Source organism: Peromyscus leucopus, chromosome X (assembly GCF_004664715.2).
Source record: "Peromyscus leucopus breed LL Stock chromosome X, UCI_PerLeu_2.1, whole genome shotgun sequence".
In the NCBI taxonomy this organism is placed as follows: Eukaryota; Metazoa; Chordata; class Mammalia; order Rodentia; family Cricetidae; genus Peromyscus; species Peromyscus leucopus.
Window position 1 is genome coordinate 100498291 of NC_051083.1, and position 124087 is coordinate 100622377.

The window sequence follows — 124087 nt, forward strand, 5'->3', positions numbered from 1 at the left end:
GGGGCCTCATTTTTATTTCCAGATGTTCATCTTCAGTGAGCACGAGGCCAGAGACCCAGGAACATGATTCCACCATGACCATGAGCACAGTGTGCCTGCTTCACACTTGCTGGGCAACAGAGAGTTAACCTCTTTTTAATACTGCCACTCAAATTGCTGTTTACCATCTAAAGTACAGGGTACAAAGAGAGGAGGAAGGCTACGGGGTCATTATACTTTGATGGCAAAAGAACTATCTTTTTTTTTTTCATTCTATCCAGTGCCAACAAGCCATTTCTTAAAGGACCAAATTGGAAATTGCCCGTGTTACTCTTCTTGAGGCCTGTTTCATGTCATTTCCACAACCTGGCTAGAGCGCTGCAATGGTGCACAGGTTGCTGTTGTCCAGTGATACTGTGTCCATTGTTGAGACCACTGAATCCCATTTCTTCTCTACATTGAGGTGGAATATTTTAAAACTGTGTTTTGGAGCCTGGCTTCATGAAACTGCCATATCATTTTGGTCAGCTACTGAAGGAAGCTAATTACAGGAAGCTTTCAGCCTGGAGCATCGCTCCCTTCTCTAAAGATCTATTCTACTTTGTTTATACCACTCATTCATCCTTTTACTCCAAGAGAACAGGGTCCCCAGTATATACATCACTTGGGGGTCATGCTGGGGATGTTGCCCAAGGGCCTTGCACATGATTGGTACAATTCTTCCACTGAGGCCCTTGTCTTAATCTGCTAATTTAGAAATTTACCTCACATATTACACTGGACCTTGTTTATTTGTTTGATACATGGTACAGCTCTATAGTCTGGAATGGCCTTGAACGTGCTATGTAGAACAGGCTGGCCTTTAACTTGGAACAATGGAGTAATCATCGTGTGTCTCTATCCAGAGTGCAAGGACTGCAGGTTAATACCACTATGTCCGGAATATTCCAAGTTATTGATAAATACTTGTTAAATAAGTGAATGGATGAGTGAGCTAATGTATTTTTGCATTAAATGCAGCATGAGCAATGACATATTCAGATGTGTGCAAGCAAATATCTTCTTTCATTCACTGGAATCAAAACACTTCAGAGTGCTATTATCCAGAGCTACTTGAATGAAGAAAAAAGGAGGAGAAAGGCTTGGCATTTTCTGCACTGACAAAATCTGAAGAAACAAGTCATACTCAACAACTAAAAAAAATGGGGGTGTCTATGGATAAATAAAGACGTTTAAATTAGGGCTGGAGATGTAGCTCCATTGGTAGAATATTTACTTGCTTAGCATGCACAAAGCCTGTACTCAGTACCCACCACCACATAAATTAGGCATGGTGATAGATGCCTCCAATCTGAGTACTTGGGAGGTGGAGGTTGGAGGATCAGAAGTTCAAAGTTATTCTGTGCAACGCAGTGAGTCTGAAGCCAACATGTTGATGAGGGGGATAAGGGTAAGAGAGGGGGAGGCTGAGAGAAGGAGGGAGGGAGGGGAGGAAGAAAAAGAAAGTAAAAAGGAAGAAAGAAAAAAGGGGCAGGCAATGGTGGTGCACGCCTTTAATCCCAGCACTCAGGAGGCAGAGGCAGGCAGATCTCTGTGAGTTCAAGCCAGCCTGGTCTATACAGTGAGTTCTAGGACAGCTAGAAGTGTATGAGGAAACCTGTTTTGAAAAATTAAAAGAAAGGAAAGTAAAAAGAAAGGAAAGAAGAAAGGGAGGAAGGGAGGAAGAGAGGAAAGAAAGAAATGGGTTTTTATAGTATTCTCAAAGCCAGATATATAAATGTCAACTTAGCTGAGACATCTACCACTAGCTGGATTTTAGGCCATTGTATTTTGCAAGAAAACTCAAATGTGAACAGAAAAGGAAGATAGACACAGGAGGAAACGAAAAGTTACAGGGGACTGGAGAGAGAAGAATGTGGGAAAACTTTGAAAACTTTGGACCTAATAGAAGAGTGAAGATTTTAATATATAGTAATACCATAGTAATATAATATTAGGAAATACCACAACAAAAGTGCAAGGCTAATTTAGAGGCAGGTGTTCCTCTGAGTCGAAAACTAAGAGGCTACATTTAAAATTCACACACTTGTTGACCCCAGGAAGACTTGGGAATCCCAATTTGAATAAGTAATTCAGGTGATAACCAAGAAGAGAATTCTTTGGAAAAAATGTGTCTGACTTAAATATGTTGGGGGGCTAGATTTTAGATCAGCATATCAGTTGACACTGGGATATATTAATTATGCAATAAATAAGACTGAAATCCTAAAGAGAAGGCAGTGCTGGAGAGATAGCTTCATGGTTAAGAGTTTGCTGTCCTTCCAGAGGACCCCAAGTTCAGTCTCCAGCAACCACAATGCTGCCTACAACCACCTGTAACTCCAGCTCCAGGGGACCTGACACCTTCTGGATTCTGCAGGCACACACATGTAGGTGCCCATACACACAGAGATGCGCACATAATACTAATTAAAAATCTAAAAAATGCTCAGAAGACATTATTTCCGATTTCCTGAATGTGTGACAACAAAAAAAAAATTATGTACCTTCCACAGCTTCTGAACCCATAAACCCTTAATCTTCTAATTCCAGTAACAGATCTGAATGATAATTGCCACAAAGCCTGGTGTCCTAAGTCGGATCCCTGGAACCCACATGGCGGAAGTGAACACATGACTCTTGGAGGGTACTGACTCTGGCCGCACACATATACACACTAGATGAATAAATGTTTAAAGTTTTTGGAAAAGAATCTTCTGCTACGTATATGTCCTGGCAACAGACCCCATGGGCTGGCATATGCTAGGCAAGCCCCATACAATGGAGCCATATCTGGTAACATCTGATACATGTCCTTCATCTTCATTTTAAAAGTAAGAAAACTGAAGAGTTGTCACTTGCTTTAGGACATCGGATATGAAGCTAAAAGCTAAAAGCACTCCCTTTATAGCTAGGCTGGTGGCCTTCAACCTACACACTTACATTCTGACCATGCCTCTGCTGCTGACTGCCATACTGGTTTCAGATCTGTCTTTGACCTCAAATCCTCACATGTATGCTTTCTGTCTTTTGCCTCAGTCATTCCATTTCTTCACTACTGTGCCTCCCTGGATCCGAGATTCCCAGAATTTAGAGTAAACCACAATCATCTAAGATTCGTATTAGAATGTGGATTCTGGGATCTTCATCCCAGGAGATATGACTTAGTATGTTCACAAGGGGGACAACTCAGGAATCCCAATTTGAGTAAGTAATACAGGTGATAACCAAAAACAGGACTCTTTGAAAAATGGTGTCTGGTTTAAAAATTCAAAATAAGGCTACAGTCAGGTCACCTTTGAAATGAAAGTGCTATAGGATTCTTCAGTGTTCTGTGTTGCCCTGAGTTATAGTACACAGTGAAAAATGAATACTATTCAGTGCAATACAATCTCAACAGTTCAAGTGTCCTCCTCTAGCTCTGCAAATAGACTTAAGAATCACTCTTTGCACATAGTGCCTTGTTTAAAGGGAATTATACCTGCTCCTATTTTAATAACCTACACTGCCAAATCTGATTGAAGAATGCTTAAAATGAACAAAGAACGGTTGGAGCAATAGTTGCTGTGGTGTGGAACAAATCTATTGCATTCACAATTACAAGGCTAACTAAAGCAAGAACACACACACACACACACACACACACACACACACACACACACAATAGCCTACACTGCATATAAACAGAATTAAGTATATAAATCACATGTGGAAATTGAAATCAATAGGTTTGGATTGTAGAAAAATGGAAAAAATAAACCTCAAAAGCCAATACTGAACAAGGACACCTGAGAGACAGACCTTAACCTGGGAAAATATTTGCAGCAAACATTCAAACTGAAAGATAGAATTAAAGTATGAAAAAATACTCATAAGTCAAAAAACGAAATGAGGAAAGAAAAGAACAAAGACAAACATTCATGAGTTAAATCCAAAATTTAAAGGCTATGTTTTTTTAAATGCTCAAATCTTTTTTTTTTTCTTTGTTTGAAGATTTAAGGCCTAGATTTAAAGTAGGACAGTTTGGGGCTGGAGACATGGCTGAGTGGTTAAGGTTGCTTCCAGCTCTTCCACAGAACCTGAGTTCATTTCCCAGAACACACACAGTGGTTTATTACCAGCTGTAACTCCAGTTCCAAGGAATCCCAAGCCTACTTCTGACCCCCATGGGCATGAAGCCTGAACTCAGTGTATATAAATACATGCACTCAAAACACTCATACACAAAAAAAAAATTAGTTGATTCATTTTAAAAAGTAAATAACATAGGAAGGCTTTTCTTGGTGGGATGACTCATTCCTATAATCCTAGCATTCAGGGGGGTTGAGACAGCGGGGTTATCATGAGTTTAAAGCCAGCCTGGTATACATAGTGACTTGTGGGTCAGACTGGGCTACAAAGGTGAGAGCATGTAAGAAAAACACAAATAATAATAATAATAATAATAATAATAATAATAATAATAATATAAAATAAGAAGGTATTAATCAATGTGGTAAGAACAATAATCCAGAAAGCAAAATCCTCAACCAACCAGGGTCCATGCAGAGTATTGTATAAGTACATGTGAGATGTGTAAACTAAACCAGTGGGTCAGAGCAGTGGGTACATTATATATTATATTGAAACTGTTGCATTGAGAAATCTTTCATCATTCATTCATTCTGGAAATAAAACCTATGAACATGATCTCTTCAAGCATTTTCTCTGTGAACGTGTAGGCATACTTCATTTTGTTAAGGAACAAAAATGACATTACCTGGACTGCAATCCAACACCTCACTGGACTGCTATGGCTGAGATAAGCTTTAATGATACCTTAAGCTTCTTTGAACTATTGTTATAAGAAACATTCAGAAAAGCAGGTTAAACATATTATAGTTTTGGTTGTGAGCCTAGCCTTTAATGGCTGAGCCATCTCTCCAGCCCCAGGTTAAATATTTTAAAACACCAGTGATGTGTACCATTTTGTTAATGAAGACTTTTAAATAATTAATTGGGATATAGTTAAATGAATTGCTAATAAATGAACAAATTGGTACCAAGAAAATTTTAATTGTCTAGATTTTTCTAAGCCTGGCCTTGGTGGCAGACACCTGTAATCCCAACACTAGGAAAGTCAAAGGAGCAGGATCACTGTAAGTTCGAGGCCATCCTGAGCTACACAGTGAATCCCAGGCAAGCCAGGGATACAAAGTGATATCCTGTCTCAAAAAATTAAGATAGATAGATAGATACATACATACATACATACATACACACATACATTAGTTGTATATTTTAACTATATATAAATTTAAGAAAAATTAAATTCTATTTTTGTTTGTTTGTTTGTTTGTTTTTTCCGGACAGGGTTTCTCTGTCCTAGCACTCACTGTGTAGACCAGGCTAGTCTCAAACTCAGAGATCCACCTGCTTCTGCCTGCCCAGTCCTAGAATCAAAGATGTGTGCCACTACCACCCAGCCAAAAAAATACACTCTTGTCATAGTTTGTTAATCACACAGTTAGAACTAGTAAGTTTCTCTCTAGGATTTTACTCTAGCAAAAATAATGAGCAATTCAGACAAAGGAATTAGCACAGATATTTTAAGGTAGGTTTTGAATCAAAGCATGTTTTAAATATTCAGTCCATAGGATATCCACATACCATAATAATGTATGGCAACTTAAATTGATGTTTTACAGCATCTAATACCACATAATGTTTCAAGGGTGGGCATGTGATTCAGTTGGTAGGGGCCTTACACAGCACGCAGGAAACCCTGGGTTTGATCCTCAGCACTAAATAAACCAGGTGTCGTAGCTGATGTCTGCAATCCCAGCACTTGGGAGTTAGAAGCAGAAGGGTCATCCCTGACTACATAGTGATTTGAGTTGAGCATGTAATACATGACACAGACTCAAAAATGTTTCAAATGTGAGGAAACTTTGACACAGGGTCTCATGTAGTCCAGCTTGACCTCAACTCTTTATGTAGCTGAGGCTAGCCTTGAATTCCTGATCCTCCTGCCTCCATCTCCCAAGTACTGGAACTAGAGTTGCGCACCACCACACCATACTCTAAAATTTTTCTTTCTTTCCTTCCTTCCTTCCTTCCTTCCTTCCTTCCTTCCTTCCTTCCTTCCTTCCTTCCTTCCTTCCTTTCTTTCTTTCTTTCTTTCTTCTTTCTTTCTTTGCTTTTTTCTCTTTCTTTCTTTCTTTTATCTATCTATTCTCTATCATAAGACCCCAATTATATTTTAAAATTATCATATGCACATTTAAAAGGTGTAAAAAAAGACATCACAGTGTAACAGTTATCTCTGGGTGTTGAGATTTTTATTTTCCTTTTGATACTGTCATGATACCAGTTCTATACAAGGACCATATGTTGCTGCATAACCAGAAAAGGCAATAAAATATTTCAAAAGTCCTTCTTAAAACGTATTATAAAAAGGAAAAAGTTGTCATCTTACTCAATTTATAGTTTGCAAGTGACAAAGAACACTCACCATTTGTTTCTGTCACTTTTGAAATGCCAATGATCTTATACTTGCAAGACAACTGCTTATCTGTCTCCATAATTTAAAGAGGAGGTCATAGAGGAAAAGTCAACAGTCTCTGGAAACAGATGTCTGAAGTGAGATAAAACAATTATAAGGGAAAAGGAAAAATTTATTAACAATACTTTGTCTAATTTTAGTTTAGTTTAGTACTCTTAGATCAAAACATCTCTCTTGTAAAAACTGTTACAATGACTGGTCAACATAAGTAACACTATTAATATTTATGAGTTGGCATTTTTTTTAAGAGGGGTGGTTGCTGGAGATGAAATCCTAGACCTCAGGAATGCTAGGCAAGTACTTAAAATTTTTGCAGGACAGCTTTTCCTGTTAACGTAAAGAAGATTAACAGTGGCTATCACTCAATTTTTAAGCTATAATCACATAAGTAATGCCTGCTTTCTTTTGGATACTCTGATGGTTATGTGAGGGTTAGTTTTTAAAACTTTTTTTTATCACTTTTGTTGTTGTTTTCTTTGACATGATTTCAGAAAAGGTCTCTATATAGCCTAGTTTGGCTTGTAACTGGCCATCTCCTCACCACTACCTCCTAAATACAAGGATTACAGACAAGTGCCACCATGCCTGCTGAATAAGGGACTCATTTTGATGATCAAAAAACTGAAAAGCAGCTGGAGAGATTTCTCTGCCCTTAAAAACTAGGCTCACAAACAAAGTTGTAAAAAACTGAAAAGGAAGATTTCCTTAGTTAGGTTTTTAAATGCTGTGAAGAGGGACCATGACCAAGGCAACACTTATAAGGAAAACATTTAATTGGGGCTGGCTTACAGTTTCAGAGGTTTAGTTTATTATCATCACGGTGGGGAACATGGCAGCATGCAAGCAGACATAGTGCTGGAGAAGGAGCTGAGAGTTCTACATCATGAGAGAGAAAACAGGAAGTGAAGTCAGGTACTGGGTATGGCTTGAACATATATGAGACCTCAAAGCCCACCTCCACAGAAACACACTTCCTCCAACACCTACTCCAACAAAGCCACACTTCCTAATAGTGCCACACCCTTTGGGGCCATTTTCTTTCACACTGCCACAAAGATGGTCCATATTAAGTTTTTTGAATCACCCCATCAAAGGCTATCTTTGCATGAGAAAACTCTAGTCATACAGCCCTATGATTTTACATGGATAATGGTTTATAGATAACCCAAGAGCACAAACATAATTCTAATAATGCTACTTGCTCACTGAAAACTCAACTAGAACCCAAATTGCTTCATATTAACATCATAATGGTCAGCCAGGTGGTAGAGGCCCATGCCTTTCATCCCAGAACTCGGGAGGCAGAGGCAGGTGAATCTCTGAGTCCGAGGCCAGCCTGGTCTACAGAGTGAGTTCCAGGACAACAAGGGCTGCAGAGAGAAAACCTGTCTTGAAAATAAAACAAACAACAACAGAAACAAAGCAAAACAAAAAAACCACAATGGTAAATAGGCCCTGAGCAAACAAAAATCAAACAGGTTATTAACCGAAGAGTTCAATGCCAGCCTGGGGTACTCCCCTCTCTGACACACAACAAAAAAAAAAAAAAAAAAAAAAAAAAAAGGAGGGAGGGAGCTTTTACTCCCAGTCCTATATTGATCATTCCCATACTCAAAGGGAGAAATTTGATTTGATGAGTTTAATTCTCCATATTTTTCTTTAATTTGGGGGGTTTGGGGACTGTTTGTTTGGGGGGTTGTAAGTTTGTTTGTTTGGTTTGGGTTTTTTGTTTTGTGAGACAGGGTTTCTCTGTATAGCCCTTGTTGTCCTGGTACTCACTGTGCAGACCAGACTGGCCTTGAAATCACAGAAATCCACCTGCTTCTGCCTCCTTAGTACTGGGATTAGAGGTATGTACCACCACACCGAGTGAAATTCTCTATATTTTGAAATATTTTTCTGATTTGTTTCTTTTTGTTTGTGTATGTTTGGTGTCTGTGTCTGTGTAAGTGTGTGCCAAGTGTCTTCTCATGCCCTTGGAAGCATTAAAGGTGTATAGTTAGGGTTAAACTGGAACTGTGGTTACAGGAGGCTGTGAGCCAAACAATGTGGATGCTAGGAAGTGAACTCAGGACCTCTGGAAGAGCAACAAGTATTCTTAACCTCTGAGCCAGCTCTCCAGCTTCACTCATCCCTATTTAAAAGGACAAGCTGGGAACATAGATGTAGGATAGAGTGCTTGCCTAACATGGTTCAGGCTCTGGGTTCCGTGCCCACCACTGCAAAAACTAAAAAAAGAAAAGAAACCATAAACACACTGGGAGTGTTCCGGGTAAGGCAGATAATGTGAGGAGAAGATAGATGTGTCACATAATAAAGAATGGGGACACGAGCCCTAAAGCCAGTTATTGGTCTACTTAAATGTAACAGACTTTTATTGCCCATGCTGCAAATACACAAAAGGAGAGCCTTAAAGATTGCATGGTTTAGGGCTGGAGATGTAGCTCAGTTGGTAGAGTGCTTGCCTAGCACACACAAAGCCCTTAAGCCCCCAGAAACTCATAAACCAGGGGATAACACATGACTACAATCCCAGCACTCAGGCAGAAGGATCAGACGTTCTTCGACTACATAGGGAGATCAAAAATACCCTTGTCTACATGGGACTCTGCAAAAAAAAAAAAAAAAAAAAAAAAAAAAAAAAAAAAAAAAAAAAAAAAGACTTCATAGTTTAGTGAGAATACATGAGTTAATATTTGCTGTAAAAAGCATAATCAAATCCTACATTTTGTTTTCTGCTGCATGACAAGGTCTCATTATGTAGCCCTGGCTGGCCTGAAAAACCAGTATGTACACTAGACTGTCCTTGAATTTATGGCGATCCTAAATCCCCTAAACGCTGGGGTTACAAGCCCATACCACTCATGTGCCACCATACATGGCTTCAAATCCTGCATCCAAGTAAAGTTCTGTCAGACAACTCAACAGTCTTCTTCAGCTTCAAAAGTCACAAGGTGACTTTCCCAAAGTCACAGAGATAGTAAGTTACTGAGACAAAAATTAAATTCTGACTCTCTGTCTGGGAAAGCAGCATGTATTAGACCCTGGGTTTGAGACTTAGCACTGCAAAAATGTTCTGACTCTCCTAAACACATACCTTTTCTACCTCCAAAAGCTGATGATGTAGGTATGCAAGTATATTTGGGAAATGACTGACTACCTGGTTTAGCTGAAATATATAAGGGAATGTGGGGCCTGGAGTAGAAGCAGCAGTAGAAAAATGTATGGAACGTCCTAGTATTTTGTATGTTGTTTTACATACATGATCATTTGTATTTGGTTTCAGAAAAGGAGAAATAATTTGTGTGTGTGTGTGTGTGTGTGTGTGTGTGTGTGTGTGTGTGTGTGTGTGCCTTTCCAAGAAGATCCTGGATCAAGTGCAACAACAACTTTTGAAGTTCAAACAAACCTATGACCCTGAATAATTGAAGGTGGAAAAAAAATAAACCAAGCAGGAATTCAATTGATTTTTCAGTTCAGCCATTTTTGTTTACTTGGAATTAATTTAAAACATGAATCATGATTATATATCTCATAGCTTCCCAGATAAGATATCAGAACCTAAGCAATGATAAGAAAATACCTCTCTGAAGCAGATAAGACATGAGTGCCAAGCATAAGCACCAGCCTCCACCTTGTATCATAGAGGATTGTGTGTGGTTATGTCATGTTCTCACACGGTGCGAGAATCTGCATAGAACGTGAAAACTCATTTCTTACAGAATGAAATGTCACCGAATGATCTGGCAGGGTGCTAGGGCTACACTTATTTATCCAGAGGACCTGATCCAGTTGAGGGCTCTTCAGCTATTGTGTTTCCTTTCGTTTGGATATTTGTCCCTGTGCTTTTTCAAACCTTGGTCTGCTTGGGAGACATCCAGACAGTGGGACAAGGTCCTGACCTCAGTGCATGAACTGGCAGTTTGGAACCTGGGGCTTATACAGGGACATTTGGCTCAGCCTGGGAGGAGGGGACTGGACCTGCCTGGACTGAATCTACCAGGTTGAACTCAATCCTCGGGGGAGACTATGCCCTGGAGAAGATGGGAATGGAGGGTGGGCTGGGGGGAAGGCGGGATGAGGTGGGGTGGAAGAACAAGGGAATCTGTGGCTGATATGTAAAATTAAATGTAATAAATAAATTTAAAAAAAAATAAAAGGGAAGCGTTTTCAGAAAAGATCTAGTTGTTAAGTAGGACAGTCCCACAGCCTTTCAGGGGATATGTACCAAGCCTCAGGACTATAGGTGAAATGATGTATCTTAGAGATCACTGGGGAAAAAATGTGCTCCAGTTGAGATTGAAAATGTTGATTTTTGGTTTTTTGACAGGCAAACATTTAGTTGCCATGGAGAATCCAACCATTGTGGTTAATTTATATTTAATAATTGAATAGAAATAACTGAAAACAGAAATTATAAATAGGAAACTATCACTTAATACAATTTTTAAATAATTGGAAAAGCTACTAATAATTGTGCATATTTTGAATTTAATTTATGCTTTCATGAATGTTATAAATATGTATCAATTTTCTCTTCAGAAAAAAACTTACATTACTAATTATAAATAAAATCCGATAAGACATTTGGAAAATTACAGTACTATGAATAAGCAATCAACAAGCCCATTTTTCTAGATGCTGAGCACTTCCAAACTTTCAGGGGACTTTCTTTACTCCATAAGCATTAGGCTTAGGGCTAAAAATGGAGGTCAGTTGGTAGTGTACTTGCCTAGCATGCACAAAGCCCTGGGTTCAAAACCCACTACCACATAAAACTATCTGTGCTGGAGCATGCCTGCAATACTCATCCCTTCAAAGGTGAAAGCAGAAAGATTAGAAGTTCAACGTCATCCCTGGCTACAGAGCAAGCTTGAAGCTAGCCTAGGCTATGTGAAACCCTGTTTCCCAAAACACATTAATAAAATACTAAGGGAGGTATTGATTTATTTTTGAAAAATACTTACCTAATTCAAAGTGAAAAATAAGACAAGGGAAAGACTTTAGAATTCTAAATCATTTCTGTTACTATTTTAAATGTTACTGTTACTATTTTAAATATGCAAGCCAAATTAAAAGAATTCTAGGCAACAATTGAGCTATTGTAGACTTGCACATCCATACGTGCCTTGGAAAACTGCAACACATAATCGTGTTGCTGGAAGCTAGGAAAGGCTGGGCATCACTTTGGCACTTAAAGGAAGTCCCGAATACCTGTGATGGAGTTCAATGTTGGAGTGATTGTCTAGAATATTAGGAGCCTGTGATCCAGCATAGTATTGCTCCTGTGTTCACAAATAAGTAACGAAGGAAGTACTGCCAACCCTTAGCAATCTTTACCTACCTTCTCTCCTCAACGATTTTTTTGAAGTTTACACTATTCCAGTGTTAATATCCATCTAGTGAGCAGCACCTGCTTCCTCAAGGTTTTCAAGAGAGAGGCAGGTGACGTAGTTTATTTGTTAGAGTGCTTGCCTAGAACACATGGTACCCTGGATTTGATTGATAGAACCACCTAAAAATGCATAGTGTGGTTAAATAGAGATTGGAGTCACCCTAAGGTACAACATGACTTTGTCTCCCAGACTGCTTGCTTTCTGTTTAAGTATTTGAAACCGGGTGTCCCTGTATTGCCTGGCCTCCCCTGGGCTGGGATTACAGGAAAGGACCACATGCCAGACACCTTGCTCAGATTTGACCAAGAGAAAAGGCCTGGCTCAGCACGACACAAACAGGAGAGGATTTTATATATTCAAAGAGAAGGTAAGTGAGAAAGAAGTAAAGAAGAAAAGCAAATTAAGCCTTTCCATTGTGTGGGACATGACCGGACTAGGGACCTCTTTGCAGACTGTGAATTTTTTTAAATGAGGTGAATAATTTACTCCACCTCCCTAGGAAATTCACACAGTACCTTGCAGTCATTAGTGAAGAGCTGAGTCAAAGGATAGCACAAAGAAAAGATCTTTGCATGGTTTGGTGTATCTGCAGGCATACCATCTCAACCCGAACCAATCATCAGCTGTCCCTTTATTGCATGTGGTACTCTTCAGCTTGCCTTGGAGCTACCTTGCTCCCACTGACCTTGGGTCAGGTCCTTAAAGCTTGCATTTTGCATTTCCTTTGAGAGTTGGTTAATTTTTCTGTCAGTTTGGCACAAACCAGGGTTGTTAGGAAAGAAGGAACTTCAGTTGAGAAAATGCTCCCATCAAATTGGACTGTAGGCAAGTCTGTGGGGACATTTTCTTGATTAATCATTGATGTGGGAGGCCTAGGCCAACTGGGTGATTGTCCTGGGTGATATAACAAAGCAGGCTGAGCCAGGCATGGGGAGCAAGCCAGTAAGCAGCTCTCCTCGGTGGTCTCTGCTCCAGTTCTTGCCTCCCAGTTCCTGCCTTGAGTTCCCTCCGTGATCAACTGTGATGCAGAAGTGTAAGCTGAAATAAATCCTTTCCTTCCCAAGTTGCTTTTGCTCCTGATGTTTCATTGCGACAATGGAGACTTAACTAGGACAGCACTTTTTCTGATTTTCTGCCTTTTTAAATTTTTATTTTATTTTGTTTAAAGAATGCCATACATGGGGAGCTGAAGAGGTGGCTCAGTGGTTAAGAGCACTGGCTGCTCTTCCAGAGGATCCAGGTTCAATTCTGAGCACCCATATGGTGGCTTACAACCCTCTGTAACTCCAGTTCCAGGAGATCTGGTGCCTTTTTCTGGCCTCTGCAGCCACAAGGCATACACATAGCAGACAGACACATGCATGCACTCTCTCAGACACTTCTGCTCAATGCCTCAGAGGGAGGTTTCCCATGCCTGGCACTGGGGATTTGTTAGATAGTGATGGAGCATTATCATCTCTTGTGGGTTAATTCCATTATATATATAATTCCTCAGTAGTCTGGAGTAAATGTATGTTATATATGTATTTTTGTGATCTTATAAAATAATATATTTCCCTATGGCCTTTACAACCATCCTTAGTGCCTTCTTTAAGAAATCCCATTCTTCAGTCTCTGCCTCCCCGTGTTACTCTCTTACTCTCTAATGTCCTCCCTCCAAGTTTTTCTCTTTTGTCCTTCACAGCATCAGTGTCCTACTACCCACCCAACCGCCATCTAGAGCTCCTTTCTCCCCTCACCCCATGCTCTTTTTCTGCTTTCCTAGTTTATGTGAGTCCTTCAGAGCTAGGATATACAGATGAGAGAGAACATGCAGCATTTGTATTTCTGTATCTGGGTTACCAAGGGTTACCCTGCTCAGTACAATATTTTTCGGTTTCATCCTTTAACTGCAAATTTCATTTTTTTCTATATACCTGAATAGAACTCTGTAGTGTATTACCACATTTTCATCATCCATTCATCAGTTGAAGGACAATTGGGTTGTTTTCATTTCCTAGCTATTGTGACTAGAGCAGCAATTAACATGGCTGAGCAGGTATCTCTGTTGAAAGATATTAACACTTTTGAACATATGCTGAGGAATGATATAGCTGAGTCATATGACAGATTTTAGTTTCTACACACTCATTTCCAGAGTGCCTGGACCAGTTTGCAACCCCACCAACTGTGAATGAGGGTTCCCTCTTCCCACACCTCTTCCAGCATTTGTTGTGGGTTGTTTTATTGACCTTGGCCACTCTAATTGGGGTTAAGATGAAATCTCAAAGTACTTTTAATTTGCATTTCCCTGATTACAAAGGATGTTGAATGTTTTTGAAGATATTTCTTAGCAATTTTTTATGTCTTCTTTTAAGAACTCTGTAATCCAAGCACTTGGGAGCCAGAGATAGGTGGATCTCTGTGAGTTCTAGAACAGCCTGGTCTCCAGAGTGAGTTCCAGGACAGCTAAAGTTATACAGAGAAATCCTGTCGCCAAGAAAAGAACAATTCTGGTTAACATCCATAGCCTATTTTTCAATTGGGTCATTTATTGTGGTGATATTTTATTTGTGCTGAAATGTGGTGATATTTTATTTGTTCAGAAATGTGGTGATATTTTATTTGTGCTTTAATAAATAAAGCTTGCCTGGAGATCAGAGGAAAAAGACAGCCACAACACAGAAGTCATGTAATGTTAGTACATGCCTTTAATCCTATCACTTGGCAGGCAGGATCTCTGTGTGTTCAAGGCCACACTGGAAACAGAGCCAGGTGTGGTTAGTTAACCCTGGAGGTCTGGAAGTGTACAAACAGACAGGAAGTGACAGATCTGTGTAGGAAGAGGAAGTGATGCAGTCCAGTGCAGAGAGCAAATCAGATGGCAGAACAGCAAGGCATATGTGCGTGGGTAGACAGGAAGTCTCTCGCATTTGGAAGCTGAAGAGTTGGTGAGGTAAGGTTGGCTGGTGGCTTTCCCTATTTCCCTAATCTAAGGCTTTCACCCCTACATTTGGCTCCATGTTTTTTATTTAATACGACCATTTAGAAATTTGTCTACAGTTTATTTTCTTGATTCTTTGGGATTTTTTAAGATCAAATTTTATGATTTTTAATTACATGTGGCTATGTGTGTCTACAGTGAGGACATGCACATGAATGCAGGGGCCCTGGAAGGGAAAGGCATCAGACCCTTGAATCTGAAGTTACAAATGGTTGTGAGTTGCCTGCTAAAAAGTACTGGCATCCAAACTCGGGTTTTCGGGAAGAGCAGCAAGTGCTCTGAACTGTTGAGCCATCTCTCCAGTCCCGTCTTTGCTTTTGAACTATCTGTCTATTCTGCATAATTTTCTGTTTAACATGTAACTGGCAAAGATTTTCTCCCACTCTGGGGGCTTCCTCTTCACTCAGTTGATTGTTTGTTTGTTTGTTTGTTTTGTTTTTTGCCCTACAGAAGCTTTTTCATTTCGTGTGTTCTTGCTGGTCAGCTATTGCCCTTAATTCCTAAGTGAATGGGGTCCTATTCAGAAAGTCCTTTCCTACACCTATGTCTTGTAAAGTATTGACTGCATGTTCTTCTGGGAATGATTTCCTCTGTTGTCCCACCTGTTTGAAGCTCAGCCACTTTCCTTTTCCCTATTTGTTGGTTGATCTGAGAGTCTCTACCTCTCTCTCATCTTAATTGGATATTTACTTATTTATGTGTATACGTATTTGTGTGTGAAAGTATGCATGAACTGGCACTCTTGTAGAGGTCAGAAGACAACTTTGGGTGCTGAACCTCTCATTCCATCCTTCTCTAAGGCATGAACTATGCCAGTGTCATAGGGATATATAACTATCCAGCATATTTACATGGCCATTCTCAAAAATCCAGTGTAGGGAAAGGAATTTATAATGCTCCAGTATACCACATTTTAGGAGGACAGACATTGAGACAGGATCTAGGAGGCCTTGACTTTATCACAAGGCCTCTGTCTCTGCCTCTCAGTACTGGGACTAAAGGCATATGCCACCACCAGGCAGTAAAATGCCATTACTTAAAGTAACTTTACAAACAGGCTTTATAAGAATGGAAGTCACAGGATGTCTATAGCCCTTGGTTTTACTACTCTATCCTGAAGGAGATGGTCCATAATGGTTCTTTCACTGAAACAATATTGTTTCCATAAGCAACTGAATTTGATGTTGCCAGAGCCTCTGCATTAAATAAATAAAAGGAAATGTCAGTTTCAAGCATTTTGCTTATAGACATTGGTTCTTTAATGTATTTAATGTGCTTAAAACAACCTCTTTGTAATGATTGATCTCATCTGTAATGTAGAGTTCATCAGGCAGAGAAAATTGGACTGTAACATTGTATTCTCTGGAAATTTTAGTAAATTGTGCCTCTCTCTATTCTGTACCAAATATCAGAAGGAAAAAAAACTTTCATTGAAATTATTATATTATTATTATTATATTTTTTAATATTTTATAGACTACAACCTGAAAATTAAAACTCTTCACTCTTCTACTTTTTGTGGTGGTGATTGTTGTTTCAAACTGAGTCTTACTTTGTAGCCTTAGTTGACTTTAAACTCCCAGTGATGCTCCTGCCTCAGCTCCCAAGTTCTAGGATTACAGATATGCACTGCCGTGCTTCACTGCAATAGTACTGAAGCAACAATATTAGTATTCCTGAGCAAGAAGAATCTAATTCTAGTTTCCTAATTAGTAATTGTTTTTAATTGCTGAAAACTAAGAGTTTCATTTGGTGAAATGAAAAACTGTGGGTGAAATGATGTCAAAGTAAGCACATGCTATTATACACAGCTAACAGCAGCCTAGCTATAAATGTGGTGTCTCAGCCTCATTGTGTTGCTCTAATAAATCATCGTAGTTCAGTGGTTCTCAACCTGTGGGTCATGACCCCTTTGGGGAGTCACATCAGATATCCTGCAAATCAGATACTTACATATCAGATATCCTGCAAATCAGATACTTACATATCATTCATAACAGTAGAAAAATACAATTATAAATTATCAATGAAAATTTTATGGTGGGGGGCACCACAATATGAGGAACTATATTCAAGGGTTGAAATATTAGGAAGATTGAGGACCACTGTCTTTGATTAACACTTATTATTTTTAAACAATAGAAATTCACAGGTCACAATTCTAGAGAGCAGGACATCTAAGAAAGATCAAGCTCCAGAACACGGACTGTAGGTCATGTTAAGACTCAGCATTATAGATGATGCCATCGAGTGTCCTCACATGGCTGAGACAAGACAGCTGCCTGGGGCCTCTTTTATAAGGGCACTAATACCATTCATGAGGGCTCCATCCTTTCAACCACATCTTTCTGATTAACTTGCAAAACTTGACTGGAAGGTGGAAAAGTTACTAACATTCAGATCAGAGCATGAAATAAATATGCTTAGCTAAGAAAGCTACTGCCTATGAGCCAGCTAATATTCCACAGAAGTCAGAAGAAAGGTAAAGCATTAGAAGTGTTCTTATTATGCTTTATTTCATAGGACTGAAATCTAGCAACACTTCCTATAAGATCCCCTAGCTGCAATTATGGAGTATACAGTCAGACATGGGACAGAATCATTCCTTCCACACACCACAGGTTTGTTTCGCTAGCTAAACTGATCTTAGGCAAAAGTTACTTAGCCTGCTGGTTCATTTTATTTTGTTGTTTTGACTTTTGAGACAGGATTTCCTTATGGAAAGCCAAGCTGACCTGGAACTTACTACTTATGTTACCCTCCTCGCTCTGCCTCCAGAGATTTTGGTGTGGTTTTTGCTTGTCTACTTCCTCTTACTAATTTTGTAAATAAATTTTATGTTTATTATTTATTTTTTTAACTTCGCAAATACCCCACTTTTTAATACCAACCCCTTAGTGATTAGCTGTCAATATTTAATGGAAGAGGGGGCGGTTACTGACATTCGGACCTGAGCAGGGATCTGAGAAGAAAGGTGAAGTCCTAAGTCATGTTACAATTTGGCTTTATTTAAAGTAGTACTTTTCTTTTGTGGGCTAGAAGTGCTTGTGGAGCAGTGTGCATCTACAAGTCAAAGGAAACTTGTGGGAGTCTGTTCTTTCTCTCTGCCCTTTGAGTTTCAAGGACTGAACTCATGTCATCAAGTTTGGTGGCATGTGCCTTAAAGTCACTGAGCTATCTCACAGGCCTGTCTATTTGGTTTTGAGAAAAGCTCTCATGTAGACCAGGCTGGCCTCAGACTTTCCATTATTATTGTTGTTATTGTTATAATTACATATATATATATATATATATATCTCACAGGTTTATGGAGGACACCTATAGAACTCAGTTCTCTTCCACTATGTGGGTTTCTAGGATCCAACTCTGCTAGTTAAGCTAAGTGACAAATATCTGTAACCACTGAGCCTTAGAAATTTTATGTGGCCAAGGACGACACTGAACTTCTGATCCTCCTGACTTCATGTTCTCAGTACTTGGATTACAGCTGTGTGCTACTGTGTCCACATTATGCAGTGATGGTGATCAAAACTAGGGTTTCATTGTGCATGCTAGGCAAGTACTCTCCCAACTGAACTACATCACAAGCCCTATTTTTGCACTTTCAGGCAGACTTACCATATAGCCAAAGCCAGCCTGTGATTCATGATCATCCTGCCTCAGCCTCTCAAATGGTGGGATTACAGGTATGTACCACCACACCCAACAGAAGTTTCTGTAAATCTTATTTTTCTCACCTGAAAATGTGATTAATGCTTCTAGTAGTGGAAGAATGGCTACCATTAAACATGGCAATGTTTATAAAATTCTAGAAGAAGCCTGTCATATACACACATGCTAATAATGAGTAGTGATAACAGTTACAATTTGCATTCCCTCTCCAGTAAAATTCTACCAGTGTGATTACATTGACATTTTAAAAGTGAAAAGGAAAAAAAAAAAGTAGATAGCTATCTGTCTGTTTGGTATTGAAGATTCTAAATAATAAGCAGGGATGCTCATTTCTATTTGATGAACTAATTAATTAAAGTTTGCTTAATTGAAACAGAGTCTCATGTAGTCCAGGCTGGCCAAAAACTGTATGTAAGCAAGGGTGGCTTTCAACCCTTAATACTCCTCTATTCACCTCCTGAGTGCTGAGATTGCAGTTGTTTCTACAAGGCCAGGCTTTGTTGTTCTTTATTTGTTTGAGATAAGGTCAGATTCTGTAGCCCAAGCTAGCCTGGAATTATGTAGCTAAAGCTAGCCTCAGTCACGGTAAGCTTCCTGTCTCAGGCCATTCAGTGCTGAGAGTAGAGGCATGAGCGTCCACATCAGGCACTAATTCATATCATGATACAATTCTTAGAAGAATACCCCTTAAGACTACTAATTTACTCAGTTGTAGTGAAAAACAAAATTAGGAAAATGTCAAGAAAATAGATGAATCTGAAAAATATTAAGTGGAGTGATCTAGACTCTGAAAGACAAAAATTACATTTTATTTCATATGCAGATGATACCTATAAATGAGTAGACTTGTATAAATGGTTACCAATGTGAGTATATGCTATGAAGCTAGAAAGGAGACCATAGGGTGAAAAGAGGTATTTAGGAAGAGGAGAAGAGGAATAGGGCACATAAGACAAGAAAGCAGAGAGGGTGTGGGCATAATACAAGGGGAGTAAAGGGAATGGGGGAGATTATATATGGTGGAATTTTGTTTCAAAATGCCATAATGAAACCTAATACTTTGTATACTCAATTTTAAAAGAACATCTAAAAGGATACAATTCTGGATCCAGGAGTGTAGCTGGAGTTTTCTCCAGTCCTGCCCAGCCCCACGGACCCCACAACTGCTTATAAAATAATCACTCAGAAGCTCACATTAATTAAACTGCTCGGCCATTAGCTCAGGCCTACTAACTGTCTAGCTCTTACACTTAAACTCAGCCCATTTCTGTTAATCAATATGCCACCACATGTTCCGTGGCTTTACCTGCTGCCTTTACATGATGCTCCCTGGATGGCAGGCTGGTATCTCCTTCTCTCAGCCTTCTACTTCCTCTCTTCTCTCTTTGTCCCGCCTATACTTCCTGGGCTACTGGCCAATCAATGTTTTATTTATCAATCAATCATCCACAACACAGGAGCAGTAGCTGTAATCTCCATACTTAGAAAGCTGAAAAAGGAGGGTCCTTGTATTTACAGGTGAGCCTGAGCTATATAGTGAGGAAGAGGCAATCCTGAGCTACACAAGGAGACCTTGTTTTTAAACCACAACAGATAAACAAACAAAAAAGAACTAGAAAAAAAAAACAGTTCTAGCATGGACACATCATTTGGTGATAGATGGCCTATCTACTGTATGCAAGGCCCTGGTTTACATGTCTAGCATCAAGAAAAGAACAAGAAATGAACAGCACTCCATCAGGATGCTGAGACCATACTGAAATAAGCAGAGTGATGGAGATGAGAATGGCTAACACTAGCCTGAGGGCCTCATCTGTTGCTGCCTATTACAGACTAAGTTGGACTGGCATACCACCACACCCACTTGCCTACCTGCTTTGTGTGGTTGCTTCTGTGTTACTAAACAACAGACTTGAGTCCTTAAAACAGATTATACGGCCTGTATGCAAGGAATACTTGGTATGCATGGGCTGGGGTGTAGCTTGAGGGTAGAACACTTGGATTCTCCAGGCTGTGGAGTAATCTCCGCCACCATCATCCAGGGACACACAAAAATTCCAATTCTTCTCAAACAAACATTGCTGACTCCTGACTTAAAAGTATTTCTTAGTAACATGATCTTATCACATATGATGTACTTTTTCGGGGATTTTATAATGTGTTTGAATTTTTATTTTTTAATTAACATTATTATTTTTAATTATGTTTGTCAGGCTGTGCTCCAAGAGTGCTCTTGCCTGTAAAGGCCATCATATCCCATGGAGTTGGAGTTGGAATTATAGGCAATTGTGGGTCACCCAATTGGGGTGTTGAGAATTGAACTCATCCTCTATAAGATCAATGAATGATATGCTCTAAACAACTAAGCCATCTTTTCAAACCAAGTTTTTAATTTTAATTTTATATGACAGTAGGAGATAGCTCAGTCAGTAATATGTTTGTCATGCAAGCATAAGGACCTGATTTCAGATTCCTAACCATCTGCTCTCATGTCTTATGTGTCCTATCCCCCTTTCCCTACTTCCACCACTCTCCCCACCCACCACCATAGGGGTTATCTAATACTATATGGTCAGCCCTAAAAACATACATACAAATGACATTATCCAAACTGAGCAGATTGTATTTATATGTTTAGGTATATATGTACGGCATGGTGGTACATGACTCTAATCCCAGCTCTCAAGAGATAGAGACAGAAGGATATCTATGAGTTCAAGGATAGCTTGGTGCAAAAAACACAAGTTCCAGGCCAGCCAGGCTACATAATGAGTCCTGTCTCAAAAACAAACAAAAAACCCTATAGGATGCACATGCATGCACACAACAACAGTTAAAGAAAAAGAGGCCATGAATTTGAGGGAGAGAGCAAGGGGAGGGGAGAGATGGGAAAGGTTTGAGGGATAAAATTATATTATAATATTTGTCTTAGTTACTATTGCTGTGAGGAAAAACCGTGGCCAATATGCAAGTTGGGGAAACATGGTTTCATCACTGAAGGAAGTCAGGACAGGAACTCAAACAGGGCAGGAACCTAAAGGCAGGAGCTGATGCAGAGGCCATGGAGGGGAGCTGCTTACTGGCTTGCTCCCTATGGCTTGCTCAGCCTGCTTTCTTATAGAACCCAGGACCAACAGCCCAGGGGTGACCCCACCCACAATTGGCTGGAACGTCTCACATCAATCAATAATTAATACCTTCCAGGCTTCTCTACAGCCTGATCTTCTGGAGGCATTTTCTCAACTGAGGCTATGACTCTAGCTTGTGTCATGTTGACATAAAACTAGTCAACACAAAAGCATAATCTCAAAATATTTTAAAAAATATATTTTAAAAAAAACTGGGCCTAGTGGCATCCACGTGTAATCTTGGTGCTAGAGAGAGAGATAAGTAGAACCCTGGGACTATTTGACTATCCAGTCTAGTCTAATGGGAGAGCCTCAGGTATCATTGAGATCATATTTCAAAAAAACTAAGGGTAGACAAGGGCACAGAGGATGACAGCTGGCACACACACACATACACACACACACACACACACACACACACACACACAGACAGATGCATGCCCACACATAAACATGCACTCTTATGTGTGCACACACACAAATGTTTGTGGCACTTTGCTAGGTTTAGTTAAAAACATGGGATCTCATCCACTACCTGGGAGTTATCTTGCCATAGCACTGTTCAGTGTGTAAAGGGGGTGCTCTGGCAGATAGACAGCTTTCTTGTCTATTTGCACCCTTATAACAGGTGATCCCATGACATTGGTAAACAACCAAGCCAGCACATTCCTGGTGGTGAATCAACCCAGAGATGTTTCTTTCCTCTTGTGTAAGTATCATGTTCCTTCTTATATGTATCAAAACTCATACTGAACAATGGGTTCTGGGTTGCAAAAAAGAATTTATTTTTACACCTGTTGTCCTTGCCTTTGTCTACTAGTTGAACGAAAACATACCCCAGTGCTACCAAGAGATGTTGCCTGGTGCCAGCGAAAATTCTTTTAGGTAAACTTTCTATGGCATTTCCTAAAGAACCTCACCAGTATTTAGACCAAATATCCAATTAACTTTATAACTGCAAGTTACATTTTAAAACAGTCTGTGATTTAAATCTTTGAACTAGTTGTCATCTGGTAATTCAAACTGTTCTAAAAATATCAAAGGAAAACATGTCATCTTTTGCTATCTAAACTCTGATTCTAGTTTAGTTTAATATATTCTTGTAACATTTCTCTTAAATCTCATTTTTGGTAAACTGAATTGCATTGTCCTTTTTCCAATGACTGCCAAACAAGGGATCACACTGATCAAGGAATGGATTACTTAGCTTCAAGGGCCCTTTTGATGTCTATGAGTTTATGTCTTGTAATTTCAGATCCACTACTTGTTTTCTGCCACCATGTCATAGCCTCATTACTATGTTTTTCCTTCTGACTAAGCTCCGCTCTCCCTCCTTTACTCCCTGTCTCCCTTTTTCTCTCCTTCCTCCCTACTCTTTGTCTTATAACAGCTTTACTGAGATTTAACTATTACACCATACAGTTCACTTTTTAATGGTATAGCTCAATAATTTTTAGTCAATTCATAAACTTGTGCAACCAACACAATCTATTTTAAGATCTTTTTCATCAAACCCTCAAACAGTGGTTCTCAACATTTCCCAATGCTGTGACCCTAAGTACAGTTTCTCATGTTGTAGTGACCCCAACCATAAAATTACTTCATTGCTACTATTAATGAATCATAATGTAAATAACTGATATGCAGGATATCTAATATGCAATCCCCAAAGGGGTTGAGACCCACAGGTTGAAAACCACTGCTCTAAAAGGAGCCCCTTCCCCATGAGCTGAAATTCCTTACTTTCTTCCAACTCTTCTCCTCCCTAGAAACCACTACCTTCCTGTTTATGTAAATTTCAAATAACTAGGATTATAACAACACATGGTCTTTGTAACTGGTTTCTTTGCATTAGCTTGATGTTGCAAAATTCATTCACTCATTCCAAATTGTCAATATCTCTGTTTTTTAAAGTGTTATTTTGCTTATTTAGTAGATACTGACTCAAATATTTAAACAAGAGAATTCTTGGAGGAATAATAAAAATTGATAGTATTTTAAATGATTATATATGTATATTCTCTCTCTCTCTCTCTCTCTCTCTCTCTCTCTCACACACACACACACACACACACACACACACACAAGAACAAGAGATACAGACTCTAAAATTCACCAAAATGTGGTCTAAACATATTCAAGAATATAACAGGTGAGCCACATCTGTTTCTTTAAGAGCCTGCTTAGTAATGTGGACCCACAAGCATCATCTTTATGGTTTTTTTTAAATGTGCTTTATGATTTATTCCCAAGAGTCTTCAGGTTATCTTCAGCAGAACTTTCTTTTCCTGAAACCTTCAATGTTTCTTTTCCTGAAACCTTCAATGTTTGAAATTAACATTTTGATGAAGATTTAAATTTGAATATTTCACACAAAAGAATACTTTATAACATAGATGCACAAGATGATCAATAGGGGCTAGCACACTCACCTACCTTAACATCCTTGCAAGTTACAGTCCTATTCATACTTATTCTAAATTCAAAGTGTTATACTCCTCACACTTAGAAAGTTGAACCAGGAATATCATCTTGAGTTCCAGGATAACGTAGACTATAGTACAAGGCCAGATTTCAAAAACCAAACCAAAAAAAAAAAAAAAAAAAAAAAAGCTAGCAAGCAAGATGCCTTAGCTGCCTAAAACCGTGTAGTGCTAGCCTAATAGTGACTGAGTTCCATGTCTAGAACTCATGTTGACAGGAGAGAATCAACTACTGGAAACAGTCAACTAAATTCCACAGGTAGTCATGGGTGGGTGCACTGGCATGCTCAGTAGCTCTCCTGAGTATATTTTGGATGAATTATATTTGGTGGCTGTAGTGGTGGGTTGATGAAGAGAAGGCAGTTCTCATTCTTCTGGTGCAAGTTGGCCTCTCAAGACAATGCAGAAGTTAGACACATCGAACCATGTAATAATAATAATAATAATAATAATAATAATAATAATAATAATATTTAAAAAAATAAAACAATACCAGACATGGTTGCATGTGCCTTTAATCCCAGCATTCCGAAGGAAGAGGCAGGAGGATCTATGTGAGTTCCAGGCCAACCAGGGCTACATAGTGAGACCCTGTTTTTAAAAAAGACTTTAAAACTTAAAAAAATAAAGATAAAAGCAAAATGTGGTGTGCATCAATTAGGTAGACATCATGAGGTAATTAATAGCACTATATCAAAAGTAACACAAAATTTCTGTACACAAAAGCAAGACATTCTGTAATGCAGTGTTCAATGATTGTAAGACAAGAGTCATGAGTTTTTTATGTTTCTACAGTAAGTGTATCCAATAGAATCCCCACCATACACTGGAAATCTGTAGAAGATTGGTTCCTGGACTCTTGTATATGCTCAAGTTCCTTAAAATGCATTTGCGGCTGACCTTTGTGAGTCCTACAGCATACTTTAAATCATTGGGTAAGTGGTAGTCGTTTTTTGGAAAACAATAATGACACGGGAAAAAGAATCTATGTGGTCAGTAAAAGATAAAATCAAAAAATATTTTCTGGCCACAATTGACTGAATCCGGCAGATAGGAGGAGGCCTGGTACCCATGGTAATTTATCTTTTCAATGGATTAACTAGATGAGAGCTCTACCCATTGATATTATCTGGGGTCCTTTATTTTGGGCAAATCCTTAGCTTTTGTTTTGCAGATGGCAACCTAGGAGGCCAGAGAGAAAGCCCAGTCCCAGAAACCCATCTAAAAACCCCTTTTGTTTTCTTCCTAAGAGGACTTTTTTTTTTTTTTTTTTTTTTTTTTTTTTTTTGCTTCTTTTTAACCTTTAATGTTTTACCCATTTTTCCAAACCTCCTTGAGCCTCGCTGCACAAAGGACCCCATCTCTACCGGTTCTAGCCCTGTTATTTTCGCGCATTGTTTTCGTAATCCCTACAACATGCCTTTAATATATTTTCTCTTGAACTGTTTTCTCATTATTTCACTTGTGTTGATTTTGCCATTGAATTAGTATTAGAAGACTAATTCCCGTGTTCTCCAAATATGCTTTTTTATGCTTCTTAGGATAATTCAAGCACTTATAAAAGAATAGTAATAGATTTATTTATTTATTCATTCATTCATTTATTCATCAGTTAGTTTATGGAGAGGCCTCAAATCTTCATTGCTGCTGCCTCAGCCTCCCAAATTACTGGACTTATAGGTGTGTATCAAAATGCCTTGTGCTTAAGTAAATATTTTAACTGACAGCAAAGACAAAGGCACTTTAAATTTTAACACACCCAATGATGACAGTGATTTCCAGTGAAGCTATAGAATAGAAAGCTAATGTTGGTTTAAAATACCCAAATCCTATCAAATACATTTCAATCAACTTTTGCTTTTTATTCTTATTTTCAATCACATTCTGAAACAGCTATAGATATGTCTCAGCAATTTCTTTTTGACAAAGTGTTTGTGAAACACCTGGCCTGCCTTAGCAGACATTCAGACTCAGGGTAACCTCTGCAGCTAGGAAAATATTTCACAAGTGCCTATTCAAAGAATTAGCATCCATGATTTGAGTATGTTTTTATTTTGAGTTGGAAACATGAAGAACAATCCTCAGTAAAAAATTAGAATGATTATTGAAATTTTTACTCCCTGGTTCAAAAAAATTAAAGGATTTTCCGGGTCTACCAAGATTTACTTCATGACTAATATTTTAATTACTTGAAAAGTCTTTAAAATCACACTCATTTTAATAAAAATTATATGTCAGGACATGTTAAAATAGAAATGTAGAATCAAGAGTCAGTCCAAGGATCTAATGAATCATACACAGAATACAATTATCATATAAGATTTAATTCTTAAAAATAATGAGGGTCTTTGTTTATTTTTCAAGATAGGGTTTTGCTGTGTAGCCCTGGCTGTCCTGGATCTCGCTCTGTAGATCAGGCTGGCCTCAAACTCAGAGATCCAATTATCTCTGCCTCCTGAGTGCTTGGGAATAAAGACGTGCACCACAACCGCCCTGGAAAATAATGAGTTCTTGAAAATAAATTGTAAAATAGGTCTAATTAGTTGACACAGTTGGGACTGGAGCTGTAATTCACAAGTAGAGTGCTTGTCCAGCTATGCTCAAAGCCTAAAGTTCAATCCCTAGTAAAGGGTGGGGATGGATGGCGCGCGCGCGCGCGCGCACATACACACACACACACACACACACACACAAATAAATGAATGAATAAAAATAAAAACAACTCTGTAACTTTAAAACCAATAAAGGAAATCAGTTTGATAAATAATTTAGTATTGAACTGACCAAGATTCTTTTAAGATTCTATTATATGAAGTTTGTATAATCAAATCACATTGGAATAAAGTATAAAAAGAAAGATAATATTCTCTTATTTTATTGTAGTTTTTAATTTTTTAAAATATTTATTAATTTATTATTACTGGGAAATGGTGGCCCACCCCTTTAATCCCAGTACTCTGGGGGCAGAGGCAGGCACCAATTTCTGACTTTGAGGACAGCCTGGTCTGCAGAGCAAGTTCTAGGACAATGAGAGCTACACAAAGAAAATGTCCCAAAACAACAACAACAACAACAACAAAAAGTATTGTGTGTGTATGTGTATGAGCTCAATTGTGCATGTTAGGGCATGCCCAGGGAGGTCAGTGGACATCTTTTCTTCTACCATGTCGGTCCCAGGTATCAAACTCAAGTTGTCAAGCTTGGTAGCAAACACCTTTACCTGATGAGCCATGATATTTCAAGAACTTTTACTGGTTTACTATTATTATTTTTCTTTTTTCTTTTTCTATGTATCCCTAGCTGTCTTGGAACTCTATTTGTAGACCAGGTTGGCCTCAAACTCAGAGATCTACCTGCCTCTGTCTCTCAAGTGCTGGGACTAAAGGCAAGCAGCACACCACACCAGGCTAATTAATTTATTTTTAATAATGAAATAAAACATAAGCTAAAACAAAACCTAACTCATTGGTATAGGACAAAACAAACAAACAGACGAGGACCCTTAGACAATGTCTGAGAAAACCCGTGGACTAGACAGAAAAGGTGTTGGGAAAAGCGATATGAAAATGGAAATACACATGTAGAGAGAAAGATAAAGTGGACAGAGATAAAACCTAAGAGAAATTGGATCCTTTTATGAGCTTCAAGGAGGACAGGAGGAAATGCTTTCATTTTTTGTGATATTGATTTGAAGTTATTTATCACAATGCTGTGATGGATAGAAAATTGGAGACAGAAAGAGGTAAAAAAAACACTTAGGTTATTGATTCACAAGGTTCTAAGAGAACTATATATAGCTTCTTCCTTATGATTGTTTTACAAGAATAGACCCATAAAATAACCATTAGTTCAATAAACATTCACTGAACTTCTACGTGCCAGAGTACTTTGTGAGGAGCTGTTAGGGGAATTAGAGCCTATAACCTGACTGTAAGCACCTGAAGGGACACTAGGCTCATTTACATAGATAAAAAAAACCATCAAATTTAGGTTACCTTTGTGAAGAATCCTTTGTGTGTTAAATGCATGAAGTGAAAGGGAAGAAAGGAAAGCGGGCTAAATGCACCTCTGCCTGAGTGAGGCTCCTAAGATCAAAATGCTAAACTTTGAAAATGAAAGGTAGCTTGGTTATATCTTCAGCTGTCTTCGTGGTACTCATTACAAAGGAGTTCCACTGGGGTTATATTGTTGGGCTTGTCAAACAGGAATCTCAACTACAATTTAAAAGTATGCTTCTGTGCGCATTATCTCTTGGAAAGTTACTGCGGTAATGAGATATCACACCACGGTTTTAAGAGTATGCACTGCTAAACTGCCATTAAAGAGTGATGACATTCGACTAAGGGGGTTTTCTGGGGCGAAGTGCGGGGGTGGTGGTGGTGGTGGTGGTGGTGGTGGTGGTGGTTTGTTTTGGTGCTATGGATTGAACCCAGTGTGCTGCTCCCTGTGGCTTGCATTCTACCATTGAGTTACACTCCCACCTCTTTTGACTGAACTCAGAGAGCTTTAGTGCTGATGGAAAATGTTTATAAGTAGAAACTTTTGTGTCTGGGAAGATAGCAGGGTTGATAAAGGGCATCCTTGTCAAACATGGACACCTAAGTTAGAGGTCTTTTTTAAAAAAAGGAAAGCTGGGAAGATGGCTCTTTGGATAAAGCTCTGGCTGGTGCAAGCAGCAAATGCCTAGTGACCACTTCTGACCCCAGTGTTTAGGAGGTAGAGATATGATCCCTGGGAAAAGCTGCCTAACTAGACTGTTCTGGTTCAGCCTGAGACCTGCCTCAATAAATAAAGAGATGGTAGTGGAAGATGACACCTGAGGCCAATTTTGGGCCTCTACACTCATGTGCATGCACACGAAACCTACCAACACATGTGAACACGCATACATACACACATACCACACATATACTCAGAAGGAAAAAAAAAGGTGTGTGGCACCATCGCTTTAAGGCATGTTACCTGGGGTGATCCTCTGACCTCCATACTTACCGGCACACACATCCATCCACATGAACACATGTGTGCCGACACATGGACATACACCAAAAACCGAAAATGAACAAAAATAGTTTTTTTTCTTTTGTTTTGTTTTACAGCGTCTTAATTATTCCAGGAAGGCCTTGCTTACTATGTAGCCAAGGATGACCTTGAACCTCCTGCCTCTATCTCTTACGTGTTTGGATTTCAGGCAGAGATGCACTTCAGGGTTCCCATTCTAGGCAAATGCTTTACCAAATATACCACCTCTCCAGCTGTGTAAGGTTTTTGTTTGTTTTACTAAGAAACAGGTACCTGTAAATAACACATACACGTAACATTTTCTTAATCCCAAACTGGCACCTGCCTCCTGAGTGCTGGGATTATTATAGTAAGTGCCATCATTTTACATTGCAGAATTGTTACATTCTGCCTTATTTTAGTTCACATTTAATTCATTAGTTAAACATGTGCTTATGTGCATTTGAGTGCAATCCACTTTTGAGGTGAGCATATGTGTTAGGCAGAAAACACCTTTGAAGACTTGGTCCTCTCCTTCCACCATATGCTTTCTGGAATTGAGCTCAGCTCTTCAGACCTGGTGGCAAGTGCCTTTACCCATGGAACCATCTTGTTGGCCCTCTCTGCCTTATTTTAAATTCCAGGACTAGAAAAGCAAAGTACAATCGAATACAGAGTTAAACTAGACAAACTCATCAGTCCTGGAACACTGCTGGAACTCTGATGCACTGTTGTTATTTGTTGTTATCACTGTTGGTGATTTGACCTTAACAGTGGGTGGGAGTTGTTCAGTAGAAAACCAAACGTCCCTGTTTTGTGTATCCAGAAATGATGTATACAGTGTGGCAGTGATCACACCAAACCTTGGGCTAATTACTGAAAACTAGGAATCTCATTCTGGAGCCTCCTGTAAATGTGTGTGGCAATATACTCAACCCAGCCCGACTCAGTGCAATATCACACATAACAGAAATGTAATGCTTGTGAAAAGCATGAATGCTCTCTGATTTCTTCTTTACCTTTCTGGGCCTTTTGTAAGGTCTCCTAGCTGGCTTATCACTGACTAATATTTAACAATTTTCCCTAGTGCCAAGCCTTTCCCTGGTAGTCTAGCCTCTAGGTACTGTGTATCTCCCTAATTTAAGAAGGAAGGCTCTAGCCTGGCAGGGGAGGCACAAGCCTTAAATCCTATCACTTGGGAGGCAGAGGGAGAGAGATCTCTGTGAGTTCGAGGCCAGGTCTACAAAGTGAGTTCCAGGACAGGAAACACTGTCTGGAAAAACAACAACAACAAAAATGGACTAGATTTCACTACAAGTCTTATCCTCATCACCCCACCCTCTCTACCATGCAGCACAGGTTAGCTTTGAACATTTCAGCAGTCCTCTGCCTCCTGCCCTAATACTGGTGTTACAGGTATAAAATACCATGCCCAGAGGAGAGTAGTTTCTCTAGGTAAATTCACAGTAACTATTGAATACAGAATCTCCTTTATGAAAACATTTAATCATAAGTTTTAGCTATATTGGAATAAAACATACATTATTTAAATTATTTTTACCTTTATATTTTCTATAATAAAATATTTATAAATATTTCATGTAGCATAAAAATTTGTATTAATTCAACTATATTTATTTATTTATGTGTGTATGTGTTTGTGTGTTTGTATGTTTGTATGTTTGCGCGTGTGTGCCAAGGTAGATGAATGGAAGTTAGCAGTTCTCTCCTTCTACCAATTGGGCTCAGGGCTGGCACTCAGGTGGACAGGTTTGGCACTTCTCCACTAAGCTATCTCACTGGCACTTGCATCCAATTTCTAAGCCTCTCTTATTTTCAAATTCCTTCCCGACATATGTAACACGGAACTTAACTGAACCAATTTTCAGTTTTTACCAACTTCCCAAGTACACACTCCCAGAGCAACAACAGAGCTGTTGAGGACTGGAATGGTGAGAAGCAAGTACTCAGTGTTTTCTAACCTTCTCCTCCAAACCAATTTAGACAGGATTCAGGGGGACCCTTTCACCTTTGGGCCTCCAGGCTGATTTTGGACCTAGGATGAGCCCGCAGATTGGAATACAGATACTGAGGGGAAACATGTGTTGGCCGTGACAAGGAAGGAGGCAGAACTGGAGGCCAAGGAGAAGATGAAATGAAACTGCACATGTCTCCAAGTTTCCTCAGGGGACAGGACACTGAGGAGACCTAGTGACATTGCAGTGCAACCAAGTGATTTCTACCACCTCTTCTTTCCTTCACCTACCTCTTACTCCTCAAGGACAGAGCTACCAGACAGGTGCTTTAGGGCAACAAATCATTTGGCTGGAGCCGAATGAATACACATGGGCCTTGCCCTGACTATGATGAAATGGGCGTGGAGGTACTAGGAAGTTCTCTCAGTACTAGAGGAGGGTTGAGCCTGGAGATCACCAATTTGAGGGCAGCTTCTGCCACATGGTGTGACCCTCTCTCAAAACATAACAAGCAAAAACAAAGGGACAGTAGCTAGAGGTTCCCCCTCAAAGTCCATTGGCGACAAGTTTAAACGGAGCAAAACGCAGTACTGTACCTTCCTAATGAAGAGAAAAACTGCACCTTCACTCCCATAGCTGACTTAAATCGGCAATGTTCAAACACGTTCTGAAATCCCTAACTTTACAGTTATTTCAGTAACATCTTTGAAAGCATGTATTCCAAGCCAGGCAATGTAGAATCTTAAGTTCTTAACATCAGGTAGGGAGTGGAGAATCAGGCTTGCAAACACAGACTTCCAGTTCCGATCCCTCCTGAGTGCCCATCCCTGTGCCTAGTCTCTCAGCGCCCAGCCCAGTTGATGTGACAGGCTCGTGGCCCAATCCCCTTCCTGGTTCCCAGGCCGCTGGCGAACACCACCAGAGCCAATGGTTGCGGCCGAAGGGCGGAGGGGGCTGGCAGGAGGGGAGGGAGCGCTGGCTTTAGAACCACAGCTGCAGAGATTCCTAGGGCCAGAAGTTGTCTGAGTGCTTGGTGGGAAGCTGTAGAGCCAGATCCACGACTCTTAAGACTTTACGTAAGTGCTTTGCAGCTCCGGCGCTAGGGGAGAGGGTTTCCTGGGCGTGGGCAAGAGTGGGTCCTGGCGAGAGCATCTCCCGGAACCTCAGCTGGAACGTGCCTTGCTCCGGGGGCGGGGGTTGGGCAAAGGGGGAGACGGAGGAAAATTTTATCTGGGGTCTGAGGCTCCAGGACGAGCTTTAGCCACCAGGATGGGTGGGAGCTCCAAAGGGTTCCTTATCACCACCCGCTGCCATCACTTTTTCTGCTATTTACTGTGCCCGCTCTTAACTTGTTGCCCACCACCAGCGGGAGGTCCTCGGTCCTGGAAGCCAACTCTTACCCAGATTCCCCAAGGCAGCGACCACCCCTGAAGTGGAAACCGTGTGCCTAACTTCCCTCTGCCGTCCTTTCCCAGCTACTGCCATTCCCCAATCCATCCCTCCCTCCCTCCTTCTCAGCCGCTGGGAAATCCTGGAGCCAGCCGCTTAGGTCGCCTCCCGCTAGTTCCCAGTGAACTACTGAGGGTGACCCAGCGGGTTCCTGAGGACCCTGTGTCTCCTAGAGGGGCTGGACACCGAGCGGGTGCGGTGGCCCTGGGAAGGAACCTGGCTTGGGCTGCCCACCTTCTGCCGGCTCCCCTCCCTATCCCTTACCCTGAGCGTCGGGACCGCGCGGCGTCTCCCTATGAGTAAGCAGTTTTTTTTTTTTCTTTCTTTCTGTAGCAGAACCTCTCCAGGCTAGCTAGCCCTGGGGTACCTTTCGATTCCCTCCTCTAGCAGCGCGCTGGCGGTCCGCTAGTGTCTTAACTGCTCAGGCTCTGCAACCCAGAGCTCGCGAGCTGGGCTGCCGCACCGGGGACCACTCGGGATCCCTGGGAGGCTGAGCAAACAGGGTGGCTGGAACCCCATTCCAGGCACAGCTGCACTTGCCTGTGTTTACTTTTCTCCACCCGCCTTACTTTAGCGACCTAATGAGAGGCCTGGGGACTCAGACTACCACCGCCCTGGCGGGTCGCCAGTCCCAAAGTTGCTGCTGCCGCTCTGCTTGGTCAAGTGCTGGTGGTTCCAAACCTCCGCCTGGCTCCTGGCTCCAGGCCCTAGCTAGCTGCTCCAGCTTGGCTGACACTTTCCATCCCGAAGACTTCTTGCTTTTCACTTGATCTGTATAACTACTCCAGTGTTGCAAGTCTAGCTTGGATTTGAATTGGGGACCCTACCTATGTAGGGCCAGTCAGGAGGGATGCTGGTATTGTCCTTCCTGTTAGGGGTAATGTAGACAGAGTGAGGGGCTTTGGTTAGCCACAGTAGTTAAAAGATGTAGGTGAAGTTAAAACCTACTGAACAGTCAGCATTTCCTCCATTTCAACATCACTATGTGTTTGAGAGCCTAACATTGATCCTGAGATGTAGTTTACTGTGAACAACTTAATGGCCGAGGTCCCACACATGCCATTTGGCATCACATGCCTTAAGTCTCTGATGCCCCTGGGGTAATGGTCACGTGACCTGTTTCGACTTTAAAACTGGAATGCAATGGCCCAGGCCCATATTCCAAAAACTACCAAGACAAAAAGAGGGAGGGGCTGATTGTGTCAGTTAGCTTCCACTGAAGGGATTTCTTGGATTTGCGTGAGGGGAACAGAAAGGGATTTGTTACCGTGATTTTAAACAAAATAAAAATTAAACCAAACATTCTTAAAATAAAAAAGAGGCTGTTTTAAGAACAAAAGCTTGAATATATTTGTGCCATGACATTTATCTGTTTCCCCACAATTACATACGGCTTTTCTAAATCTTAAAAATATTTTAAAATAGTTTTCTAAGAAAGCTAACCTTTAACTCATGTCCCATTTCATTCCTAAATGCTAGTTTTGAAGCCGTATCGTATAAGATAGTGTTAAAAATATAAAGACTATCCATATGCCTTGATCTGGACTATACTTCCATTGAACCATTTATTCTCTATATTGGACATCTACTTAAAAGTGGTGAAGACTCCTTTGACTAAAATTAACTATCAGTTATTTGTAGTTTGGATTTAATTGGCTCAGAAATCCTACCCCAAAGTAGTTAACAAAAAATTTCCAAAGTTGGTTGAGGTTTGTGGTCCAAAGTGGTTTGGTTAGAAGACTATGAATAACCTTCCCATATTATCCAATATTGGAGTTGCTTCTGAGAGAAAACGTGGAAGTTTTACTATTTAGACTGTATATTATAACTATGGAAACAATGCAGAGCAGCCAGGTGTGGTGGTGGCAGACATTATAATCCCAGCACTTGGGGGGCAGAGGCAGGAGAATTAGGACTCCATGATACCCTGTAATAAGTAAATAAGTTAAGGAAAAACATAAACAGAAGAAAAGAAACATGTAGAGGAGTCTCCAAGGTCAGGAGCTTAAAAGCCTCACTGGCTTGCAAAATATAGGCACAGTTTCTACAAATTAGTTCTTAAAAACAATTATTGCAGAACCTACAAAAATGAAATGATAAAGCACTTGATGTCAGTCCTGACTACCTGAGCCCAATCCTCTAGACCTATTGGGTAGAAGAAAACTGGCTCCTGCAATTTATACTCTAACCTTTACGCACCATTCCTTGGTATTGTGTGTGCATGTATTCATATGCGCGCGCGCGCGCACATACACACACACACACACACACACACACACACAGAGAGAGAGAGAGAGAGAGAGAGAGAGAGAGAGAGAGAGAGAGAGAGAGAGAGAGAGACTCACTAATCATTTTTAAAAGTAACTGGGAACATTTAGGAGATTGTTTGCTTTGTGTCTTTCCTCCCAGAATTTTATTTCAGTGACTTCTGAATAGCTCCTGCACTCCATTTTCAGCTGAGCATGAGCTTCTGAGCATGAAAACTACAGCTATCTTAAAGTTCAGAATAGCCTGCAGCTCAGATTAACCAGGAATGGCTCTAAATTGTACCTGAACTCCTAGAGTTGAGCACCCCTAGTGGAAGTGAAGTGACAATATAATTTTAGACTGAATCTATTCATTTGTTTGTTTATTCATGGGTTTTTCGAGTCAGGGTTTCTCTGTGTAACATCCCTGGCTATTCTGGAACTCGCTCTATAGACAAGGCTGGTCTCGAACTCACAGAGATCTACCTGCCTCTGCCTCCGGAGTGCTGAGATTAAAGATGTGTGCAGCAACACTGCCTAGATAATTTTAGATTGAATTTCTTCTTTCTTTTTGACTGAATTTCTAACAAAAGTTTAACTTTAAAAAATCAGTTGAAGAAACTGTCTATGAAACTCAGCATTATGTACTATGAATTGACACCACTAATAACCATTGTTAATTTCCTACTTTTAAAAATATTTAACTAGATATATAAAATATATATAGCTGGTCAATGAAGATTAACAAAGTCTATATGATTTTGTTGTTGTTATTTTGTTAATCTAAAATTATTTCAAAATTGGTTTAAAGCCAGTTATGGTAACATACATCTCTCATTCCAGCATTTAGGTGGCAGATGCAGAAGGATTAGGGATTCCAGGTCATCCTCAGCTATGATCCTAGCTAGCCTGGCTTCCATGAGAGCCTGTCTCAATAAGCCAAGAAGAAAAAATGTTTTAAATAGTTTTTATTTAGTTTACTGATTTTTTCATCTTTAAATTTTCTCGTACAATATAGTTTGATCATATTCCCCCCACACACACTAATCATCTAGCCTGACAACCTGAATTTAATCCCCTGGGCCCACATAACAGAGTGAGACCTGACTCCTGAATGTTGTCCTCTGACCTCCACACATGGGCCAAGACACAGCATGATGTTCCCTACCCTGGTTCATGCTAATCACCATTAGTTTCTGGTCCACAGAAATTCTTAGATTGCCCATACATTAAAAAAAAACTCATTGGTGTGGACTTGTGATTTAGTATTATCTAATTAACCCAGATGTTTGTTTGTTTGTTTGTTTGTTTGTTTTTCAAGACAGGATTTCTCCATGTAGCCTTGGCTGTCTTGGAACTAGCTCTGTAGACCAGGCTGGCCTCAAACTCAACAGAGATTGGCCTGCCTGCCTCCTAAATGCTGAGATTATAGGTGTGCACCACCACTGCCAGGTATGAGTCCAATTCTTAATTTCTACCCTTAGACCTAACCAGTTACCCGGAGTGCCAGCTGAATTATGTTTTGGCTATTTTGTAAATTGTAAATAGCATTGAAATCTTAAGTGTCTAGTATCTTTAATGCTATTTAAAGTCTAATTACTAAAATGTGCCTAAGTTTGTGTCATTTGGATTAGAAGGATTAGATATGACGATTGAGTAATATTTTAAGGGAGGTAAGTCTCTTCTACAAACGTTATATACACATTAGACTTGATCATGACTATTCTGGCAAAGTGTTAATATCCAGGACACTATCAGAAAACCAGTGAAAATTTCGTCCTAGGCAAAATAGTATGACTGCTACTGAGAAAAAAGGGGCAGCTTGGCCATGGTGCTTGAGCATTAAAGTGATGGATGCCTTTGGACAAGAGAATGAAGTCCACTTCTTATTCCATGGTCTGTTTTCGGTGCCATTTCTACTTGGCTTTCCTTATTTCTTGACATCATATTCTTCGCATTTATGACAATGGCAGGCATTTGTATTTGTATTCAAATACAAATTTGTATTCTACTATACTCTGGGTGGAATGTACATATCCCGAGCCATTTCTTGCTTGTAACTGATTCTAAAATTAACTGGTATGAAATCAAATTTGAAAACGAACATCTATTAGTATAGGACAGCTTGAGTATCTGTTTTTAGACTTATTTTGCTAGTATGATGGGATCTTAGTGGAAAATGATCTAAAGGGAAAAGATTGATGGGTAAAAAATAAAACTAACTTTAGAAGAAGATTGGAGGCTGGGTCATGCTTTGAATCTGTGTGCTTATTCTAGGGAGTGATGTGCCATATGATGTAAGTTTAATGGGTTGGAGGTTTTCAAAAGCTTTTTGGATGCATCGTTGTAACTGTTTTCAGTTTTGAATCCTTTGTTTAAAGTTGTAGCAATGCCTATGTGACATCCCCAACCCCATGTGTCTGTGAGTATCTGTGTCTGTGTCTGTGTCTGTGTCTGTGTCTGTGTGTGCCATACAGGGATGGACAAAACATGTCTTCCTCAGTGACCTGCCTCCTTACTTTTTAAGACAGGGGCTCGAACTGAAACTGGAGCTTGCCTGTTTGGCTAGCCTGGCTGGCTGGCGAGTCCTGGGGATCCTCCTGTCTCTTCCTCCTCAGTGTTGTCAGTATAAGCGCGTGCCCCCTCATCTGTCTTTCTTACGTAGGTGCAGAGGACTCTGAACTCAGGTCCTCGTTCCTGCACAGCAAGCGGCTTACTGCTGAACCACTCCTTAGTCCTTCAATGCCATTCTTCGAGGCCAGGCTCATAATACATAGGTCAGTTTATTTCAGTTATGGAGGTGAAGCATTTTCAAAAGATTCACGGCTAATTTCAGTTGTGTTGAAGGCTTCCATATTCTTTTTTAAAATTTTCTTTTATTTATTATTTTTTTCCATTTTACATACCAACCACAGTGGGGGTGGGTAGGTGAGGGGAAGCAGGAGGGGGGCAGGGAGGGGGAACTGTGGAAGGTTGCCATATTCTTAACACTTCTAAGAAAAATGTGAGTATGGATTGTTCTGGGGATGAAGAAACATTACATTTCAAAGAAAATACTGAAAGAGGAGAGGGGTGTGGCAGCACAGGACTGTAATCCCAGCACATGGAATGTGAGTATATATAGTGAGTTCCAGGCCAACCTCAGTGGCACGGGATCTTGTCTCAAAAGAAAGGAGGAAGTATATTGGACATGGTCTCAGAGGAACTGCCTCTGAGCCAGAATAACATTTCATACACACACATGCTCTAGACACTAAGCATTTCAGTTTTGAAATGTGGAGGAGCTCCATGATTTTAGCTGACTGAATTTTTTTTTTTTTAAATGCGTATAATCTGGCCATTCTCAGTTAACTGTTTTTTTTTTTTTTTTTTTTTTTTTTTTTTTTTTTTTTTTATGTGTGAGTGTTTTGCCTGTATCACTTCTAGTACCTGGTGCCCATGGAGGCCAGAAGGGGGTGTCAAATTCTCTAGATCTGGATGTAAAGACAGTTGCAAGCTGTTTTATGGGTGCTATAATTGAACCCAGGTCCTCAGGAAGATCAGGCAGTGCTCTTAACCACTGAGCCATCACTGCAGCCCCCGTTTCCAGTTATATTATCATTTTTTCAGGCCTGGAGATGGATGACAGGGCCTCCTTCATGCCAGGCAGGCATTCTACTAACTGAGCTATATGCCAGCCCCACTCGTTCTTTTCTGTTTTGGAACAGAGTCTTGCTAAGTTGCCCAGGCTAGTCTTAAACTCACTTTGTAGTCCAAGCAGGCCTTTGAATGTGTAATCCTCCTGCCTCAGTCTTTCAAGTACCCTGGATTATAGGGTTGCACCCACCAGGTCTGGCTACAGACTGATTTTATAATATGAAAAAAAAATTTTTCATAATGTTTAGATAGGTGATTGATGATAAGCATAGCATAGCTTATTATAAAAGGCATTGGGTGGGGAATCTCTGGTCTTTTATTCCTCCACTGTCTGGACAGATAGGCCCTTTTCAGTAAATCACTGTTGTACTCATATCTGGAGTTTACTTGATTTTTAAGGCATCTGTTTTTAATCTATGCATTTCAGAAGCATGCTGAGAGGATAAGTGAGCTATGTGAATCCTTGGCTCTTTAGCAGACAGGTGCTATGTAAATCCAGCATACTGTAGTATATCATAACTGTGCTAGGGCTTTAACAGGGCTTTTCAGAACACTCGGGTGGGGCTCAATAGAAGAACATTTGCTTTATATGCGTGAGGCTCTGGGTTCAATCCCCAGCTGTGTGTGCGTGTGCGTGTGCGCGCGCGCGCGCACACACACACACACACACACACACACACATACACGCACACACATATACACTGGCTGTTTTCACTATTTAAGCCCTGAACAACTGTACTTGAATATAAGTGATCTTCAGCTATAAGCAAAGGTATACTAAGTCAGCTGTAATGTAATGGAAAATCAGAAATATCCATACCAAGAGAATAGAAACCTACATGTAATATTCTTTATATTTTCCATTTCAAATATTGTGCAGAATAGCATGTTAATGTCATCAATTGATTTTTCCTTTGCAACTCTTAAGTTTTTCTTTATCAATTGTCAATCCACAGTCTCTTGTCTTCCCCTACTTGGTTCTTTTCTTACATTTTTAATTAGCATACACACATTTGGGTTTCATTATGTCATTTTTGGACAATTTTTTTGTTTAGTTTCATATACCTCTCTTCTCCCTTTTCCCCTGGTACCCTTCCCTACCTCCCCAGCCTCCTTTCTGCTTTTATCTCGCACATATCAGTTTCCCCTTCCTCCTCACCTCTCCCCGCACTTAATGGTCCCCTTTCTAGTTTCATAGCCCATGGCTGCACTCACCTTTTGCCTCTTTACATACGTATAAAAATTATATGCTAGGATGCACACATGAGAGAACATGATTTTTGTCTGAATCTGGGCCATCTCACTTAAAATAATGTTTTCTACATATTCATTTTCCTGCAAACTTCATTTTTCTTTATGGCTGAATAAAATTACCCACTGTGTTTGTATTACGTTTTCTTTATCCATTTATCTGTTGATTAACATCTAGGCTGACTCCTTACCTTGCTGTTGGGAGTAGAGCAGCAATAAAAATAGATATGTCAGTATTTCTGTGGTAGGATACAGTGTCCTTTTGCAACATGCCAGGAATGATGAAAGCTGAGTCATGGTAGATACGATTGAATGTAATTTTTTGCATTTATTTATTTTCTGTGTGTGCAATTGTCATGGTGCACATGGAAGTCAGAGGACATCCTGGAGAAGGAGTTCTTTACTTCTCTCATGAACTCAGGGCGTTAGGATTGGTGGCAAATGCCTTTCCTGCTGAGCCATCATGCCAGCTGAGTTAAATGACTTGAGAATAACCAAGAATTGACTAGTTTCTAAGAGTGGGCTATTTTTACTCCTAAAACTCATTATCATTTTTTAATTGTGTCCTCTTACTTCAACCATCTGTGTTTTAAACTATTCACTGGGAAAGGCATTTTGTGTAATCCTGTAACTAGTCCATTGAAAATAGAAGTTTAATTATCTCAAGTTGTGACACACACATGGAAAAATGAATACATATACACATTATACTTATATGTAAATATGGAAAGTCCTTAGTTTGTATAAAATGCAATAGACACTCAACAAATGTTTCCATTTATAGCTCAGTTCATGTTTTACACTATCTGTTTCAGAGATTTGGATTTCTCAATTAATTTGAACGCTTTTTCCTTACTACCATTTGCCACTAAGAAAATAGGGTGTCAGGGAAGGTGAAGAGATAGATAGCAGTTAAAAAGTGCTACTTGCTCTTCTTAAAGAGGACTTGAGTTCCATTCCCAGTGCCCACATAGGGTGGCTCACAACGCCTGTAACTCCTGATTCAGAGACGCCAACATCTTGTTCTGGCCTCTGAGGGCAATTACACTCATATGCACATACTCCCATACAAACACACATCCAAATGTAACCAAGTTAAAAATAAATCTAAATCTGGAAAATGCAGTGGAATTTTTTGGTTTGATTTAAATTTTGCATTGATTTGTGTATGTGTGCGCACACGCACATGTATGTAAGCTCCAACACATGAGTCAGAGGACAACTTGCAGGAATTAGTTCTCTTTCCACCATGTAGGTGTCCCTTGGATTTAACATGGGTCCTCAGGCTAGGCAGCAAACATTCTTCCTCATTGAGCCATTTCAACAGCCCTTATTCATTTTATTTAATGTTATTATGAAAATTCTATTTTCTGTTGCTTTTCATTTTGAATGCAGATTTTTTAAGCAAAGATGTAGGCAGCTTTACTTAACCCAGAAACCTGTTTACCATTGAATTAATATTTTTATGAAGATATGCTATCCAATAGTCCAAGGAACTTCCCTTCAAAGGAAAATTGGAAACATGACTCCTAATAAGTTACATATACCATTTACAATAAACTAATAACCATTAACAAATAGTGCTTAAACAAAGATGAAAGGTAATGGTTAATGTTGAGGCCAGGTTTGGTAGATGGGAGAGGAGGTGTCAAGATTTGCAGAGTTTTCATAGTAATAGAAATATCAGTGTTAAAAAGATGCTTTTGGAGAAAAATAAAAATAACATAGACAAAATCAATTAGTGAAAACTGAAATGTGGAAAAGGCAGGATTATAAACTATATCACTATCCTTTCTTTAAAAAAAATTTGTGTGTGTTTGTATTTGCTCATGGGCAGAGGATACCTCTCGGGAGTCAGGTTCCCTCCTTCCACTGTAGATTCTGGGTTCAGGTAGTCAGGGTTGCTGTAAGCACTTAGCTCAATATCTTTTCCAAGGGAACATACAGCCTTTAGAAATTGGTAAACTTAAATTATTAGACTTGAATGAATTATTTTCATTTTTCCCCTGGTAGAAGTCCTCAAATGTAAAGCCCAGGAGTCAGAAACAGGTGAATCTCTGTGAGTTCAAAGCCAGCCTGTTATAAAGAGGGAGTTCTAGGACAGCCATGGTTATGTGGAAAGATCCTACCTCAAAAAACTAAAACCAAATGAACAAACAAACAAAAGGTTTAAGCAACTTAAGACGCTTCAGTTTACAGCTATAGTTAAACCATTTTTGTTAGTGGTTGTAAAGAAGTAATCATTTCTCTGAGTATGTTTTTGGTGATTAAGGGCAGGTCTTTCTGTATGCTGAGCAAACTCCCTAGGACTGAGTTGCAATTTCAGCTCTGATTTCTTGGTTTATTTTTTTTAAAGTTTGGTACAAGATCTTGCTAAGTTCTTCAGGCTGAACTTTAAATTTTGATCCTACTTCTTCAGCCTCTAGAGTAGCTGGGATGCAGACCTGAGTTAACAGGACTGGCTAGCATAATTGCATTTTAATAGTTATGCTATCATAATTTGAAAATAGAACCAATTTATCTCAGTGAAGTTTTAAAAGTTATATCAACAGGATTCATGATCAAATATACAAGTCAACTCATGCATTTGTTTTTTTTTTAAATCTAAACTCCAAATAATCTAGCTTCTGTTAGCTCTCTAATGAAACTCAAGCTAGCATGTAGTATTGATGTTAGCAACAAGTGAAACCTTCCCAAACTAGAGCTCTGTAGAAAGATGAAGGAGCCGGGTGGTGGTAGCGCATGCCTTTAATCCCAGCACTTGGGAGGCAGAGCCAGGTGGATCTCTGTGAGTTGGAGGCCAGCCTGGGCTACCAAGTGAGCTCCAGGAAAGGCGCAAAGCTACGCAGAGAAACCCTGTCTCGAAAAACCAAAAAAAAAAAGAAAAAAGAAAGATGAAGGAAATTTGGTGTGTCTAGTACATTGAAGTGTATAGATATAAGAGAGAAAGAAGGAAGAAAAGAAAGAAAGAAAAGAAAGAAAAAAGAAAGAGAGAAAAGTGAGCAAGAGAAAAAGAAAGAGCAAGAGAGAAAAGGCGAGAAAGAGAAGAAGGAAAGGAAAGGAAGGACGGAAAGAAGAAAACAAGCAAGCCAGGTTTAGGATATAGTTCAGTGGTAGAGTGTTTGCCTATTATACAGCAGGCCTTGGGTTTGGCCCCCAGCAGCACACAAATCAAGCATAGTGGCACAAGCCTATAAATCCCAGCACTCAGGAGGCAGAATGAGGAGGGTCAAAAGTTCCAGATTACATTTGAGGCTAGCCTGGAATACATATGACCCTGTCTCCTTTAAAAAGGCCTATAGGCTACTAATAAATAGAATCTTGGGTAAACTATAAAATCTACTCAAGTAAATTCAAGTATCTATTGCTCTGTCTGTCTGTCTTTCTGTCATCTATCTAGACAGATATATATCATGTATTCATGAATACATGAATATGTTGTCCATATTCATGAATATGGACAACATCTTCTGTTTGTGAGTGGTTTTAAAATCCATTCAGTTAACCAAAGTGTTTATTTTAATTATTTTATGTGTATGAGTGTTTTGTCTACACGTTGCAAGTGTACTGTGTGTATGTCTAAATGTCCACAGAAGCCTGACGAGGGCACTGGATGCTCTGAAACTGCAGTTATAGCTAGTTGTAAGCTGCCACGTGGGTGCTGGGAACCAAACCCAGGTCATCTGCGAGGACAGTCAATACTGGTAACTGCTCAACTATCTCTCCAACCTTATCATTTAATGAAAGTATTTAATCAAGACTGTTTATATACTGGGGTTGCAAAGAGGGAGAAGATAACTCCTGCAATTTAGAAGAAGAAAAAGACACAAAGGTAATATTGGTTCTCATGAAATTTAAAATAGTTATTATAGCTATTAATGTGTGTGCATGTGCACACATGCATGTGACATCAGGATGACTTGTAGGAACTGATTCTTGCCTCCCACCTTGTTGAGGCAGTGTCTGTATTGATTGTGCTGTAGCTGTGCTTCTTCCAGCCCAGCTAGATGATGGATGCTAGGGTGATTCTCCTCTCCACTTGCCAGTTCTGGTAGGAGTGATGGCATTACAGATGTGTATCACCACATCTGGCTTTTTGCATTAGTTCCAGGATTGAGCTTGTGTCATCAGGCTTGCATGGTTACCACTTTGACCTATTGAGCCATCTCCTTCCCCTCTTAAAAATATTTTACGTGGAGAAATGAATTTAAATGTGGTCTTTTTTCCTTAACATAAAATAATTTCTAAATTTAAACTTTGTATAGACAAAGACATTCACTTATATCCCAGTATAATCAAATCTAAACTAAGAACAAATCACATTTAAACATTGTTATTTCTTTGCAATAATTATTACGTCCTAAAAAAAGAGCCACTATGAGTTAATTTTACTTAAATAGAACATTGCTCAGCCTATAAATGAAGGTCAGCAGACACCAGTGTCTTGGAATAAAATAGCCCTTTGGCTAGAATATGCGCCACACCCCATTTTGTTTTTACAAAACTAAAATTCTTTCCAGCTTTACTAAATTGGAGATGCTGTGTCCAACGACAGTAGTAGTTGGTTCTGCCACTGTGGAAATGCCCAAACATCCATCTGTATAGAAGCCTTTAGAAAAGTTGATTGCACAAGCTTTCTGTAGCTCCTGTTCTCTTAGGTTTTGTCTGACCCGTGTATAAAGTGCAAGTAACTCATATAGCCGATGGCTTTCACTTCATGATTTTCACACACCTGAGATTGGGTAGGAGAACCTGGTATTTCAGATCTGACAGTTGCTCCCTCTGGTAGGAGGGAGTCAAAGTAATAGGTATTGTTTTCTACAAGGGCAGTGAGAAAATTCTGCCAATGGATGAGCTATACAAGTAGAGATTGAGCAAATAAACCATGAAGAAAACCTCTGCTCTGGTTCTTTCATAGTAGCCTGACACATAGCAGGTCCCATTTACAGTATTCCCTCCATATTCGAAAGCAATGGGTTCCTGGAACTCTCTCAGATACTGTTTTTCACAGATGCTTAAGCCCCTAATATGAACTAAGGTAGTATTTGCATATAACCCATGTATGTTCTTCATCCTTCTTGTGTGTGGAGATGAGAACTGAATCAAAGGCCTCTCACATTCTAAACTTACCACTGAGCTACATTTACAAACCCCTCCCACATATATTGAATCATCTTTAGGTTACTCAATACCTCATAGACTATGAAAGCTTAGCAAATAGTTGTTAATGGTATTGTCTGCAGAATGAACACAAGAAAAGATCTATACAAGTCAATACAGTCACAGGCCTTTCGGAATATCTTCCAGCTGATGTTGGTTGAATCCATATGGAGCATATAGATATAGTGCACCAATTACTATTCTTGAGTTGGTGAAAAGGAATGACCCTGAACGGTCTGCTGATAAACTTGAAGCTCAGGGCTGGAGTTATGGCTCAGTGTGTTGAATTTGTACCTAACATGAATGGTGGCTAAGATTTTATCCCCAGCAGAAAGAAAAGGGAGCAGGGAAGGAGGAAAGGTGGTGTGAAGGAAGGAAGGAAGGAAGGAAGGAAGGAAGGAAGGAAGGAAGGAAGGAAGGAAGGAAGGAAAAAAAGTAAGGGTTGGGGGACGATCAAATTGAAAAAAACTCAAATTGGCAGACCATTGAGTTATGACAAAATGATTTCCTGCCATGACAATAATCAAATGATGTTCTTGCTTTTATTTACTTTTTAGCTATTTTATTTACTTACTAAAATTTTATTAACCTAAGTTTAATGTACAAAATGAAGTAATTCAGCACAAAATTTTCATGCAAATACATAATGTACTTTGACCATATTAACCCCATTACCCTCTCTTTTCCTCAGTCTTCAACCCTCCCACAGGATTATTTAACCTTTCCATATCGTTCCTTAAGATTCACATCCTGTGTGTGTGTAGCATGTGTGTGTGTATGTGATAATACTGCATATGAAAGAATATCTGTCCTTTTGAATGTGTCTTATTTCATTTAATATGATCTCTAGTTCCATCATTTTTCCTGTAACTGACATTATTTCATTCATCTTTGTTGTTGGAAAAAACACCACTGTGGACTTTGTTCAACAGAACTAGGAAAAACATCCTAAAATTCATTTGGAAATACAAGAGACTATGCATATCCAAAGCAATGCTAAGCAGAAAGAACACTGCTAGAAGGTATCAAAATTACTTGATGTCAAATTATACTATGAACACATAATATTAGACAAAGGTGATAAAAGTATATACTAAAAAAAAGACCATCAAATGGTGCTGGCAAAACTGGATATCCCCCAATAGAAGAGTGAAATTAGATCCATATCTCTCACTCTGCACAAAATAGGTCAAAAATAGTTCAAAAACTCAATTTAAAACCTGAAACACTGAAATTGCTAGAGAAAAAACAGGAAAACATTTCAAGATACAAACATAGGCCAAAAAATTTTTTTCTGTTCTTTTAGGACTCAAGTAGCAAAGGCTAGCCTCAAGCTCACTATGCAGCTGAGGATGATCTTGAACTTCTGATTATTTTGCCTCCACATTTCATGTGCTGAGATTATAGGCATGTCCTCCCACACCTGGTTATAGGCGGTACTACAGAACCAGCCACAGCTTTATGCATACTAGGAAAGTACTCTACCAAGTGCTATGAATTCAGCTGGTCTCAACTCGAAATCCTCCTGCTTCAGCCTTCAGAGTGCTGGAATTACAGGAATTTATCCCCCTACCTGTCTATAGCTATTTAAAATGATTGATTGTGAGTGAATGTTCTATTCCTTGATTTTTTTGTTTGTTTGTTTGATTTTGTTTTTTTCGAAGACAAGCGTTTCTCCGTGTAACAGCTCTGGCTCTCCTGGAACTAGTTCTGTATACCAGGCTGGCCTGGAACTCACAAACACCTGCCTTCCTCTGTCTCTAGAGAGCTGGGATTAAAGGCATGCACCACCACTGCCCAGCTTGTTTCTTGTTTTTGGAGACGGACTAACTATCTAACCTCATGCTGGCCTGGAATTTGTTATGTTGCCCAGGCTAGGTTCTAATTTATAGTTCTCCTGTCTTAGCCTCCTATATGCTGAGGTTGCAGGCATGTTCTATCACCTAGAGATATGAGTAGCATCGTCTTTTCTTTTTAAATTTATTTATTTATTTTATGTGTGTGTTTTGCCTACATATACATATGTACACAGTCTGCATGCCTGTGTCCATGGGAGTCAAAAGTGGTCCTCAGACTCCTTGGAACTGCAGTTGTAGATGATTGGTTAGAAGCTGCCCAAAGTAAGTGCTGGGTACCAAAATGTCCTCTGCAAGAATAAGGGCTTTTAACTGCTGAGCTGTCTTTCCATTCCCCAGTGCGGATGGCATTTTCATAGTAAGAGCTGCTGAACTTCAGAATCAAAAAGGAAGCTCTGTTATCATCACATTTTGGTAGGTTTATTGAAAAGTGCATGTATATATCCATACTATCTTCTTCAACTTCTTCAAATATACAGTTCAACACATATTAATCCATCTTGCATCATGTACATCATTACAGCCCATTTTCTTTTTTAAAAAAGATTAATTTATTATACTTTATGTGTACGAATGTTTTGCTCTCTTGTATGTCTTTGTACCATATGCATGCCAGGTCCCCACAAAGGTCAGATGAGGGTGTCAGATCCCCTGGAACCAGAGTTAGGTACAGTTGTGAATCACCATGGGAGTGCTGGAAATTGAACCTGGGTCCTCTGCAAGAACAAGTGCTCTTAACTGCTGACCCATCTCTTCAGCCCCCTACAACCCATTTTCATTAGTTCAGACAGAAATACTCGATTGTCTACTCATAATCCTCCCAAGATACACAGCCTCCTAACCCTAAGTGACTACTAATATACTTTGCATCTCCATAATTTTCCCTATTCTGGACTTTTATGTGAATTAAATGTTTTTTTATGAATTAAGTCTTTTTTGCATCTGACTTCTTCCACTTGTTGCAGTGCTCTCAAAGGTCACCCACATTCTAATATTTCACTGCTTCTGTGTGCCTGATCAATGTTTGGTTATGCAGATACAGCCACCATTCGCTCAGAGGTGGTCATTGGAATTGTTTCTACATTATGGCTATTTATAAATGGTGGAACACCTCAGTATGAAAAGTTTAACCACAGGCAAGATACTGAATTAAAAGGTTGTACTGACAAGGTTGTCTCATTTATTTCTCCTCTGTTGTTAATGTGAATCTTAGCTGTCGATGACTTTGGCTATTATTTTTTGTTATTATTTGTTATTGGGCTATTTATTTTGTACAATATGGATTTATCAGTGATTTGCTCCCAGTAAATTTCCCCTTTTCTGAGTAATGCAAAGTAAATAAAAGATTTAAGTTTTCTTTGGGTGGGGTCAGGCAGGCCTTGAACACTTATCCTCCTATCTCAGCTCCTGGAGTAGCCAGTGCTATCGGGCATTTAAAATGTATTATATAATCGATGTTTAGAATGGTCAGTTAAACATAGATTATTGCTGTTTTGTTTATGAGACAGCTATGTAGCTAAGGCCGGCCTCAAATTCATGATCTTTCTGCTTCACCTTCCCCAGTAGCTGGGAAAAAGGCACACCACCACACCCAGGCACGTGTTTGTTTCATTGCATTCTTGACTACTGAAGAGCAAAGATAAGCAATGCTAAGGAATGCAGAAGTAAATAGTAAATACTTGAAAACAATGGTTATCTTTAACCTAAAGAATTACTGAATACATTTACTTTTCAAATGTGTTCACATAGAACAAAATTCAAAAGCTACAAAAGGCCATAATATATAATGAGGAATCTTCTTAACACTTGACATTTGCAAAAGAAATTGGTGTTTTGTGGTTAGGAAGAACGAGGGTAGGAGGACTCTGTTAACTTTTTAGGAGCGAATATGAGAAAGGGAGACCAGCAGTGTCCGGTTAGAGAGTATCAGATTCACCCATATGACACCGGTGAAACTAGATGATAGCAAACCAAGATGTGATTGGGACACACCTGTAATCCTGTTACCTCAACGCTGATGCAGGAGGATTGCCACACGTTTGGGGCCAATCTGGGTTATTATGAGATCTTATCTGAAGGACCCTTAAAGGAATTAAGAAAATAGCTGATGGTTGTAGAACACCATTTTGCTCTTGTCTTCTGGATTCAACTATAAGAACACTTTCTGGATTCAACTATAAGAACACTTCCTGGGAAGCTATTGAAAAGAGTCTTTAGTCAGGCTTTAGGGGCTGGCCACTGGGAGTTTGATCATGCTCCAGTGAGTTTATGGACAACACAAATTGGACTTGGTGTTTTTGGTTTTTTTGTTTAGTGGAGCCGGTGCGAGGGTGGGAGTGTGGACCTGAGAAGACTGGGAAGCGAGTGTACTGGAGTGCACTGTACGAAACTCCCAAATAATTAATAAAAATATTATGTTGGGGAAAGAGAAAAAAAGAAAAGTTCCTGGGTCCCAGCTCCTTAATCTCCTGGACACTTAGAACTGTGCAGGCCCTAGAGGAAAGGAACAACTTCGCTGTGTAAGGAAGGCTAGAAGTCAGTACCATTTCCTGGAGACTCCTTTCAAACTTCCTATATAATTACTTAATTCTTGTAACATGTCTTTGTTAATTGTTTACAATGTGCCTGGCATACTAAGATTAATCAAACAATATGTCAACATTTGAGCTGGGAGTCCAGTCCGGGCACTGATGTCACAAGTGAAGCCAAGGAAGTCTGATTGTGATTAGCCTCAACATACAATTGTTGAGGTCATTGGTGGAGGAGCACATCTTTATCATGGGAGATTCGGATTTTAGCAGTAGACCTAGTCCAACACCATTCTCTGTCCATTTCAATATAACATCCATGGTCCACACTGTCTGATAGTCCTGCCTCTTCCTCCCTGAATCAGTTTATACTAACTGCTGTTTTCTTTCATATGCTAACAGGATGGCAGATGCTACACTTGATCTTAGCCAAAAGGCCGAAAAGCGATGTGGATGGCAGATGCTATGTCATGCTTTTAAACTGCCATGAACCTCAGTGGAACTCAACCACTTATCCCCTAAGCAGCTTAGGCCAGACAGTTTGTCCATAGCTAATAGAAATGCATTAATAATAGTTATGCAATGCCAGTGAATTCTTTTTCTACTTCCTATATTTAGACAATAGTTCACAGTATGCTAACAAGCACATATTCATAATCCTCTATGGTTAATGCATCCAAAAGGTTTTGAAAACTCTAATTCAATATATTGCAAGTCTATCATAGGGTTTTATCATTCCTGGTTTCTAGTAAACTGTAATTTATTACCAGGTGGTTGTGGTGCACACCTTTGATCCCAGCAGCACTCAGGAGGCAGAGATCTCCTGAGTTCAAGGCCAGCCTAGTCTACAGAGTGAGTTCCAGCACAGCCAAGGCTGTTACACAGAGAATTCCTGCCTCAAAAAAAACCTAACAATAATAATAAAGAAGAATTTATTATGCTAGTATATTCAGTCTTTGCAAGTCTCTTTTTTCTATTTATTCCTTTTTTTTGAGACAGACTCTCAAGTATCCCAAGTTGACCTCAAACTATGTAGCCAAGTATGATTCTGACCTTATGTGATTGTACTTCCAGAATGCTGAGATTACAGGCATATACTAGCATATCCAGTGGTTTAAGGTGTTGGAGAGTAAGTCCAGGCTTCACATAAGTGCTGGGCAAATACTCTCCCAACTGAGCCAAATTCCCAGACACTAAACTATGAATTCCTGATCATTTGCCTTAGCTTCCCAAGTGCTGGGACTATATAGGCCTGTGCCATCACACACAGCCTCTATAATATTCTTGACCAAAAAGATGACTCATTCAGCAGATCATCCAATTATTCAAATAATTATTGAATATCTTACATAAGCCAGGTAATATTTTGTCATTGGGGATTTAGTTGTGAATGAAACTCCCAAAGCCACCACCTTTATGAAACTTAGCATTCTACTAAAGGTGGCAAAGAAAATCACATTGATAAAGTATGTCCAACTATTTGCTGTTGTAACAAATATATTAGAGAAACTGTTTAAAGGAAAAGGTTTATTTTGGCTCATGGCTTCAATCCAAAGAAAGCTGCCTCCATTAATTTGGGCTTGAGGTAAGGCAGAATATTATGGCAATAGACCCTTGTGAATAAAGATGATTACTTCATGGCGGGCAGGAAGGGGAGAAAGAAAGAGACCAGAAACTGTACTTCCCTCAAGGACATAGCCCCATTGACCTGTTTCCTCCCAACTTGGGTTGGCCTCGAAAATTTCTATTATCCCCAGGAATGCTATCAGATCATGAATCCACCATTGGCTGTATCCAGTGATTAAATCTAGGCCTTCTGGTCTATTACTTCTCAGTGATTGGCTCCACTAGCTAGAGACAACATCCTCAACACATGAACCTCTTGTGCAATGTGTTGTGTGTGTGTGTGTGTGTGTGTGCGCGCGCGCGCGCGCATGTATTCATTAGTGTGAATGTGTGCACATGTGGATAAGCTTGTATGCATGTGCGCTGTCTTCCTTGATTTCTCTCATTTGAATTTTTGAGACAGTCTCTCATTAAGCCTGAAGCTCATTGATTCTCCTGGGCTGGCTGGTCCATGAGGTTTAGGGATCTGCCTATCTCTGCACTTTTTCCCCCATAACACTAGAGTTACAGGTTGTCATAAAGCACCACCATGCTTTTACATGTGTGTTAAGGATCCAAGGTTGGGTTCTCATGATTGCATGAAAGCACTTTTGCAACTGAGCCATCTCCCCAGCCCCTCATGGGACTTTTCATAACAAACCCTAACATGTAATATGTTAGATGCTCTTGTGTTGGGGAGGAAGTTAAACCAGGATTAGGGGTACAGGGAGGAAGAAGAAGGGAATTAGCATTTCCAATTGTGAAATCACAGGACTTTCTCTGATAGAAATTTCCAGAGAGGAATAAAGGTGATCAAGGAATGACCCACGGGAATATCCAGGAAGGAATGTTTATCACTCACTCCTGATTTATATTGAACTTTATTTCATTTGAGCAAATAAAAATTATTTCCTTTTTTTGTTTGTTCTTTTTTTTTTTGAGACAGGGTTTCTCTGTGTAGCCCTGGCTGTCCTGGAACTCACTCTGTAATCCAAGCTGGCCTCAGATTCACAGAGATCCATCTGCCTCTGCCTCCAGAATGGTGAGATTAAAGATGTATGCCACCACCACACAACATAAAAATCACTTTTAATTGTGTTAATAATCAAAACATACTGATGGGTTCAGCCTTGGAATAATTCTTTATGTCAGCTCCTATGAATTTTAGTATAGATCAAAAATATTAAGGAATTGATTATATGTTTTGGATTTTTGTGGGTTTTTTCCTTTTTTATTTATTTTTCTATTATCAGCTTGATACAGTATGTATTCTTTTTTTTTTTTTTTTTTTTTTTTGGTTTTTCGAGACAGGGTTTCTCTGTGTAGCTTTGCGCCTTTTTCCTGGAACTCGCTTTGTAGCCCAGGCTGGCCTCGAACTCACAGAGATCCGCCTGGCTCTGCCTCCCAAGTGCTGGGATTAAAGGCGTGCGCCACCACCGCCCGGCACAGTATGTATTCTTATCTTAATAGTGAGACATTTCCTTGAGGCTTGCTCAGGAATTGAGTAAAACCGAAATTTATTGTAAGCCACAGTCGTCCTAGGGACCTCCATGCTCTCTCTTCTCTTCTCTCTTCTTATATTATATATATATATATATATATATATATATATATATATTATACCTAGAATCCACTTATGAGTGAGTACATACCATGACTGTCTTTCTGGGTTTGGGTTACCTCACTCAGGATGATTTTTTCTAGTTCCATCCATTTGCCTGCAAATTTCATGCTTTCATTGTTTTTCTCTGCTGAGTAGTACTCCATTGTGTATATGTACCACATTTTCTTCATCCATTCTTCCATTGATGGGCATCTAGGTTGTTTCCAGGTTCTGGCTATTACAAATAGTGCTGCTATGAACATAGCTGATCATGTATCTTTATGGTATGAATCAGCATTCCTTGGGTATATGCCCAAGAGTGGTATGGCTGGGTCTTGAGGTAGTTCGATTCCTAATTTTCTGAGAAACCGCCATACTGATTTCCACAGTGGTTGTACAAGCTTGCATTCCCACCAACAGTGGAGGAGTGTTCCCTTTGCTCCACATCCTCTCCAACATTGGCTGTCATTGGTGTTTTTGATCGTAGCCATTCTAACTGGTGTAAGGTGGTATCTCAGAGTCATTTTTTTGTGGTTTTTTTATTGACAATTTGTAGTAAGAATATTTTATCAATATTTATGCTAATGTTTTGGAAAGACTGTGGGAACAATTTTTAAAATGATATTAGTTGGATTAATGCATATATTTTATTCATTTATTTATTGGTGTTTTTGTTTTTTGAGACAGAGTTTCACTATATAGTTCTGTCTTGTCCAGAACTCCCTAAATAGACCAGGCTTGGCCTTGAACTCACTGTGATTCACCTGCCTCTGCCCCTTGAGTGCTGGGATTTAAGGCATGCACCACCACACCTGGCTTCTTTATGTATTTAGTTTTGAACTTGATTTTTTTATTCATTTTATTTTGAGGTAAATGTAGGCTCACACATAAATGTAAGAAACAGCGCAGAGAGCCTGTGTTCCTTACCCAGTTTCCTTCCATGGTAGCCACTTGCTAAAACAGTATAATAATATCAATCCCAGTATACTGACATTGATAGTCAAGATGTAGAGCATTCCATCACCTCCAGAGTGTTTTTTATTCTCCATTTATAGCAACACATACTTCCTTCCTTCCTCCACCCCCATTCCTGAAATCTGGAAATCACCAATATGTTCTCTATTTTTATACTTTTTGTCAGTTCCGTAATATATATAATGGGACATTTGGGAATTTGAGTTTCTCTCTCTCTTTCTCCCTCCCTCCCTCTCTTCCCTTGCCCTCCTTCCCTTGTACCTCCTCTATTTCTCTCTTTTTATTATTTTATTTTATTTTGATTCAATGCCTCACTATGACCTAGGCTGGCCTAGCTTGAACTTGTGATCATCCAGCTTCAGGCGCTTGCTCAGGCATGAGCTATGAAGCCTGGGAATTGGCTTTATTCATTCAGTGTATTTTTTCTGGTCAGTCTTCCAGAATACTGTATGTATTCATTCTTTGCTCCTTTTCATTGCTAAATAGTAGTCTGTGGGTGTGTCGCTATTTAACAATGTGTCCATTAGAGGACATCTGGACCATTTCCAACTGTATTTTGGTGTTGTTTAAAAAAGAGTGTTGAAACATCTCCACACCCTTGGTATCTGGTACATGGCTTGTTTTGCACAATCACTCATGCCTGGAAGATGCATCTATTACCTTTATTTGTTTATTGGAGGGTGGCACGCATGTGACATAGCACACAAGTGGAGGTCAGAGAACAATTTGCAGGAGTTGGTAATCTCCCTCTATCATATGGGTCCCAGGGATTGAACTAAAGTCATCATCCTTGGTTACAAGTGTCTTAACCCACTGAGCCTTCCTCCTGGGGATTGAACATTTTTTTTTTTTTTTTTTTTTTTTTTTTGGTTTTTCGAGACAGGGTTTCTCTGTGTAGCTTTGCGACTTTCCTGGGACTCACTTGATAGTCCAGGCTGGCCTCAAACTCACAGAGATCTGCCTGGCTCTGCCTCCCAAGTGCTGGGATTAAAGGCATGCGCCACCACCGCCCGGCTGAACTTTTGATTTCAAGTACCCTAAGCACATGCCCTACCACTGAGCTACACTTCCAGCTCATTTCTAGGTTCTTTTATTGTCATAAATAAAGTGCTATAAACATGTGTGCAAATACTTGTCCAGGTATGAGTTTTACTTGGAGGAAATTGCTATGGTTTGAATATGAAATGTCTTGTGCAGGACCATGTGTTGAATACTGGGTGTTCCTACTTTGAAAACGTTAAGAGGTGAAGCCTATCTGGAGGAAATAGGTCACTGAGGATGTGTTATTGGGGGCTGTATCTTGGGCCCTCTGCTTCTCTGTCTCTGTTCCTGTCCACTGTGAAGCAAGGAGACTCTGCCACATGCCATATGCTATGTCAAAATGTGCTGCCTCACCATAGACTAAAAATCAATGGAGGCAAGACTATGTACTGAGAAACCTCTGAAATAGTGAACCAAAACCAATTTGTCTTCACTTATTCATGTCAGATATTTTGTCACAGTTAACAGAAACTCTAATGTGAAGACCAGTATCCAAAGAAAACAGTTACTGAATTGTATGGTAGGTGCTTGTCAGTTGTATAAGAAACTGCCAAAGTATGTTGGCAGAGTGACTGTTGTTTTCTACTTTTACAAGCAATGTGTGAATCATCCAGCTTTCCCATGTCTTTGCCTATCCTTGATAATATCACTGTTTAGCCATTCCATCAAAGGTGTGTTAGTAAACCTTTACTCCTCCCTACTTTTAAACGTCTTTTCATGTGTTTACTTTCCATTTATATATCCTTTTTATGCAATGTCTACACATGCCTTTTGCCTTTTTTATTGGGTTATTTGTTGTGTGATGTTGAATTTTTAGTGTGCTTTATATATTACAGATACCAGTCCTTTGTTAAGATTATGATATGCAATAATTTGTCTGGGATAAACAAGCTTTTTCACAGAATGAAAAAAAACAACAACTCTGAAACTGGTTTCCCTTATGTTGCCCAGGTTGACTTTGAATTCTACACTCACCTGCTTCTAACTCCCTAGCTTTTGGACTATAGGCATGAGCACAAACACCCACCATGAAAAAGCAAAAGAATTTTAATGATTCCCAATTAGCAATATTTTCCTTTTTTGATGTCATGGACAAAAACTTTTCACCAAATCTGATCCTAGAATTTTTTCTTCAAATATTTCAAAAGATTAAGTTTTACATTCAGTTCTATGATCCATTTTGAATTTTTCTTAATTTTTATTTTATATGTCTCGGTGTTTTGCCTGCATGCATGTCTGTGTACCATATGCATGCCTTATGCCTTCGGAGGCCAAAGGAAGGTATTGGATCTCCTGGAACTAGAATTAGAGATGGTTGTGAGCTATCATATGGATGCCAGGAACCAAACTTAGGTCCTCTGGAACAGCTAGTCTTCCTAAATGCTAAACTTTATCTCTATCCCTACAGTTTGTTTTTCCCTTTGAGAAAGGTCTTGTTATACAAGTTGGGATGCTCTGGAAGTTGTTATGTATAGCCCAAGCTGGCTTTGAACTCACAGCCATACTCTTTTCTTAGGCTCCTGGGTGCTGCGGTTACTGTATAACCCACCATACTAAGCCATTCTAAGTTAATTTTTATATAAGGTTTGAATAGTTCGATTTTTGTTTGTTTGGGACAGAATTTATATAGCTCATTCTGCCTTCTAACTCACTATAGCTGAGGCTGGGCTTGAACTTGTTTGTGATTGTTTTGCCTCCACTTCCTAATTACAAGTATGTGCCGCTGCACCCGGCTTTTGTTTTATTTATTTATTTTTTGGAAATAGATTGTTCTCTCATACAATACATCCCCAGCACAGTTTCCCCTCCCTCCACTTCTCGTAACCCCCACCTCCCCTCTCCCCCAGATCCACTCTCCTCTGACTCCTACAATCTTTCCTCCCCCTCCTTTATGTGCTTGTGCTTATCTCTCTGTTCTACTACTATTCCTCCACTGGTTGGCTTTTTTTCATTCTTGTAAAAAGTCATTTGTTCATGGGACAGCAAAATAGCTCAATGGTAGGTCATATGCTTAGTGCGCAAAAGATACTGGGCTTCTATCCACAGCACACACATATTTACGTGACTTCTCTGGCACTGTTTCTGGGCCCTCTGGGACATAGTTTCCTGTCCAGGGACACACACACACACACACACACACACACACACACACACACTGTTGCACATACTTATATAAGTGCTTTGAATTCTCTGTTCTGTTCCAGTGTTTCAGGTATTGATGCTCCATCATCAACACTGTCTCTTGACCAATGTAGCTTGCCTAGTGTAACTTTAACACTGGGGAACGTCAATCCACTCACTTGTCTGTATGTTTTAACTATTTTTAGGCTTGTTCCTTACTACATAATTTTTAAGGAAACGTTTGCTTATAAATGTAAAGAGTTACACCAGCAGGGGCTGGGGCCGGGGGTGGCACACGCCTTTAATCCCAGCCCTTGGGAGGCAGAGGCAGGCGGATCTCTGTGAGTTCAAGGCCATCCTGGTCTACAAAGCAAGTTCCAGGTCAGCCAGGACTGTTACACAGAGAAAACTTGTCTCAAAAAAAAAAAAATTGCACTGGAGTTTTTAGAGGAATTATATCAACGAATTAGATTTTAGAGATTGTATGTGTAAATGACAATACATTTTCACATGATAATTTCATTAAAGAAAACTATTTAGTTCCTTGTCTAGTCTAATGCTAAATCTTGTTTTCTAACACTGTACCTTTTTTTTAAAGATACAATGTCATGTAGCACATGCTAGCCTTAAATTCTCTATGTAGTTGAGATGACTTTGAACTTTTGATCTTCCTGCCTCTACTACCAGAGTGCTGAATCTACAGGTTTGGACTTCCAGCTCTGCTGTGTGAAGTGCTGGGGACATACCCTAGGGACGCGTGCATACAAAACAAGCATTCTGTCAGCTGAGCTACATACCAGCCACAGCTGTATCTATTTTTATACTTTAAAATAATTAAGCCAGGCGTGGTGGCACATGCCCTTAATCCCAGGACTCAGGTAGGTAGATCTCTGTGAGTTTTAGGCCAGCCTAAGTCTTCATAGATGGATCCAGGCCAGCCAGGGTTGTATACTGTCTCCCCACAAAATTAATTTCCTTAACTGACAAACAAAAATGTAAAAATTATATTACCCTATGATTTGACACATGTATGTGTTGTATAATGTATCAAGATACAGGTACCTGACCCCTCGCCACTTACCTTCTTTTTCCCCAAGTGTGTACCATGGTTGTGTGTACCCTAGTTGGACTCAAACTCATGTGATTCTCTTCCCTCTGCTTTCTAAGTGCTGGGATGGCATGCATATGACACCCAACTGTTGTATATTTACCATTTCTTTTTGGCAAACATTCATTTATTTTTATAATTTTTACATCATCGAAATGAAAGTGTCTCTTAAAATATAGCTCGAATGCCTTTTGAGTTGCCAAGAATTGAAGTTTTTCAAAGGAATGAAACTTTCCTTTTTTTGTTGTTTTATAATTGTCAGCATGGGACCCAGGGTATTATTCCTGCCAGATCATTGCTCTACCACTGAGCTACAGCCCCAGCCCAAGAATTACATATCCTCTGGGGCAAGTGGGAAAGGTTGAGACAAAGTGTCACACTGAAGCATAGGCTGGTCTCAAACTCATCCTCTCAAGTGCTGGAATTATAGATGTTAGCTGCCACACAGAGATGACACATTCTTTGATTTAAACTATGTAGCTTTTCTAAATTGTTGAACTTTGCTTGACTTTAAGGAAAGTTTTAAGTTTTACTTGTGGGAAGTTTTTATTTTTATTTTTTTAATTTGTCTTGGGTGTTTTTAAGACAGGAAGGCCTGGAATTTACTGCGTAGCCTCTATATAGGTAGTCCTCGTGACTCAGCCTCTGATTACTTAGATTATAAACACAAGCCACAATGACTAGCTATTTTTATAATTGCTAAAGAGTAACTAACTGCTTATGAGACTCCCAAACTTCTTATTGTACATACCTTAAGGGAATTATGGCTTAGCCCATCATTTGCCTCAAATAAATTCATGTCTCAAAATAACAAAATGGGACATGCTATTAAACCACTGGGATTTGGAGCATTGGAGTTTGAGATGTGTTTGCTATTCGTGAGCAGTTAAATCAAAAGTTTTGAAATGAAAACCCTTGTGCATTCTCGGGCTTTCATTATAGATTCTTCAAAAATAATACCTTAACAATTACAAACGCATCTGGTATGCTGGTGGACTTAGAAGAACACTGGGAAATTTACTGTCAGGTTGGAACAAAATAAAAACAATGGGGACTGCCAGACTGATTATGGCTGGGGAACTGGAAAGAAGATGTCACCTTTTTGCATTTGGGGGAGGGAAGATGAAACAAAGTTGTGCTTTCATTTCTGCCCTGCTTTCTTAGGAAAAAGCTTTTATACTCTCTATATTTAATGATTCAGAGTGGGTGGCACAGAACAAAGCCGTATGGCTCATTTTTGCATCCTGTTTTTATTCTCAATTGGCTTTTATTTCATTTAGTAAAATTTATCACTCAGCTTATAACCCTGGAAGACGAAATGAAGTGGTTAGTTTCAGAGAGCAGGAACAGGAGAACCACAGTTCAAATGTACTGTTCTAAGTAGAGGGCAGAATTATTGCTCTATAATGAAAGCTTCCTTAACATATGGCACGTGGATCCTAATGATAGTCCTTATAGTGCTGTCTGCTATCACTAGAGACAGTGATGTCTGTAACTGCTTAGGTAATGGCTATAGCTTCAGAAAAACCTATCTTTAACAGAAGAAAGTTTAATCTGGGAAAGACAGTGAAGCATAGCAGTTCACACTTGTAATGTGGAGAGACACAGGCAGGGGGATAACAAGATGAAGCCAGTTCTATGGCAATTTCAAGGTTGGCCTGTTAGGCTTCAAAGTTGAAACTCCATCTCAAACGAAAATATCAAAAGAAGAAAACAGAAGGAGAAAAAAATACATGTGGCTTGTGGTGTAGTTCAATGGTTGAGTACAACAGCTATAAAAGCTTTTTATTGTTGCTTTTAAGACGAAATGATATGGTACTCATCAAAAACAGTCAAGTTTCTTTTTTCACATAATTGATTGCATTTTTATGTATTTTTTTTTTACTTCAGAATTATTTATTTCTTAATTTGCACTTATGGAGATGGAAACAGCCTTGCACATGCTAGCCAATCACTCTGACCACGAAGTGGTATCAGTAGCCATTAATTTTGTCTTTTAAAAATTCACCCTACAAAGCCATGAATTCTAATAGCCAGTCAACCTAGAATAGTCAACCCCAGTGGAAGAACTCTGATGGTCTTAGCTAGTTTCTGACGTAATGATCTGGGAGCAGGAAGAGGATGATTAATCCTAAAAATGTGGTGTTTAGCAAGTGAAGACCATAAGAACCTTTTGACTTGCTGCAAAATTCATTGTAATGAGATGTGTTTAGCTATACCAGGTTAACAGATGACCAAATGAAGTACAAGCCAAGCAAATCTGCTTGTTTACAATCCAAGTGGAGCGATCTGAGCCAGCCTGATATTATGTTGATGAATTCTGCTCCTTCCTCAAAAAATATACAATGAAGCTCCTCAACAAAAATATAATAAATAAAATTTGTAAATTATCTCCCATACATAAATATGAATGGTAAGAGCATATAACCTCTTTAAGAGACTGTGGCATTTTTGTGGCCAATCTTAGAGATAAATCTACATTGTGTTCACAGCTCTGTGTTGAGGCAGATTTAACAATGACCATTATGTGTGGAAAATAGCAACCATTGTTGCTGTACTAAACTCTCTGGAGAGTAAAAAAAAAAAAAATTAAATGAAGCGAATAAAACCTTAATGGTAACACACCAAAGAAATTAACCAGCAAACAGTGCATAGAAACAGCATAGAAGGACTGTTGAATTGGATCTGGCAAAGGATACCTGAATTGTATAGAAAGCTGAGGATTGCTTACTTATTTAAAAGAATAATTACAAAAGTGTGTCCCCGTGCAAGCGTACGCGCGCGCGCACACGCGCACATACACACACACACACACACACACACGCACGCACGCACGCACGCACCCTCACACAAATTGGATCTTTCAGCTAGTTGCTTTTGTGAAAGCACCCAAAAATAGATATTCTGAGGAGCTACAATGCAGGCTGTGCACTGCCAAGTACTGAGGACATGGAATTGATTTCGTTTGTGTTTTGAAAGTGTGTGTATAGTTGCAAAAATTCCAAGGAAGAATTGAGCTGCCACTATGCAGTTCTTAAAGTGAATGAATGTTGGCAATATCCTAAATGTTTTATTAGACAACAAGGCCACGAGTTTTCTCTGTGAACATGTCGTTGCAATGGTAGCAGAAGTCAGACTGTATTTCCCATGCAAATACATGTGAAACTTCATTGATGCATTTAACACTTCGAAGTGATAGCAACATCTGGTAACAAGTAGAAACCGGCCTCCTAGAAGCTCTGGCTTCATGTTACCAATGCATCTGATTTAGTCATTTAAAGAGTATTTCATATGCTTTGCTAAAAACTGATAAGGTTAATCTTGGACTAGGGCATCCGGGCAGGAAATGCTAAAACAGCTCTTTCTTTTGAAGATTTCTTTCATTCTTCCCTGTGAGGTCAAAAAGCAGTTGTAAAGTTTGGAAAGCCAGAGCAGTGATGTCTTGGGAGCTAAATGAGATTTTTCTTTCTTGTGGGGGCAAGTTTGGTTTGTTCAGTGCTGCTTGTGTGCCAGGCACTGTCTTAGATGCCAAAGTAGATTACTAAAGGAAGTAGACACACACAAAAAAAAATCACTGCCCTCGTATACTTTGATCAAGGTTAAGGCTCTAGAACTATTTGAAGTTGTTTAATGGGGCTGCTCAGCCTTTTAAAACCTCCACCAAATGCGTGTTGAACTCTTGAATATTTTATCTGATTTGAATAGGGAAAAATTGACGATTTGTTTGGAATACATGGCAAGAATCCAGAAGCTGGTAACTAAAGTAAATATTTTCATTTGTGATTGTCACTGCCATGTTCTTTTGCAAGTGTTACATACACCTGTACTCCTCACTATTCAAGGAGTGCTATGGGCTTAACTTGGGGATTTATTCTTTAGAAATGGCTTAATTCAAGTTTTGTGGGGGAGTGAAGGGACACAGGAGGCTCAAATTAGTGTGTAAATTCATTTAGAAATGTGTTTCTGTCATTTGAAGAATTATGGAATATTCAAATGTACTTGATAGTCACCACGGAAAATGAATATACCGCTTAGTTATTTTTGCCTGTGTGAGTAGTGCAAGGGCTGACTCAAAGGAGATGACATGATGGTTCCTGTCCTGAAGTAAAATAAGATGACAGGCTGTGGTGGAAAAACCATGTGGTCATGCCCATATTTGCTCACATCCCTTATTCGTTTCCTTTTATAGAAGAAAACCAAAGAGATTCTCTTTTTTTAAGTTTCCTCTTTTTTTTAGGTTTATTTATTCTGTATACAGTGCAAAACACCAGGAGAGGGCACCAGATCTCTTTACAGATGGTTGTGAGCCACCATGTGGTTGCTGGGAATTGAACTCAGGACCCCTGGAAGAGGTCCTCTGAGCCATCTTGCCAGCCCCAAGTTTCCTCTTTTTTTCTCCTACTATTTGTCTTTTATTTCTTTTTAAAATTCCATCTTAATAATTTGTAATTTGCTTAGCTGAAATTGTGCTTTGTAATAGCATGTGCACCACATTAATATAGTCATATTAGAGGTATGATGCCAGTTTTTGGCAATCAGGGTTAATAAATACAGCACATTGATTTTGAACTCATGATAAAGGCAAGGTAAGATTAAATTTGAATTTCTGATCCTCCTGCATCCACCTCCAAAATGCTGAGATTATGAATGGGCACCACGACACCTGGTCTACTTGATGCTGGGTATTGAACCCTGAGTTTCATGCAGGATAAGCAAGAACTTTACCAACTGACCTACATTCTCTATCCAATATTAATATTACTAATGTTTTTATAATATTAATGTATGTACATAATTACCCTTGAGCCTAGCTCTAGGCTCAGCGAGAGACCCTATCTCAAGGGAATAAGATGAAGCATGATAGAGAAGGACCAACATCCTCCTCTGGTCAGCCCATGTGGTCTTACAGGCATGTAAATGTGAACACACACGACACACATGTACGTACACCACACGTGCACATACATATACATAAAACTTTTTACATAAATGAATTGAATATTCTTGGCATGAAAGAAACAATAGAGTACTTGTTTTGCAAGGATAAAATTAGAGATATAAGTCAAACTAAAAATTATTGAAGATTTGTATTGGCCACCTTTACTTCTCAATACTTGGACTTTTTGTGTTCTGATTTCCTTTCTCCTTTTCTTCCCCTCCACTACTAAGGATGGAGCCCAGCTCCATTAATACTTAATAGTCTCTTTTGCTGTTTGTTTGTTTGTTTGTTTTTAAACAGAGACTTTCACAGTAGCCCAGTCTATCCTGGAATTGACTATGGAGCCAGACTGGCCTAACCATTTTCTGAGAACTTATATTTCAAACTGAGAAAAGCCCATAATGGTGGACCATACCTGCAATCCCAAAAGTTAGGCGGGTGGGACAAGAGGATCATGAGTTTAAGGCAAGCTTCTAAGACTAGACCTTGTCTCAAATGAAAATGTTTTGAGCTGGACAGTGGTGGCACACACCTTTAATCCCAACACTCGGGAGGCAGAGGCAGGAGGATCTCTGTGAGTTCGGGGCCAGCCTGGTCTACAAAGTGAGTTCCAGGAAAGGCGCAAAACTACACAGAGAAACCCTGTCTCGAAAAAACAAAATGTTTTGATTGATTTATTTCCACCTTTAGTTTTAGTGTATTGGGAATATAATTTGATATACATTTAGAATTCTGGTTTATTTTAAAACAGGTTATTTTATCATTGAAACAGAGCTATAGTAACATGGAGTCATTCTTGGAATGTTGAGATTAAGGGTTTTTATATCTATTAATTCTTTGAGAATTTCATACAATGTATTTTGGTCATATTTACCCCAACTCTCCCTTTAACTCCTGTCAGATCCAGCTTCACCACAATATAGTAAACCCCCAACTACTTGTCCTCTGAAATTAAGATATTTTTGTGTCCTATTTCTCTCCTTAAATATGAACAAACATTCCAGGGCCTGGAGCTGTAGGTCAGTGTAAAAGCATTTGCCTAGCATGTTCCTCGCAGGTACTTGCCTTACATGCTTATAGCACCATATCTAGCCACCCCTCCCTAGTTTGCTTTGATCTTCCTGGCCTTTGAATGATGTAGATTGTTCCACCTTCACACATTAAATAAATTATACTATCAATCTACGTTGTGAGGTCCCACTGTTAAGGCATTAGACTTTGGTGGTTTGCTTGTGAGGCTTGCTTTCCTGCCTCCATTTGGATTGAACCCAGAGCCTCATACATGGTAGGCAAGTGCTCTGCTACTAAACTACATCTACAACCGTTTTACTTTGTACAATATTTTTTGAACCTAAAATATAGTTATCATCTCTCCAATTCCTTTTCCTCCCTCCAACCCTTCCTATAGACCCCTGTCTTACTCTCAGATTCATGGCCTCTGTTTTTTAAATTGTTGTTGCATATATGTACATATATGTGTATGTGTGTATATTTCTTAATATTTAAATATAACATTATTGTTATGTATAATGTTTTATTTATATACACACACACACACACACACACACACACACACATATAGTTTCAGGGCTGACCAATTGGTTTGTGTGTTTATATAACTAGACAGGAATCTGAAGGCATGCATGAAGTGAACTGGTTTTTATATCAGTGGGACAAAAGTCAGTGCATTACCTATTTATTAGGTAAGCCTAGGTTTGAACTTAGCACAGTGGTATAATATGTACAACTAAGGCTTTTAATTTTTAAATATAATTGACCAGATCACTATTTTCTGTGGACTGGATATAAAAATGGATTGGACTAAATAAGCATTGGATGTGAAGAGGGAAAACTATGTCCTCATCAGAATACCTGAAAGTCTTCGCATAGTTTGTGCCACCTTCTATTAGATTCTAAAGGAGGTATAAGTGAAGAAGAGAAAATACTTTTCAAATGACTGTCATTGTAGTTTCACAAATAAAATTATCTTTAAATACAAAAAAGTGGGGATTGAACCTAGGACTTGTATATGTACTAGATAGCTCCCCTACTACTATGTAAAGAGGTTTTATTTTGACACAGGGTCTTCAATAATTTGCCCAAGCTACCCTTGTACTTAGTCCATATCCCTATCAGGCCTTGGATTTACCATCTTTCTGCCTCAGACTTCCCAATAGCAATGTAATTAGAGGCCAAGATCACCAAGTGTGTTTTGTTTATCTTTTACCATCGTTTCCCATGCCTTACAACTGAGCAGCTATGGAAGCAATGTAAAATGTTTACATTCCAAATTTCAATGCTATGGTCAAGTCTGCAGAAGATAAAGTGAATTCGGATATAAACTAACTGTTCATGAGGCATCCTGTGCTTATGGAGGTGAACTGTCACTATTTGGTATCTCAGAATGCTGAAACTGATGCCTGGTTATGCCTTGTTTTTCTCCAAATATGAAAATTTACAGAGCCTTGTATAGATCAGTGTAAATCACTTTCATGGCAGGTAGAAGGCCCCAGATTCCATTCTCAGAACAGTCAGGGTGGAAGGGAGGAAAAGGAAAAAGATCCTTAAAAACAGATCCATTTGCATGTTACAACCAGTCATGTCTGTGCAACAAGAAGTTCGTTTACCTAATACTGCTTCTAGGACGCAATTTTGAAATGTTCCAATGTGGCTAAAAATTACAGGAGTATAGTATGGTATACTGGCACCTATTTAATATGTTAGATCCTTATTCATGAATGCTTCACTCACTCTGTGTTACTTTTTAAGTCACAAAATGGGTAATATCTTGTTTCTTGACAGGAAATTAGATCATTGTATTGAGGTGTGTCATTAAGCAGATAGGGAGGGGCTCCCAGGTACCAGTCCCACGCAGAAAGAAAATACACAGCAGTGGGTGTGGTGGGGAGCATGACATTTAAGTGCAAGTTGGAAACATCTTAAAAATACGGTCTAGATTTTGTATTCTAGCTACACATTGCACTGCTATGTGTATGAAACTCTCCTATGACGTTATTGGGTGTGCTTCTTATTATTCTTTTCCACCCTGAGGGGTGTGTGTGTGTGAACCTTATTGTTTTGCTTGTAAGATCTGAGAGACAATTTGCACGTGCTTTCCCTTGGCTTTCCATTCATCAGGATGAATATGAAACTTGTTTTTATTCTGTTGCTTGCTTGTAAAAGTGGAAAGCTCATTATTCACCCCTAGCCACCCTCTTCTCTTCCCAAGCCAGTTTTCATTACCCATAGTAAAAACAGGTTCCAAGCCACACAGGCACAAAATGGGCACATGCAAACACAGACACACTCACCACCACCCAACCCTTCTTATAACCCCCCTTTCAGATGGTGAGTGAGAAAGAAGTTTACAAAATAAGCCACAGACAAAAGAAAGAATAAAACAAAACAAAACAAAAACCTGGTTGCTCTATTGATGCTGAAGAAGTTTCTTTTAGGAAACGTGTGGGGGTAGTTTGTTTGGGGTTTTTTATTAGTTTTTTTTTCCCCTTTTGGATTTTCCTTTTTCAAGTGCTGGGATGGAACCTAGCACCTCTTGAATGCTAGGTAGGAGGTTAGCATTTGAGTTTGAAAAGCTAGAAAAATATACATTTATCTGTGACCAAAGAAGTCAAGGATACACTTTCTAAGTAACCTATTAGAACTATCTGTAAAAGAGAAAGAAAAATGTCTTCTCAAGCTGCACATTGTTAGTTTACAACATTAATTCACCTGATGATGATGTTGTGCATCTGGAAAGGGTAGCTAGGTAGCAATTGGGACAGATCCATCTAAGCAGCTGGTGTGGCTGAAGAACAGCTCCTGCTGGGAAAAAACAACCCAGGATTTCTGGTCTCCTTACCTGAAGAAGCAGTTGCCTCTGCTCCAGTATTTTTTACCTGCAAAATACACAATTACACTTGCATAGGGGTACTAACAGGAAGTTAGTTGGAGGTCCTGCAGAAGTACTATGTACCCTGACAGGCATCTGGGAGACAGTGATAGGCTTGGTTTGCAAATGGAGAATTGAAAAAAGTTGAGGAATTTATATGAGTCAGCAATTAAAGCTGATGAAAAAAGGCCAGGCGGAGGTGACAAGCCGGGCGGCACTGGTGACGCCCGCCTTTAATCTCAGCACTCAGAAGGCAGAGCCAGGCAGATCTGTGAGTTCCAGACCAACCTGGTCTACAGACCGAGTTCCAGGATAGCCAGGGTAAACAGAGAAACCCTGTCTCTAAAGAAAAAAAAAAAGAGGGGAGAGAAAAGAAAAATATGTCCTCTGGCTTCTCCTGGTACATTCTGTCTCTTCTGGATTGTGTTGCTTTTTCGGTATTTCATATGAATTTTGGTGGTTGATGTAATGCATTGAAGCATGTCCATTAAGGCAATGAAGTGTAATCAAGCGTTGGTAGGCAATGGGAAGTGATGAGGACAGGACGCTGTCTGCCTCTTAATAGGGACTATCCAGTGATGGTTCCTCTTCACAAGTGAATGCACTATGAGTCACATCTGTGTGCCAGGAAGTTAATGGATTATAAGATGCATCACCTGTTTTTATCCTATTTGGAAAGATCCAGAGTATCGGTTATTTCATTTTATTTCCTTCTTATATGGTAGATAGAGCAGAAATTAGGAAGCAGGTGTTATCCGGGCTCACTACAATACTACCCTCCACTTACGGAACATTGTGCTGGACACTGAATACTTCCATCTTCCCAGGCAGCCTTTTAAAGATTCTTAGAATTAGCTCCATTTTTACAGACAGGGATGTGAAGCTCAGAGAGGCTAAATGATTTGGTCAGGGTCAAAAAGACTTCAAGACTGCCAGACGTCTAGGGCTCCTATGCTTCCATTCCATTCCTCTCATGTTATTAATTAACACTGAGTCTGTCTATAGAAATGGTGTTCCGAGTACTACTGTTTTGTTTTGTTTTCATCTAGCCATTCAGTGATTCGATTGCTAGAGCAGGTAAAAAGCCTTTTAATAAGGGTGGCTATCCACATCTATTGATTAGCATGACCTACATTTATGGCATACATTTAAAATGCTCTACTGTGTATAGAGTAGTTACTATAATATGCAATGTTTAATATTTTTATTATCTTTTTTTTTTTGAGACAAGGTTTCTCTGTGTAACAGCTCTGGCTGTCCTGGAACTCAATCTGTAGACCAGGCTGGCTTTGAAATTACAGAGATGTGCCTACTTCCAACTCCCGTGTGCTGGGATTAAAGGTGTGGACCACCACACCCAGTGAGCATTTCATATTATTATTATCATTTACAGTGTTAGAGATGGATCCTAGGATCCTTTGCATACTGGGCCAGCACTGTGTCTGAGTTCCAGCCCCAGCTCCAGTCCAAAATGCTTGTTGTCATCATGATATTCCCATCATGATGGGCAAACCAGGCAGAAGAGTTTAAACAACTTGCCTAAGAACATGTAAAGCCATTAAAATGTGGAGCTAGGCTTCACACCCAAGTCTGACTCCTGAGCTCTTTACTAAGGTGAAACTGCCTTTTTGATAGAGCAGCACTCAGTTCAGCAAGCATTGGCTTAGTTCTGGTGTACTGTGCTGGTAGACACTGTAATTTGCTCCAGGTCAGAGCTTACTGTTCTAACAGAAACTGAAATGAAATAAACGCTGTACCAGCTAGAATATGGAGTATAAATGTTGAATGTGGATTGGAATGAGTAATAGAAAGCATAACTGTCCTGAGATAGTTAATTTGCCTTTCTAAGTAATGTACTTAATGGTGGGTGACTGGCTTGGACACTGGGGAGCAGCTGTTCTTTGTGTTCTAAAATAAGCAGGTTACTTGGCTACTGTCCAAACTCTAAATAGGTATATGGGTTGTAGCTATTTGACCTGAACCAACTTGAAATTCCCTTGGTTCCCTGTCTGGTTATAAAAGTGGAGCCAAAATGAAAGCATAAAGTTCTCTCTCAAGGTTGTGCTTAAGTTTGAATTTATTCAACCCCTGGCAAAGGATTGCCAGGCAGCCAGGAAGGAGATTCGTAAGTATTGTATCATTCCTTTGTCAGGGTGTTCATTTGCTAGCAGGAAGTGTTGTGACTTGCTCTTTAAAGATGCAATTGTAAGAAGAATGTTGGGTTTCCAGATTTCAAGTTCTGGGCGTGGGAGACGGTCCTATTAGTGAGTGCTTCCAGAGAAGAAACAGGCTTGCTCCCGTCAGAAAGGGTAACTATTTTAATATTATTTTTGTAGGTGCTAACTTTTAGGTTATTGAATATTTAAGCCAAGCTTGGCTTTGTAAAAACAAGAAATTCTTATTTTCTGCTTAGATGAACCATTGTAATCCCAATCACTTTTAAAATTTTATTTAAGTATAGTCAAATTTGTTTATTTTAAGAAATTTTTGAATCTATAAATTTAACCTCTTCTATGTATATACTGGGGTTTTCTCTTCTTTTTCAATGTTGGGAATGTTCTAGGGGTTTTGTTCTCTTTTTTAAAAAAAATATTTTGGTTTTGAAGTCCTTCTTACATAATCTTTACTTGTCAAGTTCGATGCCTCAAAGTTTAAGTGGTAGAAATTATTATCTGTGGGTTTTTGAGTGGAGAGAGAAGAGACGAGATTTCAGATGCTTTTGATTCTTGTTAAAGGTTTTTGATTTTTTAATTCTGTAATGAAGTTGAGGTGGTTTGTCGTGCTAGAACATGTCACGATTAGATTAGTATCTCTGTTCATACAAAGTGGCTTATGCCAAACAGTTTTCCTGATGTTTGCCGTTCACAAACTACAGGATTTAGATGGTGTTACTGTATCGAAGCAGTGGCGGTGACTTGCCAGCAAGGTTTTCAGTCATACAAAGCAGAGGATCTTAAAAGGCTTATTTCTTGAAGTTTCTGACAAGAGGGAGTATAGCTAGTCATAGAATAATCTCCACTCTGAGTGAAACACCACCTATGCAGTATGAAACACAAGTCAAGTGGTTTTTAGCACAAGGACAATATTTGAATTGGGAAGGTGTGTGATACTGAAGCAGGCAGGAACTTTTAGAGACAGATACTCTGCTGATGGAAGAGGGACGAGGAACTGTGTATCCAGAGATTTTTATATTGTAGGTAATAGTGCATAGCAGTAGTTTTGGTCTGAATTGAAACATGTTAGCTACTCTGATATTGTGCGTACATATGTACAAACACACATCCTAGGAGATCACCCTTGACTTTTTAAACATGTTCATTTTCACAAGACAGGAGGCTGGAGCCCCCTCAGGTATGAAGGGCAATTCATTTCATGAGCAACAGCATTATTTTTTGCACAGTTTATGGGTAGGAGGTGTAAAATTTGTTAGAGAAATACAAAAGGAATGAATGCTTTCAAAAGAGGTTTGTCCTAGTTCAGTCCAATGAGTTAGTACACAATGGCTTGGCACACAAATAGGGTAAAAAAGGAGTTTCTATGAGTTGAGTCTTTTGTATTATTATTCGTTTTTTGAAATTATACTATAACATCATTTCTCCTATCCCTTTCCTCCCTCTGGGTTGAGTCTTTTGAGTCTGACATATTTAAATCATTATTCTGACTTACATTAAAAACCTATGAAACTTTTCTGAAGCAAGCATTTAAAGAATGTCTTCAATGTAAGTTAAATTGAGCATTGTTATTATTGGAACAGTTAGTGACTTCTTTTTAAATAGCCATTTTTTTGAGATCTTATCTGGATATATTAAGCACCAAAGGTGAAAGGAAACTTTTACTTTAAATGGAAGTGTTTGATATTCCTTCAGGAAATGACACAGAGTAGGGCGCCCTTTGGGATTTCAGTGACTCATACACATTGCTACAGACAAAGATCAATTAGGATCTAGCTTATACTATTCTGGACTAGAGTAGAAATACTTTCAAAAGATGAATTTGTTTCTTAGTAGCTGGGTAGTAGTGAAATCATGGGATGTCTGACATTAGATTGGAAATAATTCCAGTTAGAGAGGTAGGGAAAAGAGTAGGAGTGGGAATGAAGAGATGGTAGAAAAAGCATTTGATGAATGTACAATCTGGTGGGTTTGTGGGTGGCAATTATATTGTTTTCTCTATTTTTGTATTTATTTATTTACTTACTTACTTATTGAGACAGGGTCTCAGTATGTTGCCTTATTTTTTTTTTTTTTTTTGGTTTTCTAAGAAAGGGTTTCTCTGTGTAGTACTGGCTGTCCCTGGAACTCACTCTGTAGACCAGGCTGGCCTCAAACTCACAGAGATCCACCTGCCTCTGCCTCCTGAGGGCTGGGATTAAAGGTATACGCCACCACCATGCCTGGCTGTTTTCTCCTATTTTTATATATTGAAAGTGTTAATATCAAAACTTGAAGTGTAATTAGCTTTTTGTATAACTACCTATATCTATTTGTAAACATTCAGTTTTACCTGGGAAAGGCAAACCTGTCAGAACATGATCCATGCATGTGTCATAGTGTAAGGGTGAAATGTGCTACTTATATACCAAAAGCCAGCAAGAACTTTTTCTTTCTGTTTGACTTTCAGTTACATTCAAAGAATAGGTTGCAAACATCTTAAGGAGTTCTGTAGTATCTTGAAGTATGAAACCAGAGTAAATAAGTAAAACATGATCACAGGCCAATTGCATGTGAAGAATCTGAGTTTGTTATGTTCTCAGGTTTCTTTTTCACAGTTTTCTCTAATAATGTTTGCAACTTTATGTGTTTTTTAATCATTCATTCATTTATTTATTGGAGCTGAGCACTGTAAGGACTGAGCCCATTGTATTAAGAGAAACACTCTACCAATAATCTGTACCCTGAGTGTGACTAGTTTAGCATTGTTTTTTTTTGGGGGGGTTGTTTCCTTTTTTTAGACAGATTTCCTTTTGTTTTCTAGTCTGTCTTTGAACTTTCTGTATAGCTCAGGATGGCCTGGGACTTACAATCCTCCTGCCTTACACTCCCAAGTTCTGTAATTATAGGCATCACCATGCCCAGCTCAAGAATGTGCATTTTGTAAACCACGTGAGATGACTAGATAGCCTGCCTGATAGATAGGTCTGCTAGATCACCCTACTCACCGCCATCAATGCTTATATTTTCAACTAGCATTCTAGTGGGTACCTATTGTGAGCCAAGATACAAAAATCATAGGTGATATCTTCTGTATTTTCTAGGAAATCACAGATGAGTGGAGGAGACAGAGAAGGCAGTAGGTAGGCACCACACTATGTGTGTGTGTGTAGAGGGGTGGCTTACAGAAATTCAGGGAGGGAGTTACTGGCTAATAACTATGATTGTGTGGTGCATCTCCTTTAAAATCATTCAAACAGAAAATTTGAGGTCTGGGCATGGTAGTCTATATCTATAATCAAAGCATTTGGGAAGCAGAGGCAGGAGGATCAGAAGTTCTAAGCCAACTCAATTACACAGTGACTTTGAGGCCAGCCTAGGCTATAGGAGTACTTACCTCTAAACAAAAGAAACAACAACAACAAAACTTAGGACAGTTGAACTGGTTGCTGGTATTAAGGAAATAGAAAGTGGGCAAAGCCTCTGTATACAGGAAAGAGTTGTGTAGCTGGGTCTGTTTGAGGGGCCCCTGGCAGTGGGATCAGGATCTATCTCTGGTGCATGAGCTGGCTTTCTGGAGCCCATTACCTATGGTGGGAGGCCTTTCTTTTGCTCACCCTTGATGCAGGAGAGAGGGACTTGGTCCTGCCTCAATTGAATGTACCAGGTTTGCCTATTCCCCATGGGAGGTCTTGCCCTTTTGGAGGAGGGGGTGGGGGTGGGTGGGTGGGAGCAGGAGGAGGGATGAGAGAGAGATCTGCCAGGTGGTGTTGGCACACGCCTTTAATCTCAGCACTTGGGAGGCAGAGGCAGGTGGATCTCAGTGAGTTTGAGGTCAGCCTGGTGTACAAAGTGAGTTCCAGGACAGCCAGGACTGTTATACAGAGAAACCCTGTCTCGAAAAACCAAAAGAAGGAGAGAAAGGGAGAGAGAGGGAGAGCGAGGGAGGGAAGAAGAGAGAGAGAGACAGAGAGACAGAGAGACACAGAGAGAGAGAGAGAGAGAGAGAGAAGAGAGAGAGAGAGAGAGAGAGAGAGAGAGAGAGAGAGAGAGATCTGTGATTGGTATGTAAAATGAGTTTAAAAAAACTTTAAATAAAAAAAGTACGCAAAGATAGCTTAGATTAAATCTGTAGTGAGTTTTCAAAAGATGGCAATCTCTGCTCCCTTGTCCTTCTCAGAAACCTTTAAAGGTGATTTGGGCATCTGTAGGGATCATGGGACAAAAGAAATGCAAAAATGAGTAATATCTTTACATTTCACAGAAGAGGACTGTTTAAGTCTCCTTAAAGGTTTTGGGTACATCTAAGTTAAAATTATAGTTAAAGGAAGCAAGTTCTTGGGACAGAGCAAAGGGTAGACAAAACCTTCAGCAACAGTCTTCCAGAGTATATCATTTGATTTGGAATTGAAAGCGTATTTTGTCAAGGGAGTAAAAGACTTGCACTTGTTAAGATTTCATTATTTGGGTCTGGAGAGATGGCTCAATGGTTAAGAGTACTTGCAGTCTTCTAGAGGACCTTGGTTCAGTTCCCAGCACCCACATGGCTACTCTAACCATCTGTAACTCCAGTTCTGGCCTCTTTGGGTACTGCATGCATGTGGTACATAGATATACATGTACGTAAAATATGATCATATTCAAAATAAAATTAAAAGAAATTACTTTTAGAAATATGAGTATATTTGTATTATGTATGTGCACATGTGTCTGTGTACTACATGCATCCAGTGCCCTTGGAGGCTATAAGAGGCCCTGGTTGTTGTTGAACTTACAATCTTCCAGCCTCAGCTTTCCAAGTAGGTGAGATGACAGTTCTATGAACTAGAATGAACCAAGAAGAGGGGCTGGAAAGGTGGTTCAGTAGTTAGGACCCCGCCGGGCGGTGGTGGCGCATGCCTTTAATCCCAGCACTCGGGAGGCAGAGGCAGGCGGAGCTCTGTGAGTTGGAGGCCAGCCTGGACTACCAAGTGAGTTCCAGGAAAGGCGCAAAGCTACACAGAGAAACTCTGTCTCAAAAAACCGGAAAAAAAAAAAAAAAAAGTTAGGACCACATACTGCTCTTTCAGAGGACATAGGTTCACTTTCCAGTACATTAGGCAGCTGCCACACATCTGTATCTCCAGTGGTAAGGGGATCCATGGCCTCTGTCTTCCATACACACACACACACACACACACACACACACACACACACACACACACACACAAATAAACCTTTTAAAAAAGAATGAACCAAGAATATCTGCTACATCTATCCAGATTTATGTTCTTTCAACCACTGGCTTTATTTTCCAAGTCCTAATTCTGTACAGCCCAAATAACATTTTTAGCTATCCCTAAAGCTCAGATGATGTTGGTTTAAGCATGTGGGTTTAAAGATGTTCTCTGCTTAGTTTTACAGATTGTGCCTGAAATGTCATAGTTACCAGAAGATGTAGACCTGAAAATAACTGTGCTAAGTAAAGTCTGTTATATAGGTTGAATATTCCTTTCATAGAAATTTTTTTCTTCATACTGACTATAAAAAAACAACTGGACATTAGCTATAAAAAGCAATTGGCAGGGCGGGAGGTGGTGGCGCACGTCTTTAATCCCAGCACTCAAGAGGCAGAGGCAGGCAGATCTCTGTGAGTTCAAGGCCAGCCTGGTCTACAGAGCTAGTTACATGACAGGCACCAAAACTACACAGAGAAACCCTGCCTTGAAAAGCCACACACACACACACACACACACACACACACACACACACACACACACACACAGAGCAATTGGTAGGACCAAGTGAACACCTTTAATCTCACCACTTGAAAGGCACAGGCAGGTGAATATCTGTGAATATCTGTGAGTTCCAGGCCAGCCTGAGCTACATAGTGACACCCTATCTCACAGAAAGAAAAGAAAACCAAGCAATTGGTGAGTGACAGGGAATAGAGATATAGCTCAAATGGCAGAATGCATAATGCCCTGAGTTTGATCCCCTTAGCATCGCATAAACAAAGTATCTTGGTGCACACCTGTAATCCTAGCACTCAGGATCTAGAGCTAGTCAGAAGTTTAAAGTTAGTCTTGGTTGTATAGTAAAGTTCAAACCAGCTTGAATTACTTGAAACCCTGTGTGTGCTATGTGTGTGTATGTGTGATATATTTGTCATAATGAAGCATAGAATAAATGAATAAAAAAGAAAAGACAACCTTTTTTTAAAAATATATATATTTTATTTTACAATACCATTCAGTTCTACATATCAGCCATGGGTTCCCCTATTCTCCCCCCTCCCACCCCCTCCCCTTACCCCCAGCCTACCCCCCATTTCCACCTCCTCCAGGACAAGTCCTCCCCCGAGGACTGCGATCAACCTGGTAGACTCAGTCCAGGCAGGTCCAGTCCCCTCCTCCCAGACTGAGCCAAGTGTCCCTGCATAAGCTCCAGGTTTCAAACAGCCAACTCATGCAATGAGCACAGGACTCGGTCCCACTGCCTAGATGCCTCCCAAACTGATCAAGCCAATCATCTGTCTCACCTATTCAGAGGGCCTGATCCAGCTGGGGGCCCCTCAGCCTTTGGTTCATAGTTCAGGTGTTTCCATTCATTTGGCTATTTTTTTTTTCAATAATTGAGTAAAACTGAAATTTATTATAAGCCACAGTCGAAAAGACAACCTTTTTGTGTGTTTATATGCATAAGTGTGGGGACACTGGCTCATATGTGGTGGTTGGAAGACCGTCTCTGCTGTCAGTCAGTCCTTACCTTCCACCTTCTTTGAGACGAGGTTACTTCGTTTTTGCCACTAAAAAGTCATGACTGTCTATATTTCAGAAATATGGGCCTAAAACAGGTTTGAGGGCATTTGGAATTTGACTGCCTGCTTTTGACTTTCAAAAAATTGAATGAAAATGATGTATATTACATACACCTTTAATCCCATCAGTCAGGAGGCAGAGACAGGTAGATCTCTGAATTCGAGGCCAGTCTGATCTACAGAGGGAGTCCCGGGACAACCAGAGCTACACAGGACAGGACACAGAAGGAAAGGAGAGGAGAGGAGAGAAAAGAAAAGGGGAAAATAATGTATAGATTCTTAAGCTATTAAAATGACTGCTTTATCAAAATTCCATGAAAGTTTGCTGAAAGGCAAAAAGTACCAAAAGAAAAAGAATCCTATACTAAAAAGTGACCATATATGCATGATTGTTTGCTTATGTTTACATTAAGACTAAGTTAATAATGCCAATGCAACGGGGGAGACTGTTCATAGCACTGAGCATTGGAGAGGCTTGACTCAAGAAATTAAGCAATGAATGTACATAGGATTGAGTGTACAACAAGAAAGGTTGTTTTGTGCTGTATTCTTATTTTATTTTTTATTGCTAGAGCTTGAAACCAGGGCCTTTACTTACCACTGAGCTGTACCCACAGATACTGTGAACTTATTTTACAGTCTAAGGCAATTTGAGCTCAATGTTTTGGAAAAGGCACTGTCTGTATAGTCTTTGCTCAGCCTGTTGTCTAGATCCTGTATATGTTTTTAATCTTTTTAAGATTTATTGGTTTATTTTATTTTATGTGTATGAGTGTTTTGCCTGCATGTGTGTCTGTGCACGACGTGCATGCCTGGTGCCTGCGGAGGCCAGAAGAGGGTGTCAAACTCCCTAGAATATGAGCTGCTGTGTGAAAGCTGAGAACCAAATCCAGGTCCTCTGAGAGAACATCAAGTGCTCTTAATCACCAAGCCATTTCTCCAGCCCTATATTCTAAACATTTGATAAAATCACAGAATTTGTCATTTCAGTTAAGATATAAGTGACTCCTTTATCCTTTAAGTAATGTGAACAAAAGAACATTATTATTTATGTTTTCTGCCAACTGTTTCTATTTCTCAATAGCATGGTCATATTTGCTACCAGCTTTTGAATTGTCTTCCACAGATTCTATGAGGCCAAAGATCTAAAGAGCCGTTTGTTGGGTGGTTGGAGCAATTGATCACTTTTCTTCCCATATGGTGTTTTAATTTCACATTTGTTGTGTAGCTCTGTGTCATAGGCAAAGTTATATATAAAACTGGCTTAGACCACTTAATGCACATCTGAAACAATATAGGTGATAAAATAATAGAACCTGAGCGGGGCACACAGCTCAGTAGAGTACTTGCCTAGTGTATAACCAGGGTTTAGTTGCCAGCACTGCATAAACTGGGCCTGGGAGTTCACATGTGTAATCTGAGCACTTGGGAGGTGAAGACGGAAGGATCAGAAGTTCTAGGTCATCCTCTATGACATAGTGAGTTGGAAGCCAGCCTGGGATGCCTTAAGACCCTGGCTCAAAGAAAAATGTAGCAGAACCCTAAATATTTAGCTTATATCTTGTAATTTCTATGATTATAGCTATTGGGCATGCTGGCAGTTTTCATTACCCTTGAACAATTGCACCTGGCTGCAATATTTTTGACACCAGATCTGTGTATCCAGCATGAAGCAAGCCATGGGTGCAGTATACATGAGAAATAAGTTTCTATTTTCTTCTTCAGAAATAAGCTAACTTAAAATAAGACTTGCAGAGTGAGAAATTTGACCAACATTAAGTCAAATAACAGTTCTGATTTATTGAGGGAAAATATTTTGGATCAAACTTGAGACTCTGTGTGGAGGAGGCTGATGAACGGAATTAAATAGGATGATAGGCATCTCAGCCATATGGTCCTTTGCTTATGTAACTATAGGAGGAAGTCTATCGATAAATTGCTAAACTGTGGCAGGATTCTAAAATCTGTGCGAGCTGAAGAGAAAGGTGCGAGGTGGGTAGAGTACTAGTAATCAGGCTTTTCAGGGAGAAAAGGCATCTGTAGAGCCTTGGAGGTTGACAGTTACCAAAATATGCAGGGAGGAAAAGGAAAGCAGAGAGAGAGAGAGAGAGAGAGAGAGAGAGAGAGAGAGAGAGAGAGAGAGAGAGAGAGAGAGAGAGAGAGAGAGAGAGAGGAGGGAGGGAGAGAGAGAGAGAGAAGTGAAAAGTAGTTGAGGGAAGAGGTCTTCAGAGGAAAAGGTCAGAGTCAAAGCAGATGAAGCATCTGCCTAGCATGCTTGAGGCCCTGGGTTTGATTCCTAGTACTGAGAAGAGAAGGGAGAGAAAGGCAGTGAGGCCAGATAGGATTACTCTTGCTAGCCTTCATCCCCTTGCTTACATCTCAGCTGGACTCTGCTGACCTTCTGTAATTGTGTCTTGCCAGTAACCCTAGGCTAAAAGCCCCAACCATCCTGTATTTTTGCAGCCCCAGATAACATCTCCTCTTTCTGACTCTAACCCCAGAACCGGTCACCAGTCTCTTAAGACAAAGGTTGCGTCACATCCATGGAAAATGTTCTCTGACACACACCACTCAGCACAAATGGCAATGGCAGCTCTAGTATGGGGTCTCTGAGTCGCTGTCTGTTTCCCCCAGTAGACAATAAACTCTTCTTGAGAAAAGAGGCTTTGGGGTCCGACTTGTCTGTATCTGTGGCACTTGACACACTGTCTAATATGTATTAAGCCTTCAATGAAGGCGTGATGAGTGTCGATGAGTAAGGAGTGAATGTGTTAGGCATTTGGATTGAAATCTTCCAAAGTCATTAGGAAATATGGCACTGGAGTTTGAGTAATCATAGTAAGAGAAGGTGAGCTTTAGCCCACAGAAGGGCACACGCCCATCCAGCCTCGAGACTGGTGCTGTTGATTTACCTGAGGAGGAGGCAGGGTGGCAGTTTCTGTTGGTACAGGTAGGAATGTGAAGTGTGGGCGTTTCAAAGCACTGCTGTTTTGAATGGAAGAAGGTGACAAATAAAATCCCCTTTTTTTGTTGCCTGCCCTTGAATTGTTTGCCCACAATGATGGCTATATCCTTAGGTTTTCCTCCTCTTTATAACAAAATAATACATAATTCCATTTTTCTTCACTCTTTATTGGTTTCTCCTTCAGGAGTTTTAAGTCATGTATTGTGCAATCTTGTAACTAATCAACATTTTTTCCCACTTCCATTTTTACATAGTTTACTAGTAAGCTATGGGAATGAAGCCTACGGTGAATATCCTGTAGGTTGCTTGGGTGGGTGATCGATTTGTTTTCTGCTGTGTTGGGAATGAAACTCGGGGCACGTGATAGTCAGGCCCTCTAACACTGAGCTACAAGCCCAGCCATACCCCATTTTTATCCTTTTACCCAGTCTAGTTTCAAGGAAAAAAATACATATATGCATACACACACATATATATGTGTGTGTATATATATATATATATATATATATATATATATTCACTAATACACACACACACACACACACACACACACACACACACACACACACACTAACTAATCCAAGCTGGTTACCCACCAAGGAGCTCCTGAATGTACCACTCTTCCTCCTGACCCAGCCATGGTAGAGAATGACACATTGTAAGTCTACTTACTGTACAGTAAGCTACAGTCCAAAGGTTAGCGCCTGAGGAAAAGAAATCAGGGTCCTCCTTTTTCTCCCTCAAATAACCTTCAGATTTTGAGTAATAGTTTCAGGTAAAACATTCTCAGCAAGGATTTGTGTCCAGGGTTTCTGTATAGTTAAATGAGCCAGTGGTGTGGTTTCATAATTGCTGTATTGTTAGTCAAACGCTGTAATTAGGGATGACTTCATAGGCATAAGATTCTTCTATGGGTGACGCCCTGAATTCGTACCCAGTTGTACACCATATCCTTTTATGAAAAAAAAAACAAACAAACAAGGTTTTGTTTGCCTTTTTCTTTTATTCCCTGGGTTGAAAATCTGTTTTCCTGTGTCTCAGATGTTTAGGAAAGAAGGGTTGCTTTTTTTGTTTTTTTTAAATTCCCGGCTGCTTTCTCTGTACAGAAGAATCAGGCAGACAGAGCAAGGGGAAAAAAAAAAAAACAGAACCCAGGCAGAACAAAGGGCTTTGCAGACTAGAGACCCTGGAAGCTTTTATCCGTGACTAGTATTTCATTTGCTGAAATGAAATGGAGGGAAATAGTTCTGTTCTTTGAATATTAGTTCTCTTTCATTTCATGTAAACCAAGTTCACTTGTGTGGTAAGACAGACTTCGGGGGCAAAAGAAAGACATTACAAAGAGCCTTTTCCCTGTCAATCATACATTATGAAACTGGATTTAAATTTGAATCTTAATCTTGCCTCTTTAAGAGAATAAATTGCAAAATTTCCTTTGCGTTATTGCTCAAGAGAAAATATGCAAATGAAGAGGAATGTGACAATATTAACAAGCTCTGGATGATTTTGAAATATTTAAACTAAAATTACTTTTATTTTTTAAAATGTATCTCTTGACTGCACTTCAAGTTCCGTAAAGAAGTTGGCCTTATGAAAGAGCCAAATTGAGTCATAGGTAAAATGTGGCTGACAGGTTTTCTTTAGGCCTGTCCTTCTTAAACAACATTGACTGAAGGCTTGTAATTTTTATCTATGAGGGAGGCTTGTTATACTCTGTAGTCAATAATTAGAGGGGAGATGAGACAGCTCTTCATGTATCCCATTTACAAAGCTCTTAGTGGACTGATGTCTAATATTTATAGTCCCTCACAATGACTTCTGGAGTTAGTTATTCCCGCTTTTCTTTCACTGAGGATTTGAAGTTGCTGTCTAATGCTTTATAGTTTATAATGTGCCTTCACATACGTCATCTTTAATCTTTAGGAGGATCCCCGGGAAACAGGTGTTATTAGTGCTGTTTGCAAATGAGAAGCTGAGGCTCACAGAGATGAAATAAACTTACTCATGGTCGCACAGTTAGGAAGTAGCAGAATCAAGCTCCTGATTGATGTTCTCTCATTGCATGCCCAGTGAGAATATACTATGTCATCGGGCAAAAAGCTACCACTGGGCATAACTAGTGTTCAAAAAGTGTTCAGAGGCAGCAATGATATCAAATTTTCTGTTTCACGTATGAACCAGTCTGGGATTCTTTTAGTTTCTTTGGGAGAACCTGTATGACATAGTAAAAGATAAAGAAAAACTTGAAATAATTTCAATGAGATCTAAGCATTTCCTAATTCTATAGGAAGAATAAAAGAACTGTTTCCTGGCCTTCCTGAGAAGGCACGAATCCTTAAAGTCTCCCGAGCCTGCAGGCTTCTTCAAAATGGGTATCTATACCTTTCATTGAAGGCACTAATTCCTTGTCATATTGTAATTATTTGGTTGCCTCCCGAGATTGTAAATTCTTCAAAGGCAAGAACCGGGCCTGTAATAGATATTGAAAATATGATGTGAGGCTGAGACTGGAGAGATGTGGCAGTCACAGAATGCTCTTCCAGAAGACTAGAGTTCTATTCCCAGCACCCATGTTGGGGGTGTACAACTGCATATACTTACAGTTCCAGGAGACTAACACCTTCTTCTAGCCTCCACAGGCACTGCACACACATGCACTCGAGCATGTGCACATGGGTACACACACACACACAATTCAAAAAGAATAATAGATATTTTTAAAATATGGTGTGAGCGTAAAATGGGGGCTGAAAGAACTGTAGAGGAGGGCTTTGAAAAGTGAGGAAGTGGGACAGAAATGTGTACATTCCTGTAATCTGGATTAAGGATAGTGAGCATGGGTAGTTTATGTCTAGGCTTGGACTTAAAATTAAAATTAACTCTTCTAATTTTCTTTGTGATTTTTTTTAAACAGAAATGCTATGTAGTGTATGAATGAAACAAGTTGTGTAAGGTTTTGTTGTTGCTTGGAATTTTTTACTGACATATTTTAAATTATTACTGCTTCAAATTACCCAAACTAGAAAGGGCCTTAAGAAATAGAGGTCAAGCCAAATGTTTTACATTTTCTCACTCCCAAGCTTTTTGTGCCATTGTTCTATACATATAATTCATGGAAATGGGTAATAACTTTTCATTAAAACCATGATTGGCTAGACATGGTAGCCTAAGCCTATAATTGTAGTATGATACAGTGTAGAAGTGGGAAGCTTGCCCAAAGTTTGAGGTCAGCCAAGTCTACATAGGGAGGTCGAGTCCAGCTACAGAATGAGACCCCAATTCACAACAAACCAAAATGATTGCTTAAAATATATGGAAACGAAATTATAATTAATCTTATTTGGTATTTTTGTGATTAGCACTGTTAAACATCTTTTTTTATGCTACATAGAATAAATTTAGACTTGCTACCACAGGATTATAGCTTAATTTTTAAAATAACTTTATTATTTAAATATTTATTGTTATTAAACAAAGTTGCTACTTATTTGTGTCAAGATTGTTACTGGGGATATTTATTTCTTTTTCTGAAAGCACTTTTTTTCATTTTCAAGTTCATAATTTTTTTTTTGTTGTTTTTTTTTTTTTTTTCGAGACAGGGTTCCTCTGTGTAGCTTTGCGCCTTTCCTGGAACTCACTTGGTAGCCCAGGCTGGCCTCGAACTCACAGAGATCCACCTGGCTCTGCCTCCCGAGTGCTGGGATTAAAGGCGAGCGCCACCACCGCCCGGCTATCAAGTTCATAATTTAATTGTATCATTTTCCTCTCTCAAATCCTCCTAGGTCCCTCCCACGTGCACCCTCAAATCATGGCCTCTTCCTTTTTCTCTTCTTTATTATTGTGTTTATACAAATATATTTAAATTATAAATTTTAAAAAATATTTTAAATTATACCTACTCTATAATATTAACAATTTAATATAGCATGTGTATATTACCATATACTTGGGTGGATTCTATATCAAAACCAAATATATTTGTCTTATCTCTCCTTTAAGAAGAGTAATTGATATCGGGCGGTGGTGGCACACGCCTTTAATCCCAGCACTGGAAGGCAGAGTCAGGCGGATCTCTGTGAGTTCGAGGCCAGCCTGGTCTACAGAGTGAGATTCAGGACAGCTCCAAAGCTACACAGAGAAACCCTGTCTCAGAAAAACAAAACAACAAAAAAGTGATTGATAAGTATCAGTATGTTGTTTAAAATTAGTGACTTATTTTCCAGGGATTGTTAGCCGAGTGGTTTTGACCTTCACTTTGGCACAAAAAGCCAAGATTCTGTTATACATCACTTTCTTGTTGTGCCTTGGTCCTTACTTATACTCCTTTAATGTAGCTTGAGATTTTATCCTTAGGAGGACAAAGTTGCCACCAAGTGAGACCTGAGTTCAACTTCTGGGATCCACATGGTGAAGAAAGAATCTGTGCCAGTAGTTATCATCTACTGTGACGTGTGTGTGTGTGTGTGTGTGTGTGTGTGTGTGTGTGTGTGTGTGTGTAATTTTTAAAACATTTAAAACTTTATCCTTAAAAAGATAGAGTCAGACATGTTTTTTTTTCCTGTATAGCTTTTGATAAAAGAGGATTTGTCACCTGTTTATTTTCTTTATTTTAGGCATACATGGCCACCTTTTCGCATTGTTTTAGTAGTTTACAAGCCTACTTAGTGTGTTTGTAATTTAGCAAGGATGCTAATGTTATGTATTCACGAACTTTTTTGAAGACTGAACTATTTGCTTTCCTTTAGATCTTTACATGGATGACATGGCAACCACTCAGATTTCCAAAGACGAACTTGATGAACTCAAAGAGGCCTTTGCGAAAGTTGGTGAGTACATTGTATGCTATAACCACAGGAAAGGCACTTTTATTTGGCCTTAATGTTATGTCTCTAGAAATTGTCATGAATCAGCCTTAGCCTGAGCAACAGAGTGAAACTGACTTCAAAAATTAGATGGATCGGGTTTTAGAAGATAGAGTGAAAATCGTATTTTTTTTGGGCAGGCATTGCTCATCAGTTAATGGTACTTACCTGAATTCAGTCCTGCAGTCCCACATGGTGGAAGGAGGGATCTAATTCCTTCAAGTTGTCCCCTGACCACAGAGAGAGAGAGAGAGAGAGAGAGAGAGAGAGAGAGAGAGAGAGAGAGAGAGAGAGATCATAAATTTTATTAGTATTTCTATATGAGCACTGTGTTTATATCATTTCCAGTCCCTTTCTTTCTCCTCCAACTCCTTCCATGTCCCCCACACTCCCTTTCAAATTCGTGACTTCGTCTTCTCTGTTATTGCTGTGTATATATACATTTGTAATTTTTAAAATAATTTAATATGGTCAAGCATTTTTTCCCCAGAGCCCTAGTCATTACATAGGGACTGCTGTGTCATTTGTTGTGTTGGTAGAATATTTTGAATATCATGTTTTTCTTGGGGGGGGGTGTCGAACAGGGTTTCTCTGTGTGCCCTTGGCAGTCTTGGAACTTGCTCTGTAGACCAGGTTGGCCTTGAACTCACAGAGATCCACCTGCCTCTTCCTCCCTAGTTCTGGGACTAAAGGAGTATGCCACCACACCCAGTTGGAATATCCTGTTTTTCTGAGATGAGTGTTTGGAGTGAACATTGAAGCATTAGATGGAATTCACCATTCCTGTGGTATTCATTTATTGAGAAAGGAGTCTTATTCTGTGTCCTACCTAGGCTAGCCAACCTTGAACTCACTAAGTATACTATTCATCTTTATAACAATAAGTAAAAGTATAGCATCAACCAAAGTCGCAAAGGCATATTGTGACAGCATTGTTTACCCATGGAACAGGGTACTGAACCTAGAACCTCATGCATGGCAGGCAGGCAAGTGCTCTACTACTGAGCTACATCCTCAGCCATTTATATTTTGAAGTAAGCTCACTGAGCTGTTCAGGCGGATCCAAACTTGTGATCTTCTTACCTCCCCAAGGAGTTGGAATTATAAGCATGTACCAACACATATGACTTGTTTTCCTTTTTGTATATTTGTTTGTGTACATATATACTAAACAAACTATTTTCCCAGATCCTTTTACACTTTTTATTTTGAGACAAGGCCTCAATAAGTTGCTCAGACTGGCCTTGAACTGGCCTTGAACTTACTTGAAAGCCCAGCCAGGTCTTGAATTTGGTATCCATCCTTCTTCGTCAGCTTTCGTAGCAGCTGAGGTTACAGACCTCCACCACTAGGCCCTGTTTTATTTATCTTTTAACATCATGTCGCATGCCTTACAGAAGAGCAGCAATGGAAGCAATATATAGTGTTTACATTCTATGTGAAGGTCAAGTGATAAAAGATAAAGTGGTTAAAAGATAAAGTGAAATGGAATAAGAACTAACTACATGTATACTCACAGGAAGTAGCAGCATGTGCTTAAGCATTGGTTCTCAAACTGTGGGTCATGACCCCTTTGGAAACCATCTATCTCCAAAAAATGTTTACATTACAATTCATAACATTAGCAAAATCCCATTTATGAAATAGCAATGGAAGTAATTTTATGGTTCTGGTCACCACAACGTGTGGAACTGTATTAAAGGATTGCAGCATTAGGTAGGTTGAGGACTGCTCGCTTAAGGTAAGCTATGTCGTTTTAACATTGCCTGAACTAAAGGGAGTGAAGGTAGAACATAATGGTCTATTATTTAAATCAGATTTGCTCTTAAACTTATGCCAAAAATCCCATTAATATAAAAGGAAAAAGAATATCTATCTCTGTTCCCTATTGATTGATTGATTCATTCATTCGTTCATTCTCATTTTTTTTTGAGACAAAGATTGTTCTAGCCCAGGTTTGTCTCAAAAGTCACTCCAAATAGCCTAGGATGACTTCAAACTCTGAATCTCCTTCCTCCAGTTCCCTAGTGCTAGGATTTCAGATATTACCACCACACCAAGCTTAATGTGGTGCCGGGGATTGAACTCAGGTCTTTGTGCAGGCTAGGCAAACTCTCTACCAACTCAACTACATCCCTAGTCCATGATCCACATTTTCTATAAAAGAGTTTATATTAATAGAAACAGCATACCTTGGAAAGAATAATAATGCCTAGCTAGAATGATTATTCATATCCTGTCATATGTCTAGATAGAAAAAGTTAAATTGTTCTGAATTTTAATTGTATATGTGTATATTTTACAAAGCAATAAATTAACTTGCTTTATATGACTCACTGGGAGAAAGGAAGTACATAGTCAGATATTCAACTGATGAAAATTAGCAAATGAGTTATTGGTCATAAGAGGTGGGATTATTTTGTTGTTAAATTTGTCTCTTGTCAATAGTCATTAGGGTAGTTCTTATCATAATTATTTTAGGAATGTATTTCCTGATCATTGCCTTTTGCTTACGTTCATCTTTCAGTGTTAGGAGCAGCATAGTTTGCTTATGAATAGAGCATTAGAGTGGGACCCATGACTTATTAATGTTGCATTACTTAATCGCTATGCCTAGCCTCCTGAAAGAATTGCTTCTTGTTAAATACAGGACTTGACCTCATGTGTGGCCTCTTAGAAATATTTATGTTCACTGTTTGTTTTAGATTAACATTAATTCAAATGTGATTTACTTGATGGGACTTGGAGTACTTTTTATGAGTTACACAGCTTTACTACTCTGTTAAGACACAATAATAGAAAGTTGACCTGTTATTGCCATTGTGGAAACAGGGTTAAATTTTATCCAGTAAGTAAAGGATCAATTAGAGAAGAGGTTCTCAACCTTCCTAATGCTGTGATCCTTTAATACAGTTCCTTATGTTGTGGTGACCCCCAACCTTAAAATTATTTTCATTGCTACTTCATAACTGTAATTTTGCTACTGTTACGAACTGTAGTGCAAATATCTATGTTTTCCTATGGTCTTAGGCAACCTTGTGAAAGGGTCATTGAACCCTTCACCCCCAGAGGGGTCTCAACCTACAGACTGGAAACTGCTGAGTTAGAGGTTTGACTTCAAAAAATCCATGACAACAACAACAACAAAAACCTACCACTGTGGAACTCTTCGCTTTGCATGGGCAGGAGGTGGGACTGTGAGGCTTAGTGAATCCCATACCAGGCACATGTTTCAATATACCCCATCTTACTAACATACAAGCTGTCAACTAAAATTCAGGCCAATATTTCTGCCTGTTCTGGATAGTACTCTTTTGTATTCCCGCTCTAAATATCTAATGCAGTATTGCATATGTGTTAGGTTCCCAATAAATATTTAATTACTTGAATCTCAAGGAACCATAAACAGTCTTTTGATGTACTGGGATTTTACAATTATACATTCAAAGGGTCTCTGTCATGAAGAATTTATTATGAAAGATTTTTTGGCCATTACACTGAAACACATAGTGTCTGCCTGTCTGTCTGTCTGTCTGCCTGCCTGTCTGTCTGTCTGTCTGTTGGGGGAAGTAGATGTGGTAAATGCTTGTGTAGAGACTTCCCTTTCAGAAACTCATTGAAAAGATAACAGCTGGATCTTTGGATTTTCCTTCAAACTTCTTTGTAGTTTTTAGATGGTGTTAGTTACAGAGCCCTTGAGCAGCTGTAAAGGGTGTTGTGGGATTTATTTTTTCATTTGAGGATCCCTTATTTATTAAAAAAAAGGGGGGCTCTAGAACTTATTTTCCTGGCAAGGATAATCATTTCCTACTTTGTGTGGTAGGGTAGAGTAAAGAAGACTGCTTTGTCTCACTTCAATTGTGACAAAATATGGAAATCATTTTCCTCATTTAGTAACAATAATAGCCTTGATTATCTGCTTAGAAATTCAGCAAAATCACAGTGTGCAGAGGAAAAATCTCTGTAATTACGACTAATCACAGGTTTTGTGCAATCAATTAATAGTGCTTTGAAACTCTCTTTACTAGCAATAAATTGAGTATTAGGATTTAAAGTTCTTTCACTCGCTTTTTGCACCTGCTTACTGTTAAGCTCTAATCACATGTAATTATTTTAATGATCTCAACAATTGTCTCAGTATTTCCCTCTGGGTCAGTGGAAACCTTAGTGTCCCCTCCCCCTTCACACAAAAAAACGTTTCTGTTTTCATTTAAATCTGCCATCCTGCATGACTATTTTTTTTCTAAAGAGAAAAAAGCTTGGCATGTTGGTTTCTGCTTGCAGTCCTAGTGCTTTATAATCCTTGTACTAGGGTGGTTGAAGCAAGACCATCCCAACAGTACCAGGCTAGCCAAGGCTGGATAAGGAAACCCTGCCTCAAAAATATATTTTCAGGCTTGGTGGGTGGCACACACCTCTAATGTCACTACTTGGGAGGCAGAGGCAGGCACAGGGACATCTCTGTGAGTTCAAGGCCAGCATGGTCTAGATAGAGAGTTTCAGGGCAGCCAGAACTAGATAGTAAGACCCTGTCTCAAAAAAAAAAAAAATAACATTAATGAATATATGATTTCATTCACTTACAAAGTGAATATTTACCAGATGATAGAAGATGCCTTTGATATTCTAAGATTTAATTTTGTATGATTGCTTACCTCAAACAATGAATTTCAGGGAACTTAAATCCTCTCAGTTTGGTTTTGGTCCTGCAACCACTCTCTTTAAAATAGGATGCCTGAGGTGTTACCTCAGTGAGTTTTGATGTTCCGGGATTTTACAATTATACATTCAAAGGGTCTCTGTCATGAAGAATTTATTATGAAAGATTTTTTTTTGGCCATTACACTGAAACACATAGTGTCTGTCTGTCTGAGATGGTTACCTCTGGAGAGGTAACTCACTGGCTATGACTACTTACTGCTCTTGCAGAAGGGGCCTGCATTCAATTCCCAGCACCCGTAAAGGGGGCTCGCAGCCCCTAGAACACCAGTTCCTGAGGATCAGACACTCGCTCCTGAACGCTGGGCAGCTACAATCACATATGTATGTGCCCCCCCCATACACATATATAATTAAAAATGAAATACGTCTACTTAAAATAATGATGAAATATGACTTTTTCTTCCCCAAAGCATGCTATAGTGAACTTTTATGAACATGAAAGTCAGGACTTTTGAAACACAAGAATACTTGGGATTCTTAAGTGACCGGGAATAGTGTGCTACATTCCTTTGAGGTTGCCCACCAAATGAAGCTAAGACATTTTGGTTGTGGTGATTTAGCTGGACCAGATTTCTCTCAGGCCAGAAAGTTGAATTATTTCCAATTACTTGATATTCTCTAGTATATAGAAACCGCATCACAAGTGCCACAAAAACCCAGTTTACTTTCTGTTTTGAATAAAACTGCGCCACTGCACATTTGTTTAATTATAACTTAAAGCATAAAAATACAAAAACTATGAGGCTAGTTTTGTCGATAGGTGGTAGGGCTGTTGCTCAGTATATAGGAGGCCCTGGGCGCATGTGTATGTGTGTGTGTACATATACACATACATATACACATATTTCTAGACCCACACCAAGAAAAATGCAGCATGTATGACCAGAAGAGGGCACCAGATCTCGTTATAGATGGTTGTGAGCCACCATGTGGTGCTGGGAATTGAACTCGGGACCTCTGGAAGAGCAGTCAGTGCTCTTAACCACTGAGCCATCTCTCCAGCCCCCACACCAAGAAAAATGAATGAGTGAACAAACAGATAAATGAAACTGGGCATGGTGGTACAAACCTATAATCCCAAAATCTGGAAGTAGGGACAAGAAGAAGAGGAATTCAAGGATTGCCTTAGCTACTTAGCAAGTACAAGACCAGCATATGTTACCTGAGACCCTGTCTCACAAAACTAAACAACAACTTTGCACATTGTCAGTTTGGGGATAATCTGAAGACCATGTTCTGATAATGTGGAACGTTGAACAAGCACCTGTGTGAGAGTGCAAGCAGTACTATACACATATGAGAACATGTCTATGACAGCATGAGTACATACATATTTTTAGAGAGGGAGAGTGGCAGCACGTGGAAAACTACAGCCAAACTGCTAGAAACACGCAAAAAAAAAAAATTATAGACATTTCTGAGTGCGCAGTCTTGGCCTTCTAGACTGCTTTGTGAATCTACTATTGAGTGTTGTTTTGTGTGTTTTGCCTACATGTATGTCTGAGCACCACATGTGTGCCTGGTACACTCAAAGGTCAGAAGAGGGTGTCAGATTCCTTGGAGCAGAAATTATGATTACAAGCCAACAGGTGGTTGCTGGGAACTGAACCTGAATCCTCTGCAAGAGCAACAAGTACTCTTAACCATTGAACCATCTCTCCAGCCCCTGGTTGAGTCTTTAAAATCAATGTTTTTGTGAAAATCCATTATTACACATTTGAATTCTTTTCAATTTTTAATTTAAAAAATATTTAGAATGCATTGGTTAAGCTGAATTGAACTTTTTTTATCCCAGCCTTTCCAAAAAAGTGTATGTCTGCACTTGATTGATTTTCTTCCGTAAGTTGTAATGAGCATTATCCACGATGGCTTAATATAAATGCCACATGTGTATTGCATATGAGGGCATACAGTTATAACCTGTTTATAAGAAAAACACCAGATTTAGTCAGACTCAAAGAGAGAGCAACACACACACATACACACACACGCACACGCACGCGCGCACACACACACACACACACACACACACACACAACCTGAGGGTCAAAGAAAGTCCTTGTCTTTCTTACTGTCAGATTTATAAAGCAAAGTAGCACCCCAAAAGACGCTTTTGAAGTGATGGATTATAGTGCATACCACCTAGGCAAGGGCAGTGTAAAACAGCAGCTAAAATCAAAACCACTTGAATTCTGGCTCAGCTTTCTCCAGACAAGAACTTAAAATAGCTTAAATAACAGGATGCAAGGGGAGGGAAAACATTTCCTTTTAAGGTTATGCATTCTTGGTGTGATTCAAACTTCTGCAGGAACATGGCTGCATAATAAGTTTATTTACTTTGAGGTTCCTTGGGGGAGAGTTTGAAGGAGGTAACTGCCATTTAAACTAATACTTGGTAAAAGAGAATAATATGATTTCCTTTAAAACAAAATGCAGAAGGGACTCCGAGTGTCATCTGAGAGAGACAGAGAGTGAATTCCTTGTAACCAACAGTTGGTTCATTTCTGATGAATTCAGCAGCCAGAATGAAAGATGATTCTGTCTAGTGCCATCTTGAGTGCCTCCTAGTGATTTTTTTCAAGTGAAATGTTTTTCAGTGTTTGTTTTTTAAATATACTTGGTATATTAGTTAAATCTTAGCTCTTTACCTTCTGCAAGCACTTGCTTAGTGGTTAGGTGACATTTCTTTTTTTTCCCCTGTGGCTTGTCAGTCTACCCATACTGATTACATTTTCAGAATGAAAATGTTCATAGAAGCATTGTGACTGTTGTGAATAACATAAGCTATATGTAAGTCATTTATAATTTTTCATCAGTCATTTGGAATGTGATGGCAGAAGAGATGAGCCTCCTGAATGCCAACCCTCATGCCAATGTATAGAAGCAGGGAATGAGCCAGAAATGGTTTCCAGGACGTTGGCAGCTTTAATGAGAAAAGAAAGAGCTAACATCGTGCCTGGTGTTTGTGATTTTAGTTTCCAGTTAAAACTGCTTTTGATCTGGGTCTGTTTCTTAGATGCACACGTTATTAAAATCTTATGTGTCTGTCAAAACTCGGAATGGGGAAAGTTCACCATCAAACATGGTCTTGAGCTTTGGTTAACAGTGTTAGTGGCAAGATGGACACTGGCTATTTAGCGTGTACCCCCTCATTTTCTGGCACTGTAGATCACTGGCACTGCTTAAGGATGTGGTACTGTTTTGTTTTTGCTTTTTTTAAAACTGGAGATTGAAAATAAAATCAGCATAAAACGCTTTGAAAATAATTACACACTATGTTGTGTCTTTCAAGGACTTTACCAGCTGTGAGGTTTTAGAAAATTAATTGCTTGCTGCTGCCATTTTCGGGCTCTCTCTGCCTTCTCAATGACATTGAAGTCATTCTCTTCCAATGTAGGACTTAGAAGTCCTAGGAAAGGACCAGTGTGATTTGCAAATACTAACGCTAAAATGGTGTAGTGTAAATAAAATTAGCATCTACTGAGAAAATATAGGAAGGTAGTCAAGTAGAATTTATGAAAGAAAGATGATATACACTCTAATCTAAGGAAAAGTAAAGGATAAATTTCCTCAGGAATTCCAAACTTTTATAAGAATTTAAAAACCATTGGTTCAAGTGAGACCCAAGAGTCCTGACTGATTCTTTTCTTCTCTCATTTGGTTCCAGTTTAGTGTCTGTGACAGAGTAGCTTAAAGTGACTTGCCGTATTGTTTTGGGAAAGTGTCTTGCTATGTTTCCCAGGCTGGCCTTGAACTTAAGTGATACCTCTATGTCACCAGTCTGATGAGTAGCTCTGACTACAGGCAGCCCCAAGAACCCCTAGCTACATGATACTTCTTGACAACACAAGGCTGGATTCTGCATTAGAAAAGATACCCTAACCCTGGTAGCATCTCTGCTCTCTGCACTTAGGTCCTCTTTGATGGTTGTGGTCACTTAGCAAACCAAATTACAGATCTGACTTGGCTGGGTGGGGACAGGATTAGAACAAAGGGAGAGAGATTAAATGTTATTTGAGAGATATTTCTGTCCAGGTTTGGTTTCCTGATGAACTGGCATTCTGTCTTTTAGTGCTATTTCTGTATTTTTTTTTTTTTGGTCATTGCTGCTTAGTTTTGTTTTGAAAATGCTTATCTAGGATTAGCACATTTTTTTTTCCTCTGGTTAAATGTCTGAGAATTAGTTTCTACAGGCAGAATTCTTCCCATTGCTCGCGATATGCAAAGCACTGTGGTATGTGATATGCTTTGAAAGATAAGGAGATTAATGTTAAAGAAACTTTGTCAAGAAATGTGAAACCTAATAAGGATTGTCGTAAAATGACAAGTTTTTGTTCGTCCAACCCCCCCTTTAAGTTTTCCTCTCCTTTACTAAAATTATCTATTATTACTCCCTGACTTTGAAACAGAGTTTCCGCATGTGGTTATTTTACATTAGCTCTATTTGGAGGTGGCTACTTCCTGGTATCTTTTAATCACATTATGAAACTGTCTTCTAATTAATGCTCAAGAGATGTTATTGCAGATGGGCTTTAAGCAAACAGCAGTTCTCTGTGCTATCCAAATGTCCATTTCCACCTAATAAAATAAAAAGCCAGCTAGACTCTCAGGGATCATCAGCTTCATGGAGCTTTGAATCCATTATGGTTTTTAAATATTTAGCTTGAAGTCTGTCAGTGTTCTGCTTTTATTATACCAAAAGAACACTTCTGGAGTGCCTGGTGTTGTATGTCAAGTCTAAACTGGTATCAAGAATGAAAGCTTAATGGGTTGGGGACTTAGCTCAGTGGTAGAGTGCTTGCCTAACTAGCACAAGGCTCAGGGTTTGGTCCTCACCTGGGGAGAGGGGAACAAAATAACAAGAATGAAAGGTTAGATTGTATTCAGATTTATGCTCTTTCACAAGTCAGACAAAAGGAAAATACATTTCACAATACTTTTCTGTAACAATAAAGTGGCCAGAGTTTTCTTAGTTAAAGGGAACAACTTATTTCTTTCTCCAAAAGTATTCGAAAAATGAGCTGCGTTGAATCCCAAAAATCCCACACCCATGTCCTCCGTGTGCACTGGCCTTCCTCTAAGTACCTCTCTCCTTTCCTTAATACGTGTACTTAAATCTCTTAAAATCTCTGGCCAGCAAGATGTCTCAGCAGGCAAAAGCATTTGCTGTCAAACCTAATAGCGTGAGTTCAACTCACATGACCTTCTAGAACTGACTCGTGAAAATTGTCCTCTGACCTCCATAAATGTATGAGGGTACACATGAGTGTACACACACACACACACACACACACACACACACACACACACACACACACAAATGTAATTTGAAAATTAAAAAATAACAGAATTTTTCTCGGGTCCTGCCTGGCAGCCACTTATAAAATATCCATTCAGAGGCTTAATATGAATTATAACTGCTTGGCCATTAGTTCTGGCTTATTACTGAGTAGCTCTTACACTTAAATTAACCCATAATTCTTATTCTTTTTAGCCACATGGCTTGGTACCTTTTCTCAGTTCTGCCTTGTCATCTTGCCTCCTCTGTGTCTGGCTGGCAATTCCTGATTCAGCCTTCCTCTTCCCTGAATTTTCCTTGTCTGCTCACCCCACCTGTACTATACTTCCTGCCTGACTACTGGCCAACCAGTGTTTTATTTACCAAACAATCAGAGCAACACATATTCACAGCATACAGAATAATATCCCACTGCAGAGAATGATTGAGGATGTCACCTGATATTGCCCTCTGACCTTCACATGCATATGTACCAGTACATATATGTATACACATACAAAAATAAAAGTGTGACAAAACCTATGTTTTTAAAAGTATATTAAAAATCTCTTCTTAAGAAATTCCAGTCAATGATGGTGGCGCACACCTTTAGTCCCAGCACTCAGGAGGCAGAGGTGGACAGATCTCTGTGAGTTTGAGGCCAGCCTGGTCTACAGAGCAAGTTCCAGGACAGCCAGGGTTACACAGAGAAACCCTGTCTCAAAAAATAAAACGAATAAGAAAGAGAGAGAGAGAGAGAGAGAGAGAGAGAGAGAGAGAGAGAGAGAGAGAAAGGGAAAGGAAAGAAAAGGAAAAGAAAGGAAAGAAATTCCAACTTTGCTTCATAATATATAAATAAGTAAGTAAATGAATGAATAAATAGCTATGTATGGTGGCATACTACTATAATCCTTGCACTTAGGAGGCAGAAGGCTTGTGAATTCAAGGTTTGCTTGAACTGTGTCCTGAGATCTTGTCTCAGAGAGAGAGAGAGAGAGAGAGAGAGAGAGAGAGAGAGAGAGAGAGAGAGAGAGAGAGAGAGAGAGAACTGGGTGTATAGCTCAGAGACAGAGTACTTGCCTGGTATGTGCAAGGTGCTGGGTTCCATCCCCAGCACTGAAAAAACAATTCATGAAAAGGAAAGAATAGGACCACTATTTGAATATAAAATTTTAAACGAAAGAGTTAAGAAAAAGAGAGGCACGTGTGAGAAAGTAAGCTGCACCCAAGAACATGGTTGTGGGCTTCTCAGGGAAGAGTTGCCAAGGTAAGAATATTGTATTTAGGTCATGAGAAATAGTAGTTAGTATAGAGTTAGCACCTATGTTTGTATTTAATAAACATTATTGTTCTACTTCTGGCTTCAAAAATGTGTTCTCGGGCAGCATTATGAATTCCCATGTATTCTGACCTGGAGTATGACTGAGACAGAAGCAATCTGAGAGATTGCATAATACACAGGCAAACACTAAAACCTGGAAAGATGATGTGCAAATTAGTGGCCAAGTTTCAATTAGATCCTATATTATATTATTCCCATGGTGTGTCCCTTCAACTATGCAATGTACTTTTCACTATGTCTAATAGTACTGAGCTCCATATTAAATTTATCAAGGAAGTAGGAGAAACAGATTGATATATGCTCAGGAGCAACACATCTAAATCCACGATGTTCATATACCAGAGTTGCTCAGATTTTTCCGCAGCTCCATGCAAATTTCTTTGTTCTCTTTAGCAACTGTACATATTCCTGGTTTCGTTTCTATATATAAGTAGTTTATATGTACAAAGAGTTCAGTGCTTGACTTAAATTCAACATAAAGAATGTGAAAATTGTTTTACCTTGAAGGAAATATAAAAGACTACACAAATGTTGAGTGGCTTGTGATGGGTACTTTAAAAATACAGATACTTAGCTGGTAGATTTGAGGGGCAGGAATAGAGATTTACACAGCGTAGGATGGTCTCAAACTCCCTATATAGCCTAGAATAACCTTGAATTTCTGATCCTCCTGTCTCTACCTCCTGAGTGCTAGGATTACAGGCATATATTACCATTCACAGTTTTATAGAAAGGCAAGGACTGGACCCAGGACTTCATGCATGGTAGGCAAATAAATACTCCACAAATTAATCTCTATCTTCAGCCCTCCAGCAAATTTTAAAATGTGTCTTGGGCCTCATCATAAAGACCTGTGACATCAGCTCTTTGGAAGACTTCAGCAAGAGGATCACAAGCTCAATGACCACTTAAGCTACAGTGTAGCTTGAGTTTTCCTGCCTTGCCCACAGTTAGGACAAATCTTTGTCACCCACCAGTCCCACAGTCGCTCAGACCCAACCAAGTAAACACAGAGACTTATATTGCTTACAAACTGTATGGCCTTGGCAGGCTTCTTGCTAATTGTTCTTATATCTTAAATTAACCCATTTCAACAAATCTGTATCTTGCCACGTAGCTCGTGGCTTACCGGTATCTTTTCATGCTGCTTGTCAGGGTGGCGGCTGGTAGGTAGTGAGTCCTTCTGCCTTCCTGTTCTTTTATTTCTCCTCTCTGTTAGTCCCGCCTATACTTCCTGCCAACCCACGGCCAATCAGGTTTTATTTATTGACTAATCAGAGTAACTTGACATACAGACCATCCCCCAGCACAGCCAAGTGCAGACCATCTCAGACACCTGCACTCAGGCCATGGTCCTAATCATCCTCTATAAGGACCTGCTGGGTAAAGCCACAAGGAACCCAAGAACGGGCTCTCACAGGACATACAGAACATCCCACAGCACTACAGTGTAAGTTCAAAGCCGGTCTGGATAATTTAGTGAGATCCTGTTTCAGAATAAAAAATAAAAAGGGGGCTCAGGATATGTTAATAACTTAATGATGGAGTACTTATCTAGCAAGTATCAAGTCCCAAAATACACTCCTCATTACGATATACACGCTCTAAAATTAATACAATTAAATAAGGTCCAGAGAAATGGCTCACCAGCTAAAGACACTTGCTGCTAAGCCAAGGACCTGAATTTAATTCCCAGAGCCCACATGGTGCTAGGAGAGATGCTACTCGCCCAAGCCATCCTGACTGCTGCCATAGTATGCATGCCCATATGCACATAAACACAGAGAAACTAGCCTTTCAAATGTAATAATAAGTAAAAGAAAATAGTAATCGATATTTAAGAGCATTTGACTCTAGAGCTTGGTATCCAGTTGTAGACCTTGTACTTAGCATGCATAAAGCCTTGGTTCAGTTTTTAACCAATGCAAAAATCGATAGAAATGTAAAGATACACTGCATCACAACAAAACAGAATTTCATGAGCTTTTGAACTAAGTGTACTACTTTTGATAGAGGTAAAGCACTTGCCTAGCATGTAGCCCTGGTTTAGGACCCCATTACCAATAAAAAAGACAAAAATACTCATCAGCCTTTAAATGATTGGTGATATGATCTTAGAAAAGATTGTTGTAATTTTTTGCAAGGTGTGTCTCCCAGCACTTGAGGAGACAGAGGAAGGAGAATCGCTGTAAGTACAAGGCTAGCCAGAACTATAATGGTGAGATCCTGTCTCAGATACAAACTTCCAAACAAAAGTGTGGACATAAAATAGTTAATATTTTAGTGGTTGCCCAAAATTAACTGCTATGAGTCACACTTCATTCACACTTCAGAAAAAAATCCAAAATATGTACTGCAATTCTAGAAGGACATGTGTAACCCACTGAGTGACCTTCTCTCTTTCCCCTTTGCTCTATTTGCTAAAGGCGTGCTAGATTTCCACTGTTCCAAGAGCACACTACGTGTGCATCTACATCACACTCTGTGGTGGCTCTTTCCCCTATTTGAAATCTCTTACTCCAGATGTCTGCCTTTGCCTTACACAAGTCTATATTCAAATAAACCTTAGTGCAAAGGCCTTTCTTAACCATTCTGTATAAGCAGCAGCCTCCACAATGTCATTAAAATCCAGAGTTACTCAACTTCAGCGCTGTTTATATTTTGAGCTGCAGCATTTTGTGTTGCCTAGTGGAGCAAGGGTGTCATATGTGCTGTAGGAGATTTCACAGCATCTTTGGACTCTACCCACTGGGTGCCAGGAGCATCTTCTCCTCATTCAGATGTGGCAATCAGGAATGTCTTCAACCTGAGCTGGGTGTTGGGGTTCATAACTGTAATCCCAGCTCATATAAGGCTGAGGCGGGAAGATAGATCACCACAAGTCATTGGAAGGTCTAGACTAGCCAGGGCACCATTGTAAGACCCTGTGTCACAAGCAGTGCAAAATTGTCCAGATGTTTCTGAATTTTTCAGTGGGAGATGGGGCAATAGCTGCTGCTCTAATCCTCTTCTCTGCTTCAAATATCCCTTATGTAAATTATATTTACATTGTTATATTGTGTTGTGTCTTACAGTCACACTTGCTGCTCTTTGTATGTATTCTGGTTAGAATGTGGGATTCAAAAGTGCAAGCCATCCTGTGACATCTTTGGTTCCAAGAGCAATACTTGGCAGGGCTTTTTGTTATTCTTGATTTAGTTTACGAGACAGGGCTGTAGCCATGGCTGTTCTAGAGCCCACCCTGTAGACCAGGCTGACCTTGAACTCACAGAAATCAACCTACTTCTGCCTCCCGAGTGCTGGGATTAAATATGTATACCACTTTACGCTGCCTTGGCAGAACTTTTAAGTAAATTCCCTAGTCAGAAAACATTTCTGTAAATAGTTGAGTAGCATGGTCATCTTGGGATATTTGCTTATTTGCAAATTATTTTCTTCCTTTAGATTTCAATTTACATATCTGATATTTCTGGTAAAAGTGAAAATTTATTCACACATATGCATACATACATGCATACATGTGCCTGCTTTTTCAAAAAGTTAACTTGTAGTCATTTGTTGGTGGCTTTGTCTCCAGTTTTCATAGTTTTGAATAAGCATTATTCATTTATCAGCATTTTGCATATTTTAATTAAAATTGTAATAGCCCAAAAATAAAAATGACATTTATAAAATCATTTTAAACATCTGTTTTACTCAGTACTGCATTTATTCTTGTAAACTCTCTATTGTCTTAGATTAACACTTGTTTACATTAACTAAAAAACTTGGCTTGAAAGCAGTTGCTTGTTATCAGATGTGCTTTAGGACAGAATCAGTGCTATATTATAAAACTTCTTTTGCAAAAAGAAAAAATAAGGATAAAATTGCTGCATAGGTACAGCAGAAATTATGCTATACCATGACTAAGTTTTGTTAGTATATAAAGTATTGTTCTTAAGATTCCTCTCAGTTCTATGGTTTAATAATAGCTTGATTAACCAGAAAGTATACTTTTTATCATCAGAGATGCTATTTTTATGTAAAGCTTTGTACACATTGTTTAAGATACAAGATACAATATATAAACAAAACATTGCCTTGTCAGTTAAAATATATATTTCCCTTCCAAACATCCTTACATTCCAAATGATAAAAAATATTGTAATTAGGCAAACCTGTGAAGTGATAATATTCTTTTTTATATATTAGGCTTACAAATTTATTTCTAATCTTTTTTCCTGTTTTATCTTTTTGGTTTTTTTTCTTCGGCTGGTTTTTCCTTCCTTTCCACAAAGATCTCAACAGCAATGGATTCATTTGCGACTATGAACTTCATGAGCTTTTCAAGGAAGCCAATATGCCACTGCCAGGATATAAAGTGAGAGAAATTATTCAAAAACTCATGCTGGATGGTGACAGAAACAAAGATGGGAAGATAAGTTTTAATGAATTTGTTTATGTAAGTATGGGGAAAATCTGTGATTATTAAAAGTCATTGTTGTTCCATTGTCTAGTGGGAGTCTTAAAAATGTAAATACTATTGTATTGAATAGTTAAATATATCATGTTAATACTCTGATACCGAGTAACATTTTTGTCATTCTGTTCAGAATACTTAAAATGTCAAGAAAAGGTCCAATGACAGAAACAAAGCTACAACACAGTGCTCACAGTGGGCAGAAACAATCTCCTTCAGGGACATCATTAGAGGGCATCTTTTAAGATGCTAAATGACATCTTTGAAGCATTCTTTCTCTCCCCCATGGAGAACAGTGTGCTTCACAAGTTTAATGATATCATATGACTAAGTCTTCCGAAGCTTCCTAAGCTGAACTTTCTGATTAGAAGATGTTTGCTAAGCCCTGTACCAGTAGTATTTAACTGCACCATTTTCTCCAGGGCAATCATCTTGATACATAAAAGCTAGAAGCATATCCTTTCCGTCTGTTGGAAGAGGCATTTGCAATTTTTGTTTTTTGTCTAGTGTCATCAAATAGTCCTCCAGGTTCTTGGCTGATTTCGTAACTCTTCTCCCCTGTAAGCATTTTAGCTCAGTGCCTGCAGCATGTGTGACAGGCACGTGGTTCTTTATCAAGATCTAACTATTTTAGCTGCCAGCAATTACAGTCCCGATTTTATTGACTTACAGATTTTCAGTCTAGATTTGTTAACAGATTATTGCAAGATGTCTTTTTAAAGAGCTGTTGCTTCTTCTCTCTGATAAGAATACCCTTAAGGGGCTGGAGAAATGGCTCAACAGTTAATAGTACTGGCTGCTTTTCCAGAGGACCTGGGCTTAACTTCTAGTACCTACATGGCAGCTCACAACTGTTTGTAATTCCAGTTCCACAGGATCCAACACCCTCTTCTGGCTTCCTCAGGCACTGCGCATAAGTGGGCCACAGACATACATGTATTGTAAACATAAAAATTCATTTAAAAAAGAACACCCTAAGGGCATGGTGGTACATACCTATAATATACATGTTTATGTTTTTTGTTTGAGTTAGGGTTTGTTTTGTTTTTGTTTTTGAGACAGTCTAACTTTAAAATCATGGTCATCCTGCCTTAGCCTCCAGAGAGCTGAGGGAAAAAGGCATATACTACTTACCTGGCCTACCCTAAGACTTTATGGATATTACTATTTATTTATTCATTTACTTGATTTTGTTTTTCAAGACAGGTTTTCTCTGTGTAACAGCCCCGGTTGTCCTGGAACTTGCTTTGTAGAGCCTGCTGGCCTTAAACTCATAGATATCCACCTGCCTCTGCCTCCCGAGTGCTGGGACTAAAGGCTTGTGACACCACTGCCCAGCTCATTTACTTGACTTTTAAGACTACCTTTGGCTGTGTAGCTCAGACTGGCATCTAATTTGTGATCCCTCCTGCCTCAGAATCCCCAGTGGTGAGATTATAGCAGTATTTCATACTGCCTGAGTATTTGTTATTACTTTAAGCCTGAGTTTGACTAGATCTTATTAGGCATTCTCTTCAATATCCACAAACTAGTAATTAGTGCTTAATATTTGTCATCAAGATCCAATCTGCCTGTCCTCCTTTTCTATGCTTTATCTTGGCACCAATATAGCTGCTATTAGAACATATGCTCTCATGAGCTACCATGACTCACGAATTTGACAGTATGACAAGTGAATTTCAGATATGTTCCCTCTGATTAGAACTAACTTAAAGAACACACCATAGGCTCAGAAACAAATAGACTATGTAATCAACCATCAGTGGTGGGGAGGGGAGGTCTCTACTGTTTGAAAACTAGAAGCTCATGTCATTATTATCATTACAAGGTCTTCCCATTTTCCCTTTGAAAAACTGATTTCTGCCCATCCTTTCTGTCTCCAGTTCTGGCCAAAGTCTTTTGCTTTGAATTCTGTGTTCAATAGTAAGTTACAAATGGTTTCTGATTTGAGCACTTGCATGGCTCCTTACGTAACTTGCATGGGTCGCTGTGAACTGAAGGCAAACCAGAGCAGTAGTGAGCTATGCTCAGTTGCTTTTGATACAACTTACAGCCGAGACTCTTTGTATCTACTAGAAAGCAGCAGCCTGAGGTATTAGGATTTGTAGTCTAACTGGTACTGTTGAAGACAAAATCATAAACATGTCTACAAAGAAAATGATCTTGGGCACTCTTTCTGTTTTGTGTATTCTGAAACACTATACTTTCCACACATCCTTTAGTGGCTTTTAAAACGTTCTTTAAAATAATTTGGACAAAAGTGGGGATTTTCTAGAACAAAGTATCAAGGAAAAACATTTTAGGTCAAAGTAATGTTTTAGAAGTAGAAGGGTTTACACTCACTTTTGTTTGAGACAGGATCTCTTTCCATAGCCCCGGCTGTCCTATAACAGACGATGTTGACCAGGCTATTCGAAAACTCACAGAGGTCTGCCTGCTTCAGCCTCAAGAGCTAGAATTAAGTGTGGCCACTATGCCCTGCTTCAAATTAAAACAAGAAAATGACATGACCAGCATTGTCCAGAGGGCGAGTAGCCTTTTCTAGTTAGTCCCTACTAATCAAGAAACTCAAACTGAGGTCTAGACAAATAGCTCAGCAACACTGGCTGCTCTTCCAAAAGTCCTAGATTCGATTTCCAGCACCCACACGGCAGCCCACAAACATCTGTGACTCCAGTTCCAGGGGATCCCATGCCATCTTCTGGTCTCCAAGGACATCAAGCACATATGTGGTACACAGACATACCTGCAGGCAGAACACCCATACACATAAAAGAGTAATATTTTCAAACTTGGACTATGATGGTAAAGTAACCCACATAAACTATAAAAATGCTGCTGCCATGACTGCTAGAAGAAAAAGGGACATCAAAATGACTGGATGCTTTCATGGGCCTTGTCACAGATTTAACACATTGCAAGTTATCAAAGAAAATTGGACTATGGCTTGACTACCCAAGAAACAGAGACTACCATTCTTGTCAGCTATTAGCATAAAGAAAGAGAAAGTTTCACATGCTAGGTTTGGGGGATTTATGTGAACTGGAGTTTAAAGGAGTATTCAGTGTTAACTAAGGACCAACAAAACCGGTTTCTATTCATTTTCAAGAATATATATAGGACAGAAAAGGCTCTGAATATTGTATATAAACTTCAAAGGCAGAACTATAATTAATTATTTGTTTTCATTTTAAGTATTACAAACTGAAGTTAGTGGTTTTGTTTGTTTGTTCAGGTTTTAGTTTTTCAAGACAGAGTTTTTCTGTGTAGCCCTTGCTGTCCTGGAATTCCCTCTGAGGAAGGAACCCTGAACTCAGAGATCTACCTGCCTCTACCTAACTCCCCAGTACTGGGATTAAATGTGTGTGCTACCATGATGTGCTATTGGAATTTTTTTAATGTTGTTATTTTTCCTATCTTGACTTTTTTTTTCTTGCACTACAGATTAAACCTGGGCCTTGCATGTGCTAGATAAATGCTATACCACTGAGCCATATACCAAGAATACTAGGTTTTTATACTTATAAACTAACACAATTATTTTCTTCCATTGTGAAAGGCTGACGGGGCAATATATTTTTAAACAGAGATGATTGTGTTAATTTCTTATTTTTACAATGAGAAACTTGCTTTTACGTTGTGGTAATAAATCTTTAATCTTTTGCCAATAGAATTCACAAACAAGATTAATCATTTAAAACAAGTACTTAGAACAATGCTAGGCATGGAATAAATGGTCCATAGCTGTTAGTGATTGAAATAATTATTTTTATTTTTATTGATTGATTCCTTTGAGCCAGGGTCTCACCAAGTTACCCAGGCTTGGCAAACCTCAAGGGCTCAATGATTCTCTTCTGCTTAACCTTTGTGACAAGTGTGGGGCTCCAGGCCCCCTTGTACTCTGATTTTCTCCTATTTAAAATCAAAGTAGGGGCTGAAGAGATGACGCAGAGGTTAAGAGCACTGACTACTCTTCCAGAGGACCCAGGTTCGATTCCCAGCACCCACATGGCAGCTCACAACTGTCTGTAATTCCTGTTCCAAGGGACCCAACACCCATGGTAAAACACACACACACACACACACACACACACACACACACACACACACACACACACACACACCAAAGGTAGTAATGTTCTTTTCCAACTTGAGCCCTTCAACAATTTCCAGAAGAAGGAAAAATTCCAACCTGCTCTATTGGAAATAAGTGCCACCATGGAAGCAGTCAATATTTTCTACAATTCTCTCTGAAATCTTTCCTTCTTAAGTCACATGCCTCCGCATTGTTTTGGGTTGGCTGCTAGGCCTTTGCAAGGCTCACTTTGGTGTCAAAAGAACTTAAGTGGCCTCTGAGAGTTTTGAAAGAAAGCCACTGAAGCTTAGTAAAGGAAATAAGAGCCACAGGTGCCACCAAGACACTGAAAAGGATATATAGGATGAGAATGGCTATTGTCTTCTGAGCACAGTACCCAAGGAATTTGTCTCTGCATGATAAAGCAGGTCTTCCTCTTGGAGAGAAAGAAGGGAACACAGTGAATGCATTAGGATCACAACTCAGCCTTGAAAAGATCCATTGAGAAGACTAGTACAGTCTTGTGCTAGCTCTGATTCCCGAGATTCCTGTAAAATCAAAGCCTTTACTCAAATGGCTTTATCATCCATTAGTGTCTCTGCTGAAGTAGAAAGGAAAACACAGATTTTTCTTGTGGTGAACCAATCTGATGTATGAATTTTCAATTCTCTTAATTAAAAAAAAAAACCAGTTTCACTCTAAGAGTAAATATTATGGGACCAAATTTGAGGTTGGCTGAAATAATCTGTTCAGAAATATTTGGAAGGTAGGGTTATAAATATAGCTCAGTGGTAAACATGGACACAGTCCGGAGCACCACACACACACACACAAAGAAAAAAAAAACACTTAACAAATTTAATTAGACTTTCCAAATCATTCCCAAGCAACATTTCCAGACCCATGAGAGAACAGGGTATTTTACCGTGAAGATATTTTTAATTAAATTATTCCACTTTTCCATAATGTATATAAATTTGAATCATTCACCTGGAATCATGATCATTTAAACATTTAGAAGGCTGCAGTGCTTGAAGCAAATGCACACACAACAAGAAAAACAGCTTTTCCTGTCTAGCTCTGAAGCTGTAACGTGTTTTGGTCTTGCAGTGATGTGTGGTATGCCTGGTATGAGGAAATGCACACCTGTCCGATTTTCACATATTCCACAATTTTTTTTTTTTTAACTAGAGTGGAGTTCACTTCGGAAGACTGACTTTTCAGTGACCAGACACTCTTTTCTTTTTTCTTCACTTTGTTTTGTTTGAGCTAGGGTCTCATTCTGTAAACCAGGCTGGCCTTGAACTCCTGGCAATCCTCCTGCTTTAATATCCTGAGTGCGGGAATTACAGATGTGAACCACCATGGCTGACTATTTCTATTTTGTTTTTTGAGACAGGAGCTCATTATATGGCTCATGCACTCTTGGATCTCTGTTTTCCAGGCTGACCTAGAACTCATAGCAACCCTCTCGCATCAACATCCCCATGTGCTGAGATTGCAGGTGTCTGTCACTATTGTTATTAGTTTATGAGTTTTTTTTTTTCACGGGTGGGTGTATTTTATTTGCATATACATGTGCATATTATGTTCATGCTTGGTGCCTGTAGAGGTTTGGGGGGAAAAAAAATCTTATCCTGTAGAACTGGAGTTGCTGATGGTTGTGAGCCACCATGTGGGTGCAGAGAATTGAACCCAGATCCCCTGGAAAGTCAGCCAGTGCTCTAAAGATTTGTTTTCCTTTTCAGTGTGTGTGTGTGTGTGTGTGTGTGTGTGTGTGTGTGTGTGTGTGTGTGAATGAATATAGGCACCCACAGAATCCAGAAGAAAGTATAAGACCCCCCCCTCCCCGGAACTGGAGTTACAGGCTGTTGTGAACCACCTGATGTGGTTCTGGAAATGGAACTTGAGTCCTCTGGAAGAATACCAAATGCGCTTAACCACAGAGCCATTTCTCCACCCCCCAGCAGATGTATTCTGAAAAGGGAAGGGACAGTATTCCACTAACCCACGAATTAGACTTTACTATGTATTCAGGGACCCATTCTGTTATAATCACACATCTATTCATCCATCTTAAAATCTTCTCATAAAACTGTAGATATAGCATAAAATTTCAACTTTTGAGGACACAGCATCAAAAATAGAGAAAGCAGTTGGGCATGGTGGCACACAGCTTAAACCCTAGCATTCAGGAGTCAGAGGCAGGTGATTTCTGAGTTCAAGACCAGCCTGGTCTACAGAGTGACACACATAAAAGACTTTTAGTGTTGTTTTCAGTGGTTGTCCTATTTGGGCATTTGAGTTCAGCCCCTCTTCTCACCAAAGAACCTAGATAACAAGCTAACTTTTATGTTCTAATTGCACAAAAACAGGGCAGAAGAGTGTAAGCTTAGTTTCCTGGTTTAATAATGTGAATGAATGAGAATCTCTATACTTCAGAAATTCTCAAATTTGCCTCACCCCAAATTTTTCTCCTGTTTACCAATGTTTACTCAATTAGTCACTGTCAATTAGGGAGAAGTCTGGCAACTTTCTGAGGGGGGGGCACACATGTGGAAGTCACAGGACAGCTCTGAGGAGTTAGTGCTCACCTTCCACCTTTACATGCATTCTGATACATCAAATTTGAGCAGGCTTGCGAAGCAAGGGCTTTACCCACTGAGCCATCTCTCAGGCTCATAAAACTTTCTCTAAATGCCTTTAGGACCTCCCTTTAAGTGGAACAACTTCACAAAAAATTGCTGAACAAAATATAACATATGTTTGGGCTTTTAGGGCTGCTGACTCTCATTCTCCTCCCTGGGGGAGATCATCTCTAGCTAGCTGAGGTTTACAATATGTAGCAGATCAGACTGGAACAATCTAATCCATGCAGTACCCTTCCCCTCCCCTTCCTCTTCTCCCCCTCCCCCTTCTCCTCCTCCTCCTCCTCGTCTTTCTTCTTCTTCTTCTTCTTCTTCTTCTTCTTCTTCTTCTTCTTCTTCTTCTTCTTCTTCTTCTTCTTCTTCTTCTTCTTCTTCTTCTTCTTCTTCTTCTTCTTCTCCTTCTTCTCATGACTGATGCCAAACCCTGGGACTTGTGTAGACAAGGCAAGGGCTCTGCCACTGATCCATCTTCACAGCTCCAAATTCACTTTTTTGTTTGTTTGGTTGGTTTGATTTGTTTTTTTTTTCACAGCAGCCCCGTGAAGCCCTGGCTCTCCTGGAAGTCACACTGTAGACCAGGCTGTCCTCAAACTCAGAAATCCACCTGCCTCTGCCTCCCAAGTGCTGGCATTAAAGGTGTACCCCACCACCACTAGGCTAACTTCACTTTTTTTTAATTTTTATTTTTACAGAAGGTCTCATTGTGTTGCCCACCTTGTGAACCTGCAATCCTTCTGCATCACACCAGCTCTTCTTTTTTAATTAGTGTCTACACCCGTATTCCCAGTCCCCTCCTTCTTGATATAAAGTCTTTCAATGGAGCCCTGGCTAGCCTGGAACTCTCTATGTAGACCCAGCTAATCTCAAACTTGTACAGATCCTCTTACCTCTGCCTCCAGAGTGCTGTGATTACAAATGTGTGCCACCATGCCCTGCCTTTATTGTCTCCATTCTTTCTTTCTTTTTTTCAAATAGTTAATTGAGTTGCCACAGTAGAGCAGGAGGCTGTGTGCTATCGACAATATTGCCTGCTTAGTACTTATTATTCTTGGTATTCATCTATATCACCCACAAAACAAAATTTTTGTTTATTATTTTGTTGCTTTTGATTGAGTGAACTACTGAGCTACCACATTCTGCCACAAAATCGTTTTTTTTGATTGAGTTATAAAACTTTATCTGTATGCTAAGAATTGTAGTTAAAGAAGGGGACGTCGTCTAAGAAAAGAACAACGCCATGCTTCACAATGGGAAATTAGCAGATTTACTCACATCTTTGAACCACACTTTTTTAACTTAAAGTGGACTCAATGCATGCAGCACTGAATGTGTTTGGCAAGTGTGTGCAATTGATGCTTCATCTTTAGTAGCCAGTTTCCCTCTTACCACTCACTGCCTGTGGAGAACACTATAGGTGATGGCCAGGGAAAAAGGAGTTAAATTTGCTTATTCTTGCTTGAAAACTGTGAATCAATAAAACTGTTTTATTTGATAGATTTTCCAAGAGGTAAAGAGCAGTGATATTGCTAAAACCTTCCGAAAAGCCATCAACAGGAAAGAAGGGATTTGCGCTCTGGGAGGAACGTCAGAGTTGTCCAGTGAAGGAACACAGCACTCCTACTCAGGTAATTAATGGCATGGATGTGCTTAGGCTACTACAGTGCATGGAGCATGTACATACTGTAATTCCCTAAAAAGCTTGTCCCTGTAATTAAATATACTAAGTAGTCTTGGTGACATAATTGGTCTTGGGTGAGATATAAAGTCATGATATACATGGTAGCTTGTAAGACACATAGTGAAATCTGTGTCATGATAGTCTTTATTACAGTAGCGCTATGCAATAATACAAATATTTTTAAATGTTTTGTAACTTTTTTAAAATATTTTGTAACTTCCCTAAGGATTGGTTAACCTGTTCTTTTGTTCTTACTTTGTAATTGATTCCTAATAACCACTGTGTTGCTTCCAAGTGTCTGAAGAGTACGGCTACATATTTGTGATGCATTACTATAGCAGGACTATACTATATTATAATACTACTATATTGTAGTAGGTTTGGGGGCCAAATGATTACCAGAGAGTTAATTAACCATATGAACTGATTTCTTGTACCTTAACATAATTTTAGAGGAAGAAAAATACGCTTTCGTTAACTGGATAAACAAAGCTTTGGAAAATGATCCCGATTGCAGACACGTTATACCCATGAACCCGAATACTGATGACCTGTTCAAAGCAGTTGGTGATGGAATTGTGCTCTGGTAGGATGTTAGTTTGTTTTGTATCCAGATTTCCAAAGATAACTTCCACCGAATGAATGTATTTGCTGTTTGATATCAGGAAAGAAAGAGAGAGGACAATTAACCGGGTTTTGTCCTTTTCATTTAATATCTAAAGCTGTCTATAAAAGTAAAACTCAGTCATGAAATGGAGGCCTCTTTAAAAGGTCTTTAAGACCTCTTTAGAACTCTCAGCTTCCAATTTCTCCTCGTCACTGAGCAAGCAGAACATTACAACTTTGTCAGACTTAAGTATGTCACTATCTACTTATTCTGAAGTACAGTGGCTTCCAAAGGGAAAAAAAGAGGCTAGCCTTCAGTTCTCATTCTTTGTGACCTAATTCTGAAAAACACTTTTGTCACTGTGGCAGCCCCAGAGCCAGCAGTATCTTGGCAGAAATGATGGAAGATTCTCAACACTGTCCATTGCTGTTCCTGGTCTCAGAGGCAGTTTTGCACAATGGTCCAAAATATGTTCCATAAGAAGTTCTGGGTTTCTTTTTTCTTTTTCTTTTTCTTTTTCTTTTTCTTTTTCTTTTCTTTTTGTGGTTTTTCAAGACAGGGTTTCTCTGTGTAGCCTTGGCTGTCCTGGAAATAGCTCTGTAGATCAGGCTGGCCTCACAGAGATCTGCCTGCCTCTGCCTCTACTAGGATTAAAGGCATGTGCCACCACAGCCCAGCCTGGCCCAATTCTGGGTTTCTGTGCAAGCCTTCCCCCTTAGTAACTGTGAGGCTGGAGTCCAGATAGTCAAACCCTTTACATGTCTGTTTCCGCTGTGATCTTCATAGTATCATGCAATTTGAGCACCCTTAATGCAAAAATCCAAAAATCTGAAACTCTTGTTTTATTTTTGTTTTTATTAGCATATGTTAGTTATACATGATAATAGGTTTCATTATGACCTTTTCATTCATATATATATATATTATTATATATATAATATATATATATATTTTGATCATAGTCCTTCCTACATGTTGCCCTTTCCTCTCCTGTCCCTTTCCCACTCCTACTGATCCCCTTCTGCTTCCCATCTCACCCCCCTTTACTATCTTGTCTTATTTTTTTCAGTGACCCAATGAGTTCCCTCAGGCTTACTTATAGGAGCAAGGGTTAGAGGCTAGTTACAGGAGCACTGGAAACTTTTTAAATTCTGATAATGACGCCACAGTGGAATACTCCACAGCCAGCCTGAGGTGACAAGTGGTAGTCAAAGCACAAGTGCCCAAAATACTGCATACCTTCTGAGCCACCGGTATACCTCAGTGGCACAGTGTATGTCTATCTAGCATGTTCATGGCCTTGGTTTCTAAACTTGGCACTACACTGTGCATGGTGGCATATGCCTGTAATCGCAGCACTCAGGAGGTGGGGGCAGACAGATAGATGTCTGTGAGTTCCAGGACAGCCAGGGAGACAGAGAGAGCCTGTCTCAAAAGAAAAAAAAACAGAAAGAGAAAGAAAGAAAGAAAGAAGAAAAAACAACAATAAAACAACATTAGCACCTCACCAAAAAAAAAAGCAAAACTTATATTCAGGTTGTATGTGTGTGTGTGTGTATGCATACACACATATATATGTATATGGAACATGAATAAAAATAAAAAAAAGTATTCAGACTTGGGTACCACAGTGTGTCATTATATGTCTAATCTGCATTTTGGACACATATAGTTTCTGTGGTCAACATGATGAAAGTCATCTATTACATTTTGAATAATATTTTTAGTATGTGTGTGCCTGCATGGGTTTATGTGTACCAGAAGTGTGCAGGTACCTGTGGAGGCCAAAAGGGGGCATAGGATCCCCTGAAACTGAACTTACAGACAGTTGTGAACTGTTCAGTGTGAGTGCTGGGAATCAAACCTGGGACCTCTGCAAGAGTAGTAAGTTCTCTTAACCCCTGGGCCATCTCTCCAGCCCCAAATCTACTACATTTTTTAGATTGCATTAAGGAAATTCTGGAATAAGCTTTAGCATTAATGAAGATTTATAGGCTGTCGTTGTTTGAGACAGAATCTCCTTCCTGTGTCTCCAGCTAGTCTCCAGCTTGGCATGTAGTCCACAGTGGCCTTAACTCCTGATTCTTCTGCCTCCATGCTCCAGTGCTGGGAGTGCAAGCTTCTCCATGTCCTAGTTATGTGGTTCTGGGGGACTGATCCCTCATGCATGCTAGTCAAGCACTCTACAAAGTGAGCTACATCTCCAAACTTTATAGACTCTAAAAGTAAATCAACTTTTGTTTGTATGTTTCAGCAAAATGATCAACCTTTCAGTTCCTGATACCATTGATGAGAGAGCAATCAACAAGAAGAAACTTACACCCTTCATCATTCAGGTGTGCCATGTTCTCTCTGCCCTCTTGCATGACGTGGGGGTTTGAACTAGAGGCCATAGCCTCTGTGTTCTGTCTGCTCTACTTTAATTCTCAGAGCAGCTCTGAGTGAAGAATGATCATGGACATTTTATACAACGACCTGGGACACAGAAAGGCTTGGAGAACTTGCCAAAAGTTCACAGAGGCACAGATCCTCATTGAACTCAAAGCCCTATGTTCCTTTTATTGCCTATTGTGTTAAGATATTGCTGACATAAATAAAATGATTTAAGCTCTTAGCTGCTGTGCTTAAGGGGTGGAGCATTTTTTCTTTTCCAGCAAGTGAGTAGTAGATTAGTATAGCAAAGTTCGCTCAGGCAGGAATGTCCCTTTATATGGGCAAATTGGTCATTTCTAGAACCTGGATGTACACCATATGCTGCTGGACTCACACTTAGGCAATTTTAGAAAAGTAACACTATTCACATGGATATATTTACCTTGATTACTTGACTTTTTACTTTAAAATCAGCAGAATTCAAAGCAACCAAATAAAAATAAAAAGTCCACTTCCTGTAGAGTTCTGCAAAAATAATAGAAATAAGGCTGAGACTTATCTCTTTGCTTTTTAATGCTGAATTCTGCAATATGTTTTCTGTGAATGTATGTGGATGAAATTAATACCTCATATTGATTTTCTTAGTGTTATTTTCAGTGAAGGCAGAAGTGGTCTGGGTGGGGAAAAAAGGTCAAGAAGTGTATAATTTGGCTGTCTTGCAGGAAAACTTGAACTTGGCACTGAACTCTGCTTCTGCCATTGGGTGTCACGTTGTGAACATTGGTGCCGAAGATTTGCGGGCTGGGAAACCTCATCTGGTTTTGGGACTGCTCTGGCAGATTATTAAGATTGGCTTGTTCGCTGACATTGAATTAAGCAGGAATGAAGGTAATGGAACACAGTTGTTATTTTGAAAGTTACTTATTGGTGATTTTTTTCCTTTTTCTTCCACTTAACTTAGGTGAGCAAATGATAATTAGAACGAACACAGAGTTATTTGGGAGAACAACCCATATGCCTCTGTTCGTTAGCTGTTGCAAATATTTGCATGACAGTTCACATTTGACTTTACTATAAAGACTATAAAGACCCAGAGAGAGTGATGCTTGGTGTCGCCCTCAGTCTCTCTCTACCTTAAAGGTTCTCTGTCTCTCTGTCTCTCTGTCTGTCTGTCTGTCTCTCTCTCTCTCTCTCTCTCTCTCTCTCTGTGTGTGTGTGTGCGTGCGCGCGCGCACACACACACACATGCACACACTTTATGTATGTGTTCATGTGGGTGAGTACATGTGATTTACAAGTGTGTATGCATATGGGAGTGGAGGCCAGAAATCAGCGGAGTGTGTGTGTGTCTTCCTAAAGCACTCTCCACCTTAGGTTTTGAGACCGGGTCTTTCTCCGAACCTCCAGCTTATCAATTTGGCTAGACTGGCTGAGCAGCAAGCCCCAGGGATCCTTCTGTCTCCATGTTCCCAGCACTGGGATTGCAGATGCACACCACTGCACCCAGCTTCTACTGCACTGCTACAGAAAACCCAAGCGCTGCCCCTCATACTTACACAGCACGCAGTTTACCAGCGAGTTCCTCTCTCCAGCCCCAGGCTTACTTTTGAGACAAGGAGCCCACCAATTTGGCTAGACTGCTGGTCAGCAAGCCCCAGAAGGTCCCCTGCTTACATTTCTGCAGCTCTAAGAGTACCAACTTGGGCTGCTACACCTGGATTTTTCACATGAGTTCTGGGGATTGAACTCGGGTCCTTGTGCTTTCACAGCAGGCCCTTTGTTGACTGAGCCATCTCCTCAGCACAGATTCTTAGTATCTCAAAGCTAGAACTAGGTCATAGTAGACCTTACATCTCTATTACCACCAAACAAAGTGTCGGAAGACTAAGTGAAACTAGGTATGCTGCTGCATGCCTGTAATCCCAGCATTTGGAGAGGGAAATCATGAGATTGAAGCGACATGGGTTTGTCTCAAAGTAAAACTGAGAGAGAGAGAGAGAGAGAGAGAGAGAGAGAGAGAGAGAGAGAGAGAGAGAGAGAGAGAGATTGGCATGGCCACTATCACATCACGTATTGACTGAGAGTTTTATGTCTACAAGCACTGGCTGCTTTGCTTCGAGATGGTGAGACTTTGGAGGAGCTTATGAAACTATCTCCAGAAGAGCTTCTGCTAAGATGGGCCAACTTTCATCTGGAAAATTCAGGCTGGCAAAAAATCAACAACTTCAGTGCTGACATCAAGGTAATGGTGCAAATGGGGAGTTGTGATGACTTGGGAGATTTTATTCCATCTTTACAGAGAAAAAAAGGATAGGATATAACCAAGCCTTGCTGCCTCTTGTGTTTTGAGAAAGAGTCTTGCTGTGTAGCCCAGGCTGTACTTGGACATCACTGTTGTAGACCAGGCTGGCCTCAAACTTACTGTGATTCTGTTCCTACCTCTTGAGTGCTAGCATACAGACACATGCCACCATAGCTAGATGATACTTTTTTCTTATTTTTGTTTTTGTGTCTGTTGTCTGAAGCAGGGTCTCTTGTGTCCCAGGCCGACCTCAAATCTGCTGTGTACTTGAGGAGGCTGTGAGTTCCATTCTCAGTTTTGTGAGGTGTGCAGGACTAAACCTAGGGTTTCAGGCACTCCAGCACAGCACTCTAGTAACTGGGGTCCAATTTGGTTTTTTCAGATATGATTTCTCTTTGTACCCCAGGTTGGCCTACAGTTCACTGTGTCAGTTAGGTTGGCTTCAAATTTGTAATCTTCCTGCTTCCCTGTAAAGAACACATACAGGCATATGCCAATGTGCCTAGTCAATGGAAAACTTTTTTTTTAACTGAAGTCCGCTTTGAACATTTTTGAAAAGCAAAGTATTGTTGCATTTGTTGATTATGTGAGGCCTTAACCTCAATCTCCCACCTTAACCAGTGGGAGAGGGGGAGAAAAGAGCTTGTTTTGTTACATATATTCTGATCCTAAAAGGTTAAATGCTATTTTGCCAACTATGTGTTTCTCAGTTAAGACCTTCTGTCAGTCCCACTTTTAGTTGAATAGATAATTAACTAGCAGATATTGTCTCCAAAGGTTGATATTAATCATGCTTTGTAATGTTATAATGTGTTTATTTTTTCTTTCCCTACGCTTCCTGGATCTCTGCTCTTCTATTTCATGCTTGTTTAATCTGTCAAGCTTTTTGACTTCAGTAATTCAGTGAAGGTACAGAAACACTTACTAGCTTCATTGCGTTGGTGAAATCAATAAATTGTCAAGTCTTAGCAAAATCAAGTTCCAGACAGATGGACTTTTCTTGGTAAAGATCTCTCAAATAAGAAGACAGAAGAATGCCATGTATTTTCACAAAATCTGATGAAAATATCCTCATCAACACAGGACAGTAAGATACAGTTACTCTGTAAATGTGATCACACTGATATTTTCAATTCTTTTGTAGGACTCCAAAGCCTATTTCCATTTGCTCAATCAAATTGCACCAAAAGGACAGAAGGAAGGTGAACCACGGATAGATATCAGCATGTCAGGTTTCAATGTAAGTATAGGTGTTCTTTCAAACTCTAAAGTCTTATACTAGTGTTGTCTGGTTTTTGTTTTCTTTGGTTTTGTTGAGAAAAGGTCTTGCTATGTAAGCCCTACTTGGCCTAGAACTTGCTATGTAGAGCAGACTGGTGTCAGTCTCATAGAGATCCATCTGCCTCTGCTTTCTGAGTGTTGGGATTAAACGCATGTCCTGCCACACCCAAATAATTTTGTGTAAATTCTATAAAAATTTCTATGTAACTTCATGTAGTGGTATCGACACTTTTAAGAATCTTTTAAAGGATGTGGTACATGTGACTCACAGGAAAGAAAGTATCCTGATTTATTTAGATAATTTTTGAGTTCCATAATTATGGTGGTACTTGATTTTTATGAATGACATAAAATATTCAAAGCGAGTATGGGGAAATACGTACTCTGGCTTATTCACCATGGGTAGGGGTAAAGGGCCAGTTTTTGCATTAAGGGAACTATCTGAGATAGCTTCCTCTCTCTTGAAATACAATCACAGGCATGTTCAGAGATGTGTCTCCTAAGTATTTCTAAATTAAGCTGACAGTCGAGATGAAGCCTCACACCAGGAAGTCCTCTGTTTGATTTTGCCCTACTACAGTCTTTTGTTTCTTGGCCCAGGATCTATCCAGGATTCCCCAACTGGATCTAGAGTTTGGTCTAAATTGATCAGCTTGGATTTAAATTTCTACAAAATATTACCTGTTTCTTTCAATCTGTCCCCATAAACCTCTTCCTATCATCATGCAGCTGTCTTATATTTCTCCAAACACTCCTTTCCTTTTTTGTTTTTGTTTATTTGAGACAAGATTTCTCTTTGTAGCCCTGGCAGTCCTGGAACTAGCTGTGTAGACCAGGTTGGCCTGGAACTCACAGAGATCTGCCACCTGCCTCTGCCTCCCCAGTGCTGGCATTAAAGGTGTGCATCACCTCTGCACAGCCAAAACATCCTTTTTAACTCCAAGGCTGTGCTTGCTTATTTTTTTTTAGATATGTTCCTTTAAGTAAAAAATAAGGGTCTGAAGAGACGGCTCAGCAGTTAAGAGTGCTTGCTGCTCTTGCAGAGACCATAGTGATGTTCCTAACACCCACTTTAAGTAGCTAAGAGCAACCTGTAACTCCAGATCCAGGGGACCCAAGTGCCCTCTTTTGCATGCTCAGGAATATGGGGATGGAAGAGATTAAAAAAAAATTTTTAAGTTTTTCTGAAACTATCCATATTTAAAGTTAAATCTTCAAGGGAGTGTAGCTGAAAAGGCAACAGCTTTTTTTCCCCCTCTGCATTTTGGCATGAGAAAAAATCCCAGTGCTTTATTCATTTTTTGAACGTGTGCTCTGGCGCCATCTCGGGGAATTTAAAGCTACTACATATCCTGCGCCTCCTTGTTTTGCGTTCAAAAACCATTTTATAATAAGTACCATGTGTTAGCTGAAAGAAAATAGAATCCGTTACCCAGCCTATGATTATAGGGGCAATTTATAGATATATTTTAGGATGGCCTTTAAAAGATATCTTCCTTTACTTCAACAGGAAACAGATGATTTGAAGAGAGCTGAAAGTATGCTTCAACAAGCAGATAAATTAGGTTGCAGACAGTTCGTTACCCCTGCTGATGTTGTCAGTGGAAACCCCAAACTGAACTTAGCCTTCGTAGCTAACCTCTTTAATAAATACCCAGCACTCACTAAACCTGAAAACCAGGACATTGACTGGACTCTACTAGAAGGTAACTTAAATGTTTCTGTAATTCTAGTGTGCAGTCTGTGGTATAAAAACACAGAGGCCACAATGATATGATTCCAACCCAGTGAGTTGCTTTATCCATTTGGCTTTTGCAAGAATCTGCTAAAAGTAGAAGCAGTGCTGAGTGAGAACTGGAAACTGCTGGATGGAGATGGTGATGGAAACAAAATTTGCAAATAAAATAGTCGAGTTGGGGAATGTGGCTCACTGCCAGAGCTCTTGCCTAGCACAGCCAAGACTAAAAGAGAAAATAAAAATCCAGGGTCCTATCATAAGACCTGTTAGTAAACAAATATTTTGTTTCAATGTTTAGTTTTTTTGCAGTGGGGGGTGGGTAAGGCAGGTTTTGTTTGAGTTTTATTAACCTATTTATTTATTTTGCGAAAAATGTCTTGTGTTTTGCTTGTTTGAGTTTTATTAACCTATTTATTTATTTTGAGAAGAGTCATGTTTTGTTTGGGTCTTTTAAACCTAGTCATCTATTTTGAGTCAAGCATTTCATGAGTCTCAGGCTGGCCTCAAACTCACTATGTAGTAAAAAATGACCCTAAGTTTCCTATCCTCCTGCCTCGAAGTACTGGGATTACAGGTATCATGTGCAGTTTTAAGAGTGCTGAGGACGAAACCCAGAACTTCATGCACCCTAGGCAAGCACTCTACAAACTCAGTTCCATTCCCCAGAGCCTCGGAGGTGGTTGTGAGCCAACATCTCACCCTGGAGCTGAAACTGGTCTGAAACGACTGACCTCGAACTCGTGGCAATTCCTCTTTCTTCAGCCTCATGAGGGCTGAGATTATTGACATGAGCCACTGTGTCTAACTAGATCATCTTTTTAAACCTCTAACCAAAAAGATACAGATACATGCAGAATTTAACCTATGTTTTAGTAATTGTATTTCAGTTATCTATACTCACAGTGGCATACTATCATATGGTAATTATGATCAAAATAAAGCACATAAAATAGATGAATGCATGCACTGCACCTATCTGTATATATACAGTACATTTAATGAACGAACACATTTTGTGGATGTTTTAATAGGAGAAACTCGTGAAGAAAGAACCTTCCGTAACTGGATGAACTCTCTTGGTGTTAATCCTCACGTAAACCATCTCTATGCGTAAGATACCCTGCTGCTATTATGATGTTATGAATATCATGAGTGGATTTAGCATAAGTAACAACAGCTCTAAAATTTTTCTGCATGTTTACTTGTAGCATGTATTTATATTAGAAAGCATTAATGATTTCCATCATCATTTTCCTAATATACAAGAGCCCAAATTCTTTCTTTGCCTGATCATTGGCTGTAAGTGATAGAATATGTAAATGTCTTGATGGTACCTTAGGGAACAGGTACTTTAAGTTTCATAAACAGTCTGGGAATACTTGTAGCAGACTACCCGTGATTCCCTATGGCCTTTGGCTTCCTGGCTGGACTGTTCTTTGCTGACATGTAATGGTTTGTATCCTAACTATATTCCCTATCTTCACTATTTCCCTACCATCTGCCTGTTTACTACCTACTAACTCTAGTACTTAATTTATTCATTGCATTTACATATATGCCAAAATCATATTATTTGTTTATCAACACGGTTGTTTATTGTGTATTTCTGACTTTCATGTAGCACCCTAAGTTTTCATCCAGTGTTCCCAACCTTTATAAGAGTTTTTGCTTATAATAAAGATACATCCTTTCATCATAATTATTAATTTTTTTTTTGGTTTTTCTTTTTTAAGATTTATTTATTTATTATATATACAGCCTGCATGTATGCCTGAAGGCCAGAAGAGGGCACCAGATCTCATTACAGATGGTTGCAAGCCATCATGTGGTTGCTGGGAAATAAATTCAGGACCTTTGGAAGAACAGGCAGTGCTCTTAACCCCTGAGCCATTTCTTCACCCCTGTTTTTGGTTTTTCAAGACAAAGTTTCTCTATGTAGACCAGGCTGGCCTCAAACTCACAGAGATCAGCCTGCCTCTGCCTCCCAAGTGCGGGGATTAAAGGCATTAAAGGCATGTACCACCACTGCCCACACCTTACTTTTTTTAAGACAGCACAGGATCTCACTGTGTAGACCTAGCTGGCCTGGAACAGCTCATCTAGAGCAGGCTGCTCTCACTCACAGAAATCACACTGCCTTCCCCTCCCCAGCCTAGGATTAAAGGTGGGCGCTACTTTGCCTAGCTGTACTCACATATTTTTAAGTGAACTGAATGGTCTTGGCACCATTTTCAGCATAGACTGATTTAGAAAGCTGTGAGTCATGGGTATAGTGACTATAGATCTTGTTTGATTTGTGTTATTGCTTGTGATCACTGATGAAGGTGTGTTTTGAATTGCTAGTGACCTGCAAGATGCCCTGGTCATCTTACAGCTATATGAACGAATTAAAGTTCCTGTGGACTGGAGTAAAGTTAACAAGCCTCCATACCCGAAGTTGGGAGCCAACATGAAAAAGGTAGCAAAGCTGGGATCTGCTTCGTTTCTTCCTTTTGTTTTAAAACCTCGGGACTCTAAGCTGCTTCTTGAGAATAGCAACTACATCTTGGTTTTGAGAAGATACCTACTATTTACAACACACACACACCCCTGCCATTACACAGCACACACACACACACACACACACACACACACACACACACAGACAGACACAGAGAGAGAGAGAGAGAGAGAGAGACAGAGAGAGACAGAGAGACAGAGAGACAGAGAGACAGAGAGACAGAGAGACAGAGACAGAGGGGGGGGAGAGAGCTCATGTAGATTGAACAAATGACAATCTTTAACCATTCATTTACTTTTGTATGTTTGCAGTTAGAAAACTGCAACTATGCAGTTGAATTAGGGAAGCACCCAGCTAAATTCTCCCTGGTTGGCATTGGAGGACAAGACCTGAATGATGGGAACCCAACCTTGACCTTGGCTGTAGTCTGGCAGCTGATGAGAAGGTACTGTGTACAGTGTTGGCCATTGGAGCTTCACAGTGTTACGGGTCTATGAATTAACTCTTAGTGTATTTTCGCAGATTTCAATCAGTCATTTAGTTCATTAAATACACTCCCAGGCTCATTGTACTTAGACACTGACATGAGTTTTCTTTGAGTGTATGTTCGATCTTCCCTGGGAGATACCTCCTTATGAGTTAGATAGAAAGGTGATTGTCCAGTCTTTCACAGGAGTCTGACATGTCCACTTAAGCCTGATGCAGTGTCACTGAAAACAATTGTCAGATGGGCTGCAGCTCTAGCTCAGTAGTCCAGGATGTACTTAGAATGCATGGACGCTATCCCCAGACCCCCAAAACAAATAAGGAAAACTTATCAGAAGCCCAAAATGGTGGCGCACACTTGAAATCTTAACACCTAGGAGTCTGAGGAGGGGAATGGCTAGGTTGAGGCCAGTTTGGGCTACATACTGAGTTCCAGGACATAATGAACTATAGAATGGGACCTTGCCCCTCCAAAGAACAAACCAAAAAATTATCGGAAGAAATAGGAACATGTATATATATATATATATATATATATATATATATATATATATATATATCCATTTGAAAATGAAGGTCTGAGCCAGCAGGATGGCCCAGTGGTTAATGGCACTTGTGCCCAGCTTGACAACCTCAGTTCTGTCCCTGGAAGCCATGTGGTGAAAGAACCGAACCATCTCCTGCAAACTATTCTCTGACTTCCATAAGTGTGCCATGGCATATATGTGTCCACATACACATAATAACTATAATTTTTATAAATTTTTTTTTGGTTTTTCAAGACAGGATTTCTCTGTGGTGTTTTGGTGCCTGTCCTGGATCTCGCTTTGTAGACCAGGCTGGCCTCGAACTCACAGAGATCCTCCTGGCTCTGCCTCCCGAATGCTGGGATTAAAGGCGTGCGCTGCTGCCACCGCCGCCGCCGCCGCCGCCGCTGCCGCCACCACCACCACCACCCAGCAGTTTTTATAATTTTTTAAGAAATTGAAGACTCCTTTATTTTGATATATTTTTGATAATTCATTGAGAATTTCATACATGCATACAATGAACTTTAATAATATCCAACCCCACTTGTAGCCCCTTCAACTCCTGCTGGATCTCCTCCATTCCTCTTTCCACTTTCATGCTTTTTTTATAACCCACTGAGTCCAATTAATGCTGCCCATATGTACACAGTGTGGGACAATCCATTTGGAGAATGGGAACCTATTAGGAGCCACAACCCATTTTAAAACCTGACTGTCACCCAGTAGCATAAACTGCCAATGATCCTGTTGGGTCTTGTGCAGGCAACCACAGCCACTAGAACTTCATGAGTGCAACAGCCCTGTCATGTCCAGAGCTCTGGCCCTTACACTCTTCCCACCCCCTTGGGAAATGAACATCTCTTAACAACACCAAAAACATTCCTTATGCCTATGTGCCAGCCAAAGCACAGAGTATGAAGTGTATGTGTGTGAGTGAATATGGCAAGGCTTATACCATTGTCTCAGATGAAGGTCAGAGAACTACGTTTGGAAATCAGTTTTTGCCATCCACTGTATGATCTGGGAGTCCAGTTCAGGTTGTCAGACATACATCAACCCGCTTTCCCTACTGAGCCAACTTGCTAGCCTTCATGAAATCATTGTGATAAAAATGTACATGAGACATCTTTCTGATGCTTGCATTTTTCTGCATAGACTAGATTGTGACTTTCTTCTGCTGATTCTTTTAGATATACCCTTAATGTTCTGGAAGATCTTGGAGAAGGTCAGAAAGCAAATGATGACATCATTGTAAACTGGGTGAACAGAACATTGAGTGAAGCTGGAAAGTCAACTTCCATTCAGAGTTTTAAGGTCAGTATACGGATTATTGCACATTATGTTTGCTAGATAAGAGCAATTATTTTAAGAACAACCTTGTGTTTTTTGTAAGAATTATTGTTGAGATAATGGCAAGATTTCCCTGTAAGTATTTCCATGTTAATTTGTAAATACTGAAATTCTTTGGTTTGTTCCCCCCCTTTTTTAATAGGACAAGACGATCAGCTCCAGTTTGGCAGTTGTGGATTTAATTGATGCCATCCAGCCAGGCTGCATTAACTATGACCTTGTTAAGAGCGGAAATCTTACGGAAGATGACAAGCACAACAACGCCAAGTAAGGGCCAGCCTGCAGTGTCACACAAAGAACACTGGTGTTACAGCAAGGCACTTCCAGTCAAATTCAAGGTCCCCACCCCACCCTGCACAGTGATGGCACCTGAGAAAGAGCTTTTTATTTGAAAGGCTTTTTTGAGATCCAGTTCGAAGACACACACTTCACTCATTTAAGTATACGATCTAATGGTTGTGACCTTGTTCACACTGTTATATAACCATCGCCACAATCGGTTTTAGAACATATAACGAATGATACCAGAACCTTTCTGAGCATCACAGTCACTGTCACCACCCTCTACTTCCAAGCACCCGAGCGTCAAGCTCTGTATTTGTCTATTCTTAACTGATTTATCTCTCTACAGTTTAACACCAATTATATATTCCTCATGCCACCATCTCCCTTTGTACCCCTCAACATAACTACCCAAGCCTCTCTCTGTCCTTTAGTGAGAATAGATTTGTGGAGCCAAAATAAGACAGTGAAAGACTAGATAGCCTCTATATGAATGAAATCCTATCATTTGCAACAGCATGAGTGAATATGGAGATGATGATGAATGTCAGACACAAAAGTACAAATATGGTGTGATCGTGTATCTGTGAGGGGAAGCACCATTTTTAACCAATAGAGTTATTTACGTGGGGTATTTTGCCTGCAGATATGGCTGTGCACCACATGTGTGCCTGTTGCCTGAACAGGAGAGTGTGCCCTATCCACTGAAACCAAAGTTATAGATTGTTGGGCGCCACCAAGTGGGTACTTAGAATTGAACCTGGGTCCTCTAGAAGAGCAGCCAGTGAGCCATCTCTCTAGGCTGTGAGAGAAATATTTTTAAGCTTCAAGTTCATCACGAACAAAAAAAAAAAGATGAAGAAAATTATTATTTTAGAGGGTTCAAAGGTTTACAGTTATTTTCAGAAAAATTATAAGGATCAGCAAGATGGCTTAGCAGGTAAATGCACCTACTGGAATGTCTGATAACCTTAGTCTGATTCCACAGTACCCACATGGTGAAAAGCGTGACTGAGTCCTCTGAGTTGTTCATTAACCGCCATGCACACACTGTGAGCACACATCCCACGAACACATGCACACACAAATCAATAAGATCATTAGAATTTAAATATAAGAAAAAAAGAGGCTAAGGCAGGAGAAGTGCAGATTCTAGGCTAGCCTAGGCAAAATAGCAAGATTCAATCTCAAAATTGAAAAACATTCAAAAAAGCCTGGAGTGTAGCTGAGGGGTATAGGGCTTGGGACAAATGAATGAGGCACTGGACTCCATCCTTAGACCCTACCACACCCCATTATAAGAACCAGGTATGATGGTTATCAGAAAATACAACAGTAACCTCAGCCTTCTGGAGTCTGGGGCAGGAAGATTATGATTTCAACAGCAGCCTGGTCTACACAGTGCGACACTGTCAAGAAACACATAATAAACAAACAAGCCTAAGAATTTAGCACTGTGTCTGACCTTCAAGACTTTCAACTGTTTATTGAATGGATTATTAAAACAACTTAATGCAAAACAGTACCAACTTGCAACAAGGCAAAGATGACCCTTACAAGCATGGCTGGCCATACCTTAGAGTGTTTGTCTATACCTTTATTTTATTTAAACACATTGTCCAATCATGCTTCTCTTACATGCTGTGAATCAAGCACTCTTGCAATATATGCTCAGTCCCAGCACTAGCAGGGCACTTGGTATCCCTTACCAGAAGCCTGAGCCTTGGAAGTCTCTCACATTACAGCAACATTCAGGTCTTTCCGCCATCTCTTCCATTCTTCACTAAAGACCAAGACTCTGCCCTAGTTTGCTGGGTGACCCATGGTAATTTCATAAATACATGATGGAAACCAGTCCTCAGCAGTGCTTTTTAGGATAATGAAAATGCCGCTCTGCCAAACTTGGAAACTGGGCACATCATTTCTCTCATCTTTGAAAAGTATTTATACTGGAAATGATAAATTTTTAATATCCATGAAGATTCCCGTTGCAAGCAGTGTCTTGGAAATGCTTCCTGGATCATTTGAGGTGTGCTCCTGCTTGTTTTCCTAGCTGCACATGTCAGTTGTTCCATCTTACACCTTGCCTGCCCTTGACCCAGCAACTGTCTGTGTAGCATGCAGATCCTAACTCTACCTCTTCTTCAGTATTTGGAAGTACTGGGTGCATCGACCTAGGCACCTGAGTTTTAGTTCTGGGACTGAAGGGTTGGGAACTAACATACAACAGTCCCTCATTTCCATCCCCAGCAGCACACTCACAAAAGAAAAGTATCTGTTATCTCATTACACTGCACAGAGAATTTCATCCTGAACAATCACATTTCATTTTTATATGAATTCAGCACTTCAAGCTTTGGTTTCTACTTCATATTTGAAATAAATTAATAAATAAACTCCAAAATAGTAAAATGTAAAAATTTAGTGTTATGTGGGACTGGAGAGATGGAAAATCAGCAGTTAAGAGCACTTGTTGCTCTTACAGAGGACCTGGGTTCAGTTCCCGGTACCCACATGGTGGCTCACAACCATCTGTAACTCTGCTTCCAGGACATCTAATGACCTTTTCTGACCTCTTCAATCTCCAGGAACACATGTGGAGCCTATATTTGCATAAAGAGAAAACACTCATACACATAAAATAAAATAAATAAATCTCATGTTTAAATTTAGAATAAGTTAAAAATCAATTCCAAACATAAATAAAACAGAAAACAAATGTGAAATTATTAATTGGTACTTTCTGTTTTCTGAAACAACGTCTCACTGTGTAGTTCTGGCTGCTTTCAAACTTACAGTGACCCTTCCGGCTCAACCTCTGCCTCCAGAATGCTAGGGCTATAGAATGATAAGCATGCGCCACCATGCACAGTTGGGTGATGTGTACTTTCCGTACAGAAAATTTGCATCCCAATCACTAGTTTATATAAGAAGAAAGAGATGGTGTCCTTGGGGCTGGAGATATGGGTCAGTGTTTAAAAGCACTGGCTGTTCTTCTAGAAGATGTAAGCTTAAGTCCCAGCACCTACACTGCAGCTCATGACTTTCA

The 124087-nt window shown here is 39.6% G+C and overlaps 1 protein-coding gene and 1 non-coding gene across 8 annotated transcripts; one reads left to right on the forward strand and one right to left on the reverse strand.

Moving 5' to 3' along the window:
• Positions 1-22458: 22458 nt before the first annotated feature.
• On the reverse strand, positions 22459-22586 carry LOC114684062. The gene has a single exon (XR_003733231.1). It is a non-coding gene; the product is annotated as a small nucleolar RNA SNORA40 (small nucleolar RNA).
• Positions 22587-32147: 9561 nt separating this feature from the next.
• On the forward strand, positions 32148-121054 carry Pls3 (plastin 3). 7 transcript variants are annotated; one of them, XM_037199417.1, is made up of 17 exons: positions 32158-32277; positions 68838-68917; positions 83271-83351; positions 99007-99170; positions 107407-107536; positions 108043-108175; positions 110451-110532; positions 111292-111457; positions 112669-112811; positions 113754-113780; positions 114016-114111; positions 115663-115858; positions 116922-117000; positions 118234-118348; positions 118702-118835; positions 120597-120720; positions 120899-121054. In XM_037199417.1, exons 3-17 carry the CDS (start codon positions 83279-83281, stop codon positions 121025-121027), a joined length of 1791 nt encoding a protein of 596 aa, XP_037055312.1. In that variant the 5' UTR covers positions 32158-32277; positions 68838-68917; positions 83271-83278; the 3' UTR covers positions 121028-121054. The 7 variants fall into 7 exon arrangements, with proteins under 7 accessions (XP_037055311.1, XP_037055312.1, XP_037055316.1 ...); XM_037199416.1 differs by lacking the exon at positions 68838-68917 and having other exon boundaries at positions 32148-32277; XM_037199421.1 differs by lacking the exon at positions 113754-113780 and having other exon boundaries at positions 32160-32277.
• The last annotated feature ends 3033 nt before the right edge of the window (positions 121055-124087 follow it).

Bases quoted from the DNA above. Each gene is read 5' to 3' on its own strand.
- Pls3 (XM_037199415.1), top strand. The intron at 99,171-107,406 runs GTAAGTATGGGG...TTTATTTGATAG, and splicing joins GTTTTAATGAATTTGTTTAT to ATTTTCCAAGAGGTAAAGAG. The intron at 112,812-113,753 runs GTAATGGTGCAA...TAATCTGTCAAG, and splicing joins ACTTCAGTGCTGACATCAAG to CTTTTTGACTTCAGTAATTC.